A 144,179-nucleotide genomic window follows, 5' to 3' on the forward strand; every position below is an offset into this window, starting at 1 on the left:
CTAAAATATTGTCAGTGGAGTCTTGGCTATCCATCAGAATAAATGTATCTGATTCCATGATTTATGGGACAATGAGAAGAAGGTTTAATCCTCCTCTCAGCAGTGCAACCCAGTTTGCCACGAAAGCCTGTTAAATTTTGTAGCACACACTTCATCACTTCATTAGGAGATAGAGAGGAATGGGTTCTATCCATTACTGAATCAGTTACCGAAGTAGAGTCTCCTCCCACTGCTGTTGAATGATGGGGTAATCTCTGTGATCAGACCCACAAAGAAAGACCCTGTGGGATTACAGGGAGCACAGACATTAACAAAAGTGACAGGAAAGGAATGCAATATCCCTTTAAACAATTAAATATTGATCCTGCAGGCCTGAGGTAGACTACATAGCACAAAGGAAACACCTCTGTGAATTAATATGGTGACATCTCTACCTTTAGAAGATATAAAGGAAACCAAGATTATTTGCCTCACCTACTTCCTTAATAATTTTTCTTGCTCTCAATTAGTGAAATGTTTCTTGTAAGACTGCCACCTGCATTTTAAACAATTACAAATCACATTCCTTCCAAGACCCATCCTTTTAAATCCCTCAGTATTCAGGGATATTACATTAAATTTACTAATTTCTGTATTATTATGAAAAGTCTCTGTATTCAGAATGTTGTGTATCCCTGAAGCCTACTTCACTCTGTTCATATGCATTAAACAATCCGTGTTGGATAATCACTGGTGGGTGAAGTCTCTTCAGCAGTCATAGCTGCAAAAGCAACCCTTGCTAATCCTGCAATGATTATAGATTGATTGTGTCACAATGGGGTGTGGGCTCTAGAATATAGGTCTAGCAGCAATACCGGGTGCAGTTGCACTGCACGGAACACCAAGGACCCAAAGTCATGCAAGCTCTTGTGGATATTCATTTGGAGGAATCAGGATATTAGCTTCATATCAAAGACTACATCCCTTTCAAAAGAGGAATATAGTCTAGACATAGCCAAAGAGTCTTAATTCCTCACTAGATCAATGGTAAATCTTATACCCAGGCCACTCAAATGCTATTTCCCCCAACCAAAAATAAATTATTAATCAAGAAAACCAGATGCTGCTTAAGCTAAGGTCCCTGATGAAGAAGCAAATTCAGGCAACACCTGAGTGCACCAGTGTCCAAGGCTTTCAGGGGCACATAGCATAAATTCCATTATATGTTTTAACTGAGTACATTGCAAAAGTGATGAACAATAATAAACAGACACAGAAACAAGCAGAGTGTCTAAGAATAATCAAAGTTTTTCTGAGGTCTTGGCTTGTGACAAACAGATGCAAAGTTCTAGTGTCAGAGTGACACTGCTGATGCTGGACTGTTAGAGAGACTGACAGAGAATAAATGGTAGGTGTCCACCCTAAACGATTGCCATTGTGACTAGGAATTGGGGCAAAACATTTGATCATCTTGCTGAAAGTGCTGGAGGCTGAAATGAGGTTCTTCGTAAATTCCAAAAGATGTCACTCATGGGTGTGTTTCAATCTCCACCTTTTGTCAGGGCCAAATCTTTACTCGATGATGATCTGTGGGGGCCAGTGGGAAAATCCCTGGAGGTGTGTCCCTCTTTCCCCATGCAGAAGAGTTTGCCCAGTGAATCTTCTCAATTGTGGATCTACTTGATACATCCACAAACCCTCCCTCTGTGTCAGGATTAAAGGGGCCCTGTGGAGTCAGATCCTACTGACAAGCTCTCTTCATCCTTCCTTCTGACCCCTGCTTTCAGCTTACATTCGAGGCCTTCCACTGGCTTTACTTGGGCAGGAGGACTTGGTCCATAGAGCACTGGGGTTTTAGCTTTCTGACCATTTTCATGACACAGCCACTTGTAGTTCTTAGGCACCTTTCACCTTAATAGCAAAGTGTTGATACTTTACAGTTACTTTTTCAAAATATTCACCCCAGCATAAAACTGCTGGATCCAGCCTTGTCGATGGTGTACTATGCCACAGGTAAAAAAGGTGCACTGAAAGCCATGGCCTCCCCAGCAGGGAGCATCACATACACAGTGCTGGTGTGGTTCCTAAAGGGGCAATACAAGAAGACTGTGGTAAATTATTGCCGTGCATAGAATCCATGTTAGTGTAGGAAAGGGGGAGGGTCATATGCAAATGAGGATACAATCTCAGACTCCCAGGCTGTGCTGCATATTGAGTTTATGAGCACATGTGAAAATTAAAGCAGCTACAACCTGCTTTGAAATGCACTGCAAAGATGGAAGATAATTGGGACCTTGGTAGATGGAGCTTTCACACAGATTGACAAAGGGGGAGGAAGAGGCTCTGAAATCACCACACGGGCAGCACACAAAGGAATTTCCAGGGGCTCCCAACCCCCAGGGTACTCATCACCTGAATAAATGGGGAAGGACCAAGTGCCATTGGCTTTTAGCAGCAATCCAATGAATTGTATTCATGTCATACTGTGACACTGTTGCAAAAAAAGCAAACATAATTCTGGGAGCTTTAACAGGTGTGAGCAAGATGTGAGAAGTCATTCTTCTGCTCTACTCTGCACTGATTAGGCCTCGACTGGAGTATTATGTCACCAGGGAGAGATTACATGGGAAATCTCACCCCTAAAGTACAAACCAGGACACACAAATTAACCAATACCAGGTTAATAAAATTAAAGAGAAAGAACTTTTATTATCACCACAATGTTCCTGTTGCAAGTATAATGACTAGATGGAAAAGTCACAAATAATACTCGGGGAAACTCCACCCTGGGCCTAGAACTTAGCTACAAAGAAAAGCAAAAACATTTTTAAAAAGTGCACAGACATCAGATCCCATTTGCCAAACCATAAAACAATAACACCTAATGGATTTATCTAAACTTTATCCTACTTACAGATAGGTAGAGTCTTTTCTTGGAGGGAGACATAGTGTCTGTCCCCCTCAATAGCTGGAGAGAAAAACTGCTCAGGACAAAACCAAAAATTCCTTTGTCCCAGTTTGAAATTCCTACCTACATTCCTATTGGCCAACTCTACCTGGGTTAGGTATTTTAACCCCTTAGTCCCCAGGCTGCTGGCTAACCCTCATGATCATGACAGGTGTGTTGTGAGAAAGGTGTGAGAAGTCATTTTTCCGCTCTACTCTGCACTGATTAAGCCTCGACTGGAGTATTGTGTCCAGTTCTGGGCACCACATTTCAAGAAAAATGTGGTGAAATTGGAGAAGGTCCAGAGAAGAGCAACAGGAACGATTAAAGGTCTAGAGAATAGGACCTATGAGGGAAGACTGAAAGAATTGGGCTTGTTTAGTTTGGAAAGGAAGAAGACTGAGAGTGGACATGATAACAGTTTTCAAGTACAGGTAGTCCCCGAGTTACGCGGATCCGACTTATGTCGGATCCGCAGTTACGAACAGGGATTTTCTCGCCCCGGAGGACTCGAGCGGCGGGACGCCTGGTCCCGCCGCCTGCCTCCTCCGGGGCGAGAAAAGCTGCTCCCCATCTCCCTGGTCTGCTGCGGGAGCCAGCAGACCAGGGAGACGGGGAGCAAAGCGGCGCAGGACCTGGGGCCGGACCCGCGGCCACTTCCAGATCAGCTGGAAGCGCCGCGGGTCGGGCCGGGTCCTGCGCGGCTTTGCTCAGCGCCTCCCTGGTCAGCGCCTCCCAGCGTCTGAATCTGGATGCCAGTTCCGACTTACATACAGATTCAACTTAAGAACAAACCTACAGTCCCTATCTTGTACGTAACCTGGGGACTGCCTGTATCTAAAAGGGTGTCATACGGAGGAGGGAGAAAAATTGTTCTCCTTAGCCTCTGATGATAGGACAAGAAGCAATGGGCTTAAACAGCAGCAAGGGAGGTTTAGGCTGGACATTAGGAAAAACTTCCTAACTGTCAGGGTGGTTAAACACTGGAATAAATTGCCTAGGGAGGTTGTGGAATATTTAAGGTCTGGAGATATTTAAGAGAAGGTTAAATAGGGATGATCTAGGGACGATGTTAAGTCCTGCCGTGAGGGCAGGGGACTGGACTCAATGACCTCTCCAGGTCCCTTCCAGGTCTAGTATGATATGATTCTATGTCCAGTGCTTCTGTACATGTCCGACAGACCGTTGTGGTCTCTCTCTGTGTCGGTAAGATTTGGTGTGCACAGGAATGGATATGCCTTTTGCTGCCACCTGCCATGTTGTGTGCACAGATTCTTCTGAGCAGCGATGTGGTCCCTGGCCTGCTGCAAGTACAGTTCTAATGTCTGTGGCCACACATTCCTGGCAAAGTATATCCTTCTGTCAGATCCAGGGGGAGGGGGCAATTGCTGTGCTCCCTCTCACGTGATGGTGGGGAGCTGCTGTCATCACACTGATGATGCCTTCATGGTGAGGTTTTGACTTGGTCATTTCCATGCTGTTTGCTAACTGGAGAGGCTGGCAAATATTAGACCAACTGCATTTTAGACCATTCTTGTAGAATATTGTGCTTTACAAAAAATAACAGGAGGAGCCCAGGTATCTCCAAGGTGCACTTCTTTGCCTGCTCCTTGTGTATTTGCTCATTACCCTTTGATGAGCTGTTATCTTGCCATGTTTTCCTAGATGGCACCTTTTCCTCAGGACAGGGCCACCACACTCCCACCAATCCCCTAAAGTCATGTTCCTGTCACCCAGTCTCCTTTCTGCTTTATCCTCCCAGTTTCATCCACATGGCTCCAGTGAGTTGGAAATTTTGCCATATGAATTCACTCTTTCCTCTTTGGCACACCCATGGTACTGCCCACTTTAGTACATTAGGGTATGTCTACACTACCCGCCTAGTTCGAACTAGGAGGGTAATGTAGGCATACCGCACTTGCAAATGAAGCCTGGAATTTGAATTTCTCGGGCTTCATTTGCATAAGCGGGGAGCCGCCATTTTTAAAACCCCGCTGGTTCGAACCCCGTGCAGCGCGGCTACACGGAGCTCGAACTAGGTAGTTCGGACTAGGCTTCCTATTCCGAACTACCGGTACACCTCGTTCCACTACCTAGTTCGTGCCCTGTGTAGCCGCGCTGCACGGGGTTCGAACCAGCGGGGTTTTAAAAATGGCGGCTCCCCGCTTATGCAAATGAAGCCCGGGAAATTCAAATCCCGGGCTTCATTTGCAAGTGCGGTATGCCTACATTACCCTCCTAGTTCGAACTAGCGGGGTAGTGTAGACATACCCTTACAGACAATGGCTACTCCTCACAAACCCCTCTCTGAGGCAAAGTGGTATTGTCTTATTTTCATGGAAGGGCAGATGGAAAGAGAAAGTGACTTGCCCAAGGTTACAGAGATCAGATATTAGAAGTCACCAATTTCACTAAAGCCCCCCTGCCAAACCAGAACACCAATTGAATATCCTTCCCCCATCCTCCTTTTTGTCCTATGACAGGGGAGCTGTTCTCCTGGCTCCTGGCTGCGTTGTTTGGGGGAAGGAGTGGAATTGCCCCTACACTCTCCGGTGGTGGGAAGTGGAGCTGGAGGAGCACAGCAGGCTTGGTCTGGGTCATTCCACTTCCCACTGTCACTAGTGAGTACAAAAGGCAACCCCGGCTGCCGGGCCAGGTCCCCCACTAGTTTCCCAGGCTGCATCATGGGGGGGAGTAGAGTAGTAAGGGGGTGGAGTAGAGACAGGGGCTTGGGTGGGGAAAAGATAGTATGGAGGTGGAGTAGGGATGGGAAGAGGTGGGGTTTCAAGCAGGGAGGTGTCCTAAGCCTCCTATGGATAGCCCTCCCTGGGTTAGGGGTGACAAGGAGGAATCATGGCGGGGGGAGTGGTCATGTGGCTGGTCTCCCCCCTTTGTCTCTCCTTAGCAGTCACGTCACCTATGTTTCCCAGACCTGAAAAAGAGCTCTGTGTAAACTTGGGAGCTTCTCTTTCTCACCAATAAAAGAAATTTACCTCCCCCACCTTGTCTCTCCAGCCTCCAGGGACTGCCACTGTTGCAATGATGCTGCAAAGGTACCAGAATTATTGTTTTGATTTCCTCCTCAATTTTTAAAAAGTGAATTACAATAAATACTCTCTCTGATCTCAGCACATCAGGACTTTGGGAAAGTGTGGCTCCAGAGGGAGGAGCCCGGGGGGGGGGGGGGAGGGGGCAGAGCGATCATGCTGTAGAAAGAGAACAGAATGGAAAGGAAAGCAAAGTAGGGCTGTTTTCTGGCCAGCAGAGCAACTGAAGGAATCTGAAGAAAGTTTCTCACATTCACACAGGTCAAGCCAGCTCACCAGCTACACTTGTTTCTAGTTAACCACTCAAAGCCTTGATGTGGTTTTACTTCTTTTCTCATTGGCATCTGGCCATAGCCTCGGATCCTGTGTTGACAGTACCAATGGGAGAACCTGGATAGATCCATAGAACTCCTTTCCCTGAGGATCATAAAGCTGTGGACTACATCACCGTGGCTCTTCAAACGATACCAGCACCGTGCAGTAGAGGCAACTGTCACAGAAGGTAAGTCATGTTGAATCAGATGCACCCAAATCTCAGCTAGTTTTCTTGTGCAAGACCAGCTACAATATACAAGCAATAAAAAGCTTGTTGACTCTAACTAGATCCAACTTTTCATATATAGAAAAAGAACAACAATTATATCTCTAAGGAGAACAGTTCCTGCCCCCCAGAATCACATCTTCAGGTGTAACCTGGTAGCCATGGCTAGGAGAATAAGTGACTTAGATTCCTGAAAGGTGCTGCGTTCTCCCTGTTGCTTCCATTCCCAAAGTAAAACAGAAGACGTGCAGCTAGAATGAAGGACTTTGTATATAGCTTTCACTGTACTAGCTAAAGTAATCTACCATGTTGCCATGATATTCAGCACTGGACCAAAAGTCTTTGGAATGCCCCACAGAACTGGAGGAGATGATATTGTCTAGTGATGGGGGCAAAGAGGAGGGAGGCTAGAACAGCAGTTTCTATCAAACTTTAGGTTTTCACTTCATTCCCAAGAAAAGGTCCCCACAGAGGTATGTTGTCTCCTTGTTGAAGAGGTAAAGTCTAGGTGCAGTTATCCGCAAAGTCAGCCAGAGCCCTCACTCAGCTTCTTTATGACAGTGGCCACAGTGCATTGAATTGAGTAGGGTTACTAGAAGAGAAAAGAGCTCACAGTTTATGCTTATGGGCTCCAGCCCATGTGGTGACTAATTTTGAGCTGTCCCTTTGTTTGCTTCTTGTTCTTCTTCCCTATATTTCTTGCTATCCTCAAACCTGTCTGGGGATTGATCATTTGGTGGAAGAAAGATCTGTTTGAAGTCACTGAAGATCTCCTTCTTTCCATGAACCTTCCCTGTCCCTGGACAGGTTCCAATTGCTTTGTAGTTTTGACCTATGAGTTGTTCCTCTCTCTAACCCTGCCCTCGCAACCTCTGTGCTCAGGACTGAGGGATCACTGTTAAGAACCCAAAATGCCATTTGCTACAACACTTAAGGGCTTGGCCTTCCAGCTGACCTAACAATGCAAGTTATTCCTTCACTACCTATTTTGTAAGGGGGAGATTCTGCTCCAAGAACCACACAATGGATCTGGTCTCAGATATTCATAGCATTATAGAGTGGTGAGAAACCAGATGTTTAGTCATCCAGTTCATTGTGGAGTTAATGCCGTGTTGCTCTTTACATCTTCTACTATTTCCCTGCACCTCACCTATTGATAGAACTCCAGCTAGAACAGAAGTTTCCCCAAAAGGCCCCAATTAGTGATTAGTGACTGTATCAGAGAAAAAAAGATTGTCACTATTTTTCCCACATTTTCCAAGGTTTCATATTCTATCTGGAAATGTAACATTCTCTGTACATGTAGTCAGTTATTAATTATCCCACATGCCCTGTGACCCTCCAATAAACAATTTGGAAAGAGTAATAGCATCTGTTCTTCAAGGTGTTTTTTCTAAACAGCTGATACAGATTCAAGTGAACTACTGCCCTTGCATATATTGATCTATGTACTTGTGTAGAGGGAGTGAGGGGGCATACATTACTTTATCAGAGGGATAGCCACATTCGTCTGTATCTGCAAAAACAATGAGGAGCACCTTAAAGACTAACAGATTTACTTTGACATAAGCTTTTGTGTGTAAAAACCACTTTGTCAGATGCTTTGCAGGAAGTGGTGACCTGGCCCACAAGGCTTCCTCAGCTCCCTTTGGCAGGGATTGGCAAACCATGGCCACTGGGAGCTGGGATCAGCTGTACCTGTGGACACTCAGGTAAACAAAGTATCTGAAGGCTCACCAGCAGCTAAGCCTACAGAACCATGTCTGGCTCACAGGTCACTTATTGCCCACCCCTGTTGTAGATGGACAGGAGGTAATTATTTGCTGCTAGTCTAGGCTAAGAACCTCCCCCACATGGATCAAGAGGGGAGAAGATAGGGCACTATGTTGCCTTGAACCACAGTTTCTTCCATGGGATGCTCCTGAGGTGATACAATAATATCTTGCCCCTTTCTATGAGCTGTGTCTTTGTGGCACATACTATCTTGTGAAAGCCTAGCACACGAAATACCCCATTAATCCTGCTCCCAAAGCAAACCTAAGCATCAGATTAGTATGTTGTGATTGTAGATGGAAAAACAAAAGAAGGCAAGAAATGTCTAAATTTAAAGTGCTGGAAAATCCAACCTTTTATTTACTACACTTTTGTGACTACAGAAACGCTGAAACATTTTAACACTGAAAAGCATGATGACATCATCACTTGCTTTTTTTTTTCTTTTTCTTTTTTTGCTTAGCAAACACAGCAGATGATATTGCACGGCATAAAGTGAGAACAGTAGCAAAGCTTAAAAAAAGGAACTTAAAGAAATCTTAACGCAGTACAGGAGATACCCATAAACAAACCAGAATAATGCCTAGTGCATTACACTTGTTGCTATACACAAAATACAGAAGAAGAAGCGCTTGACTAAGAGAGAGAGAGAGAGAGAGAGAGAGAGAGAGAGAGATTGAGGAAATATTAGTAATCAACTGTAATTAGGTACAATAATCACTTAATATGAAATGCAGATGCAACGAATAAACTACTACTGCTTTCTAATTGGCAAACCAAAAATAACAGCAAAGTTGTCTGTTTAGTCAAAATCTTCTCTTAAGTTTTCATTTTTTTCTTTCTTTTTTTTTTCATTGCTATGGAAGAACTCCCTCTCGCTCTTGGAAGATTTCCTATCTCTACTGATCTTATACCTGATGATTGTCTTTGGCGCCTTTTTTACATTATGAACAATCAAGCTAACTTGAACGTGGAAACTGACTTGCACTGAAAAAAATATTAAAGGTCAAAAAGTGTATTGAGAATGGAAAAGCAGAAAAGAGAGAGGAGGAGTAGGAAAAGGTTAATGAAAAAACCTTGATCATTTGGGAGCACTGAGGTGAATGAAGGTTGTTTGTTTAGCTTGGACTGGACACTAGACACAAGGGTTATGAAGACAACTAGTGAAGCAAGTAAAAGACAATGCTTTAAACTTTATTTTCTTTTAATACTGTTGTTTGGGTCATACCGCAAAACTAAAATGATTTCACAATGATTATGCAATAAATGCAGAACATACCAAGAAAAATCAAAATACTAAACAGAAAACATTTTCTAAATACAGTTCCATCCACTGTTTAATAGCTAATGTTGGATTAATAGACTACTACTTCGTCTCCTCCCTATGTGAAACAAAACTCATTGCACGGCATTAGTTTATGTATTAAAAGCAGACAATTAGCCAATGCTTACCAATAGATCATTTAATGATCCTGCATTTCAGAGCATCTTTATTGCTCCATTTCAATACTTGAAGTATAAAAATGTATCTAAGAAAGTGTAACTTTTGACCAAAAGCCCAAATTCCTCCCTTGTCCCTCCCTGAACCCTTCAGCTATCTTCAAAATAAAAACAGGGTACACTGTGAGCATAATTGTTTTGCATGAAAAGAAAATATTTACACCCATCACAAATCACCTTGGTACATGGCATTTAGCTGAAATTGAATTTATCACTCAGGCAAAATAAAATACGGGTAAATGGCATTGTATTTTCTGTGCCACAATGCCACCACCAGCTTTGCAGAGTTATCATTGTCCTTCTTTTTTCTCTCAATCAAAACTGATTTTGTTCTACAAAGATGTACAAAAAGTGAGGCGAGGCATAGGGGAAGGTACAAAATTCAATACATGTGTCTAGGGTAAGGGGATGGGGAAGATACATTTCTATTCTCTTTTGTGTCAGTTGAGTGACCAAATAGACAACTAGGGATTGAATTAATCTTGGGCAAAGCCTACCCACCCTTTTAGCCTGATTCAGTGACTGGATTAACCTTATGCTGGGCCTCTTCAGAGGATGACTTTCTTCTCAAATTCTGAAGGCCCTGATCTGGCAAAGCACTTAGGTCCAGATCCACAAAGGTATTCAGACAGCTAACTTCCATTGTTTAGGACCCTAAATACCACTGGGGACCTGGGCCATAACTTTCAAAAGCCTTTAATCCTCCTTTTTAGGAAATCTCTTAAACCTGTGTTGAAGTGCTTTACAGAAGCAAGGCCTAGAGCACATGCCTAACTTCAAGATAGGGTGTAGTCCCACTGCCTTTATTGGAGCTAATTTTCTGCTCAAAGCAGAAGGGCTTGCCCTGATTGGAACCTAAACGTTTATTCTGCCGATTTTCTTAGGGGCTGAGGAGGAATTAAAACTCATGCTCCGTGAAAATATTTCCAAGCTAGATGGAACCGAGAAACTGTCCTGCTTTGCTCCAAAATACATACCTAATAACGGTGTCTGGCAGACCAGCTGCTCTTAATACAGGCTTCTCAGAGCTCCATCTTGCCCAGCTGAATGCAGTGAAACTTTCCCCATTGACTTCAATGGAAGCAACAGGAGCCTGCCCTCAGTATATCACCATGTAGGTACCTTTATCCTGCCTGCAGCATCATCCCCCTAGCCTAGCTGAGCAGGGTTTTTTTGGGGGGAAGGGGAGGAGAAGGGGAGAGATGGGGAAGAGGAACGCTTGGTGAAAACTGTATCATGTATTGAAGAGAATTTCCAAATTCAAGTTAGCTTTTCTCCAAAGTTTTACGCCCTCTACTTGCTATACCCGTGCGAATGGCAAATCAAACCCCAAACAAATCAAAGTCTCTCACAAATGCCAGTGCTTTTAAACATTAAACAACTTTTAAATTCTTTGGATATGCAGGTCTTACCCACAAAATAACTTTCCTAGAAAAGACAAATAAATTAAAGGAAAAAACACACTAACATTGCCTTTCTGCTTTCTAAGTGACAAAAGTACTACTTTGAAACACTCATTTTGGCATGTACAAGTTTTGTTTGTTTGTTTGTTTGTTTGTTTTCTGGGAGGTGGGGGACCTGGCAGTGTTTGTAACACGTTGAAGTGCATGCTAAGACAAGTCTGAAGATACACCCTGCAGTCAAGAGAAGCACTCGCCTTCAGCTATCTCAGCATCAAGAACAAAAAGATTGTAACACAAAGCTTTGGCCATTTTTGAATCTACTATATACATTTTTTCACTACATAGTCATAAATTAAAGCAGTGATTAAATAAGCATATACAAAATTTAATTAAATTAAAAATCACAGCACATTATAGAGAAAAAAATAAGAACCCATTTATCACAGCAGAGAATATTTTTACCCTGTAAAAAGAACATTGACTAGCAAACACAAAAAGCATCCTAATTTAAACAAAAAGAATCAAAGCCATATATATATATATATTTTCTCCCTTTCTTGCATTCTTTGCAAACAACAATCTTTACCCAACCTTTGAAATATTTCCAGGAATAAGATCTTCCTTGAGTATAACAGAGCAGTTCTGCCAAAAGAAATGAAGGGAAAGAAAGAAACCCAAACAATAATAATAATAATTAATAATAATAATAATAAAAATACAAACAAAACAACCCCCTACAAAATAAATAAGAGTTATAAAACTTTTTTAAGTAACCTTAACAATTATCAAACTAGTAAGTTCTGCCTTATCACATAAACTCTCTATACAACATAACCCTAACGATTTATTACTATGAGGTATTTGGAGAAATTGGTAAAAGCAATGCACGGCCTGTCTGAATGGAGGGACTCAAGCTGCTTTCAAGGGGAGAGAAGAAGGAACCTTTGGTTTGTCAGCAAGAAAGTGGAAAAAAAAATTTCCTTTGGTATCAAAGAAAGTTTAATTGCATGGTTGCACGGCAAAAAGCACCACGGTGAAGAATTATTCCTTTTTTTTCATTAGTGGCCTTTCTAACAGGCTGAGGTATTCAAAGAGTATAAGGTGAGAGATAAAGAGGTCAACAGCGGTTTAACACTTTGGTTCAAGCAAGGCACTCGTCCTATGAGTTTACAAAGTTTGCAACATGTTTGCCTAGAGCTTTATTATTATTATCGTCATTATCATCAGTAGTAGCAGTTGTAGTAAGAGTAGTATTCATAAGATTATTATCACTATTATTAAGAATGAAGACAAGTTTACACATTGAGTGAAAGTTGAGGAAGGGGAAAGGTGAAGGGTATTTAAGAAGGAGACTGAGTTCCCTTTACAGACCAAGGCCGTGCATGAAAAATCTTTGGTATTCTTTGGTATCATCAATGTGATTAAAATCACCAATGGAAATCGAGTGAGGTAGCGTCTTTGGTTCACACTATAAATAGTAGATCTTTACACACTTTTTTTCTTTTTTTCTTTTTTTTTTAAACACATGGAAGTAGCTATTCCTTACCTTTTGCTTCTTTGTCTTTAGGAAATAGTTACCAAATGTATTGTAAAGCTAACCACACCACAATAATAAACCAGAAGGCCAAGCAAAGTCTCAAAATTAGCCTCTGGGACTTTGAATGCACCCTAAACACAGGTAGATAGAAAAAGGATAAGTGCTTTCTCTTTGTTTGCTAAATGCATAGTTTTCATCCTTATGTACAAAGGAGGAGAAAGAGGAGGATAGGAGAAAGAGAAGGAGGAGGAAGTAATACCTTTCATGGGGAAAATACCTTCTTTACAACTTGGGTGAGGAGAAGTGTTCTAGGATTCTTTGGTATAACAAGATCAGCCATGTTTTCTTGCCCTCCAAGGACTGGTAGTCCCCTTTGGGCAGAATGCCCACTGATGTTGAGGCCTGATTCTGAAGTCCTTTTCAGGGCCTATCCTGCTCTCAATAAGCGAAACTGTGACCCTTCAGAACACTGAGTAGCATGTATTTCCACGAGCAACCCCAGTGAATCCAATAGACCACTCATGGAGGAAGATTCCACTCAGCATGGGTAAGCATGATGAAATGTGGTGCACTGAAGTCAACTGCAATTTTGCCATTGACTTAAAAATGTGCTGGAATGAACCCCAGACAACAACCCCTATTGTAGATGTTTTCATTTTACTTTTGCTTTTGCCCTGAGTAAGGACAATAGGATGAGGCCCTTGGACAGTAGTGTGGGAGCCAAAAAGCAGCAATGTTGATTTTTTTCCTGTCAATCTGATGTAGTTTATGATGTGGATGGATTAAAACCTTCAACCTCTTTGTCACCCCCCTTCTTTTGGATCAATAATAGTAATTTTTGGATGCACTTCAGGAACTGAGTGCACCAGCAATTGACTGAATCCCAATTTCTTGGTGTTTCCAAACTTTTTCCACTATGCTTCCTTTCAAAACTGTTTCGTGTCACTCTTAGATTCTGAGCCGGTGGCTCAGTGGTAATTTGTGAGTCTAATGCTAACTTCCATTCTTCCAGGAAATCTTTGGATGAAATCCTGGCCTCACTGAAGTCAGTAGCAAGACTCCCATTGACTACAGTGAGCCAGGTGGATTTTGTCCTTTACATAAAAGTTTAAGTGCAACTTGGGGAAAAAAAATAACTTTCATGGATGACCTTTACTAAAGACAATAAATAATAAGAATCCGGGTGCACCAAATGGTCTATTGTCAGTGCAATGGAGCAGTATCCTGAGGGATAAACTAGCTTTATAAACAGGATGAAGGTTTTCATATGTATTTTGCTTCATGTTTAGAAACTAGCTAAAGAGAAGTGTGTGTTCTCACCATATTCAAAGTGTGTTTAGCATATTGCTTAGGGGAAGGGAGACTTTGTTCTTAATGGCTTACAAAAAACAAAAGGTTTAAGCATGCTTAAACAGACATAAAAACACTTTTAGGCTTTAACTTGTGCATTAGTTTGTGTGTGTTTGTGTGTGTACATATGTACGTAGCAAGAGATCCTGAAATTGCATATTGGGTGCAAATCCAATGCTGGTATGAAAGTTTTCTTTGGTTTTAGCAAATAGTCTCAAGACACATTACAATGGAAATACTAAAAATGTGGTAATGTACTTTGAATTTCCCTGCATTTTTAAATTCTCAAGTTTTAAATAAATAAGGCTTTCTTTCTAAATTATAAGTAACTTACAAAGCAGTGTTTTCCTGGAGAAAGCAAAATGTTAGTTATGGTTGTCCTCTTCAATATTACATTAATGAGACTGCATTTATAATACTTTAAATATGAGGTTATGTCTTCCCATTAACATTTCCACTTCAGTATTATGTATTTGGGAAAAGAGCCTTTTAAAATAAATCATGCTAGAATTTAAGGTAAACTAGATATTCTAATATTCATGGATCACATTTCATTAAACAATTGCATCATCAGTTTTTAAAAAGATGAATTTAACATAGGAAAATTATTGAGAAATATTTAGTGACAAACTTCCTGTTCTCATTTAACATAAACTGGATAGCCTGAAACTTGAGCAAACATGGTTAACTTGAGAAATAGATGGTGCTGCAAAGTTGCCTAATTTCTTAGTTTTTAGTGTTTTAATTGGACTTTATCATAAGAAAAAAGAACCAACCATGATGATAAATGTTGGGTTCTAGTTTACCTTGAATTTTTTTAAGAGACAGGTATAAGTAAGATTACAGATTTCTTATCCTAGCAATGGGACATATATCTGCATATTTGCTCACTTTAGAATTTGGTATGCTTGGGAGTTTTGCTATAGTAATTTGAAATACCAGTTAGAGATCTAACAGGTACATGTAAAATCTTTCCCCCTCTGCACTAGAGTTTTATATGCAGATGTTGCACTGTTTTCCTTTTGATTTTATCACAATAAGAATGGAACAATTTCAGTTCACTGAAAGTTCTGTTAGCAACAGAGCACTTAAAGCTTTTCAACTACAAATTGTAAACTATTTCATGCATTTTTTCCTGGCTAACAGACATGCAAGAAAGAATGTACTGGAATAAAAACTTAGCCTAGTAAGCAGGTACAAATCCAGAAACCAAAGGGCCATAGCCCACTCTTACAGAGCTCCAACTATTGACTTCATGTCGCACCCCTTCAAAAAGCACTACTGTAATTTCCATGGAGCTACTCCCAATGAAGTCAACAGGAGTTTTGCCATAATCTGCAATGGAAAAAGAATTTGGTCCCAAAAGCATGTTCGTCTACATGTCTCGTTCTATTCCCTTTCTCATTAATGGCGTAGACTTCAATGACAATGGGGCAGAATTGGACTCTGTACATTGATTCATACTTTCAATTTGTACGTACAAAATTAATGACATTGGGAATCAAATGTTTGGAATCTAGATGATATTGCCGGGGAACATATCTAAAATAGCTAGTAGGGAAAGATGGTCTTTTGACACCCTTTGAGTAGATGAGCTTTCAGCAATGTCAGCCAGTAACAGTGTAATAAAAGTCTGCATAAATGGCAAATATCACATCAGCCATGCACATAAAGGCCACATCCTCCTTCTGTTGAAGCCAATGGCAAAACTCTCACTGATTTCAGTGGGAACAGGATCCCAGTATCAGCATCTGTGCTATGACACTGTGACATTAGTTGCTGCTCCTACAATGACATTCTTTCTTGCCTGTCATGGAAACAAATATTGAAGTGGTTTAATAATTGCAAATAACAGTCTTGATTACAGGTTTTATGTGTTATACAGTTAGATTAGTTTATACCTATAACTCTACATAGTATTTTGTGTAAAAATAGCTTTGGAATATTAAAATCATTGCAATAAAATACCTGCAATATAATATTAAATGTATTCTTTGGTAGCTAGGCGATTCTTTTTAATGAATGGACTATTGTTTCGCTTTTTAAAAAATCTGAACGTTCCTTAACAAACAAAGAGAATGCACTGGTTTAGGTATCATTCAAAATTTCTTTGCGTAGTTTGAACTTGTTTCCAGGTGTTGCATTAGCTAAGTTCAAACAATAAAACAGCAAAAATCACACTACCGTTCAATGAATTCAGACGACTCCATGCTAGGTTGGTCATGCTATGACACAACCTTTTCTGAAGACAAGCCCTGACTAAGTCCCTAACCACTGGTGTGTACGCACTACGGATACACCATACACCTTCATGGCAATATCTGTGGAAATGAAGAGCCATATCTGAAAAGATGTCCATTCAATGACAAGAAATCACTATGCTCCAAACCACTAAACAAGCCAAATACGGTGAAAATGATCATGGATGAAGGTGTAAGACCAGTGGTTTCTTTCTTCTCGTTCCGATTTTTTGTTTTGTTTCTTTTTTCTTTTTCTTTTCCTTTTTTTTTTTGCAAGTTGTCGTCCTACTAAAGTGTGTGTCTCAGAACAAAGTCATAATGCAGGTGAAATAAGTCTTTGGTTTCTTTGGACTTATAAATAACTTTTTTTTCTCAAATAGTTCTAAGTATAAACCTGCTATCTCGAGGTCCTGGTTTTTATTTATTTATTTATTTTTAAAGCTTTTCCACCGAGGTTGAGTTTGTGGTTATTCCTTCATGCTTTGGTACAAGTGCTTGATGAAGAGGATGAATTGCCTGAATTGGAGCTGCCCTCGTCTTGCCACTTATCCAGACTCCTCCGCCGGGCATTCATGAAAAAGTTGCTGACGGTGCTCAGCTCCAACCCTAGCTGCTGGGAAATGGTGATTTGTAATTCTTTGGAGGGACGCTTATTTTCCTTGAATATTGCGTGGAGAGTTCGACGCTGGACATCCGTGAAGACCAACCGAGGCTTTTTGGGTGTATTCCCTCTGTCTTTCCCATGTTCTTGTTCTTTTCTTTTGCATGCTGCAATAGAACAAAGGGGATATTAGAGGATGGACTGAGGGCACATTGGAGAAGATGCTGTTAGTGCAACAAATGAGAAGGCTGGAAATAACATTCATTTCAGTTTAGATCTTCCATATTTATAGATGATGTGTAGGGTTGGGTAAGTCAGATCCTTCTATAGCAGGGATTCTTAACCTTTTTACCTTCACACCTCCCCTGAAAGTGAACTTCATGTTCACACCCTTCTGGGAGCCATTTTGTGTACAGCCTAGCTGTGCCCCCTCACCTGACAGGAAGCTGAGGGGCGTGGCTAGGACTATAAGAACTCTGCCAGGGAGCTCAGTCGGGGCCCAGCCTCTGAGGGAGACAGAGACCTGCCCAGAGCTCCTGACTGATCAGACTGATACCTGGCCCGGGCCTCTCACAGCTGCCTTTCCTCAGGCCAGTGAAGGCTTCCCTGCCTGGGCTGCCGAGGCCTGGCCAAGCTGGCCAACAGGGCTACCCTCTGACCTAGAGGAACCCAAGGCTCTACTGGTGCCTGGCGATTCGGAGGACCGGCCTGAGCTGAAGGCCCGGCTCGAACCCCGAGGCCTGCCTGAACCCTGGGACCTGGCGAACCAGCTGGACGCTGGACGCAGCCATCCGAGCTAATTCCCAAGTCCGACGGCTGGTGGTGCTGTGGGGTGAGTGAACCCTGTTACAATGCCTAAATGAATAATATGAACTTTTTACTTTGAACCTTTTCCTAACAAATTTACATAATATTTGAAGATGAAAGTCGGCAATGCTCGTGTACTGATATTGTAGTGTGTCGTCACATAGGCCTGATTGATTCGCACTGCTATTGTAATGTGCCGATCTCTAGAAGTTAATAAGAAATTAATGTTTATAATTCTAATTTATAATATTAATTATGAAGAAATCTAAACTTTAGAATTTTATCCAGTGAGAAGGCAATTGCGATAAATTTTCTGGGAGGCACCTCACACCTCCCTTGTATCCCCTTCACCCCTTCCCTGGGGAGGCGCACCTCACTGGTTAAGAACCCCTGTTCTATAGTCAGCCCCTCTTGGACCTACTTATATTCACTTATCTATACCGAAGTGAGTTTGTGTTGGTGTCATTTACATGCTCAATATCAGATGACAATACAGAAAGGTGTAAGGGGAGGGTATAGCATTTTTCCATTAATTTGTACATTCTTGCATCCATCCACTCGTTAATTTTTTTTCCACAGCTCATTTCACTCTTCTCTTATGGCCCTTTGGAGTGTGTGTTATGTTAATTTATATTCCCAAAGGCTCCCTTACACCCAGACCCAGAGGATCAAATTCAAAGATATCTAAGGATTGGAGTGAGGTTTAGTCAGTGGATGTGAGTCAAAATGAGTCTCAGGAAGTCAGAGTCTAATTAAGTGTAAGGGACTTCTGAGGGATTCAAAGTTGGCATACCATACATCCTGAGAGATCTAGTGTATCACATTAGTTTAATCTTTCATAGGTTCATCTCTGAATGTGACCCATAAAATCCCCTTCCAAGTGGGGGAAGGGTGTGGCCAGGAATAAACCATGGATAGGCATAATCCCTGGCAACATGGGTACAGAGCCACAATGCCAGGGAACTAAGAGGAGGCCTCTGAAGTATGGAACCAGCACAGAAGCACCTCACAGTTTGCTTGGCATCCCTCAGATCTAGAGGGCTTCTTGATGTGTGAGGGTGACTTCTCCCTTCCATGGAGCAAGCCTCATCCCTCTATCACCGTGGTCCCCAACACGGTGCCCGCGGGCGCCATGGCGCCCGCGGGGGCATTTGTCTGCGCCCGCCAAGTGCTCAGGGCTGGCCTGGCCCCGGGCACGTAGTGCATGCGCGGTGCCGGAGCCAGCCCGGGCCCGTGGCGCACGGTGAGCGCCGGCCCCAGGGGCGCCGCGGATTGACCCCCCGCGGCGCATGGGGGAGGGAGGGGAGAGAGCGCCAGCGCCGGCCCCGGGTGCACGGAGCTTGGGAGAGAGCGTCAGCGCCGGCCCCGGGAATGCGGCTATGAGGGAGGGCCCCGCTCGGGGGGGCCCCACCCCCTAGGCACCCGGCGGGCGAACGGCCACGCCCCCTGGTGCCCGGCAACCCCAAATGGTTGGGGACCACTGCTCTATCAGGACCGTGAGGAAGAAACACCAGGAGGAAATCCCCTCCACCTTTTACTTTTCCCAGAGAAGGGGCAATCTGGCCTTATAACATCCTGGGAGGGTCACAGATATGCTTATAAGCACGTTGACCCAGAGTTGCTGTCCTCTTTTACATTATGTATAGAGAAAATATCTGAGGAGGGAGAGGCACTGCTATAATTGTTAAAACTAAGAACATGCTATAATTAAGGTATTTAAATTTTGATAATGCCCAATAATGGTGGTTATACATATCATCCCTGCAAGGTAAAGTAGAAATGTATTGACTTTTCAAATCAGACTTTTCCACATTTTTTTATTTTTCTTTGTTTTCATGTCAATCCATTTTCTGTAGCATCTTTTTATTGGTAGAAGAATAAAGAACAGAAGGGAAAGAGGCTTTGATTTTAGTCTTGCAAGCCCGGAGAATTATATATTTTGACCAAAATAAACTACATTGTGACACCCAGAATGGTGACCCGGTAAGTCTTGGTTACAATATTTCCATTTAATTTAATCTCTTTTCCTTTTTATTTTGGGTGTTGTTTTTGTCTGTATTTTTGAAGTGAATACACAAGCACCTTATTGAAAGACCTGGAGTTTGTCCACTGGACAGACACTGAAGGGGTAGTCAGGACAGTGGTTTTCACACTAGGGGTCACGACCCAGGACTGGGTTGTGGAAAGTGAGGCACTGAGTCTTGTTGCTGCAGAGTGATCAATAGAAGGGGTTAAGGCAGCTACCTGCCCATCCTGGCACCAGCTCCTGGGGTGGGAGTGGGAGTGGGAGGCAGGGAGAGCATACAGGGCTCCCTGCACTGCCCCTGCCTTGAGCACTAGCTCCACAGGCCCATTGGCTGGGAAACTGCTGCTGGCTACTTCTGGGGTGCAGCATGGCCAGGAGAGGCAGGAAACCTGCCTTAGCACACCTGCTGCACTGCTGATAGGGAGCCGCTCAAGGTAAGCCCCTCCTGCCCCAGCTTTGACTCCCCCCCCCCAAAGCTGGAGCCCTTTCCTAGAGCATAAAGCTCTCATCCTCAGACCCATTCTGGAGCCCACACTCCAGTCAAATTATGCTGGGTCGTGGGCATCAACAATTTTCTTCAACTGGATCATGAGAAAAAAAAAGTTTGAAAACCCCTGAATCAGGATGCAAGCTTTCCATTAATTCCTCAGCAAGTATGCCTCATTGCTGAGCTGGAGGGACCACCTCTAAAAGTAAAATTCAAGTTCCTTCTTCATGCTCATTCAGTCCACATCTCTGCAGAGCTCAGTTCCAACTGTGCTGATAGAGTTGCAGCATGGCCATGCATTTCCTTAGCACTGGACTGAGGGGATCAAATTATTCCACCAGGGCCCCCACATATTTTGTGTATTGTCACTCACAGCAATTCGTGCACGAGGCAGGGGATAGTGGCATTTCAGATCTCTCAACAGGGATGTTTTTGAAGAAGCTACTTGTCAATATTTATTCCATTTACAGCATTTTTGCTAGATTATGACACACTAATCAAATGGACAAAGATTCATAACTGGACATTTTATAGTTGTTTTGAACTAAAGAACCATTTAAAATTCAAACGCTCTGTCCTCTAAGATAATGTACCATTAATATGTCAAATCTTGTGTATTTCAGGCAAGCAAATCCTCAGTGAAGTTATGGTTAATTAATTCTCAGACAAAAAGTTGGAGTTCAAGTTGAGAATATCTATATTGGTAACCTAAAAGTTGAAATACCCTTGCAAGAATGCAGTATTTATCTATTAATAAACAATCAAAAACAAGGAAAAAATAAACGTTAGAAAAATCTCAAACATTTGAAAGGATGGAAAAATCACAGTAAAAGCATCCAAAGCACCTAAACTGTTTCGGTAATGATCCCAGCTTCCATCCTTACCTCTGCCTTTGTAATGGTGTTCCAAGGGGAGTTAGGGAAACAAACTCTGAAGGAAAATTATCTAACCATAAAAAAATGTCATTTCCTCAGGACACCCTCTTGCCTAATCTGTCAACAGTTGCACAAATTCCAACCTGTGCACAGATGGACTGTTCACAGATGAAATAAGCATTTGTTATAATTTGTCCTGACTGGACAAATAGCATACTGAAAGCCAACAGTCCAAGATCTTCATTAAGAATTGCAACCAGGTTAGACACACAGTAGTAAATACAGAATTGGTTTAACTGCATATATAAACCTCCTAGTGCTAGGTCAAAACAGTTATAGGGCTGTCCTGCAGAATCATGAAGAATAGTGGAAAATAACCAGGCATCGCAAATCCACCTTGTCAAGTATTACCTGATTTAGGAGGTTAACAATATTAATTTGGATAGTGTGTGTTATAGGCCCACCAATTAATCTGATCAGAAGATAATAAGGTTCCAGAATCAGGCTATACAATATATGCAAAGGACCCTTGGGGGTATGACAATTAATTTTATTAAGATATATGGGATAGTAATCAAATAACAATCACATGGTAAAATAAATCAGGGTTACAAATGCAGTACAGGTTGAACCTCTGTACACCGGGACTCTCTGGTCCGGATGTTCCAGTACCAGAGAGTCCCAGTGAAGCACTGGTGCCTAGGAGCCCTGTGGGCTGGCAGGGCTGCAGGCTACTGGCAGTGATCTACCAGCGGGGCCAGTAGTCTGGCTCCCCACAGTTGGGCTTCCAGGCGTACCCTAGAGGGGCTGCCCGGCAGAGCCAGGAGCACGGCACACTATAGCAGGGCTGCCTGGCATGGCAGGGACCAGCAGAGCAGTGGGGCCTGCAGCTGGTCCAGGGCTGGGGGTGGGGGCTAATAGCAGGCGTCTAGATATGACCTCCCCTGGTCCAGCAAAATCCTTCATCTGGGACCAGTCAGGTCCTGACAGTGCCAGACCAGGGAGGTCCAACCTGTATTACTGTTCTAAAGATACATATGGTGTTGTATTCTCTAAGACTTGATTATTATATTCACACCCTTCCTTGATGACCTGGTGGTAGGAAAAAATGACCAGACTTGCCTTTGGCATGCCAAGACAGTTCAGGTCCAGGTTCCTCAATTTTGGAGTGGGAGCTGGTGAACTTAGAAGAAGCTAAAGCTAAGAGCTATAAAAACTAACTTAGTTTACCAAAGCTTGAAAACTAGAGGCTACAAAAGCTTCAGGTCTTCTTGTTCTCTATGGTTCTAACCCATACAAGTTAAGATTCCTAAATAATTCCCTAGAAAATGGCTCATGAGTTGAAAATACCTGGTTCCTGAGGACCTCTGCATCTGCACGAGGCCTGAGGTTCTCAAAACCTATCACTGCTGAGAACACTGGGATCCAAAAAGGTTAAGGTACTGGAGAGATAACATAAAATGTTAAAATTGCGATTAAAGAGCAAATAAACATCGGTCACTTTCCAGACTGTCATATAAATCTTCTCATGTCCTTGTATAGGCAGCATTTCAATCTGCAAACAAATTGGTTATTCCATTAGAAAGGTATAAGGCATCTTGGAAACAGAACTTAGAACTAAATTTAAAATCCAGCTTTAACTATGAGGCTGCTACCAATGTCTCCAAAATTAATGTCATTTTGTTCAGTTTCATTGAAAGTGCCTCTCTTTGGCTCAACACCAATTAAAATGACAAAAGGTGCCAAATGCTGCACAATACTGTAGATCAAGTTAGACTGATCATATAATATACCATCATACCTGCCAGCAAAACTAGCAAAACAATAATCCCATATTTTACTTGCCTCTACCCTCAGATCAACCCCCATCCAAGTGCTCAGGGGAAATAGTAGGCTTTGCAGAATGATCGAGAAATCCAGATTATGATGGATCAGGAAGAGCGCATATTTTAGAGCCAGGGAACTCTCATGGAAATTATATGACAGATACTTCCTAATTTAAGTCGAGAAAACATTGTCCCTGGTGCTTCCACTGATCTCATCAGAGAAAAAGACAGCTGTTCAGTTGCAGGCTTCTCAGGAAAGTGATATAAACTATAGCATAATTTCTTTTCTGACATTCTTACCTTTTGATCCCTTTTACAAGTGGGGCTCTGTTCCAAAAAATAAGCCAGTTAAAATGTTCACCAGATGGTCAGTACTAACTGAATGAGCAGCTCGATATCTTGTTATACCTCATTGCTCAATGTGTGGTCCCATGCTTTATTTACTACGCACCATTCAAACTCTCTCTGGATATTAAATTATTAATTACCTCATTGACTTTTCTCTGGAGCTTTTCACTGTGGCATCCAAGTGCTTCACAAATCTTACTTTATTTTTGCAACATCCCGGTGATGGGGAAGCATGATTCCACCTTTGACAGTTGCAGTACTGCGGCACAGAGAGATCAAGGTCAAAGGTGTCCACTAATTTTGAGCACCTATTTTGAGACATTTAGGACATGATTTGTCAAGAGTACTGAGCATTTTTATGACACCCCATATATTCACAGCTTAGGTCCTACTGACCTTAGCTGCAGCTTTGAGTGCTCGGTACTTCTGAAAATCAGACCCTAAGGTCTCACTTCTGGTCCCCGGAAAAAGAGGAAACATGTGGTTAGAAATCATCTCTATTGAGTTTGATTTAAGTGACTTGCCCAGAATCACCTAGGAATTCTGTAGCAGAGGCAGTGATATAATCCAGTTCTCCAGGGCAGCATTCAACTGCCTTAACAAAGGACTGTCCTTTCTCTTCCTTCAGTTCCCTGCCTCATTCACTACACATCTTCCAGTTTGTGTAGTAAATGAGGCTGGGGTTCAATAGACAACAGCCTCTGTCACTACACATCCCTGATTAATCCCCAGTCCTGTGCATTTATTGAGGTGGGGTCCTGTGGAAAAAATGGTATATAAGAATGTAATTAAGGACTGTATCATAATGCATACGCACAAGAAAGCCAAATTAAGGGTGCAAGGACAACCTGGTTTCTGATATTTCTGAACTTCTGAGTGCTTGACTTTGTAACATTAATCTTTCTTTGAAATGTAGTTTTTATGTGTAATTTCCTAAGATTAAAAAAATAAAAACCTCATAAATTGAATCATGTTGAATTACGACTCCCACGTAGTTCAGCATCAAGAATAGAACCTTTAGCTCTATTGCACAGGCATTGCTACTTGAGATACCAGAGTAACTCACAGCAGTAGTAGGTTGTCAACTTCTATGTGAACCTGGACTAGTGAAGGATCAGACACACACTTTGCCAGCAGAGGTATGGGGAGACTCAGAAATTGTGGGTGCAATTCCTATTTCTGGAGTGGAATATGCTTTAGAGGGCACAAACTCTTTTATCCCCTCTCCAGTGTCTGACCCCTCTTGCCCATGGACCCTTTCAAGCTTAATCCTGTACCAGTCCTGTCTCCCCATCCAACCATGACTATTCATGTCAGAAGAGCCAGCTTAACCCATCACTGGGCCCAGAGGCGGCCTGTCCATGTAGGCAAACTAGGTGGCTGCCTAGGGTGCCAAGTTAAATGGGGTGCAATGGGGCACCAAATGGTGGCACAATATCATTGAGGGATTTGGAGGTTCGGGGTGCCAATTACATGGTTTGCTTAGGGCGCCAGTTGCTGGCAGCTAGTCTAGGGCTGCTCCTGACTGGGCCCTAAGGAAACATACACTCATAATATGAGTGTGTCACACCCTAATTTGGTCTGGCTACATCGGTTATGACACAGGGCAGCTGGGCCAAACCTGAGCGCAACTGTGACTTTGTGCAGGGCCCTCTCCCCCACCATGAATCTGGGCCCAAGGCATGTGCCTACTTTGCCTATGCATTAATCTGACACTGCATCTCAATTTCCTCTCCACCCCAAGCTCCTCATCCAGTCTCAGCCTCCCTCTTCAGCCTCCTCTTCCCTGCCTCTCCACTCAGGCTCTTTTTCCAGAACATCCCAGTATCTTCTCAGCCTGGTTTCCCCCCTCCCACCGCAGATCTGTTCCCCACTCATTTCCCTCTCCCTCCCATCCCTTGTGCAGCTTTCATCCCTCTGCATTTCAATCAAGCTTTTTTCCTTTTCCTCTCCACTACCTGGGTGCCAGCAGGGGGCATCAAGACTATTGAAGAGGCAGTTTCTTCACTTCTCACTGTCCAGTGCTCAGCATACAGGGCCCCACAGCTGTTCTGGTCTGTAGGGCCCCTGTAGCCCTGGGATCGAGCATGCTCAGTACAAATGGAATCTCAGAACTGACATGCCAAACTTTAACAGCACTCTACTGAGCACGTGTGAACTGAAGTTTTCAGAGGGCTTTTGGGGATAGTTTTTCATGTGGTTGGCAAAAGGGGTGCTAGAGGTTTGCAATTAAATGGTTCTAATTTATTTTAAAACAAGGACAAAACAACATATTTTTCTCCCAATCTGATTCTTGGCATGAGCTGCATCAGTTACTTTTGCTGCAGCTTTTTATTTAAAAAAAAAAAAAAACCATTCTGAGGCAGACATCCAGCATAGAGAATTTCATCTTAAATGGTTAAGATTTGGCAAAGTTATAAGCAATTAAAAACAGAATCTTCTAATGGGACATGTCAGCCAACTTTAATAACAAGTGCTGCGACCAGCTTCACCTATAATATATTTGTCAGAATGGTCAGCTACATGTTTATGAGAGGATGTTCTTAATTAATAACTGATGATACTTGATTTTAACATGCATTGTAACTATAGCTGTACAGTTTCATCTGTTTACATGAGGCCCAATACAAGGGCTATCTATCTAGTGCACAGAGCCTTCAGCTACAAATGTGTTCTCTGAAGCGGCTGTGGAATGGTTAAATTGTCATCTAACTTCTCTTCCTTCCCAGAAGTGATCTGCCAGCCAAAGAAAGGAAAGAGAGGACCTGGAGTAGACAAAAATCTACAATGAATTCTCTAGTTCCCACCCATTCCCACCTAAGGTGTAGGTACTATTCGCCTTCTGGAGCCCCTGACACACTGGACTGGTATTCCCACGATAAGTTTTCAGTCCAGCACACGTTTCCAAGTGGGGTCTCTGTATTCTATACACTTGCATAAAGCAATGTTCAGATTTCTAGATGTTTATAGTTAATTGTGGTAGGTAGTTTGCTTTGAAATTCAGGACAGATTTAATTTAAAAAATAAATGTATTTTCCAGTTTTGTGGGAAACTGATTTTTTGGGAGATTTCACTGCAAAATCACTGGTAGCATAAGCAGCTAATGAGAGCTTTGGAGTTTTGACATTAGTGAAGTGAACTAATGCCTGGATCTGCTGATCTTTGGGCATCCTGAAATATTCCTCTCTTTTCTCCAGCTTTTCAGGGTGAGAGCTAAGGGGGTGATCAGATGAGAGGGGGATGTTATGCTTTTGTTTAGCATGTATTGGCTTTAGTAAGGATAAGCTGGATAAGCAGCTCTGGGTGGTTTTCATCCTTTATTATAAATATTCTCATAAAAGTCTTACACTGTTTAGACAGGTGCTTGCAAGAAATGTATTACAGTAGCCCAATTGAGATTGGATTCCTATGGTGCGAGGTGCTATACACACATATGGGGCCAGAGATTCAAAAATACTCAACTCTCATTTGCTCCACATTCTACCACTCCTATTGTGACATTTAGGGCCACAAGAGAACTCAACACCCTCACGTACTAAACCTTGGTGCCTCAGTAGGAGGCCAGGCGCTTTTGAAAATCCAATGTTGCCTGTAAGTACTGAGCCCTTCTGAAAATTTCAGCTTTAGTGAGAGAATCCAGCTTTAACTGAGCTGTTGAGACGGGCACTTGAAAGGAATGAAAATAAATTAAGAAAGAAGGGTTTTCATAGAATGGTGCAGAAGATTTTTGTGGGTGACATCATAATACTGATGTTGCTGGAATGATACTTTAACATATCATGGACTACTGAGGCAAGTTTTTATTTAGTACTGTATATTCTTCAGCCCTTATTAAAGGAAAACTTTCAGTAAATATTTATACAGCCATCTCCTTAACCATTTTGTCCAGTTGAACTTTGTAACTACAGATCCATCAGCTATGTCCCATGCTTCTCCAGCCTTCCATGAGACACCCCTCAGTGCTGCTGGGGTTATTGTTGGGGCTCTTATGTTATTGTTGTTGTCACTTGTATTACTGTAGCACATAGAAATCCTAAGCAAGAGCAGGACCCCGTTATACTAAGCAATTTACAAACCCAGAGTAAGACAGATTCTCTCTCAAAAGAGCTTGCATGCTAACTAGACCAAGCAGGCAAATGGTGAAACAAAAGGGAACATTGTTATTCCCATTTTACAGATTAGATACTGAGCTACATATAGATTAGGTCAGTATTTTTCAAACTTGGGTCATGGGCCTGCTAGGGTTAAGGAGCTGGCAGGCCTGCGCCACTTTGTTTACTTAATGTGTCTGCAGCCACAGAGTTTTACAGCTCCCATTGGCTGTAGTTCGCTATTTCCAGCTAAGGGCAAACCAATGGGAGCTATGAGGCTGTGTGGCTACGGACACATTAAGTAAACAAAGTAGCGTGGGCCTGACAGTGGCTTTCCCTGGTGGCCCCACGACCCAAGTTTGAAAAACACTGGATTAGGTAACTTGTCCAATGTCAGACACTGAATCTGTAGCAGAATGAGGAAGTGAGCCCAAAACTTATGTGCCTTAATCGCAAGGTCTTACTTCTTTCCACTGCAGAAATGCAGGGGTGAAATTTTAGCCCACACTAGCTTCAGTGGAAATACCCTAATCATAAAACAAATGTTAAAAGGTGGGGGGATAATTTTTATCATTACTTTAATCACTTTTCCTTTTCTTCTGTTTCTTTTGGTGCAAGAACAAAGATTTCTGTGCACTTTAAGGCTATGTCTGCAGGTTATTTTTGGAAAAAGATATGCAAATTGACGCTTTTTTTTCAGGAAGAATGGCTCTTGTGCAAGAGGGTATTTTTGCGCAAAAAGGACCCATGAAGATGGCTCCTTTTTGTGCAAAAACCCCTTGTGCAAAAATGGTGTCTCATTAAGTATGCAAATGAGGCACAGCGATATTCACTGCTTCATCTCATTTGCATATTTTCTTGCTCAAGAGAGGGCAGTGTAGATGTAGCCTTACTTTATAAACATTTAGACAATCTAATATGGTCTCATGGTCTTCTAGGGATAGATCCAACTCCTATGGCAGTCAGAGGAAAGATTGTTATTGCCTTCCATGGAAAACAGATCAGGGTGAAATTTCCAAAAGTGCATAAAAGACTTAAGAACCTGAATTCCACAGAAAGCAAGCTAAGTTATTTAAACACTTTTGAAAATTGTACTCACTTAGTTTGTAAGATCTTTGGGGTATGCACTATCCTTAATTTCTGTTTCTTACACAGCATTAAGAACATTGCTAGCACTAACAATAAATAGTGGTGGTGATAATGAATAGCAATATTAGGTTCTCCTTAAGACCATTTTCTCTGCTCTATAGCCGGTCAATCCATTTTAGCAATAAATTGTAGCTCTCAAGTTCCCAAAGCACACATGGAGGGCATGGGATGAAATAAATACGCCAAAAGGAGAACCTGTCAAAAGAAGGAATGGAGGAGGGTTGTTTTCTAACACAGTGTTTCGCAACCTTTTTTTATAAAGTACCCCTTTTTAAAAAAAAAAACAACTATATATATATATACCTACAGTTTTCAAACACACACATTTTTTTCTATTATTGCAACACATTTGTTTAAACAACTTAATCACAGCCAGGAGGGCGATGAAATGTTTGGGTGTAAAAAGTACAAAAATAATAAAGCGCTATAAAACTTAAAACAAAAATTCAGTTTTCTCCAAGTTTCAGTTGTGTTGATGTACCCCCCAGACTTCTCTCAAGTACCCCTAAGGGTACTCTTACCGCTGGTTGAGAAACACTGCTCTAACGTGTGATGGTAAATGAAATCTTTCACTTGGGTGTCACCAGTTAAAATCTAGTCTGACAGTAGGAAGAAGAAGCAGCTACATCTCTCCAGGGGAGCCAACATCCTGTGTGGGCCCCAGGCCAAGAGGGGACATTTTCACACTACCAGAAGTAGGGCCTTGGACAGAAGAGGCAGGGCCAGGGTCAGACAGCCAGTGTTCCCCCAGCTCTCACAGCCATCTGGAACAAATCACAATATGCTCTGGTGGCGATTTAAAGGGCCCAGGGCTCCAGCCGCTGCTGCAGTAGGAATAGTGGCAGCTGGGAGACTGGGTCTCTTTGAATCACCAGGCCCTAGAGCAACTGCCCTTTTTGCCCCCCGTGTTGGTGGGCCTGCATCTCTCTCTATTCCAGAGATTCAGTCTCTCTCTGGACTGATAAATTAAACCCTTTCTGGGTGACCACAGGGCTTTAAACCCCTGAACTGGTAACCCTGTACCTTTAAGCACACCACTTTTTTTTATGTAGCATACACTAGAAATAATTTGGCTTCATGCCTTTAAAACACCCCGACCCAGAAGCAGGGAAAGGTTTTGAGCTGCCTGACTTGTACAAATAAGACATATCTGAAATTTGCATGAATGCTTTAAACATAAAGCCATTGGAATGTTGCACTTTTGTAGAGGATCACATTCAGATTGTATCTTTCTATCGCAGTGTTGGCATGGGTTGCGGAGTTGGCCATTTCTCCACGGCAGCCAAGGAAAAAAATGGTGCCTTTTGTTTCTAGCATTGCCTGCAGCTGAGTGATCCACCTTGAGCTGCCATTGGAAAGACTCTGAAAAATAACCTATTTAAGCAGAAGGCAAAGCAGAATAGAGAAAGAGAGTCACTGACTCCAGCTCTAGGAGTGGGTAGCTATGACAATGTAATATAATCAGCATCACAAAGAAACTTAAATCCATGGCTGAACTGTGGCCTCTTCTCGTCACTTCCAACTTCCTCTGCTCTGAGCAACAGAGATTTTTGACACTTGCAATTCTCCTGATACAGTTCTTCCATCCACCTATTTTTGTCTCCTTTGTTTCTTATAAGTTGGTTGGGGGGTTTGACTGATTTAACTTGCCTTACATCTTATTATGGCTCAGTTGCCTGTGATATGGAACTTCCTACTGCCTACTGAAAGGGATCACTGAACCATTTGTCAATGCTCTTTTATATATATATATGAACAGAAGAAGTACCTGTCAATTGTAGGACCCGTATTAATGAGGCTAATTAAGTGGAATGGATGTGTCCCATTCATAGCTTTTGATGTAAAAATACTCATGTTAGAGGCAGGAGAAATTGGCTTTGTAATGCACTTAATGTCTTTATTTCTTTATTCAAGCCCAGGGTAACAGTGTCAAATTTGAAGATGAATTCCAGTTCTGTAGACTCTTTCTGTAACCAGTTAGTGAAATCCCCTTGTAGAAGAACGGCTACTTTTAAATCCATGATTGAGTGACCAAGCAGGTTAAAATGTTTACCTACGGGTTTATGTGAGTTATCATTTCTGATGTCTGATTGTGTCCATTTATCCTTTGTCCTAGAGACTGTCTGGTTTGACCAATATACATGGCTAAGGCGCATTGCTGTCACTTGATGGCATATACCACATTAGCTCATCATCAGAAGATCATCCCTATGGGGAGTGTAATCGGGCAGTTGTCCTGCACTGGAATGAAAATGGTTAAAACAGCCATGGGAGAGGGCTAAGGCTGGAAGTCAATTGGGAGAGGGCTTGAGGCAGCCAATCAGAGCCCAGCAGGGCTGTATAAACAGATGGCTGGCACACTCTTGCTCCAACTCTGGAGGGAGAGGGACCTAGCTGTCTACTAGCTGGAGGTACCTTGGGGTATGTCTAAACTACATCCCTTTTTCGATAAAGGGATGTAAATTAGACATATCGAAATTGTAAATGAAGCTGGGATTTGAATTTCCTGTGCTTCCTTTACGTAATCGCAGCTGCGGCTTTTTTTTCGAAAAGCTGCTTTTCAGAAGAAAAAAAAAAGTGGTCAAGACGGGGATCTTTTGACAAAAATGCCCTGTTTTGAAAGATCCTGTAACCCTCAAAAAACGAGGTTTACAGGATCTTTTGAAACGGGGCATTTCTGTCAAAAATTCCCTGTCTTGACCACAGTTTTTTTTTGAAAAGTGGCTTTTTGAAAAAAAGCCGTGGCCGCCATTATGTAAATGAAGTGCGGGAAATTCAAAATGCGGCTTCATTTACAATTTCGATATGTCTAATTTACATCCCTTTAGCAAAAAAGGGATGTAGTTTAGACATACCCTTGGACATGTGCTGGGCGAAGGCAGAGTGAGGCAGGGGAGCTCAGGCCTAAATAAACCCCAGTCTGAGGCTCAGCAAGAGGGCCCCAGGGAAGTACTAGGGCTGCAGAGGAGCAGCCAGGTCAGGAGAAGGCAGCAAGTCCATACCCCTTTGATGAGTGTCCATTTCAGAGTACAGTTTGACTCTGAGGTGGGGGCTAGATGATGACTGGAAGTGGATTGCTGAGGCAAAGTAGGTATAGGGATTGGGGTTCTCTGGGCGGGGAGAATGCCAGAATATGGGGCCACTGCTGAGGGGCAGTACCCTCAGGAAGGGCGCCATGGTCTGGAAGGGACATGGATCCTGATTAGTGGTGGAGAATGGACAAAAAGGGTAATAGTGAGTGAAACACCACCAGGAGAGGGTGCTGTGAGGTTGGACTGAGCTAGTTCCTGAAGTGACTAGCAGGAGGCCCAGCAGCTGTGAGTCACAACTTGCTATGGGGAGATTTGCCTTTTGAAAATCTAATAAAAACAAAACAGAACAACTTTCTCACTGTCTGGAGCAGTACACATCTCTCTATCTGTTTAGACCTAAAACATGTAAAACAAAAGTGACAATTTTCCTTTCTTTCTGGATTTTCAACTCCTACACACACACAAACACAAGGCATATAGACAGTAACACTCAAAAGGAACCTGCCCTCTACTTCAGAAAAGTTATAAAAGACAACACCATGACTTCCACTTCACCACAGCTTCTCCTTGTGAAAATGTGACACTCGGGTCCACATGGAGAACAGAAGAAACTATATGGACAAAACTTGTACTGATCTCTGTGCATGATCTTGAAATCACAGATGAGCTGCCACTGAAAGAAAAGTAGATCAGCCAGTGGCTAAAAATGTTAACAGCAATGACCACACTCTTTCAGATATAAAAATACCACTCAAGGGAAAAGTGTCAAGTTCTCAACTACTCAATAAATGGAAGGATTCTGGAAATATTTTCATAAAGAACTGCGCCCTGATGAATTTACCACTGAGGATAATTCTATCTGAGAGTAACACATGGCAACAAATGGAATTCTGCTGCTCAGCTGCTTCTCTTTGAAAAACTCTTGCAGAATCATCATCTGATTCTACCATTGAGCAAACAGAGAAACCAAGACATGCTTTGGTGGGTTTATTTCTTTATCTGCTTACTTTCTGAGATGTATGTTTCAATGCAATTGTATACAGATGTATGCAGATATACAGCTCCAAAGATGACAATTTCAGATCTACACATTTGTAATTTTGTTAAAAAGTAGAAGTGGACTGGTGGTGCCATATAGTGCCTTTCCAACCAACGTGATAGGACATATTTTCAGACCTGGCCCAGGTCAATGATGACCACAGATAATTATTGTTTGATGGTTATTTGATGTCCGATGTTAATTAAAGTGGGAGCCAGGTTCACACCACACTAATTTCCATTACTTTTGTCACATGGTTCACCTGGGTTAGCTGCTGGCAAGCTCCCACGGCTATATTTACCTGTGCCTTTATGGGTACTGGCGATCACAGCACCCATTTGCCACAGATCACCATTCCTAACAAATGGGAGCTACAGAAAGTGGTGTCCTGGTCTGCACCACTTCCTGTTGCTCCTATTGGCTGGAAACAACAATCTACAGCCAACAGGAGCTGCGATCATGGGTATCTGTGGCGACGCAGGTAAATATGTGACAGCGGCCCACTGGAGGCTAACCCTGGCAAACCACTGCCATTTTATTGCCCACTTCTGCCTGACACTCAGTTCCCCTCTTCACCTAATGAGAAGAAGGGAATTGAACAGAGGTTCCTCAGCTCTCATGTACATGCCATGTCCTTTGGGCAGTAGGAAATTCCCATGCAGAGCTCTTCCAAGCTCTCCTGTTAAAGCTTTTCCACTGTGGCTACATAATTGAAGGGTCACTGCTTCAGGGGAACTGGTTTCTGTGTCTCCCACATGCTGGGTGAGCATTATTTATCCACAGTGTCTGCCTCCCAGGTAAGTATCTAACCCCTGATTTAAAAGTTATTAGGGAGGTACCATCCCCTTTTCATCTGAGTAGGACCAGATTATCCATTAGACACAGTGCCTAGAGCCTATGAAAAGTTTAGGACCTAAAAAAAATTCATAATTGACTCAAAAATATGAAAAAAAAACTTCTAAATTAAACTTAATTTGCTATCTTTAGTCAACAAACAACATCCAGTGTTAGACCTGATGACTCTAAGCCACCTCATGGTATGTGCAATGCTTTGCTTTACCCACTGGGATGATTTGGGGTTCAACCTAATTCCAAAGGGGGTAATGTCACTGCCTGTCATGAAACTCTGGGTTTCTTAAATGCTATGCTGCTATGGTTCGCAACCCTGACACCAACAGCTGAGAGACAAGCATGCAGGTCATACCCTGTCTTCCACTGCCTAGGTACTTTGTGCAGGGTGACCCCAACATTCTCCCAGTCCCACATGTCTTCAAAACAGTCTGCCCTGCAGTGTCCAGCCCTTGTGTTGAACACTTGCAGAAATTACATTTGCTGTCCCTTTAAAGAAACAGTACACTGCTGCTTATTAACGTAAGTGGGGGTAACACATGCTCCACTTCATTCAAAACACGGAAATGGCTTTGCTCATCTGGCATGTAAACGAGCCGTTCTTTGTCGTTGGTCACACCTTCTTATTTTAGAATGAAGTACCATGTACTGCTTTCCCGGTGTGCCACTTGCAAGAGTGAAAATTAGAGTGGTCGATATTAGGTGTATAGGTGATAGGGCATTTTTCGCTTATATATTTATTTATAATCTAATTATGAGAGTGCCTAGGGCCTATAAAACATTAATCCAGACCTGTTCCTGGGAAGCCTGATCTAGGAGACATGGTCTGAGCAGATCTACTGGATTAGGCTGCACATGTAAATTAGGCAGGCAAATGCCAGTTTTTCCCAGTTTATGAATCACTGTGGTGTTTGGGCAGGAGATAATCAACTAGACACCTAGAGAACAGAAACACTAGTACCATTTTAGTGCAGAACTGCAGGTCCTGAGGGTATTTAAGGGCCTACAGGGTTTAGAGGCAGTTCTCTGAATAGCAACAAGATCTAAGAATTTAGGCCTCTATACCCAAGTCTTGGGGACTTAAATACATTTGTGAAGCTAGCCTCCTGAATTCAAATATTCTGAGCCACAAAACCCTTTAGATTTACCTTAATTGTCTTTTCTAATCCTAACCAGGTCATGATTTAAAAACCCATTAACTTGGCTCCATCCAGAGCTAGAAGGGATTGAACCACATTGCAAAGCTGGAAACAATCTCTTTCCAAAGTTCCTGCTTTTAGCTTTATAGCATTATAAAATATCCAAGGACATTTTCAGGTATAGAAAACCCATCAGTGGTGCAGGATTGTATCTGGCCCAGTGATGTGCAATCTAGGCTAGTGAATGGGCCACATGTGTGGCCCTCCATCTCAGGAGGCCGAAAGATTGTTGTGACCAAGATGGTTTCCTGGGGTGGGGCAGTTTTGCTAACTGTGCTTGCATGCCTAGAATTTGCAGGGTGTGCCGACTGAACTGCAGCAGTGCTTTGACTGGATGCAGAGGGAGCACAGTCAACGTTGTGTGCAATCAGTGCACACCTTACTTCACATGCCTTTGCTTTATGTACATGTCACTTTAGTAATACAGTTAGGAAAAAACTATATGGGGGGGGGGGGAGGTGAGAACCAGTGGAATCTGGCAATACTGCCATGGTCAACAGTAAACAAAATGAACTGCAGGCCACTCATAGAACCCCAATGGGCTGCATGTGGCCCATGGACTGCAGGTTGCCCACCACTGACCTGGCTCATCCTGAGGGGAGATTTCTTGGAGGAAATTCCACAGTTGGACAGAAAAGGAAGAAACATTTATCTGATTTTTTTTAAACATCAATGTTAAGCTGCTTAGAGGCTTGGGGTGTTAAAAATAGTCCCAGCAAATATGAATCAGTGTCAGAGTGGCCAAAGGGGTAATTAATTTATCACAAGGATATCATCTCCACACAACACAAAGCAAAGCACCCCACCTCTTAGGAAGGAGCAGTAAGGTGCACAGATACTAAATGGGATATGAATGCCTGGGAATGAATATATGGGATATGGCTGCAGAAAAGGATGGAGGGGTCATAGTGGATCACAAACTAAATATGACTCAACAGTATAACAATGTTGCAAAAAAAGCAAACATCATTCTAGAACATATTAGCAGGAGTGATCTAAGCAAGACATAAGAAGTAATTTTCTTTCTACTCCATGCTGATTAGGCCTCTGTTGGAGTACTGCGTCCATTTTAGATGCCACATTTCAGGAAATATGTGGACAAATTGGAGAAAGTCCAGAGAAGAGATCCCGGATGATTGGACAAAGGCAAATGTATTGCCCATCTTTAAAAAAGGGAAGAAGGACAATTCAGGGGACTACAGACCAGTCAGCCTCACCTCAGTCCCTGGAAAAATCATGGAGGGGATCCTCAAGGAATCCTTTTTGAAGCACTTGGAAAAGGGGAATGTGATCGGGAATAGTCAACATGGATTCAAAAAGGGAAAGTCACGCCTGACCAATCTGATTAGCTTCTATGATGAGGTAACTGGGTCTGTGGACATGGGGAAGTCAGTGGATGTGATATACCTTGACTTTAGCAAAACTTTTGATATGGTCTTCCACAATATTCTTGTCAGCAAGTTAAGGAAATATGGATTAGATAAATGGACTGTAAGGTAGATAGAAAGCTGGCTGGATTGTCAGGCCCAACAGGTAGTGATCAATGGCTCGATGTCTGGCTGGTTTCAAGTGGAGTGCCTCAAGGATCAGTTCTAGGGCTGGTTTTATTCAACATCTTCATTAATGACCAGGATGAGGGGATGAATTGCACCCTCAGCAAATTTGCGGTTGACACTAAACTAGGGGGAGAGGTAGAGATGTTGGAGGGCAGGGATAGGGTCCAGAGTGACCTAGACAGATTAGAAGATTGGGCCAAAAGAAATCTGATGAGGTTCAACAAAGACAAGCGCAGAGTCCTGCACTTGGGACAGAAGAATCCAAAGCATTGTTACAGGCTGGGGACCAACTGGCTAGGAAGCAGTTCAGCAGAAAAGGACCTGGGGATTACAGTGGATGAGAAGCTAGATATGAGTCAAGAGTGTGCCCTTTTAGCCAACAAGGCTAATGGCATATTAAGTTGCATTAGGAGGAGCATTTCCAGCAGATCTAGAGAAGTGATTATTCCCCTTTATTTGACTGTGATGAAGCCACATCTGGAGTATTGTGTCCAATTCTGGGCCACCCACTATAGAAAAGATGTGGACATTTGAGAGGGTCCAGCGGAGGGCAACCAAAATGATTAGGTAACTGTAACACATGACCTGTGAGGAGAGGCTGAGGGATTTCGTTTTATTTAATATGCAGAAGAGAAGAGTGAGGGGGGATTTGATAGCAGCCTTCAACTTCCCGAAGGGAGGTTCCAAAGAGGATGGAGAGAGGCTGTTCTCAGTAGTGACGGATTGCAGAACAAGGAGCAATGGTCTCAAGTTACATGGGGGAGACCTAGGTTAGATATTGGGAAAAACTATTTCACTAGGAGGGCGGTGAAGTACTGGAATGGGTTACCCAGGGAGGTAGTGGAATCTCCATGCCTAGAGGTTTTGAAGTCTTGGCTTGACAGAGCCCTGGCTGGATTGATTTAGTTGGGTTTGGTCCTGCTTTGGGCAGGGGGCTGGCCTTGACCTCCTGAGGTCTCTTCCAGCCCAATGATTCTATGAACAAAATGATTAAAGGCCAAGAAATCATGACCTATGAGGAAGATTGAAAAGACTGACTGGTTTGTCTGGAAATTAGAAGACTGAAAAGGGACATGATAACTGTTTTCAAATACCTAAAAGGTTGTTTTAAGAAGGAGGGAGAAAAATTGTTCTCTTTAACTTCTGAGGATAGGTCAAGAAATAATGGGCTTAAACTATAGAAAGCGCAGTTTAAGTTGGAAATTAGGAAAAACTTCCTAACTGTCGGGGTAGTTAAGCACTGGAATAAATTGCCTGGGGAGGTTGTGGAAGCTCTAGCATTGGAGATTTTTAAGACCAGGTTAGACAAACATCTGGCAGGAATTGTCTAGATCAGTGGTGACTACGGCCCATGGGTTGCATGTGGCCCATGGAATCTGATTGCAGGCTATAAGACATTGTGTGGACATCGACCTCCATAGGCACCACCCCCTTCAGCTCCCAATGGCTGGAGTTATTAGAAGTGGTGGCCAGCAAATCCCTGAGGCCCCATTCATCTGCAGGCACTACCCCCAAGGTTCCCATTGGCTGGGAACAGTGAACCATGGCCACTAGAAGCTGCAGGGGATGATGACTGAAGATGGTCAACCTCAGTAAAACACATCATGGCTCACAATCAGATTACCCAGATGGGCTGTGCGCAACCACGAGGCCACAGATTGCCCACCACTGATCTAGATAATGCTTATATGAGTGGAATGATGACTTCTTGAGGTCCCTTCCTGTCCTATGATTCTATGGAGTGTGGAGAGATAGGAATAGTGATAGAAATACCCGACATTCCCACATGACCCTTAAGCATGTATAAGAATGTAATGAGGGGCTTATAAGAACCATGTTCATTTAATGTGATTCATCCACAAAGCCAAACAACTCTGTGTGGCCTGAAGCAATAGCTCCTGCCCCTCTGTGCCATTGCACAGAATATTAGGGCCACTGGGTCCACATGTTCCTTATCCACGGCTTGTCCCATCTCATTCACACGGCCCTTGGTCATGTTCACAAGGACATGGGAGGCCCTCATCTACCAATTTACTGCTCAGCCTCACTTTACCTTGTGCAAAAGAAGTGCTATGGCCATGCCTAGGGACACTTAGGCAAGGTGCTGTACAAATGCAGGACTCTTTCCCAGCTTGGCAGATAAGCACCTGCCCAGGGCAGTAAAACGTTAGTGCTGCTCTGCATTGTCCGGTAATAAATGGCACTTTCATGCTTCCCCACCAGTAGAAGACTATATTAATGCTTTGAAAATCTTTGGGCATGGCTTAAACTATATCATGTTATTTCTTTCCACTCTTGACATAGATCAATCCCATTTATTTAATAAAACTCAATGATTGCTCAGGTTTAGGCTTCATGGCCATCCTATCCCACTTGAGATGTTGGGAATTTAAGAGCTAGGATATATTCACTTAGTTCATCTCTCAGGGGTTGTCTAAACTAGACGTTGGATCAACGCTGCAGCAATTGATCCACCAGTGGTTGATTTATTGCATCTGCTTAGATGCAATAAATTGACCTCCAAGCATTCTCCCATTGACTCCAATACTCCACCAGGATGAGAAGAGCAACCAGAGTTGATGGGGAAGCAGCCCCACTGACCTTACCACATGGAAGACACCATGGTAAGTACATCGACTTCAGCTATGCTATTTGCATAGGTTAGATCGACGGGTGAGGGAAGGTGGGAAGTGTAGCGTAGACTTGGCCTCACATGACAAACTGGATTCCAGTTCTGCTGTGTTGCCATTTAATAGCTAAACAAAACAGTTTGAAAGTAAAGCATCTTTCTGTTGGAAACAAGGCAGAATGCCTACAGATTGGCGAGGGAGATTCCAGGTAGAGCAAGCATCCCTGTAATAGACACTGTATGGGCATGTCTACACTACAAAGAAGACCAACCCTCTAGTGGTCGATCTTCTAGTGTTTGATTTAGCAGGTCTAGTGTAGACCCTCCAAATCAAATGCTGAGGGCAGCCCCTGCCGGTGTCTTGTTCTCCTCATTCTGCGAGAAGTAAGTGAAACCAATGCGAGCGTGTGCTCCCTTCGGCCTCCTACAGTGTAGACGCTGTGGCGGCTTGGGTTAAGGGAAGCTGATTCTAGCTATGTATTTTGCATAGCTGGATGACGTACCTTAAGTTGACCTATGAAAATTAGTGACCTTAATTTGCTTCTACTGCAAAAACAAAGTAATCCAGGCTGACTCAACAGTGATGGGATTCAGGGCTTGCACCATCTTGCCAGGTTGAGGGGTCTTTCACTGTTCCAGTGGGCTGACCTCACTTTTACAAACTATGCTGCTAACTGGATTAATACAGGGGAAGGACCTGATTTTCCAGTTCTGTCATTTAAAGCAAATGTTAACTTTCTTTAAAGGAGTCCTTAGTTAACCGCATTAGTCTGACAAACGCTTCTTAGTCTAGAATAAGTAATTAGAATGTAATCACTTTAACTGCATCTTAATTACCTCAAATGAATTAAAGGGACATTAATAGCAAAGATTAAATTGCCTTAATGAACGGTTCTTGTGACTACATCAATATTTTAATCATGCCGCCTTTCTTATCACAATCCCCAACTTAGGTAGCTGTTAGAGCCAATGGGCGCTAGGTGGCACCTCTTCCTCATTTGTGGTGTAGATAGAGTAAAGCTACATTCAACTCACTCTCTGCCTAATACAATATATAATGTCTGAGGGTTTGTAACCATTTCTCTTTGATGTGGACCTGGCCCGAGTTATTTATTCCTTTGTGACCTCCAGAGTGAATTACTGAAATATTTAGCCCATTCCGAGCATCACACATAGGGCAAATATTTCTTATTCCTTAATAAATTGAATATATTCCTAATGTGAATAAATGAGCATATCCGTTTCAAAGAGACTTTTAATTTTGTCTTTATTATTGTTATTTTGAACAGTGGGTGGCTAACAATCTTCGAGTTTAAACAAGATTATCAAGCCTCATGATAAAATGTAGCTATTCCAATCTAAATGGACTTTAAAGTGCTATGAAGTATCTGTTTTGCTTTAAAACATCCACAGTTTGCATTCAGCATACACAAAAGCACACTCTCTTTTTCTGTCTCTCCAATTTCTGAGAGAGAGAAAGAAAGAGAAACATTGATATGACTGCTGTGAAACTGTGGTGATAATGTATTTTCGCCACAGTTTTACTGTGGCATAAATATTCATGAAAGTATTTCAAAATGTTTGTCAGCAGTTAATTTTATAAAAAGTCAGTAGCATTTTCTGACTATCATTTCAGAAAATCCTTGTAGTATTTCATGTTAACATCACTGTACATTAAAACTATCTACAATCATAAGGTTCGCTGCATTTCTGCAGCAAAATTACAAAAGAATGGACATTTGTGTCTTATTATTTAAAATGTGCCACAATTAAAAGTGCCACACTAATATTTGAAGTTGAGTTTGAAGTGGCAGCAGATTGGTAGCCCAGCAGAAAAAAATAATTTAAAAATCAAATACAACAAACCTTAGGTTATCTAGGCCTTAGCGTTCTAAGTTAGCCAGTAAAACTGAAAGCTATTAAAAATAATTAATGTACCTTTGATTTAACATTTTGGGATCATATCTAATTTTAGCATTGAAGATTTGTATTACTCCAAAATGGGGTAAATTAAAGCTATTCCTTTCCCAGCAAAATTCTCCCACATATGATTAATTTGCCATTACCCAACCCAAATCAACTTTCTTATTGGACAAATGGAGTTGCCTCAACAAATCCAGCAAGTATTTTAATTTTTATCAAAATATGATATTTGGAAGTTTATTTTTATTTAAGGTAAGAGTTGACTGTCACATTTATGGTATTTACTGTATTTCTTCTCCATGGTCTCTCAAGAGCATCCACTGAAAGATGTCTGGCTCTTAGCAATCACTTCCACTGGGTGGAGATCTACATCTGACACCTACCCCTTTGAGGCTATGTCTAGACTGCAGAGCTTATCTGGGATACCAGAGGTATCCCGGAAAAGCTCTGCCACGTCCAAGGAATGCATCTGCTTTTTCGGAACAGTTTCCGTGAACGTGGATGTGATCTTTCGGCATCCCTGTATTCCTCTCAGTGAGAGGAATAAGGGATGTTCTGAAAGAGGACTTTTTTCCAAAATTTGGTCCTGTGTCGTCTTTAGATCATGAACAAGAACCCCAAATAAGTTGAAGCTCAGGCTGTTTATGCAAAAACCTTTTCTTTGCCTTTTGTCTCTGGTGACTCTAGACAAGAACTAGTACAGGAACCTCCCCAGGAAGTAAAGCCTTCCTGGAGGTGAGAGGGAACTGAGTGATTTGCCTTGATCATCTGCTCTTTCCCCTTCCTGGAGGAACTGTGGTTGCCCTCCTCTATGGAGAGTATACAATATCTGGCCCACCAAAACACTCCAATGATCCACATGCTTAATACAATACAGTCACCCAAAGATACTGCAAGAGGTTGCCCCCTCTCTCTCTCTCTCTCTCTCTCTCTCTCCTGTTGACATTGGATCAGAAATGTAATGGTCATGGAAATGGCATGTTTTGTATAGATGTGACCCTGGGCATGATGCCGCCAGGCCTTTGTGCCATGCTGCACACAGCTCTGCTGGGCTCTGATCTCAAGCTCCGTGATGACTTCAGTAGCCTTCTAATGAAGCCCCTAATGCAACTGCTCTTCAGTCCTGAGCCTCTTTTGAGCAGGTCCTACCCACTGGCCTCACCTATGAGCTGCTTTAGGGAGGCGCTACCTTGGACACCAGGCAGAAGCCACCTGACAACTCTGCCCAGGCAAAACACGTGGGCTCATTCATAAACGAACTCACAAAAGAACACCTGAAGGAAAGGAGTCGCCATCTGGGCCTTTTTAGGGACTCTTTAGGAGTATTGCAAGACACTTCCTCCTAGTTCTGGACAGCGTCAGTGTGCACGTGGATGGATCGCAGCATTTTGACAAATTTCCCGTCAGCCTCCTGCACCCATTGGGTCCGAGGGGCTGGAAACGCCACTTTCGAGCTAGAGATTTCTCTCTCTTTTTTCCGCCCTCAGTCTCCTCTTGTCCTCACCCCGGGTGCTAAGCCCCGCCCCTACCAGCGGTCTCTTCAGCGTTTCCCTGCATCCACCAGTTTCAGGACCCTGCAGGAGCGGGGGCAATGGAAACTCTGCCTCCTCTGGCCTGATGGGCCCCAGGCCTGTGCATGGCTGAAGCCTCCCAGTCTAATGTCTGTAGGAAGGAAGGGAAAGGGACGGGTGGAGTTTGCTCCTGAGTCCTGCTACCTCCTCGCAGCAGGTTACTTGCCCACTGGCAGGATGCACAGTCGGTGCTCCTGTTGCTCCAGTATAACGATGGCAAGGAGCAGCTTGCCGAGTGAAAGTCCAGGCGCCTTGTACGATTTGTGGCATCGTGAGGCCAGGAGGCGGCAGCGCAAGGTGGGAGCGCGCCCCTCCTGGTCTTCCTCCCTTTGGACTTCATTGCATGAAATCAGCTGTTTCCTTTTTTTTGGCGTCTCATGCCGCCAACCCCCTGGTGTCCTGCAGAACATGCAGCATACAGGCGGGGAGGAGACAAAGTTGCGAGCAGAAATCGCCACCAGGGCGCAGGCAGGTCACTGTCCAAGGTGCTGAAATTCAGAGCCACCCGAGTGCCTCAGGCCTGGCTCAGCGGCGCTTGCCAACAAAAACCTAATTTAGAACAAAAATGGGAGCAGCCTCCTCCGCCACAGACAAGCAAAGGTGCAGCGTTAGTTTTGCTTGACAACGATTCCCCATTTCATAGAGTCTCACTCACATGCGCACAAGCCCCTACAAAAAAAAAAAAAAAAAAAAACAGGCAAACTTTTCCTTCAAGCGACTGAAACGAACGTGTCCTCTCATCAGCAGCCTGTTGGCAGACACGTCTGCAGAGTTGCGGGGAACTTTGTACTTTTGTATCTTAATCAGGATGTGAGACATTCGGAGGCGATGACACTTCAGGCGGAAGTAATAGAGGCCTCCCTAGGGGAGATTGCTCAAAAACACCCCCCATCACCTCATTAGAACTCGCCGCCCAGCTGGTACTTCACAGCTTTTAGCACTAGCTACTGTTGGCCAGTAGGTGGCGCATGGCTTCTGAATAACAAGTGCGGGGAAGGGCCTTTGAAATATAGGGCCGCCTGCCAATATTCTGCATACCAAGCTTCTTTAATTGGCTGAAAGAAGATTTGAGAAATCTGTGGACAGTATGGATGAAATCAGCTGTTTTCTTCCCATTCAGGCTAGCGGATAGTCTAGTGTACAACGCACACGCTTCCACGCTCACTGTATGTGTATTTCCAGAGATGGCAACCCAGCTATCTCAGCAACCAGCGGTCTCAGCAACGGTGAGACTATGCAGCCACTCGCCGTGTCTAAAAACTAAGGTCCCAATCGAGGATAGGCCGGGATTCCGCCTCCCCAGTTGCAAGTGACTCTGTGACACTTCTTTTTGCGGAATAGTTGCAGTTGTGGTTCCCTGCATCTCATGCGGGTGCGATTTACCTGAGAGCACGTTTCCTTGTGGGATCCCATTTCTTTAGCGGAAGGAAACAACCCCGGGCTGACATTAGCCAGGCTACCTTCCCCCAAAGGCGGGAGCAGCTCCCATTTTGATGTAATCCCGCATCCTCATCAAAATGGAAGCCCAAAAGAGAACCACGCAGGACAATCTCTTCCGTCGAATCTCTCTCTTCCTCTTACAGATTCGTTCTCAGCTATCATTCCCCGCCCGACCCCAGTGGGCCTTCCCACTACCATGTGATTAATTGCAAAACAAACAAAAAATCAGAGCTGAGTAAGGACTAGGAAACCTTGGGAAAATGTCACTGGGGGAAAGGCGATGTTTAAACTACTTCAAACACCTGTTGCGGCAACAAGGGCTAGTTACTGACTAGCAAGACAACCCCCAAATCCCCTTTAATCTGTTTCCCACCTCCTCTCCCACAGAGTCCTGGCCCCGCCTGTCAAGGCGCTTCGCTTCCGGCGCGCGCTGAGTTCAGAGGAGTTATGCCAAGCCAAATAAATAACCAGAAGCGGAAAGCGTTTGCGTTATGGCAGCGTCTTAAAAAGCAAGAGGGGGAAGCGCAGCACACCCAAGTGTCTGTGGCTATAGCCACGGTGAACCCCTGTGGGCCCCTTTCTTTCTGGCAACTTCATGGAAGTTATTTTTCTTCCTGATTACCCCTCTGTCCCTTTCTCAGCTGGCCCTGCCCCCTTCTGGTCCGGGTGGCCGGTGTATAGGCAAAAAGTGAAACCGCTCCGTTTTTGTGACGGTCACAGTTTCTGTCAAACAAACATGACATTCGGTATAACTGCTCAGGAATTGCTACCTTTGATGGCTGGTTGCAAATTCTCACTACACCGGCAATCCAGAAGCGTTTCTGTTGTTGCTCGCAAGAAATAGGCAATCGAACCACAAAGGCCTATGAAGTGCGCATGAAAACGCAGCGAAAGTTTAACTCGCGCCGCAAGAATCGATCACATCCCTCAAACTTGGGATCAGGAGAGACCCCTTCCGTGCCACCCCTTCGAGCCGCTCCCAGCACCTCTGCATTGCCTGACAGTCAAACCGCCATGTGACTAGCCAAGCCCACAGCGCTAGTGCTGCGATTGGGGGCTTGGGTCTTTCCCTGGCAATGGCTGGGAGCAACGTTGCGCTGGCAAAGATAGTCGCGCAAATGCTAGGGGCTGCTCGCGCATCAAAGAGGCCGCAGGGCCCAGACAGTCATGCTCCCGTCAAGTCCTACCCACGCTTGGGGTGTTTCTAAGCGTCTGCACTACGTTGCGGCTCTCCTGGGCTCAGTCGCCCTGTTTCTGAGCGTTCCGGCCCAGAGGAACGCGGTTACATGTAATCCCGCATCCTCACTGACATGCCCCCAGTGAGCGAGCGGTCTTTCAGTCCCCCCTCCCCCTTCTAGGTACATATTAACGAAAAGCAAATGAGGCTGCGTGGGAGCTGGTTATCAATCAATCGGTCTACAAGGACACAGACAACAAACAAGCGCAGCTTCTCCACGGGAGGACTTTCTCAGAGCCCTTGTTACCAAGCTGCCAGAGGAATGGGATTTCTGGGGCTGCCCTTATCATTGTGAGTCCCCGGCTGCTGCTATCGGACACACCAGCCAGGCAGACTGCAGTTCCCTTTATCTTAGTGAACAGGCTACTTCACAGCAGTCCCAGCGAAACCGCAAAGCTGGTTGCTAACTGATCCAACACGTGGCCTGTAGGTAAATGGCAGCTAATGAGCGGGACTGGGGAGGTGGCGAAGACAATACAGAGGCATCCTCTGAAATGTGCAGCTGGGAACTTTAACCCCCCCTCCCATCTGAAAGGAAATATGCACCTCTTTAAAAATATCGCCTGCCCCATTACGTGTCTTAGTGACCCGGCTCAGGCTTGGGAGGGCCGAATGCACGAACTCCATTAATTCCTAAAACAAACACACAGGAGGAGGAAAAAATCCTTCTGATCCCCAAAGCTCTTTCCCGAACAAGCCGCACTCGTGCAAGGCACAAGAGGGATCAGAACGCGCCCAGTGTGCAACTCACAAGAGGGATCAGAACGCGCCCAGTGTGCAACTCACAAGAGGGATCAGAACTCCCTGGTGTGCAAGGCACAGGCCGCTGGGCATGGGAGGTGGTTTAATGGTCAGACTGCAGGTGGGTCGCTTTTCAGTTTCCTTCCACTTAGATGTGCAGCCTTTGCAACACCCAAAACCAGCGGCATTAACGTTCAACCTCCGATCAATCCATGCATCGTTTCTGAGGAAAATGTATTTATGCAGAATCTCCGCTGTGTAAATATTAACCCGATCTATAATGATGAACTAATTGCCTGCTCGTGTGAGGCGCTGCTAATATCAGCAACGCTGCGACCTTTCCTTGCACGCGGCGCATTTGCACACAGCAGTCTTCGGGGGAAGTGTTGCAAAGGGCGTTCATTAGATTTCATATTTAATGGGGAAAATGCCCTGATTGATTTCTTTGCCGTTAAATTGGTGAGAATTTCTCTGCAGTTTCCCAGGCTTCGGCTGAGTTGAGATTTAATTTCTTACGGAGGGAAAACAAATGCGGGTGTGTGTGTGTGTGGGGGGGGCGGGGGGCAGTCAACGATTTAAAAATAAACCGTTTTCCGGAAGGTCTGACTGACGCTTAACACAGGAAACAAAGTCACTCGGTGCCCTGGCAGCGCCCGTTGGCAAAGCCTTCGGCTGCAATTTGGGGTGACCCGGAATGTTCCCTTCATCCGAAAGCGCCTGCTGCCCTCGTCAGGTCCGGCATCACTGGGGACCAATTCCTGCTGCCTTTAGAGGACTGGATGCGATGTTCTCCCGTGAGGACCAAAATCAAAACATCCCCGTGAAAGTATCTGTTCGAGAACAGGCTGGTGGAAAGCGGCCGCTTTGAGAGTCTGGTCTGGCCTCCTCCTTGCGCAATAGATTTGGGGAGTTCTGTCTCAAAGGGCATGTCCGGTCCTGGCCTGTGTCCTTCTAGCTTTCTCTTCTGTCGTTCGGTTCTTTCCAAATCCGAGCCTTACGTTTTACCTTCTGAACTGAGGTTACCGTGGCTGGAAGTGACTGTGGCGTTATTTTCAAAATACACCTTTCTGAACGCATTCCTGGGGCAGACTCCTTTCCTGTGGTATATCCAGCTCAAAGCGACGAAGGTACATTTTGATCTGGGCTAGCTCTGTCGTTTCCAACCCTCGCTCTCTTTTTAAAACTGTTTTTTTTTTCAGTCTGCCTTGCACGTATAAAATAAATCAACATCCCTGTCCCAATAGACCATAGATGAGCTCTGGCCTTTTATTAATTAATCCTTTAGTTTCCCTTTTAAACATCCAGAGAGAGAAAAAATCCTGCCGGAAAGAATAAGTTTCTAAGGCAGAAGGAGAAAAACGGGCAAATTGATAAATATGCGATGCTAAAGGGCAGAGAGGGGGAACAGACAAAGGAAAAGAGGCTAGAGAGGAGGAGGAAGATGGGATGAATAAAATGGAGGCTGGAAGAGGTCAGCTTTGCAATTAGCAGCTCTGCTTACATTTCCAGAGACAGCCCAGGAAGTGTCAAGACCTCAATACAGCTTCCATGTAACTACCAATTTTTCCTTTATTTGTCGGAGCTTCGGTGTAATCTGGGAGGTAAGAAACCCCCAGGGATCGCTGAAAGGGGCAAATACTCAAGATGAAGTGCTGCCCAAGATTGGGAAGCCGAAAAGAACCAGGGTTTTGTTTTCCTCCTTGTCGCCTTCTTGCTGTTGGCTTCCAGAAGTGCATAGAAAATAAATAAAGCCTGTGACAGCCTGCTCGGGATATTAATCTGCCTGATAATTCTCTAAATGCCCGAGAGTGAGTTATAATTTGGACGTGAAATTTAATTTGCGTTGGCTGGAGTAATTTATGATATTTCGAACTGATGTTCATACATCAATATCAATCGGGGCCGATTTTTACCACTTAGTAAGATCATCACACATTTAAAACCGGCACAAAATAAAATCGATAGTTGATGCATTTACAGCAGATTGCCTCTCGAGCCACGCCTGCAGCCCAGCCTGCTCTGCCCGCTGGCGCTTCGCACGACTGTGGGCCTGGCCCAGCGCTACCGCGTGTCCCCCAGACGCCCACTGCCTGCTGGCGGGGGGCTGGACTGGGAGCGCCCCATGGATCCGAACCCAGCTCCAGGTACACAGACAGGTGGTCCCGACCTGCCTCTTCGCAGACCCTAGGCGGGCAGGTACCCATGACCTGGCTGCAGGGGGAACGGGCACCTAGCACGGGGATTCCTCGAACCGAACTCTCCCGGCAGCTGCTCTGCCTTCGCCCTGCGGCAGCACCCCCGGGGCCTGTCATGACCCAAGCTCCGAGTCTTTCCGGGGGATTCTCCCTCCCTCTCGGGCCGTGCCCGCCCCGTACTGCCCGGGCCTGCGAGGATCCGCCCTGCGCCCCCTTCCCACTGCCACCGGGTGGCTGCTGGCCCGGCGCGAAGAGGCCCCGAAGGCCAGTGCCAGGGCGAGGCGCTGAACAGACCCCTAGTGAGGAGCTGTAGCCCGGGGGTGCCCAGCGAAGCTGTCCGGATAAGGGGAAAGGGGCTCAAGCAGGGGCCACAAGCGCACAACAGACAAACTTCCCCCCTCAACAATTAGGAGGCCCCTCCGCTTCCAATCGCCAGCCCCTGCGGCGACACACGCTGGATATAAAAGGCATGGGGACTGACCATTAAAGGAGCCGGATCTTTCCCCCTCACCCTTCCCCCAGCTCCTAACGGCCCTACAATATTTACAGGGGAGACTCAGGAACTGGCTACACAGCCGGAAGGATGCAAACATAAGCAGTCAGGCTAGATGCTGGGTCTCTCCGTTTGCCGAAAGCACCGGGAGGGATGGGACTCCGGTTCCCTAATGTGCAACTATCCAGCATTCAGGTTGGATTTGAAGGGGAGGGCGGAATAATGAGTCTTTGTCTTCCTAAAGAGATTATGGAGATCCACTTATACCCAGAGCTGTCCTGACGGGGAGGGCAGGAGGAGGTAGAGGGTGTGTGTGTGTGTGTGTGTGTGTGTGTGTGTGTGTGTGTGTGTGTGTGTGTGTGACGGGGAGGGCAGGAGGAGGTAGAGGGTGTGTGTGTGTGTGTGTGTGTGTGTGTGTGTGTGTGTATATATATATATATTTGGGGCAGCTCCGAACAATGCTGCTGCCTGTTTCTCTGAGTGTGTGTGTGTGTGTGTGTGTGTGTGTGTGTGTGTGTTTGTGTGTGTGTGTGTATATTTGGGGCAGCTCCGAACAATGCTGCTGCCTGTTTCTCTGACTATCTGGGAGTGCGGGGAACAGCCTGTCAATCCCACACTGCAAAACTGTCAGTGCTGCCCGCTCCCCGCTCCCATCTATCTTCTTTTCAGCAACCCAGCCTGGCTTGGCATCATTTCCTTCCCGCCCGTGCCAAGAAGGGGGCTCCAACGTATTCTAATTCAAATGGTTGTTTCCAGTATCGATCTATGTAAATAAGTGGAAATTCAGGTCATCCAAATTGTCCTACAAATACACTCCAAATCGAAATTCGCCCTGTCAATCGTTAAGGGGAGATCTGAGGCGCCAACTCTACCCTCCCCCACCTCCCGCTTTCCTGAACAGCCGCAGCAGGGCTGGGATTTACCTTTCATGGGAGAAAGAGAGAAAAAAATGGGATTTTCCGCCAGAGCAGACGTGTGAGTCCTACATCTCACTGGAGTGAGAAAACAATGAAATGTGTAACATCGCCCGCCTCCTCCGCCCCTCTCTATGGAGAGAGACCATCTCCAGTTTAAGATCACTGCTAGCTCCCCTTTCTAATACTAGCGCAGCATAAGCATGGGGTGAAGGAGGCCAGGAATCAAATATGTCTTTGGGGTCTCCAACTAGCCAGGGACGTTTGTGACGGTATTCATTCTACTGTTCAGGCAGCGGCGCAGCCCTATTTGTGCCCTGGAAGGAGAAGAGTTGGTCCTTCCCTTTATTTTTGTCTGTGAAACGGATCAGTGACCCTGACTACAACTCGGATTGACTGTCTCGCATTCTCCAGGGACAAATTAATGGAGACCTATCAGTTAATTAACAAACCCTCACTCAAGGCACCACCATCATATTAAACTCGGGCTCTGGTGTGACTGAGTGCAAGGTGGGGGTGGGGTGGGGGACAAAATAGAGAGAGAGAAATGAAATGCGTTGAAATATCCTTTCTCTGCTTGTTCCGGTCACAGCAGACCATACAGCCAGCCATTTCCCTAGGAAGGAACTGAACTAGCGAAATAGGGGCAGGTTTTAATCCCAGGTGCTATTGCTTCTCTTCACAAGTTACAGAAGACTGAATAAATTGTGCATAACCCATACTTTCTCTCACGCGTATACCCACGGGGACTGTGCAAATTAAAACGCTATAGGCTAAGGATACTTGTGATATTGACAATCAAAAATTGTTGACCGGTTCCATCCCTTCTCTTTAGCCACGAGTTACAGTCCATAATTGTGTCAGTTGTGTCAAAAAGCAAAGGTCTTAAATGCCCGATCCTCAATAAACAGAGTAGGAAACTAGTATCCGCCCCCCCTTTCAATTTAGCTATTATCTATTCACCCATGTCACGAGGCTACTTTTGTTACAAAGTGAATCCACCGAAGTGCGTACAACGATTTATTATGAGGGCTTAGCTTCGTTTTCCACAACACCTCACCGAAACCTGCCGATGTGTTCTTTCTTTTTTAAATCTCACAGACCTGGTTAGCAAACCCCACGATTATCAGGAAATACAACCACGATCACAGAAACAAACAGGAATTAAGCAACGTATTTCGCCCTGGGCAACCTTTTATGACACTCTCATTTCCTGTACAAGAAATAGCCACTTCCCTTCCCCTCCGAAAATCGCGTCGAAAAAGTAGATGCATCATTTAACAGAGGTCCTTAAAAGACTGTGAAGCCTCACCTCTAAGTCACCACCACTGGTTTTTCCAACACTTCAAGTGTGTGTGTGTGTGAGAGAGAGTGAGAGTACACACACGCGTGTACACTCTCTTTCTCACATACACACACGCACAAAATGCTGAGTTTGAAAGCAATTTTATATCCAGCAGCCGAGTGCAGGTCTGCGTGTCGGTCAGTTAGTTGGCTGTTACCTCACATCATAGAGTATTTGCATATATACAAAAACAGAGCCAGACAGTGACAGGACATCTCTAATACCGGGCCTGATCTGTATTTCACGGGCCCTCCATCATTTCCACTGGCTTTTTCTCATCTGTGCACCTGCTAGTGGAGGTTCGTTTACACGCGCTGTGCCCGTTCACAGGAGCACGGAAGTGCACACGCAGGTGGCACATGCCTATACAGTAAGACTTATGCTCAACGTGAGCCCCCGTCTCGGTTTCTCTCCGCTTACCCCAGATACGCACCCTGGCATTATAGCAACCTGGCCGTGTGCCTCACCACAACATAAATGCCTTTGCTTAGGAGCGGGGCACAGAAACCAAAGGCTCTCCTTTCCCGGGAAAGAGCCACAAAAGAAATCCAGGGGCACTGCAGGCTTGGCAAAGAAGGGGCCGATTGAAAAGGGAATACACGGTGTGAGGTGACTATTTATCGGCACAGACGTACTGGAGTGGGCTTTTCCTGGGCCAGCAGCTGCCCAGCGATGAGGTCTCGGTCTAACACCCCCCCACCCCCAGCTGTGATCGCTGCGGCTCACCTGCCAGCCTGAGAGCGGACATTCTCTGGAATTCTGGCTCCTGAAGCCACTTCCACATCCTTCGAAAGGTCTCCCGGCCGGATTTGAGTTTGCTCCAGGGCTTGGGGTTCCTCAGTAGGTCTGAGAGAGTCCCTTGAGAGCGGCACAGCACCCTCTGGGCGAAGATGGCCTGGGGGATGCTGTACCGCTTGAGCTCGGTGGTGATCCTCTGAGCAACTTCTTTGGTATTGATTTCTTCCATTTGCCCTGAATTACTTCCACTGTTGACCTGCGAACCAGTGACAGAAGGGTTTTGTTCCCTGGCAGAGCCCAGAATCTGCCCGTGAGTCTGGGCATTCAGGTGGGCATGAGGGTGATGCGGGATCCCATTGATAGGCACCATGCCAGCGGAGGTAGGGGTCAGGTGTTGGTCCCCATGCCTGCCCAGCATGGCGGGGTGGTGGGCTTCAAATCCGTTGGGGGTGAGCATTTTCTCGGCAGGCATGGGAGCACTGGGATGAGCGTAATGAGGCAGCCCTTGCTGGGAGTTGTGGATGCCCCCCAGGCCTGACCCAGACAAAGGGGAGAGGCTCTGCCCCATGCCGGTAACATCCTTATGGTAGGGGGTGTAGAGATTGTTCATAGAAGCCAGACCCCGCTCGTCCCTCATAAGGGTGAAGCTGCCACTCACATTCCCTGGGATCCGCTGGTGGTGATGGTGGTGGTGGTGATGGTGGTGATGGTGAGGGAACTTGTCGGAGACGGTGGAGATGGGAGGAAGCGGTTGCAGAGGGGTTAATGTGGTGTAGGTGCTGCTCATGCTCATCCCGGGGGGTGTCTCGCAGGCCATGGTCATGGTGGGATGCAGGGGTCCCGTCAGAGCGTGATCAGGAGGCCGATGGTGGGGGTGGTAGTCGCCCCCGTCCAGGATGGAAGCCATGCCCATGGAGCGAGGGTGGGCTGGCAAATGGTTGCTGCGATGGGCCACCGAGCTCCGGTGATGGGGGCTGCTGCTCATCAGATCGGCCGTGGTTGGCACCGGCTCATGGCTCACCCCGTGCAGATCGCCAATGGTCTCCATCGTCAGCTGCGCGTTCATTGTTATCCGTGCAGGCGTGTGGACACCACATCTATCTGGTCTGTGGTGGGAAGGTCCTAGGAGGTCTTCACGTTGGAGGCTGGCAGGATTCCTCCCCCGGTGCAAAGGATCGGGCGCGTGGGGGGGCTTGGCTGGGCTCTCTCTTTTGGCGTGGCTGGTGTGGTCGTGATGGTTGGATCCGCTTTAAGGCCCCCGCTCTTTTAAAACAGTCTCCGCAGCCCCAGTAGGTGTCTGGTCGCGTCCCTCGCCATCTCTAGCCATGTCTCTTACTGTTTCAATGTCTTTGGCCACAGCTCCTGCTGCTGCAGCTGCTGCTGCTGGTGGAGAGCGGGCATGCGCGCTGGGGGCCCCTTGCACGCCCCCTCCCCCTCCTCGCACTCGCACACACACACACTCCGGCCCGTGACATCACCGTACATATTAAGGACGCTGGCCCCGCGCGCCTCCCTAGCTGAGCCCGGCTCTCTCCGCTCCCGAGCCCCGGAGAAGCCAACCCCCGCCCCCGGGAGGCGAGAGGGGGGGAAACCTGCGGAGCCCACAGGCAGCCAAAGTCTGCAGAGCCCGGTCCGCGGCTGGGGCGGAGGCGGACAGGGAAAAGCCCGTGAGCCCCGGCTGCGCGGAGCACAAAGGAGCGGCAGCTGAGGGGCTCTCGTACTGGTTAGAAGCAGCCCCCCCCCCCGCCCCCGGCCCTGGAGCTAGTGCCCACCGCCCCCGACTCCCAGCTGGATCGGGCGGCCCTTCCCAGCGCACCCTCCTTGCAGCCACCTGCCCCAAGCCCCAGCCACCAAGCGCGGCCGGAGGCGAGGATCAGGGCGGGCTGCAGCCTGGCTCCGGCCGGCGCGGTGCCGGGGCTGGAGGCAGACGCGCCGGGAGGGGGGCGCCGTCAGTTTGAGCCCCCGGGTTGGAAACGAGACTGCCGATCCCCAGCCTGCTCAGTGCGCGGCGGGCCAGCCACTCACCCGCCCCAGGAACCCATCACCTCCGCCCACGGGCCCCCAGCGCGGCCGGAGCCTGGGCTGGGCTCCGGTGGGGGGGAGGCTGCTCAGGGTCCGAGCTGCGGCGCGCCGGGTCTCCCTGCCTCTCCCCGTCGCCCTTCCCTCTAGGTGCGGGGGAGACGCGCCAGCGCTTCCCAGTGTAATTAAAGCGGCCGGTCCCTCCCCTTCGGTGACTTAGCATTTTTAGTGAGCGAGCCTCCTTAAATTGAATTTTAATAGGAACTTCCGGGTTTCCTCAAGTCCGCACAGCAAGGTGAAAACCCGCCGCGTCCCAGCCGGCAGCCAACCACCACCAGCCAGGCAGCGGGGGCCCCACGAGCAAAGGCGCTGCCCGCCCGGGCCCGAGGGGCGCTGGGAACCGGAGCCGCCCCCTGGATATGGGTGGCAGCCCGGGGAGCGGGACTGTTTACACACGTACAAATGTCCCCTTCGCCCTCCCCCGCGGGACATGGGGGGGGGTGCTGGGGTTGGCACATGGGGGGGTGCTGGGGTTGGCACATGGGGGCACCAGGCGAGCCCCTTGCATGGCGTTGGACAGGGAACAGGTGCAAATTCTGCCTCGGTCCCTAGAGCTTGTCACCTGGGAAACTTTGATTTCTCGGAGCGGTGGCCGGGAGGACGAAGCCCGAATCTCCGTGTCTACATTGTGGTTGTGTTGGACGATATCTGCTTTCAATCCCCGATTCCCCCCTCTTCCTTCACCCGGTTCCCGTCTTTTCTCCCCCAGCTCCCCAACCCCGCGCAAGACAAGCCGGCTGTAGCTCTAGACCTTTCAGCTCAAGTTGGCAGCTTTTCCAGTCCTTGCAACCTGCTGGGACTAATTGGGAGCCGCATTCCCAGACCCCCTTAGCCTAATTCCCAATCCCTCCCCCTCGCAGGGAAGGAGCTCGGAGCTAGTTTGGGCAGGGGAAGGGGGGTGGAAAAAATGTCAACTGTCCGGCTTGTGACAACCGAGCATTTGTAAGGACGCCCCAGCTACCACATGCCTCTGTTTTTTCCAAAGGGAAAGAAAGAAAAACTTGTCAGCCAAGGTGCTGTTATAGCGGAAGAAAGGACAGATGTGCCTATTGTTCCTCCATTAACAATAACGAACCACGCCAGTCAAAATGTGGCTTCTCTCTCCCCAAACTGAGCGACAGGAGGGTGAAATCATGACACTCTCCATTATATCTGAACAGATCTACGGGGCACATAACACGTCTGATTAGGGGAAGCTAGGCTCGGCTTCGCAATAGTATCCGCAGAACTGAGCAGGGGTGGAAGAAAATGAAGGGGAGGAAATTAAAGTGATTTCCTTCCGTGCTATCAGAGGTGCTCACAGCCCTGCTTAGCTGACAAAGGCATCCTGGCATGGTGCACGGGTCTTTCTCTTAAAACGGGACTTTTTATATTTATTCACTGCACGTAAAAGGAGATATTGAAACGTTTCTCCCGTTAGCGGGTGTAATGGCCAAGTGACACTGAGAACGGGGGAGAAGGGTATTTTATAATGGTGCCCACAGCAGCTTCTCGGCTGAATTACTGAAACCCCAGTGGTTATTTACAAACACATGCAGATTAGAGCAATGGGAAGCTACACATGAGTAGGAGTTCTAGTCAGTCCTCCCTATACTGCCTGCCCCCCAGGAATGGCTGATCCTTCATACGATCTGTAGTACAACACCAACCCACGCTTGATTAATTAAAAGACTAGCAACCTTAACTATGGTTGGCTTTTCACCTGTGAGTTCGCTTGGGATACTGAATAAATACACTTCAATAGTCGCACTTAGACTAAAAAAAATCTCATAGCTGGGCATATTTTAGCACTAGCATGGCTGGCCCCTGGAAAGTTATTTATGCCAAGGTAAATGTGTATGGCCCATTGCAGCATATAGCTTCTTGTGAGCCTCTTCTATCCTACCAGGTGTGTCCATCGTTGGGCTGTAAATAATAGGCCCATCATTAGAGGACCGGCAGATCCCATTGAAGATCAGAAGGTCTCTTGCAGGCCGATTTGTTTTTACGAAGTCCCCTCAAAGCAACATGGCTGTTATGTGCCGAGAAGAGCGTTGGTCTAAAATGTTTTCAATGCCAAGTGGTTCCCAGCATTTTGGTCGCAGGAGTCATGCGCATTAATACGATACTCCCATTATCTTCCAAACAGATCTTCTGACCTGACATGATGTCAATGGGACCAGTAGAATACAGATTTTACCATGTAATCAATGAACGTTTGCACAGCAAAAAGTAAAGTACAGCGTGTATCAACCCTTGGAGGCCATTTTGTGTAGCCAGGAACATGGTTCTTCTTCAGATTCCCAGGGCTAATCTAATGTGTCAAAGGCACATCTAGCAATCTCTGCTCCTTATGAAGTCTTAGACCCTTGAGCCACATATGTGAATTTGAGGACACAATCCCCGGTGCCAACCCCAGTGAGTTGCTTAGGCCGACTCCCTGTCAATGCAGATTTATCTGATTTTGTTTACTCGTGCTTCCAGGTCATTCATCCTTCAAAAACTGCATACCAGCAGGACCAGAGGCTTTCGGCAGTTGTTATGGCCATATCCTGAAAGGACTGTGGTTGACTCAAAAGAGGTAGATGTAGTTAGATGCATCAATTACTCACGTGTTTTCATCTGACACAGAAGGCTCTGGAGGAGTATTGCAAGTTTGATTTGACCTACTGTGGATAGATTTGTTCTAGCTTGGCAACGCACAGTTGTCCAGATAGAATTGTTGAGCAACCCATTGGTTCTTCAAAGGACACTTCACTAGGTACATAGGTTTGTAATAGTATCAGTGACTGAAATTTGCCATCTTTTCTCATCCACCCGTCTCGCTGGAAGAGGCATCCGTTCAAAGGCTCTTTCATATTGTGGAATCTCTCAGTTATAAACAGCCACTATTTGGCTACCAATATCAATGCAATAAAGCCAGTCTCAGAAATGTTCTGAGGTCATGTGGTGACAAAAATAGGGGTGACTCAGGAACAAAATAAGACACTCCTCTTTTGAAGTGACCTGAAAAGTAAATTACAGGACAGCTTGGAAATTTCTCCTACTAGAACTTTATTCAAAGGGTTTTGTGGAAAATTTTCCTCTGCAAACGTTTTTAAAACTGTGCAGAATGGTGCATTTAGAATTATATGCGGCACATATTAATCAGTGTGAAAAGAAACCCTCTTGCTAAACCAAATTGTTCATATTGTATTGCTAGAAAAGGCACCTTCTGCTACAATCAGTGCCTATTTTGTGGAAAAGAAGACACCAGGGTTTGATGTGTTCGATCTTTAGACCAAATCCTTGGCCAAAACAAAGGGAAATGATCTGACCTTTTATTTGCTGCTCTTAAAGTACTGTCAGAAGCCAGGGGGAGAGAGGTATGCCTTGGGGAAAAGAGAAGGGTGATGCTACAATATCGCACAATGTTCCTGTAGGCACGAAAATCCTCAAGCAAGAATAGAAAGTAAAAAAGCACAAGGGGATAATAACAGAAATAGCTAGGAACAAATAGGCAACAACGTTCTGCACTGGTTATCTGTACCTCGCCGCGCGCGTTAGCTTCCCCCTTTCTACAAGTGAGGGGGCTAATGCCCAAAGCAAAGGCTGCGCTGACACTAGAAACCAGGCCTCCGGACTCTCACGCTGGGACCCCCCATTGCAAGCCCCGGGCTGTTCCCTAGGCCTGACCCTTCATTTAACCGTAATCAAATGCAGCCAGCAATGCTGAGCGGGGCTGATGGACCCAGCCAGCAATTCTGGTTGAACAGGAGCAACTCATGTGGCTGCAGACCCAGACCGGGGGGAGAAATCTTGGCCCCGGAGTTTTACCGTTGACTTCAGTGGGGTCAGGATGTCACCCAGAGAAGGGGAATGGAGCAGCTCCTTGCGCTAGGCTTGGGGGGAGGTTGGTGTCCTTCCGGGCCGGGGTTGCCAGGCTGCCAGCGTTTGCTGGGAGCCGGGGGACAAGCCCTTCTTCCTAGTCTGGTACCAGCCCCTCACCTTATTTCCCTCCCCGCTCCCCTCCGGCTCCGCTGAGTTCCTCTGAAACCTGCGCACTGCTCCGGCCTGCGGGTGAGCTACCCGGCACATGGGCATGAAGGGCTGAAGCGACTCTCCCCCTGGACACTGGGGGAAACCCCCACCTCCGAGCCCAACAGCCTCAGCGGGCCCGCTGCTTGCCCTTGGGTCCGGCTGAGAGAGGTTTCCGGGCTGGGGGGAAAGTGGGGGACAGGAGATTGGCTTTTCTGGGTGCAGGCTCCTTCCTTCATCTCCCTCTTTTATTCTCCCCTGCCTGGGGCCTGCCCGCTGCGGTTGATTTACTCTCGCTCTCCCCCGGGATCCCTTCCTCCTTGGCGCCAGCTCCCTGCTTGCCATAGGAAACGGAGCCTCCTAGTCCTCACGCTTTGCTCCTTCCCTGCCCTTCTCTCCGGACCTGTCGCCTTTCGCCCAGCTCCTGCGATGCCCCGCGCTCCATTGTCTCCACGCCTGGTCTCCCCGGGGCAGCTCGGATCTTCTCCACTGTCGTTCCACCATCCTCCCCTCCCACAGCCTCCCCTCTCGCCGCTTCTCACCGGCTCCCTGTTTTACTTGCTTCCCACTTCCCGCTCATCTCGGCCTCTTCCATGTTCCCCCTACGGTTCCCACCTCTCTCTTCTCCTCCGGAGGGACCATCCTGCATCCCCCTGGAGTATTTGTGTCCGCTCCCTAGCTCCGCACTGCAGCCGGCACACGCTTTTCCATCCGCCTGTCCCTTAGCACCAGGGCGCCTCCTGTGGAGCCTAGAAAGAGAGGCGCTAGACGCGGTACACACAGGATAAGGAACCTACCAGCAGACACCCACCCCAGCAGGAAAGGGGCCGCTACGGAGGCCCCCATGGGATGCACCAGGGCACAAAAGGGGGCTGGCAACATGATTTGGAGGAAGGGGTGCAGCCTGGAAGCAAAGGCCGCCTTGTAACAGGCCTCCCGTTGTCTACTTGTCCTAAGTAGTGAGCTTCAATTACTGTCTGTGCCCAGGACAAGAACACGGATCCACCCGGTACCGAAGCATTGCCTGGAGGGGCCTTTCTGAACCGGATGGACACGGGAGCGCTTCGGCTACAGCAATCTACGCTCCACCGAGGCTGCTCTCAGTTACCCCAAGCACAGGAATGGCTAAGGGTCCTCTTCGGTGCCTTAGCGCTGAAATTAGGCCCATGACTGTGGAAAACGACTGAGTCTATATCTAGGCAGAGACATTTGTGAGCTAAGCACTGACTATATTTGTCAGACGTGTGTCTGTTTGATAATGCCTCCCATAGCCAGATCCGCAGACAGTGGTCCATGGAAATCAAAGGGTGGGGCGGGCTGCGGTGCCCTCTGCCTTGATCCTGCTCAGAGACCTATCGATACATTGAGGCTCCATGTAGGGGTGTTCAGAAGTGGAGACGTGAGGCCTCTGAGCCGGACACAAAACGCACAGAACGGTAAAGCTCAAAGACTCCCAAGGAGAGAGCAGCGTGATTTTGAATATGACAAAGGAGGGTATAACATGCTGAGTAAGCGAAGAGGAAAACTTTTCCTAATGAAAAGCAGCTGATCCACATGCTAAGCAGTCATCTCTCAAAAGCAAATATTAGAGCTATTTGAAAAAGTCAACATCTCCAAAAGGATTGGGGCTGCTTTATTAATTCTCTCGAAAACTGATTACAAGATTGGGTATGTCAGAATTCAGTCCTATCTCAACAGATGGCTGAAAGCCATCAGTTACTCTGACAGTTTTATTTTCCCTGCCCGATTGAAAGTCCTACAATTATAAAAGGGACTAGTACCTCTAACTCAGTCCGGCATAATGTTTAATATTTTAGTCTTAATCTTTAATATCTTGATATTCTCCCCCCCCCCAAATAGAGTATATGCAAAAATGCTGCTAAATCTCTTGTAAAACCTATAAATGGTAAGCTCAGTTACTAATACTGAAGTACAGAGAACGAGACTGACGTTTCAGGTTGAGCAAACAAACAATGGATCTGAAGCCCAATTAACTGATTTCAGAAAGTTTTTAGGTTTAATTAAAAATAGCAAAAATTGAGAGCAGAAGTAAATGGAAAAAACGCAGAATCTGGTGTTTCACTGGAGCAACACTAAAATTATTTCTAAGTTCCAGCTTTTCCATTTTATAATTAAACTACAACCTCTGTCCTGCCTGCAGACATTTATTCGATCAAAATTGTCTTTAAAAAGAGAGAATATTCTTCTTAAAAGAAGGTTTCCGGGACTGTTTGATACTAACACCGTAATATGATTGAAATTTAAAATATGAACATTTACACAAATTCGTAGCCTACATTTCTGGTTTTGCTTGCGAAACAATGCAACGAAATGGACCTGATTTTTTTTAAATGGGAAGGGTTGCTGTTATATAGGCGCTGTCATTGTTTTTCAGTGAAGATTTCTGGGCCGGCGAAATATTGGACAGTTTACTTCCCACGTGACTATGCTGTTAAAATGTGAGAGTGTAAACAGCTCCGAGGACCTAGTGTGTCAATAATCCATAGATCACAGCAACCTAACACGCATTGGCACCTTAGTACAGCCGCTCTGGCCTCAGTAATCTACAGACTGAGAGTTCTCAGCCATACACAGAAGCCTTTCTAGTGTATGGTGGCCAGGGTCCAGGTTGTGGTGGATCCGGACGGGAGGGGGGGTGTCTAGTGAGGTCCCCTTCTTCATGGTAGAATTATAAAGTGATGTAAATGAATCTCCGCTTCCCGCCCCCTGGAAATGAAACGGAAACGGACACAAAAATCGTTCGGATGGCATGCAAACGAACAACAAACCGAGTTTCCTGTGTTTACACCTCACGCAGCTCTTTCGGCAAAGGCCTGATTCCCAGGGATCTACAAATCTTGGGGGTGGGAGATCTGACCTCCCGGTCCCTGGCTGGCCTGCCGAGGGTTAGAAATGTTACAATACATTCCCTTGCATCGGGGGCAGCGCTGTCAATTCAAATCACAGAATCGGGCCCACAGGGAGTTCTGTTCTGTGGGGTTTCACCTTTAACGTGTGTAAAGTTTGTGACGTTTCAGGGAACCTAAACCCCGGCGGGTCTGGCCGAAGAGCGAAGGAGATCTCCTGAAACAAATCGTATTGGTGCGCTAAGCAATGAGAGATGGTGTAGCCGAGCCCCACCTAGATTCAACAGAATAATCACGACTTCCCTTCAGTCTTTATTTGATCAGCAGAGAGGATTTAACACGCAACTTTGCTTGTTTGAATTCTGGTTTCCATTCAAGAGACTGATGCAGGGAAACATCCATCATCTCTCGGCTGGACATTAACCAGTGCAGTGCGGGTTGTGATAATTATTTAGCAGACTGTAAGCAGCAACAATTAAGAAGGGGGAAAAAAAGGAAGAAAAAAGAGAGAAGGCAGGGGCAGTTAAATGGCCTCCCTGGGCGAGCAGGAATGACAGTGGGGCCGGGCCTACCCTCAGCAGAAGGGGAGGGGTGCCAATGTAGCGAAGCTGGGGAAGGCACAAACAAATTGCAAACGAAGCCCCGCCGACAGGAGGGGGCGGGGGATCAATTAAAAGATGTCGGAGCGGATTTGACAGAGGCCTGTGTTTTGTGAAGGTTTCTGAAACGAGGCCGCTTTTCTGCTCCTCTCCCTGCTAAGCGCAGTGTATTCTCTGCCGTGGTCGGATGACAAAAAGGCCCCTTTGCTCCCCTTGTGTCGGTGACAGCTTGCAGTGGTCAGTGGATGGAGATCTCGCCCCCTTCCAAAGGGGAACATGTCAAAGGTGACGCTTGAAGACTCCAAAAGCCAACAGCTGCCAGGAGGAGATTAACTTTTTCTAGACTTTCCCCTGTTGAGCTTCTTGGAAACTTGCCTGGTGAGGAAAACAGATACATCTGTCATAGGCAGCTCAGAGAAAGGGGCGCTTTAAAAGGCCGGGACAAATGGTGGCACCGTCATTACCCCCCCCCCCCCCATGTACACAGAGTTCAACGCCACCAGTGAGGCTGGTTTGATCCAGGCGGCAAATCGCGAAGGGTTGTGTTAGTTAGAGGGAGCGTAGTTAGAGGGGAGATCGTTTCTTTTCGGTCTTTTATACGCCCTCCCCCGAACAACCCAGACGCCAAGGCCCAGAGGCATCGCTGATGCTAGGGATGGGTGCCAGGAGCCAGCGCGGGGCTCAGAACTTCTCCCCCTCCCCACGCGTGGACACACACACACTTTCTCTGGCACAGGCACAAATACCACCCACCTTTTCCGGGCTGTGGATCAGACACCTGCGCGACTTTGAAAAGCGCTCGCACACTTTGGCACACTTTTGGGCGCTCCCCGCCTCCCCTACTTGCAGTTGTTCATTAAACCATCCTAAACGTGTGGGGGGGCGGAGGGGGGGCCATTCGCCTTCTCCCATTAATGCACTAGCCCCCCCATGTCCACATTCTGCAAGGGCATTAATGAACATTTAAAGAGACATGCTGGGAGCCCGAGTGAAAGCGCGGCGGGGCTGGCCGCGCAAGCTACATCTGTTCCCATTCTCAGCGTGGTCGATATTTGTCCTGCACGGTCCTGGCTTTCGGGCTTGCAAGGAGGGGGAGAGTCTCTTTTTGTTGGGAGTCATTCAAGCGGCCGTGATGTGGGTTGCAAAGCGCCCCTTTGCCGGCTGGAGATCAGGAGCCACATGGCCTCCAAGCCCTTGCGCGCTGAGCGCAAAGGGTGCGCAGCCAATTCCGCCAGCCCAGGCAAAGCGGGGTGGCTCGAAACAGGGCTGAAAGTTAATTGATGTCTCACCAGGAGCCAGGCAGCGCAACCATCACCCACCCCAGTGAGTCACCGCTGTGTTTCACTCACGAGGGCATCCTTATTCCTTAGATTATACGCGCGAGGCTGGCCATTCACTTTACTCATTTTGGGTTTAATGTAGGACCATTTTCTATGTCCTTCCCCCGCCTCCACCACCACCATCAGATGAAGCGAGATTCTGTATCTCTATGCGCCCTACAGGATTTTAGGGGTGCCACGTTCCGATTCCGCGCCCCATCTCCCCAGCTAAAGAGAACATTTTCCTCCTCCATTCTTTCCCTTCCCAACCCTTTTACTTCGACGTAAGAGCTTGTTCAGATAACTCTAGCCCAAAGTCGCAGGGTGGGGGAGAAAAGTTGTTGATTATTTGTTTAGATTTTCCCTGAGCCATTCGGTGTACGACACAGAGGTTTAGTTTCCTGTGGACAGCCCTGGGTAAATACAACGGAGCGCTGGGAACGCTAGCCACACAGATCTTTCCAAAGTTGGAAGACGCGCTCCTACCCAGCTGCTCTGTTCCTTGTCACTTTGGACGACTTTGCCTGCTTTATCCCCGGCTAGAAAGAAATCGAGTCGGAGTTCCAGCTGCTACTTCTGATTTGTCTGTAGCTTCGTGCTTCATCCTCAGAATGAGCAAACCGCAGTGTTTGATAATGAAGGAACTTATGGAGGCTTGCAAAAAACACCGTAAATAATTTAGCATTGTATTTCAGGAAAAAAGAATAGCTTTCTTAAATCATCTCCTCAATATAAATTGCAGACTTACAGTATGGCCCTGGTAAGGCTAAATTTTTAAAGTAGCAATATTCAAAGAGACATAGATGTCTGTATTAATTATTTATCCACTGGTGCCTTCCTTCGTTTCTAACTTATTATTAATTAGGCGCCTCTAGTCTTTCGCAGAGAGCTCCACAGAGCCAGTTGCAGCTTTAAATATGAATTAAAAGCAAATCCAAGCTGCTGTAATGCGAAAATTATTCCGTGTCTTCTATGGCAGAGATGAATAGCTACGCGGATCAATACTGTGAAGCTATGCTCCAAACGACAGGGTTATTGATAGCTTATATTAATGATGTTAATGATGGAAAAAGGAAAACAAAAACCCAACCAACTTATAAACTTTTTATCTGTTGAAACCCCGCAGGCCAGCGGACCGAGCATGAATTAAGGGGGCTGAGTGTAATAAGGCCATTATTTATGAATCCGGATAAATTACTTCGGATAGTTTGATGCATTTAAACTCTATTGCCGACTCTTCACTGATAGGGCTTAGATACGCCACTAAAATAATATCACAGCTTTATTGCCATTGCTGGTATTAAGGAAAAGTCTGGGGCTTCTTTGTTCTCAACCCCATCCAGACAAGAATTAGAAAATGGAAGGTTTCAAACCAACGTGACTGGACAGTCACTTAGTACATTTCTATTTTGTAAAGAAATCTGTGATCTATGGATGCAAACTAATGGTATGGAAAAACAAACAAACAAATAAACAAACAAAAACCCCACCTAGGGAGTGGAGAAAGAAAGCATTAATTCAGCTACCAAAATCAGTTGAACTTTGTTACTATAGGCCTAAGCACAAGGTAGACTTTTTCTGAAAAAAAAAAGATGACATTACATCTACTTTAATGTTAATTTAAAACACGCGTTAAAAGTAAACTAGGGGGTTGGGCTATTTATTTAATTTATACAGTATGTTTTGATGATCCTCGGTTGTAGAATGACAAAATTAAACCTTCCCTGAGTGTTTGGAAGTGAAAGTACAAATTCACAGTCTGTAGAAATGTCTAAACTGTCCTACACTGAGTGTAGTTTATTGGCAGATTATTCACTCAACAAAAATCGACCCATATGCAAATCAAACGTTAATTTCATTCCAAGGCCTGTCCGGTTGCATTAGGCTTTCATTAGTAAATTCCGTTTTATGCTGCCAGCTCTTTACGAATAATACTTGCTGCAAATGTGTTGGATTTTTGTTTCCAAAGAAGACGTGGCTTTTGTATTTGAAAAAGACTCTTTTAAAAGTTATTATGAGGTCGCAGAAGCTGCAAGGGACACACAATATGCGCTCCTATATAGTAGAAGGTGCCCGGAGGTGAGATACAGCAATTTTATTCGCAAGTTGGAAAATTCTAAATTACTAATATAACCGGGTCGGAAGCTACTAGCACACACGTATTTTTTCCGAAAAAAAGTCAATTCTTTTAGGAGCTGGATACAGCAAGAAATAATGTTGCCCAGCGACACAAATAAAGTTTACCTGTTAAACAAGTAGCCTTCTTTAAACAAAGGGGGAAAAAAAACCCGATAAGAGAGAGCCCGCCTCTGAACCCAGAGTTCACCATTCCAAAGTTTCACCGACAAGCTGGAGTGTACGAAACAAATTATTCCCTTGTCTCTGATCAAAGGAATGATATTGCAACAACTACGCACCTACTCAGTAGCATATTTCTTACCAGCGCGACGGGTGAAAAGAAGAACATTATCTAATAACCACGCCGAGCGCTTGTACCACAAAATACATTTTGTACACTTTACAAATTTCTGATTCCTTACTTCTTTTGTGCAGTTTTTTTGGTCCGTTCTTCATAATTTTGTTGCCCGTGCTACGAATACTGCCACTGTTAATTGTTAGCAACTCTGCTAATAAGAGCAGAGTTGCTAACAATTAACTTTAATTCGGGACAGAGCATTCCGAACACCTTCACGTAAAGGAAAAAAAAAGTTTTAACTTGTGGCGTTCGGGCAATAAAGGGTTAAAGCCAAGGCTACAGCACGGGAGTGGTTCCAATTAGCTTCCATTAAGCTACCGCTCCCGGGTTAGGGTCCTGCGTTTGTGCGGGAGCTATCCCTTCACTCCAGGAAGAGAGCAGGTTTTGCTGATAACCGAATCCATTTCTCAGGCCCCCGTATCCCCCCCCCGGAAGTCAGGAACAGACTGTAAATGAAGCCCACACAAAGGGGATTCGCCCCCAAAGTCTTGTCTATTTTGTACAGGTCTTTCCCTTTAACCTGGGGAGGCTTTAAAGGTCAAAAAGGTAAATCTCCAGTACAATACTTTTCCGTGGTGGGCCACACCTTACCCTCCAGACCGACTAGGAGATTTGCCCGTGGAGGAAGCTGGGCTGAGAGTTCAGGCCCACGAAATACAAATTCTTCTTTTGGGGAGATCTGAGTGGTGGGGACCGACACACATTGTCTGGCAACCAGCCCTTTGAACTCTGTACTTGGTTTATTTGCTGTTTGATATGACACTGACAACAGCCCGCCGCCTGCAGCGAATAATCTAGTTTGCTTGAAAAGACCTTTTTACATTTGATTTTGTAAATATGAATGGAAAAGACGAAGGAGCTCTTTGAGCCAAAATAAATACAGACGCCAACCTATTTCAGAGTTTGAAAACAGAGAGAGAGAGAGAGAGAGCGAGAGCGAGAGAGAGAGAGAGAGAGAGAGCCCTTAAAGTTAAATTTGGTGGCGTTTGCTGTCCAGGGACAGGGCGAGTGTATTTAATTCCTCGGAGCAGCCCTCGCCTTGCTAATTGTGTAGTGGCAGTGGTTAAATACGAAGCATTCCAAGATGAAAAGTCGGAGATATTTGGGGGTCAGATCGGTTCCTGCGGCTCAATTAATCCGGCAGCACGATCGGGCCCAAAGTAGCCTTCCCGAAATATCACATGGAAAAATACACCCATGAAGATCTGGACACATTCAGAGCTTTTGTAACGAAGCAAAATGTCGCTATTTTTTAATATGCCTCACACTGTAAGTAGGGCCAGACTCTGGGAGAGCTGACCAATTTTTCCCACTGATTTGAGTGGCAATTGAGAGACTTTAGTAGCTTGCCACCATCTACAGCTTCACGTCTAGGAGGGAAAATAAATTCACTCCTATCTACTTAAAGTACCATAATAATGCACGGGACTTTATTACACACAGTCTAACCCCGAAATGTGATCTATATGCAATCCTACGCCACTGATTTCTCTTTCGCACACACGTTTCTACCACATGCAGTGACATTTATCTTTATTCAGGTATTGCATTACAGACCATCGCTGAGTGAACATAGGTACATGCATGCAAATATGCATACATTCATGGACCGTAAATACAACAGAGATCAATATCACTTTAGTGAACACTGTTAATCTGTTTTATCAGTTAGGGAAGAAGGGCGTTAAAAATCCCCTGCTTGTTAAAAGACGATGCTTCTTCAGATCCTTAAAGAAATAACAAATCTCTGTCCTCAAGAAAGGAACGAACGAACGAAAGAAAGACTGGATTGTACAAGAAAGCATGAGAGAAACACGTGCCGTTTTAGAACCTCCATTAATCAATTCGGGCATAGGTACATTTTAATCAGTTGCAGGTTGAAACATACAGTAGCTGCATTTAATTATAATAAGTTTCTGTGTTGATGCGATCCTTGTTAGTTATATGTAGGAGCGAATGTGATCACTCACTTTTTTCCTTTTATATTAGGAGACTGAAAACTAGGTAAACTATTTAGAGAACTAATTATAGGAATAGGAATCACTCAGTGAATGTGTTATATGTTCCATGCCTTTCCTAACGTGGTTCATAAAACTCTATTATTGATGGTTTATTGAAGGTATGATATATTTGCATTGTCATTATACAGAGAATATATATATATTCCACGAAAAATAGCTGTCAGATATAAGCAATATTAATGAAAAATCCTTTTGTAATTAGCAGTTTATGAAACTACATAATCCAGGAGAAAGCAAGCTTGTTTCCAAAAACAAATCACAACAGATAGTGCAGATTTCACTTAATTTCTACAAACATCACTGTCGAAATTAAATGTATTGGCCACTTACATTGTTAAAGATGAAAAGTGCTACCTTTTATTTTCCCAAAACTCAAAAGATTGAAAGTCATTTAACAAAGAATCCACCTACTTTAATTTGACCGTATGTCCCATGCATCAAAACCCACCAACTTTTATGAGAAAACACAGCACTTCCTCTGCATAATAAGAATACAAACAAAGCTTTATAAACATTAAAATATTAGGTTTGCTTACAGGAGTCCTAGTTCTTGTTCACTAATGGAGGCAGTTACTAATACTTTTGTAAGTATTTGCAAACACTGAACATTGCATCGTCCATAATAATAAATGGGACTTCTTACATTTCTCCCGTCCAGTAAAATACTTGTGCTTTATTATTAAAAAAATATTCAAACACAATATATCAAAGGAATCGATAATAGAACTTAACTTCTCTGTAACAAAGATGGTAGGAAGGTCTAACATTTCAACGGGGGGCTGGGGAGCGGTGCCTAGGACATGTGTGCCCTGTCCTTCAAACATTTGGTTTCATGGTATTTCTTGGGTAGAGGTTCAATCGGACGGGATGTCTGAGAAACAAACTGTCTCAGAAACTATATCCTCGAGGCCCATCTACAAAACCAACTCATTCATTAGAGCTACGGCCCCACACTTCTGGCAAGAGGACGCCTCAGTAAAATAGGCGAGGCATGTTGCACCGAGAGCAGCGATTGTATCTAGGATCTGTATATGCACAGCTTCGCCGCCAACTAGGGTAACCAATGCACCGTATTCAGAAAGCTGAGATCATTTTTTTCAATAGAAGGTTGTAAGAGAACATGATTTCAAAGCTAGGTAAATGTACACGCCTACGTGCATATGTACCCAAACAATCCACAATCAACCCCTCAGTGGGTGTGTGCGCGCGCGTGCAGTAAAATGTGTGTCTCTGCACACATGCTGTGTTGTCATGATAGAAGATGTGTGGTATGGGGTGTGCATAATGCAGGCATGGATTTGCAAGTAATGTGTGTAGAAGCGCACCGGATGCATCTACATATTTACTCATATAATATTGATATATCTGATGATTACATATATCTACTAGATAAATGCGGGGAGGTTTTGTTTGGCCTCTATACGACACAGCTGAGTTTGAATTTGTTAAAAAAATCCCTAGAAATAGAAACCAATTTTATACTTTCAATATATTAGCTAATTGCACTGAATTAATAGTGTCTTTATCTCATTTCGAAGAAATGTTGTCATTATATTAGACACTACCATTGTAATAAAACCCCAAACACTATTTAGATTATTTCCCATGTGTATTTCGACGTCGTGCTGCATGTGTACTATAGCTAGCCAGCGTGCATGCGGGGCATAGGCACTGTGTGTGTGTTTGTGTGTGTAACCATGCCATGTCTCGGATGAGCGTCCCCATTACTTAAAAATGATGCTTAGCAAAACCCAGGCCCCTGGACTTTTTCACTAGCCAGGAAATATCTATTAGGGAGGTGACTTTGTTAACGAGAAGGCAAATATTGGTCAATCAGTTGTCTCCAAGCAAAGTCTCCCCTCCCCCTTCACCTCTGTCCTGGGGTCGCGCGGTCTCTGCTGATGCCCTGCAAAGTGCGCGGCTGTTTTCTGGAAGGATTTATAACAAGGGAGCGGGGGGAGGGGGGGGGGAAGCACCGAAGGGGGGGGGGATTTTGCATCTCACGTGCTGCTCTCTCTCGGCAGCAGCAGCCGCAGCAGCATCCCTGCAACTCAGCGCTCTACCATTGATCGCTTCCCCAGAGCGCATCCTAGATTCTCAGTGTCCTTTCCCTGTATTTCGGGCGTGTATTTGCAAAGCCCATTGCAGCAGGGAACGCAGCCGCCCAGGGAAAGCTGCGCAGACAGGTTCATTTGGCTAGAAGGTGCTTGGGAGTTATGGCCAGCAGGGATCCAGCCTGTGTTGTACTCAAACAGCACCCACTGTCTGACACTGGGCTCCAGTCCCTGCAGTCCTTCCCCGGGAAAGCTATCATCAAATATCCGGACTTTAACGGGAGTTTTGCCTGAGTGGGGAGGGCTGGATCTGGCATCAGGTTTAGCCCCTCGGCCCAAGGTGTTCTCTGTCGAACTCGGGCAGAGGCACTAGTTTGCGGCATATGCAGGTTTTACATTCAGATCCCTGCCTCTGGACAAACCAGAATCTGCCCTAGACACAGACCTTGTGCTGCTTTCCAGACAAGCCTAGAGACACACATCTCTGATTACGACAAACTGTGGGATACAATTATTTCAGGCGTCATTTCCGCTTTGGTAACCCACCTAAAAGTTTAGCAAAGAAGTTAAGAGCAGTTTCCCAATAACGCCCCCCTTTTCCAACCACGGTTAGCTAGCTAATCCATAAGCGACATTTAAAAAATGTAAAATAGCTGCCTGCTTGTGTTTGATATTCTACATACAATAACTTTATTTCCTTCATGTGTAAGTCTGTCTCTAAATACAACGAGATTAGAAGTAGTAAGATTGTCAATAAAATTCTCCGTATCAAATGAGCAATAATTTGTTGTGGTTACATGTTGGGTAATGAAAGACGTTAGCAGGATCAATAAAAATGAAAACACTTTTACTTACATCGTGAGTTACGTTTTAAGAAGTTAGCTGTGGTGACTCGACAAACCAGAGAGAGATATACAGCCACCGAATGTCTTCAAATAAAATAAAAATGAAAATATGTTGTACTGGGATCATTTTTTTTATCGTACCAGTACCTGCCTGTGTCATAGAATACTTTGAGAACTAATTTGATTTCACCCGAATTCATTTCCTCTGTAAGTAAAATAATTTCACGGGAAGATATTACTTTCAAAGAGAATTATTCTGTAACTTTGGTTTTTTTCAAAAGAGGAAAACTATTTGTTATTTTCGGTGATGTCGAAAGGTCAAAAAATAAGTGGTGGCCCGAAAGGAAAGGAAGATTTAATAAGGACCTAAAACAGCTAAGTATCTTCATACCATCTTAAATGCCTTTCCTTAACGGTAGCTGAATAATCAAATATCTACCTCTCCTGGACATTTATATATACGTGCATGTTCATAGCAAACACATGTTTAGGATTTGTACAGCTATTTTATATAATATATTCTCTTACTGTGAAACTACTTAATAATCGATTGGTCTTGGTCTATATTATCATTGCTGTTGTTTTTTGTACAAATAATAATAAAAAGAAGTGCCTATTACTAGCAGAACGTTATCTGATCGATTGTTACAAATGTACACTCAAATTTAGCAAAGAACAAAACACATATGTGGATTCTGAATGCTCCAAAAGATTAAACAAATCCGGTGGCGCTTTTTAAACAGATCAAGACCTTTTTCTTTTCTAACTGCAAAATTCTGCCGCATTAATAGCATTTGACAAGAGGGAATTGTTCCTATCTCAAAAACAGACCTTTACTCTGACACCAGGCTGCATCTGAAAATAGCAAATAAATCTGCTTTTCCTGATAGTCTAGTCAAATCTCACTTATTTGCTACCTAGGTAGCGCTATATAGAGATATACACAAGGAGAAACCGAGAAACCCAGGTTTGTAACCAGCGGGAGCCATTAGAAGAGGCAGGTCTGAACTTCAAGAAACGTATGAACATTTTTTTCTCCGAGACTGGATCTAGCCCTCTCTCTATTGCGCGCGCACCATTACTCCTCTGCATAGGAGAGGGGCACAGGGCAGTATATACGATCTATTCTATATCTCTTGCTAATTTCGAGCGTCAAAAGAGAGAAATGCGATTTGCAGAGGGAGGATGCTGCCTGCCTCTGTGCCGCTGGGCTAGAGCCCATGACGCTGCTGCTGACCTCTACCGAGCTTTAAACCTTGTTTGCATGTCCACTCCACTCAGCTGGGTGCCAAATGTCACCGGCCCTCTTTCCCTAACCCTCCTGATCCCCACGGGCTGCAGCGTTTCCCGAAGTCCTTTTCCTCTTCCCCTCCATGCTCTGGTGAGATATGCTTACCCCCGTGATCCGTGGCACATTAGCAGATTTCATGGCAAGTTGCCTTTTTGACATCCGAGGCAGGTTCGCATCCTAGATTTGCCCCCTAGGAGGGAAAAAAAATCTATCTGCATATTTTCAAATGAGAACGAGAAGGAAAAAAAAAATCGCACACCACCGAGGTTGCCACGCCAGTCCCGTTCAAAAAAACATAAAGCGCAAAACCAGCACAAGGTGTGGTTGAGACCTTTTATTGGACCAATTTAAAATCAAGAATTACAGCAAGAGTTACACGTTCTTCGCCAGCCCAATCTACATGAGAAGCAGACACACACAAACAGCAATTTGTTTATTTCCTAGAGCTGCAGGAGCTGAGTTGCAAGCAGATTTTGTGTGTGTGTGTGCGTGCGGGGGGACACAGTCCCATCCCCCCTCAAAATAGCCTCAGTTTGTGGTCTAGGTCAAAAATCTCTCCAGCGCCCTTTGCTCCATCTTTAAGTCCAGGCAAGGATCAATTCTCTCCCTTCCAGTTCCAGTCATAAACAAGCAGCTTCCAGCTACATCTTTAAAGGTTAAAAAAATCATAATAATCAAAGGTTTTTCTTCTTCTCTGCTTGTTGGACAACGCTTTTTGGTCAGTCTAGCCTTGCATTTAGGGATGCTACTTGCATTTGAATAGCTGGCTGGCTTGTTATGGATCTGGAAGGCTATGAAAGGGAATCAGTATGCAAATTGTTTCAGTTACAATCGAAAGGTTCGATCTGAAGTAGCTGCCTAACGGAAGTTGATGTCAGCTATCTGTGCATTAGGCTGCATTTGCCTCCTTCGTGTGGGCCTGCTCGCTCTCCCCCTCTTTATGCGTGTGTACTGGTTTCTCTGTCAGTAATTAAAACACACACACAAATCAGTGTCTCCTGCATATCACACCGCTGCCTTTTGCTGGCTGCGGGAATGTATCGCCCTTCTGGTCGGGTGATTATTATGCAGCAGGTGTTAGTGGAGCAGTGAAATAAAACATTTATGAATGGTTTAGTGCTTACAGTATAAGACATTGGTGGAGGGAGTGGGGGGTTGCCTGGTGCTGGTCATACAATGCAGGCTGCAGATCAATACCCCTTTCACAGTAATCCCAGTAATTGTAGGAATCACAGGTTTTATTTTAAAGGGACAGGAGTCTTTAATGTGGGCTGTGAAGGCGAGTGGGTGAACACACACACACAGCTAGATGGCTGGAGAGAGATGGATTTCTGATAAGGAAAGATTTACTGCATCTCTAATATTCTAGTTACATATTTTTCATATCGTCCAATCACTGTGAAGGCAACTTTCACTCCCCCCTTCTGACTATATCCCTCATGTCATATGTACCTTTGTCTGGACCTGATCCCTTTAACTTCTCTCCAGTGCAGCCTGGCCAAACCTCTGTAATGGATTCTGTGGGCTCTGTGCTAGCTGGTCGACTTTGCCACAAGCTGACCATTTGTGCAGGCGAGAACCCTACTTCTGATCATTGTAATTATTCAACCACATCCTCTGCTCCCTAACAGGGTTTCATTAACATAAAAATGGCCATATTGGGTCAGACCAAAGGTCCACCTAGCCCAGTATCCTGTCTTCCAACAGTGGCCATGCCAGATGTCCCACAGGGAGTGAAGAGAAACAGGTAATCATGAAGTGATCCTTCTCCTGTCCTAACCCTGCTGGCAAATAAGTATTGATGGACCTAGCCTCCATGAATTTATCTAGCTCTTTTTTGAACCCTGTTCTTCACATCTTCTGGCAAGGAGTTCCACAGGTTGACTCTGCGCTAAAACTCTCTTTTGTTTTAAACCTGCTATCTATTGATTTCATTTGGTGACTCATTTCATTTGGCACCCAGAAAGTCCAGCGCAGGGCCTGGAACTTATGCCTTTGCGGGTACTTGATCGCTGCCGGCTCTCTCTACCACACCAGAGCTCAGGTTCCCTGCAAGCAGGTCCAGCAGGCGCCTCTGAGGAAGGGTGTTTATGGCGCATGAATTCTCGCATTCTCTAGCTATGAGAAGGCTTCTTGGCGTAGAGCTGCGGCGTCCAACACTCCTGCTGGCCTTTGTGCTCCCGCTCGGACTTAGCTGCCAGACTCCCCGCAAGCTCACAAGTCCCTCTAATACACTTGCGAGCTCGCCTCCTTCTCCCCCAGTTCATCGGCTCGCTGGCTTCCCAAGAGCCTCTGCTCGCCACAGGCCCAATGATGCTCGAGCACTGGAGCACAGATACTAACAGAGCAACGTGGTGGGGAAACAGCCTCCCGCCTACTCCACTCCCGGGTGGCGGGGGATACAGGAGCACCCCCAGCACCTCGGCACAGCCCGCCCGCCCGCCCGGAGAGCCTGAGCCGCGCCTTCTGCGCCCAGTGGCTTTTCCCAGGGTGGGAGCCGCGCGGGCGGGTCCGCAGGGAAACTGGGGAGGGGGCGGGCTGGGGGCGCGGGGACCAGCGGAGGGCGGCGGGGTCCCGTGGCGGGTGGGGACATTTGCGTGGCCTCCGCTTGGCCCGGCCCCCCGGCGCAGCCCAAGAGGCTGGCTGGCAGGAGCTGTCCGAGTCCGCGCCCGGAGGGAGCTGGGCAGAGGCCCCCACGCAGGCTGCCAGCGGGAGGGACACGAGTGGGTGGGCGAGGGACGCGACCCCGCCCCGGCGCTCCCCGGCGGCCCCACGCCGGCCATCTGCCATCCCATTAGGGCCGCAGGCAGCTGACGGGGAGCAGGGGTCAGTGACCCCAGGACAAAACGCCCTGCTGCCGGGCCGAGGCGGGGCGCGCAGGCGGGACAAGCTGTGCGCTGGGCGGCGCCGGACGCGGCCGAGGCACTCGGGTTTCAGCTCCGGGGCCGGGCCTGCCTGCTGCCGGGGCAGTCCGCCGGGAGTGCCCGGAGCCCCAGCCGGCAGCCCGGGGTCCTGGGCCCGGCAGCGGGGAGACGAGCCAGCGCCCCAGCTCGGAGAGGCCCCCAGCAGCTGCCCCCAACCATCTCCCGAGCTGGCTGGGAAGTGGCAGCAGCCCCCCCGCGCCGGGAAGGGAGCGAACCCCGCAGGGGATTTGTGCCCCCTTCGCTTCTCCTCACGGAGCATCCAGGCTGGCCTGGGGACAGATTAGCCCCTTGGGAAAGAACCCGAGGGCCCCAGACCTGGGAGGAGGCTTCCTCTAGGGCAGGGGCAGAGGCCGCTGACCCACAGAAAAATCAGAAATCAGTTGGGGGCTGCACACACCTGAGAAACAGAAAACAACAACAAAATCAACAACTCCCCCTCCCCCAACACACCCGAAACCAAAGAACAAAACAAACAACGACAAAATCCCAGACCAAACCCTCACAGCTGTGGCTCCCCACCAGGAGGGAGAAAGACACTCCCCACATTCCCCTGTACACCAGAGCCCAGGGGGTCCAGGCTAGCAGATTGCAGTGGAATGGCACGGGTTGGGGGGGGGGGGGAGAAGGGGCTGGAGCACCAATATGGGCTCCCCAATGCTGAGGGGGAAACCCTGAACCTCAGGGGCCAGATCCAGGCAAGCCAGGGGTTGCATCAGGCCCTGGGGCCTTAGGCTCCCCATCCCTGCTCTAGCTGTCTGCACTGGGCCAGTCCAGGAGCCAGCTGATCATCTGAAGGCTGTACCACTGCATGGTCCTTGGCCCCACAGTGGCCTGGCAAGTGGCCTTCAGGAGAAAGTGGGGGCAATGAGTCCCCTGAAATAAGATGAACAGAAAAAACATGACTAGCAGCTCCTACTCCATGCAGCCACCCCTGCTATTGACTCTGCCCTGCATTTTCCACAGGAACTTCTGGCTATTTTTATTTGTCATTTACAACCAGACCAGAACAAATTGATGAATTGAGCGTTCACTATGCTAATTTAAGCACTATAAATATTTAACTAACATCCCTACTAGCCAGCCAGAGAGAGCCCCTGTTCTCCTTGGCACACCTCTGAATCTAAAGGAAATGCTTTCTGCAGAACAGGCTGGGGTGACAACTAGCATTTCCTTCCTAACACAGCCCTGACTGGTCCAAAGGGTGGGAGGACTGCCCTGTTCACTCACACTAAGGCTATGTCTAGACTGCAAGCCTCTTTCGAAAGAGGCTCTTTCGAAAGATACTTTCGAAAGAGCCTCTTTCGAAAGAGAGCGTCTAGACTGCACGCGGAATTTCGAAAAAGCAAGCCGCTTTTTCGAAAGAAAGCACCCAGTGAGTCTGGATGCTTTCTTTCTAAAAAGCCTGTTTGCTTTCAAGAACGCCTTCTTTCGAAAGAGCACTTTCGAAAGAAGGCGTTCTTCCTCGTGGAATTAGGTTTACCACCGTCGAAAGAAAAGCCGCATTCTTTCGATTTAATTTCGAAAGAACGCGGCTGCAGTCTAGACGCAGGTGAAGTTTTTTCGAAAAAACCCCTGAGTCTGGACACAGCCTAAGAGGTCCCACAAAGACTCCCCATTCCTGAGAGGCTAACACTTGCCCTAAATTAAAGGTACCTTGAAGTAACACTAAAGCCATAACCTTAATAATCGAAAGGCAGGAGAGCTAAAAGATAACACTGGTACCTTTTAAATCCAGGTTAAGCCAGTCTCAGAGACTCAGGCAACTGAAGGCTAGAAGGGAACATCATGACCATCCAGTCTGACCCACTGCACCTGTCAGGCCTCAGAACTTCTTCCTGTAATAGGCTCATAACCTCTGAGTCAGTGAAGTCCTCAAATCTTGTTTTAAAGACTCCAACCTGTGTCTCCCAGTTGTTCATGTTCTATGCTGTGCAATATCCTCATAAATACTATCAGTTATTAGAAACTTGGGAGTCCAGTTCTTACTAACTTTCAATAGGAATTAGGTGCCTAATGCCGTCAGGAACTTTTGAAAATCTCACTCAAAGGGTATGTTTACACTGCAGAGTTTTTCAAGAAAAACAGTTGTTTTTCTGGAAAAACTACATTTATGTCCACACTGCAATTGTGGTCTTTTGACAGAAAGTTGAAAGAATGCAGGGTTTTTTCTGACAGCGGTAAACCTCTTTCTACGAGTAAGAAGCCTTTTTCCGAAAGAGCGCTTTCGGAAAAAGGCATGTGTGGATGGGAAGAAGGGTTTTTTTCGAAAGAAGAGGCCTCCAGGAAAAAGCACAGGTGCCCTGGTGGCCACTCCACCCATAGTAATCACAACTTAAATGCGAGATAGCATCCAATCAATGTGGAGATTATCTTTCAAAAAAGCAGATCACTTTTTCAATGCACTTTTGCTGTGTGGACTCTCTCTTTCGAAAGAAGTTTTTCTGGAAGATCTCTTCTGGAAAAGCTTCTTTCAAAAGAAGCCTGCAGTCTAGACATAGCCAGAGGGACAGAGCAGCTGCTAGAGCTAGCATGCTGCAGTCTAGATCCTGGAGCTGCACAGCTCTTCTGTGCCCCGGGTGGTAAGAAAAATTAGATTCTTCCCAACTCCTTGCATAAGTCCCCCAGGCAAACTCTTTCCCTCAAGCTTGCAGGGTGGGTGTCTGCCAAGGTTTCCTCTCTTTTTTCCATTCATACATGGAATAAATTTTGTTATGTGTGCCAAGGCATGGTGTGCGTGTGTGTGTACCACTAGTAGAAACACAGGCTGCTGGCTGCTCTGCTGATTAGCTGGGTGGTATTTGAATTTCTCCTGGGTGGTCACCCACACACTCAGCTTAGGGAACAGTGAGGTCTGCCATATGCAGGAATTTGGCACTTTCTTTTAAATGCCTGCACCACTGAATTGGGAGGACAATAAAATTGCCACCATTTTAGGAAATGAATGAGGTTTATTGGACCACTTTCTGTTGGTGAGAGAGACAAGCTTTTGAGCTTTCACAGAGCTCTGATATCCTAGGACTTAGAGTGACAACACTGCTAAACCATTTTAGGAGGACAGTTTGCAATTATGATTATTAAGTTGCAATCACACAAATAAAAATGCATTTTATTTCTTTTTAATTTGTTTGAGTTAGCGTTATCCATTAGAGCTGCATTATATAATGGGTCACATCATACTTTGCTGTTACGTAGTTTTAGTATTTTCATGGGAAAGCAAGGTGGTTGGTTGCTACACTCTGATAGGAGGCAAGCCTGTTGAAGCAACTTAAAACATCACTTGCCTGCTGTGTGAATTACCATGATGCATTAATCTACTCACCTGGTGGATGTGTGTGACCTGCGATTTTTAAAGAACTCACATGGCAGCTGTGCCACTCACACTAAGCAGCTCTTCACTGCCATTCAGTTTACTAGCCCTGTTCATTCATTAATGTGAAGATTACAGTATCTACTATTTATTCCTAAATGGCTATCTCCAACCAGATAGGTAAACACCTGAGAGTGGCTTATCTATCTCTTTCTGAATTTCCCCTTAAAACTGGATGACTTCTTAATCTGTCATGTGGACAGGACTAACAGGCATGATATAAGGTTCTCAATCAGGGTTACATGTATCCTGGGAGTATGTAGAGGTCTTCCAGGGGGCTACATCAATGCATCTAGATATTTTCCTGGTTTTACAAAAGGCTATCCAAGAAGCCCTCGCAAAGTAATAGAATAATAGGACTGGAAAGGACCTAGAGCAGTCCCCTGCTGCAGTCATGGTAGGACCAAGCACAATCTAGAGTAATCCATTAGGCTACTGGAGGACCCACCTCACATCCTTATCTTCAGCTGGTGCCAGCTCCATCTCTGGGGAAAGTGGTGGTGGTAGCTGTCTAGCTGCTCCCAGGGTAAGCCTCAAACTGCAACCCCAGTTTTGGAAGGGGATGCCTTATCCATCAGACCGCTGCATATAAATCTATGTCCAAGTGCTCTCCCATTGACATAGGTCCTTCAATAGGATAAGAGGAGTAGCTGGCATGCACAGAGAGGAGCCACCTCCTTTCTTACCCCACTCAAGACACTATTTGCTTAGTTGAAGTCATGTAGATTAGCTTGACAGCGTGGGTTAATGAAGATGAGGCCTGAGGCAAACTACCATTCAGTTTTTCAGACGGTTCATGGATATGAACACATATAGAATCATAGTGTGCGCAGTATGCCAGCAAAATACTTACACGTATGTGTTTGAGAGAAGAATCAGGCCCTTTGTAAAACTCAGAGTATAAAGAGGAGAAATACTACAAAGAAGATGTAAAACATTAGCTAGTTAGCAATATGATCAGATATTGGACTCTCAGCAAAAGTTAATCCCAGTCACGTGATATCTCTTAAATTTGTTGTCATAAAATCCATCATTATTCAATAGGCATGGAAATCAAATTCTACCCACTTCTGTGGAGTATGAAGCAGGAATCTCTTAAACAATTTCTGTTTACCACAAAAGACAGGATATTGATCATTATTTTTGAGCCCCCTCAGATAAATGTTTGTGAACGTGAACTGAGTGCTGGCTTTGCTACATTAAAAAGGAAAAAAACACAAACAATTTTTCACATACTTTTTTATTTGGAAGAGTATTTATTATTTTTCAAAGATAAACAGTGAAAGAAACTATGTAATATACACATGCGGGTAATATATTGAGAGAGAGAGAAACATAGATTTGGGTATATACTCACTCACATACAGACTTTTGAGCATATATGCACAATAGATAATTTGTTGTAAAAAAAATGCCAGTTTTTGACACAGCATGAGGGTCTGCTTCTAGAAATACTACTGGACTGGGTTAATCACTGTGAGCTATTCCATTAATTTCAATAGCACAATGGATTTGATTTAATGCCATTTTAAGTTTATTAGGGTATGTCTACACTACAATGTTAGTTCGAACTAACGGATGTTAGTTCGAACTAACATTCATAGCCGCTACACTAGCGCTCCGCTAGTTCGAATTTGAATCGAACTAGCGGAGCGCTTAGTTCGAACTAGGAAAACCTCATTTTACGAGGATTAAGCCTAGTTCGAACTTACTAGTTCGAATTAAGGGGTGTGTAGCCCCTTAATTCGAGCTAGTGGGAGGCTAGCCCTCCCCAGGTTTCCCTGGTGGCCACTCTGGCCAACACCAGGGAAACTCTATGCCCCCCTCCCGGCCCCGGACCCCTTAAAGGGGCACGGGCTGGCTACGGTGCCCGTGCCAGGTGTAAGCCTGCCAGCACCCAGCCAGCAGACCCTGCACCTGGCACGGCACAGAGCCACCCACCCGATGTCCCCCAGCCCACCCCCTCTTCCCGGGAGCTTGCCCGGGACCGCAAGAGGCGGGCACCTTCCTGGGCTAGTGCGGACATCGTGGACCTCGTCCACGATCTCCGCACTAGGCACAGGAAAGTGGCCGGCTAGGGCAGGAGAGCTGCCAGCCTGGCCACCCAGGAGCAGGTGTGCATGAAAATCAAGGGGGTCCACTGAGACCCCCGACCCTGAGCCCTGAGTTTACAATGGCCGTCCTGGGTCAGACCAAAGGTCCATCTAGCCCAGTAGCCTGTCTGCCGACAGCGGCCAACCCTAGGGACCCTGGAGGGGATGGACCGAAGACAGTGACCAAGGCATTTGTCTCGTGCCATCCCTCTCCAGCCTTCCACAAACCTTGGGCAGGGACACCACTCCTACCCCCTGGCTAAGACTACTCCATGGACCCAACCTCCATGACTTGATCTCACTTCCCTTTAAACTCTGTTCTAGTTGTAGCCTTCACAGCCTCCTGCAGCAAGGAGTTCCACAGGTTAACTATTTGCTTTGTGAAGAACAACTTTCTCTTACTAGTTTGAAGCCTGCTACCCATTCCTTTCCTTTGGAAACATTTTCTTTGTAGGAGCACTTGAAAGTAGGAGCACTTGAAAGTAGGAATAAGAAATCCTCCAGAAAAGGCTTTATTTTCCGGAGAATAAAGTCTAGACTGGCGCTTTTCTCCGGCTTTTCCCCAAGCCGGAAAAAAGCGGCAGCCATGTTAATGCAAATGCCGCAGGGAATATTTAAATCCCCCGCGGATTTGCCTATTCCAACATGCTACATTAGCATCCCTTTTCCGGAAGGGATGCCAGTGTAGACGTAGCCTTAGTGTGGGAGGATCAACATAATCTACTTAAGGAGAGTTTCCAGAGGCACCTAAATCTTTCAGCGAGTATTCTGGAGGTCAAAAAGTGGTGTGTATCTCCACAGCTGCCCAGGAATCCATGGTTTGAAAGTCTGAGCAAGCCAGTTTTCCTTTATCTTCCCTATTTTTCTGCTTGTCCCTAGTCAGGCAGCAGGTGAGGGCTTTCTTTCATTTAGCTAGAATGTCAAGGAATTTGCATAGGGATATATTTAGGTAGGTTTTCAGTTGTTCTACCTCTCTGTATCCTCTGTGATTGGCCCCACCCCTGCAAAGTAAATATTATCACACTTTCTAAGCAAGCAATTTTATTCTTAAAGTCATAGAATCCACAAGGCTTAAGGGACATTTCAGAATAGCGTTCTATTTCGAAATTAACTCGAAATAAGCTTCATATAGCTCGAATTGCATAGCTTATTTCGAGATAAGGGTGCAGTGTAGAGGCACCCCTACAGAAGTTACATCTAATTCCATAATAATACCTGACAGTCAATACAATGGATGTCTGTGAAGGAACAGAGAGACTGCTGCCTGCCATTATGGGAGTTAAAGACAACCTATAAGCTCAGCTGGTCCCACCTCCTTTTTCTGCAGCCAATGCAAGGCCTGGAGTGGGAACAAAAGAAGGGAGTCTGGCTCACTCAGGAGCTGACTGGCAAAGAGGCAGGAACTCTCTTCTTTTCTTCCCCCTCCAGGACTGACACTGGCTGCAGGTGTATTATGGCAGGGCTAGCTGAACCCAGAGTTTGTCTTTCATCCCCACAGTGCTAGGTAGCAGTCTCTCTGCTTCACAAATTCAAAAATATAATTCAGTAAATGTTTTCAGGGCTCCTGCAGGGAATTGCCTAATCTCTAACAACAGAATGGGTGGACTCAGTGACGGGATGTACTTCCTTTAAGTTTACGCTAACTTACTAACCCCCTATGTCTAGTCATACTTGAACATGCTTGTTTAGTTTTAAGTACTGAAAATTGCATACTTAGAGGGTGGAAGCAATGAAGAAATGGCAGTGATGGGCAGCATATGTCAGAGGAAATTGCTGTCTGCGGACATGTGTGTGGACAGCCTTTGTCAAACAAGGATGCCAAGGGATAAACTTCACAAATGAGTGAATTCATCTACCTGTAGGACACACATTGTGCATTTCCCCCAAGAGACAGCTGCAGGGACAAGCATCAGTTTCATGAACATGACTTTTGAGTGTTGCCAGCACCTTTTTAGCAGGACAATGGAAAGCAAACAAAAGATCAAAATATCTGGCAAGAATTAGATTGGGCCACAATGCCTTCCCAAGCTCCCCAGCAGGGCCCGCAATGGTAGAGCAAGCTGTTGCAGGGCAATGGGGAAGGGCCCAGCTTCCTCCTATGCCTATTAGGACAAAGTTTTGTTCCGGGACACAACAGAGAACATCCAATAAACGCCACTGAAATGGCTCCTGACCATTGTGCTGAACAAGCAAGGGTATGGAAGCTCTTTGTAGTCTCCCCCTGCATACCTGCCATTACAAGAAGCAGGGACAATTTGGCCTTGATAAGGACTTTAGGATTTGGCCTATTATCTGTATCTCATAAACACCCCGACCATGTAGGAATAGTTAAAGATAAGAGAATCTATAACAGATCGTCTGTCTTCTAGCCACAGTTTGCTTATGGATGAAAATAGATTGACACAGCTGGGTGAAACCACAAGGATCAAACCTGTACATACATGTTAGGAAGGCTCTGGCAGACTCAAAGCAGAGGCCTTGTGCATGTCCCTTTCTAATTGATTGGCTGTAGGGGGTTGTCGGTCTACATCACCATTTCTTCTGAGCATTCTCAGATGTGTCATTGAGCTGGAAGATCAGCATTGCTATCCTATCCTATTGCATGTGGGGTGTTGCAAACATTCCTTGATACTTTCTTTTCAGAGTGGGCTTCCACTGGCATAGCCCTACTTTCAGTATTTGCTGGATCAGGATAGGAAAAACACTCACACTTGAGATAAGTAGGATTTATGGAAATCAAACAAGAGAAACTTTCCAATGCTCAGGCAGCTAGTGCTCTAAGAAGCGATATTTTTCTGGGAGCAGCAGCTATGATCCATGGGTTATGCAGTAGAATAGCATGTAGGCATCTGATTATATACTATAACCAATTTATATACGTAGTTTTCTTACTGAAATGCATTCCACATATGGCAAGATATAGGAATGATTAATTTTCTCAGAGGGACAAATTCTGCATCCTCTCTCTCTGTTTTGAAATCATTACAGTTACACCAACGTGAAACTGGTTTAAATGAGATGAAGTCAGGCTTTTTGGCAGTTTTGCTATGACCTGCACTTTCTATTATTCACTTACTTTCTGTCAGTGTGATATCTCTTGCTTAGGCGGAGACTATTAACATATGTAAATGTTTGCATATGTAAATGTGTTAAAATGAATATTGGCTGGGGGAATACATTAAACTCTGTGCTCCTTCCAAGCTGATTTAATTTGACAGCACCTCCATTAAAAAATAAAAAGCATCAGCTTCCCCTTTGTGATTTGATGTATAGTAATTAGCTTGTTAGAACAGGAAACATCTCCTTTCATAATTGATTTTGCACCCCTTTTACTTGTATATCTCTGACAAGCTGTTTCTAGTTCCCCAAGGAAGCCATCAGTACTTCTCATGTGTTTGGCATTTCTTGAATGTGGCTAGTGAATATGATTTATCCTCCCATTCTCCCCCACGCATATAATATATGTAACAGTTTTGTGAATTGGCCCTCACATCAGAAATATTGGGGTCAAAGTATTAATAGCCACAGTGGCCAGCTGTGCTTGAGAGTTAGCAACCTTGTTAGGTAGTGATTTTCTGGGCATTAGCTAGACAAGAACATATTGCATCATGTATTTGTCCACTGGGGAGGAAAAATGGGAGAACGGAAGATGTTCTGAATGACCCTGCTTATCTGAGTTAGCATGCCAAATTGGTTGCTTATTATCCTTGGCACCTTGCCTTAGTGGTCTAATGTGTTAATAATGCGTAGTGTTTCTCTTAGGCAAAGACACCACTCTTCATTAGCACTTCTCAACCCTTGCTACTGCTGCTTAGATCTACATTTTGCTTCTGAGGTTCCTATATGGAAATCAGGATTTCTGATCTGCTAATACATCACACACACTTTCAAAATGGATTCGAAAAGGGGCTGGGTAATTGTAGGGCTACTAATAACATTTGTAGCTATGTGAGGTAAGATAATGGGAAGGGTAATCAAATTCCATGTTTCATGGCATAAAATGAGCAACTATAGGGGTCAGGAAGGTATTCGCTCCCTGCCCTCCTCTCCTGGGGACCAGAGTCTCTTCCAGTTGGCTTAGTAGATTATTGGTATTTTGATTTGAAGTAGCAAGGAATACCAGTCACAGGCAGGATATTGGACCAATGATCTGATCTGCTAAGCACATTCTGTATTTAGCTGGTAAACAAAGTAGAGCATTCAGAATGATGCCTTGAGTTCATATTGATTATTAAAAACTCACTCCAGTGTTCGCTGAAGTCAAGGGAAAGATTTTCATCCTTTCTGATGGACACTGAACCAGGTCTGAAAACGTAACAATTAAAGTATCACAGTGAAAACACTGTCATCATAGCAATGTACGGCTCACATCCGAACTGCATCACATAAGGACATGTTCTCTTTTTTCTTTCCATTTAAATATAGTCATGGATTATAGTCGCTTGGGGCTGCTGTTTCCAGCTTCATTGGTCAGTCAATGAACAGCAAGTAGAAAGGTGTGAGACAAAACCAAAAAACCTCCTCAACAGCCCCAGTTGTTTATTAACTGCGGGAGAACCCTGGCCCTGTCAGCTGTTATTGCTAGAATACAAATGTGACCAAGGCAGTTGCATTCATTGTCATGAGTTAGAAATGAGTAGAATGCAGCCATGTGGAGGATGTTGTCACCCATAGGGAGCTACAGGAAGAGCTGTTTTGTTGAATCTATCTGGTGGCAGTTTATCTGGCATGTAGATAGCTTATGGTTTATTACTGATGGCTTATATGCTCACTGGTATAGTTTTACGTACTGTTATGCTGAGAGGTACTGGTGACTGGATGGCCCACAAACCTCTTTGAGACTGGGTGTGATTTGACTAATCTGTCAGGATACATTAATTGTAAGCCCCTCCACCATGGCAGACAAAAAGGGTTATGAACCTATCCAGGAGTTTTCCGACTGGGTGGGAGGTGGGGCTTTTGCAGAGTAGTTTTGCGGGAGAACGTGAGAACAGAAACAGAGAGATAGAGCCTGGTCTACACTAAAAAGTTAAGTTGACCCAGTTATGTCACTCAGGGGTGTGAAAAATCTACACCCCTGAGCAATGTAGTTCAACCAAGCCACCCCACAGAGTGGAAAGTGCCAGCCTGACAGAAGAATTCTTCCATTGACTTGCGACAGGCTCTCAGGGAGGTAGGTTACCTGCACTGATGGGGGAACCCCTCTCATTGGCATAGGTCACGTTCAACACTGAAGAGCTACAGTGGTGGAGCAGCAGCACTGCAGCAGCATTTCAAATGTAGACAAGCCCTAAGGCAAAAAGCAAGAAAGCCAAGCAGCAGCAGCCTATGAGCATAATGTAGGATCCCAGAAGAAGCCAGAGAGTGTTTTCTGGGCCTAGTGTGGGCTTAAGAGGGTTGGAGTGATAAGCCAAGAAATAATTCTTTGTGTCTGTTTCCTCCTGTGTTTGGAAAATCAGGAACTTGAACATGCCATGTAAATAAACAAGATTGTATCAAAGAAAATACTAGACTCTAGTGTCAATTTCTGCCCCAAATGTAACATTCCTGAGGCCCTAAGCTTTGACTAGCTGCTTAGGTTGTAAAGAAGCAACAATACATACATGCGTATGTTTATCCATCATGGGATCATTGGTTGCAAGTCTATTGTCAAAGCTGAGTCAAGACATTTTAAACTCATATAGATATATACACAATAGGCTTTGTTATGTACAAGCATCCAGATTGTTCAAGCTTTCACACAAAGGACAAATCCTGAAGTAAGAAGGCCAAGATCTGGCATGTGAACTGGTCTTTATTTGTATATTATTTAACTGAGTCTGTTTCATAAAGACTTTTAGTCTATGGATTTTATATTTCACTTTATATTGTAGAGAGTCCTTTAGTTCACATACTTTCAGCATAATGTGGTTTATGAAGCCTTTTAGAACAGGACATCAGCGGTGAACTGAAGAATCAAAAATCAACCACTTAACACACTGCTTAACTTTTGTTAAACTAGAAAAGAGATGCATCAAGTGAAACAGAAACAATTGCCTTATAGAGTCGGTTGAAGTTTTCACATCAAACCTTTTTAGATGTAAAATAGTCTTTTCATTAAATAATTTTTTCAAAAAACATTTTCTTTGTTGAAAACATTTAGATTTTCATTAAAAATCTTTTGAAAATAAGGAATTTATGTCTGTGTGTGCACTTCAGAAACCAAAATCTGAAATTTATTTTTAAACTGAAAATGTAAAGTATTCAGTTTCCAAAAACTGAGGTTTTATGGGTTTACAATTTTTTTGGATAAAAACACACAAAAATTAGGAAAAATGTTACTGAACAGGAAACCTTTTCATCAACATATTTCACAAGGAAAAAAGAAATTCATGACCAGCTCTTGCCAGTTCCAAAGTCAGCTGAATTTTCTTTTAGCATATAATCAACACAGCTCTTCGTGAAACGTAAGTACAAATCAGAGCATTAATTGCAGAAATATATTTTAGATACTGTCTATTCCAGATGCTACACAGCAGATAGTGTTCTCTGTGAATGAGATGGAAACATAGAGACAATTAACCATTTATTTGCTAGGTTACAATATTGTGCATCACATATATTTAATAGTACTTTAATATTATTTAGTTGATTATTGCAGGCAGGAGCATAGTTTCAAATAATTTGGTTTCAAAGGTAACGTACCACTATTTTTGGGGGGAGTGTAAGTAATCTTGTAATGGTACATAAGTAACCTTGTAATGTTATAGTCCCTTAAATTTAAATTATATGTTTGCTTCTATTGTACAAACATTGTAAAAACCACTTGATAACTGCTTCAGGATATTGCACAACAGTTGCTTGGTAGCTCTCTTTGACTTAATTTCATGATGATGAGCTCTAGCTGTTTAGTGCTGAGCTCCATTTCTACAAGTGAAAATGATTGAAATCTCTTAGCTTTTACACACACACAGCTTGGTGAAATGTCTGATCTGGTCCAGTGATCATGTGTACAATCCACAGATGGTACAGCCCTAACATATTACACAAAAGAAAGAGGCTTCTTTAGTTTAAATGGTGGCTGTAAACATCTGCGATTTTACAGATGAACCTCATGGGTTCTATTCCAGATGTTGCACATGTGAAATTTAGCTGTTGCTAATGCTACTTCTGTTGTTTTTGGTTACAGACCCATGTCAGTTAACCTTACTGAGGAGTAGATGGGGCAAAACGAAAAAAGGAAGAGTACATAAGACTGACCCTTTATGATAATCAAATTCAAGCCTGAAAGAGTTCAAAGAGAAAACATTTGATTTGTCGTTATGTTTGCTCATTACAATTTAGTGCAAAATAACACAAAGCTATATCACAAATCACAGGGCTCTAATGCAGAAAAATTAAGATTTATAGTAAAATTCAGAATTTCCCAGAGTCTGATGTCCAACATGATTGCTCTATAATGAATAAAGATTCAGAGGGTGGCAGTGTGGTCTAGTGCTTGCAGCACAATACTGGAACCCACAAAACATCTGTTTTGTTCCTTGCTCTGCCACTGATCTTTGTGACTGTAGTGAAATCACTTAACCTCACTGGGACAGATCTTTGGGGACCCCCTGTAAGCTCAGCCTACACTGGCAACTCTCTGGGTGTTTTTAAAACATACAGTGCTCTTTATGTACAGACCTATTAAGTTTGCTGTTTTTTCATCATTTCTATATAGGGTTATTTTTGAAGGGAACTTAAAAATTGAACAAGAGGCAGTTTCAGTTGAACTGGCTTCTATTCTTGTCTCTCTCCCCCGCCCCCAAGAGACGGACACACAAAAATCTCCATTTTTATTAAAAAACCTAACAACCCAGTGAACTTTTAAAAATATGTGCTTACATCTTGAAGATGGGCTTCTGAGTCCTGGCTTTTTTTTTGCATTACACATGAGTGGGTGGCCATATTATACATACATGCCTACACACCCTTTTACTTTTCCACCTGAGAGAAGATGAGGAATACTATTACTCAGCATTAATTGTAGAGCTAATCAATAGAGCACAGGTTCATTGTACCAGTGGGGTATGACTGGCTACCAGGAGACTGCCGCTCACAGGCTAGTAGTGCACAGCGAAGGTGGGGTGAATGTCATTGGTAACGTACCTGTTACTGCTGGGTGATTATCTTTACGTGTTGGCAGATGGAAGTGAAAGGGGCTAATTTCTGCAGTGGTAAAGGTAAAATGTCATTTGAAGATACGTTAAAAGCCAGGTTGGACACAGTCTGATATTGACAGGTGTGGTTTTCTGACATTCAGGAACGCACGGCTGATGAGGATGGAGCTTATTGCTACATAAGAGACATAATGGGAAAAGCCATAATGAAATGGAATCTCCCCAGTGAAGCCTCAGAAACTGGAAGTGTAACACTGCCCTGCTTTGTCTAGGAGATGTTGTACATTGATGCTATCAAGGCTACGTTTGGCTGATGAATGAACCACTAGGACTGTACTGTATGGAACTCCCAGGTTGGCATTTAGCTTGGCTCCTCATTCCAGCTGGTTGATTATACCTCTCACCCACGGCACAGCTCTTGCGTTCTTATCTCTCTGCCACTTATCCAAGCTCTTGTATTTTTAAATAAGGGCTCAGAGATAAGTACAGAAACTGAAAAGCTCTTGCTGATATGTAGAGAACAGGTTTGCTGTGGGGGCAGTACTATAAAGAAACCCTTACAGAAGTCTTGAGCCAGCATTTCTACTGGGGTTTGGGCCTGATCCTGAGAGCTGATGAGGATCCTCAACTTTCACTGAGGGCGGGGCCCAAATTGTACCCATGTCACCTTGCAAGTCACATGTAATTCAAACACCTCCATGGGTCAGGTCCTGCAGGGGAAGGAATCAGGTCCTGGCAGCTAAGGGATTGGCAGAATCTCATAAGATTAACTGGACTCTTGTAAGATAAGTGAACATATTCACTTGAGCAGATCAGACATTCCATCCCCTTGTGGGCAATGGGGTTTAATTCCTCCCCAAGTTCTCCAGAGCACATGCCCATATACCTCTTCATGGCAGCTTATTCCTCCACTCTACCAGTTCTGCTTCCCCTACCTGGTACAGGAGATGGGCCATTCCCTCATCTCCTCTCCACCACAATGGGATGCTTTTACTCTTAGGGGAATATGGAAGGGACTGTCCTTGAGCTGTAGGCTGCAATGGTATCAGGTCCTTACAAAGGATTGTACAAAATGTACTCAGGGCCTTAAAATATTAAATATTAAAAAGATCAGGTCAGATGTATTATATTGTCTTCCTTGCTCTAAACTGTGTAAAGATTGAACCTCTCTAATCTTGCACTCTCTGGTCTTGTAACATCTGTGGTCTGGTATGATTTTAGTTAGCCAGATGCCCACTTACCAGGGGTGGGGTCAAGTTTTCCACAGTCCCATAAAGCTTGCCCTGGCTCCCAGTGTTCTGTGCTGTTATTAGCTCTAATTTACGCCTAAATGTCTTCTAAAATCCCAGTAAGCAGTGGAAGTGTTGGCAATGCAGCTAGACAATATTGACCTCCCATGGTTTGGCAAATTCTCTGGTTCAGCACCGGTCTCGAGAATGTTAAACTACTGGTTGAACCTCTCTAGTGTAAGTTTAAAATTATTATTGCAATCACTGAAAGGCAGCTGATAAAGTCCATAGCTTTGTGCCCATCCATCCATCCATCCATCCATCCATCCATCCATCCATCCATCCACTCATGCTTTGCAGAGGACAGTTTTTATTTTTAAATGTTCTAATTTAATGTCAAAGCATCTTATTTGCTGCTTAAATTTACCCTGATGAAGAATAGAAAACACATATTAAATAATGTGTTTCCAATTAGGGATGTATTTTTCTTACAGTTCTACATTGTGAAAAATCATAGTGAAAATGCATGGGGACTGATTCTGTGCTGCCCTGTCCTTTAGGTAACTCACATTCAGAGCTACATGATTATTCAACACTTTTTGCTTTCATAATAATAATAATAATAATCCCAAACAATAGCTATAAAAGGCCACATTATAAACTATCAAATTTAAAACAGTCAATTGATTTTGGGAAACTTACATTTCAACCAATCAACCAACCAAAACTCAGCTAAATAATCAAAAGCAGTGGACAGCTTAAAAAATAGGAATATTAAAAACCAAATATCACATAAAATAAACTTTAAAAAGAAAAATGGAATGGAATCCCTGGAATCAAGAACTCTGTACAGCTTGGTCAAAGGGATTTGACTATGGAACACATTTGCAGGAGAGAGTAGACATATCCACTGTCTGACTGACTTTGAAAACACTGAAAAAAATTCCTCTTCCTCCCAAAAAAAGAATCATTCCAGAAACACAATGAAGTCCACTAGTGATTTCACAATTGTTATTCATTCTGTGTGGAAGGTAGCCAGACACCATTGTGACTGGCAGCAGAATAAAACCAAAAACAAGGTTAGAAGAAAGTTGAGGAATAGTTACACAGATTAGGTTTTAAGGGCCTAATTCTGGGAGATGCTAAGCACTTTCCATAAAGGCAATGAGAGTTGAAGCTGCTAAGCATTTGCAGGATCAAGCCTTTCCATGTGTAAATGCCAGTGTGTGCTGCAGAAAGCCTGGATGGGGTTTGTGACATTAGTTGTATTGCATACATAATGGCGACTGTCACTTTTTCTCTTGTAGCCCCTTTCGGTTGAATTAAGCTACTGGTTTTGAGACAACCATTGAGGAATTGTTTAAGAGAATCGCTTGATTTTATTTTATGGTAAAATCCTCCTGGGTTTGTGAGAATGGTCTAAGGAAGGGCGTGATTCTGAAACTGACTGATGTGGAGTGGAGTTATATTTGGTCTCATTCCTCAAGACGTTCAGTTGCAGCATCAGTTAAGGAAATCCCAAAGGAAAATTGTGCACAGAAACTCTATAGCTCCTGTCAAACTGCATTATATGGGCTTCAATTCTTCCCTCCTTTCTAGAAAGCATCCTATGGGAGCTCTTGTCTCATGTGTGATGGCAACGCCTTCAGAGCTTGGACCCTGAATACATGTCATATTGTTACAATATGTTATTGAAGTTGATGTGAAAGTAGAGACTCAGTGGCTCAGTTTGAGGCTACTGTGGAAAATGAGGGCCACATCCTCAAAAGTGGATGGACTGTGTGGAACTAGTGTCAGTTTTGCACCTGGGCTTGTTGTTGTGACAACTGTCCACTAGGACTTGGACCCAACCACTAACTCTTTTCACCTTGGTCACAGAGCCTTGGTTTTTGTTCTCTATCAGTATAGATTATCAGATCTTTGGGTACACCACAGCTGGGCTTAGTGCAACTGAAGAGAGGGGCATATAGGTGACTTTAAGTTACCCATCTCCCCTGGAATTGTAGGGATGTCCAAAGGGCTGTTCAGCCTACAACACAGGTAAAAGTAGCATAAGGGCTAAATTAACTGAGGGCATAAGTTATGGCTCCCAAAGTACCTGTTCTGCTGGTCCACGATTGCCAAAGTGCAGCCTGCTTCAGCTACCCTACCACTGGACAGCCCACTGCAATGAGAGGCTAAGGAAGGGGATGGAACAGGACCACTGGGAGGAACGAAGTTTCAGTGGTTAAGGTGCTAACCTGGAACTTCAGTCAACCAGGTGCAGTTTGTTGTTCTGCCTTGACTTCCTGGGTGTGTCTAGACTACAGGGTTTTGTCAACAAAAGTGGCCTTTTGTCAACAAAACTATACTTGCGTCTACACTACCGCCGCGTTCTGTCAACAGGAAGTTGACAGAACGTGGCAGTTTTGTAGACAGCGGTAAACCTCGACAAAAGGTGTGTGTGGATGCAGGGAGCCAGTTCTGTCAACAAAAAAGGCCTAAAGGAAGAAGCAATGGTGGATAGTCTAGCTTTTACATGTACAGCACCTCTGTGGTTCCTGGCCGCAGCCTCTTAAAGGCACAGGCACCCAGTCAGGCCTTCCTGTCCGGCAGCTAGCCAGAGCACCTATGCCAGCCGTGTCAGCCATGTCCCAGCCTCAAGGGCCCCCTGGCCCTTCTCCGGACAGAGATGAGTACCTACCCAGGGGCACCAAAAGGCGGGCTCCAGCCTGGTCAAGGCCAGAAATCCAAAACCTCCTGGAGCTCTGGTCCCAGGAAGAAGCCTTGCAGGCCCTGCAGGCACGCCGCAGGAATGTGGACATCTACGAGCGCCTGGCCCAGGGACTGGCCACCAAAGGGCATCACCCCTGCACCATGGCACAAGTCAGGGCTAAGATAAAGGAGCTGCGGCAGGAATATGCCAGGGCCTGGGACCAGAGCTCCCACTCCGGGGCAGCCCCCGAGACCTGCCCTTACTATGAGGAGTTGGAGCAGATCCTTGGCGGTAGGGAAGCCCAGACTCCACTGCGTGTGGTGGAGTCCAGGTTACCCCACCACATCGTGGACCAACCCCTCCTGGAAGATCAGGCAGGAGAGGCGGGAGAGTTGCACCAGGAGGAGGAGGAGGAGGAAAAGACAGCAGGGACCCTCTCCCAGGAGCCAGTCCTCCAGACCCCAGAGGCCTTCCAGGCATCCATGGACAGTGGGAAGGGAACATCAGGTGAATGCTTTCAGGGGTTACCACACACGGGCGGGTTGGCAGTGTGGGGGCTATCTAGTCCCATTGCCACTGTGGGACCCCTGAGAGGCTTTCAAGCTGCTGCCCAACTCACATGCGGTGTCATGTGTAACACCCCTGAGTCTCCTGTCCAAAGGAGAGCCCCTGACAGCAATGGCATGCCCTCGGGGACAGCAGGGGTGCACACAGACATTGATTGTCTCCTCTTCTTTTCCTCCACAGCTGGACCCCGCTACCCAATCGGGGAGCACCACACCCGTCCCACCACCATCCTGGACCCATGGCACCTACAGGCACTGGGGGGTCTACACAGAGCTGCTGAGGGAGCATGTAGTAGCCCTGCAGGACCTGAACAGGACCCTCCAGCAGAGGACGGAGGCAGAGGCCGAGTGGTGCACCAGGCTGCTGGATGAGCTGGTGCGGCAGTGCACTGACATATGTGCCACAATGCAGCAGGTCCTCGGCTTGCCTGCCCCTGTCACGGGCACTGCTCCTCCTGCATGCCAGGCCCCTGCTCCTCCAGCTCCCCCAGGCCCTCCAGTCCCCCTTTCCCTCCCAGCCCCCTCTTGCCCCCTAGCCATCCCAACCCCTCCAGACCCCCTTCCTCCCCAGCCCTTCCTGCTCCCAAGCTCTCACAGGCCCAACAGCTGCCTGCCCCCACCCCAGGCCAGGAGTAGGTCTCGCTCCACCTGATCCCAAGGCCGTGGCGAAGCCAGGACACAGAAAGGTGGCAGAACCCTGCGATCAGGGAAGCAGCGGCCTATTTGAGCCCCCCTCCCCTCTCCAGGTTTTCACTCCCCCTCCCTCCTCCAGGTTTTCAGTCCCCTAACACCCCAGTTAAAGGTCATTTCAGTTATATAACAAAATTTTATTTTTGAGTGAAAGATTTACCTTTACACATTTGAACAGTACACAGATAATTGTTTTTACACAGTTAACACATTTTCTTGATAGTGTTTCTAATAAAAAACTAATGTCTGTGTACAAAGAAAACTGGGTGTGTGTGTATTCTTAATGGGAAGAGAGTGAGGGTTGTGGAGGGACAGGTAGGGGTGGGCCAGGCCAAATCCCCCATGGGGGGGGGGGACCTGGGAACAGTTAGTGGGCTCCTTCTGAGAATCTCTCCCTCTTGGATTTGGACACTAGTCTGGTGAGCCTGGCGGATGGCAGCCATGGCTGCTGAAATGGCCTCTCTTCGCCACCAGCACCTGTCCCCCACCCCTGCAGGATGGCGTCCCTTTTCCTCTCCACCAGGATATGGAGGGCACAGCATGGGGCCACCACCTCTGGGATGTTGCGTTCACCCATCTCCAGCTGTGTGAGGAGGCAACGAAACCTCCCTTTCAGCTGGCCAAAGGCGCATTCCACCTGGATGTGAGCCTGGCTAAGGTGTGTGTTGAAAAGCTCCTTGCTCGCATCCAGGTGGCCGGTAGGGCTTCATGAGCCACGGCATCAGGGGGTAGGCCGTGTTGGCCACTATGTGCACCAGAATCTGCACATCCCCAAGCATGAGATGCCGCTGGGGGAAAAATGTTCTTGCCTGCAACCTGCAGTACTGGTAGGAGTTCCGGAATATGCGGGCATCATGTGCCCGCCCCGACCACCCAACACAAATATCCATAAAGTGTCCCTGGTGGTCGACCAGGGCCTGCAGCACCATCAAATAGTTGCCCTCCTGGTTTATAAATTGGGCTGCTCGATGGGGTGGTGCGCAGATTGCGATGTGTGTCCCATTGAGGGCTCCTCCACAGTTTGGGAAGCCAAGGGTGGCAAACCCGCAATGATGTTGTCCAGGTCCCCGAGACGGATGAGCCTCTTCAGTAGCTCCGCATTGATGGCCCTCACCACCTGCAGCACAAAACAAATAGACAGAAACTAGGGAGTTAGACAGGTTACCTAAGTGCTTGGGAGGAGAACCCTCCCCACCCCACCACTCCCCTTGTCAGGACGCCCTGCTCCCCTGCATCAGTGCAGGGGTGGCCGAGGAGCGGCCTCCGAGTGCCACTCCATCCCCACTCCCTCTTGCCCTTGTGTGGCAGTCCTCCTTTCTCAACCCCTCCACTCAGCAGGACCTGTCCCCCGAAAGTGACTTCACCTCCATCAAGAAGGCCCCGATGGTAGACCTCCCCATGCCAAACTGGTGTCCCACGGAGTGGTAGCTGTGGAGGGTGGCCAGCTTCCACAGGGCGATTGCCACCTTCTTCTGCAGGGGGATGGTGGGCTGCAGGCGGGTGTCCTGGTGTTCCAGAGCAGGGGCGAGCCAGGCACACAGCTCCAGGAATGTGGCCTTCCACATCTGGAAGTTGCGGAGCCAGTGGTCATCGTCCCAGAGCTGCATGATGAGCTGGTCCCACCATTCCGAATTTGTCTCGTGCCTCCAAATCTGCCTGTCCCCAAAAAAGTTTGGGGGCAAGGGCAGAGCTCCTGCATTCCAGAGGAGGGTCTCCTGGGTGCGGGCTGGGTCCATAACAGGCAGGAGATTCATGACAGAGTCATGCAGATGCAGCAGATGCTGAAGTATGACAGTGTGGGGCCATCACCTGCCCAGGGGCAGCTCAGGCTCCATGGCCAACTAAAAGGTGAAAAGCAGAAAAACTCCCAGAAAATAAACTGCTGGGGTATCCAAGGAATCAGGGCAACCAGAGCAAGCACTGCAGCAGCTTTGCTTTCCCTCTAGGAGGTAGGCAAGCCAGAAGCAGGAGCAGAGCAACGGCTGTCCAGGGGGCTCCCTTTAAGCACATCTCTGCAAAGGGCAGGCAGCAGCACCTGGAAATAAAGGCTGCCCCCATGCCCTGCTAGAAGCACTTCCGGGTGCCTTCTTTTTTTGACAGAGTCCGGCAGTTTGGACGCTCTTTTTCGAAAAAGTGGATTGATTTTTCGATCCGCATAATGTAATCTGGATGCTCTTTTTTGACAGAGGCTTTGTCAACAGAGGGATACAGTCTAGATGTAGCTCCCATGTGACCTTGCTCTGGTGACTTAGCCTCTTTGTGTGTCAGTTCCCTTCTACACCATCAGGATAATACTGCTTTACTTTGTAGGCAAGTGTGAGGACAAATGCATTAAAAGATTGTAACATGCTCAGATAGTACAATAATGGAGCCATGTGAGTTCTAAGGATGGAGGTAGTGTCTGGCTCAGAATGAGTCAGCATTGCTTTTCTGGGGAGACTGATGTAAACACATTCCTTTCTGGCCAAAATAAGAGATTGTTATCTATTCAGGTCATTTTATTTGTCTCCCATCGAGATTACATGTGCATGAAGGTGAATGAGGCAAAGTTATTTTCTGGGAAGGAAAACAGTGTCAAACTGGCAGGTGCAAGAGCCTGGGAAATATATTTCAAACAACCTGAAAAGTTATTGGGCAAGTTGTGTTTCTCTGTGTTTTTGGTGCACTCAAAAGGGAGCGGGTACGCACAGCCATGGGCCACACTTGGCATTGTTGTGCTGGAGACAGACATAGTCCGGCTGCAGATGATGGCTAGGGAAGTGCAAAGGGAGGAGGCCAATGAGTGTTGCTCCAAGAGTGCAGTGGTGGAGCTCAAATTCCACATGTCATACAGAATAACAGGCTGTTTGCCTGGCCCCAGTCAGCTGCTGGGCAGCTGGACTCCTTCTGGACACTGCTGCTGGGTAGATGATCAATATGGGCGGGCAGTGCTAATGGTAAGGAAGTGGAGTGATGCTTCAGCCCAATATAGGGAACTGCCCATCAGGACCCAGTCTGGACTGGGAAAATGGATTCCTAAAAAGCCTGAGAAGATGCTCTCTAAAATTGGCTCTAAAAGCTACCTGCAGGCAAAGTCAGATAAGAGCACTCACGCTTGACTGAATTGTTTAGTGGCTTGTTTGGAACTTGTGTTCATTAGCGGCACGTAAAGTGACATTAGAGAAGGGCACCCTTGGCAGTGCTCTGAATGGATGTCCTGTCTGCTGAGAGTGTGCACTGCGTGAAAGCGCATGCTTGGTAACTTACTCACTGAACAGGATGTGTTGAGCTCGCCTGGATGAAGAAATGCAAGTATATGTTGTATGCCTGCATGCGTCCTGTAATGTGAATGACTTTTGCAATCAGAGATCCTTTGATGTTGCAACATTATTGAACATCTATAGGCTCTGACTGGCTCTTTTGCAAGTATTTTTAGATCAGATTTGTAGTAAGATTCTGTTTCAGCAAATGTGTCCAGCCTTTTTCAGATCCAAAGAGGACAAGGTTGACGAATCAGATAAAAGCCTATGGGTTAAGGAAAGGGAGTACCCAAAGACTGGTCTTGTCTTCCTGCTCCAATGGATTCCTTTCATACACGTTTAACTTTCTTCATTGTCAGCTAGTCCTAGTTTTTATGATGGAACAGGTTTGGTTTGCAATCTGATTCTGTTCATAGTCTGGTTTGGACTTGCTTTAGTTTGGGACTAGAATTTATATTTTGAAAATTTGGCAAAATGTCTAGCCTGCCAGTTAGCCTAAGACAATTATAAAAATAATAGCCCAGATATCATGGTGGGGGGAGGGAGAGGAGGGGGGGACATGGTATTAAGAACAAGGATAGATACAAACTATATAGCATGCATTGATTTTTTTTCTGTAGTTTGTTTTGGGAAGGTCTATAAAGAAACATCCGGTTAACAAAGTTTTTCTCTGTCACATATTCATAGCCACTCATCTACTTCTATACAATCACCTGACCCAGGTCACTGCCCCCTCCTGTCTGAGGTCACAACCCAAACTCCTGTATCCCTTCCTCTACCTCTTCCCCAGGTCATTATCCCTTCTCAGACTCCATTCCCCCTCCTACACTCCTTCTTCAGGTCAGAATAATCTCCTATTCTCTCCCAGAATCCTCTGCACCCCCTCCCAGAATCCTCTGCACTTCTCCTGCAGGCCCTCTCCAGCACCCATACACTGACCCAGACTCTACACCTCCTCCCAGACCCACTCCCTTCATGGACTCAAAATCCCCTGCCCTAGGTCCCAGCCCCTTCTTGCACCCAAACTCTCTCCCAGATGGCACATCCTCTCTTGCACCCCAGTTTCCTACCATAAGCTTCCTTCTACACCCAATCTCCATCCCAGACCCTTCCATATCACGGAAGAGTGTGGCCCTTGAGTACTTAGCATATGGACTCCCCATCAAAAATTTTTGCCCACCCCTGATCAAGATGGTCTAGTATGTAACCCCATGTTCCAGGTGTCCCTAAGTCTCAGATTGCCAGAAGCTAGCACTGAAAGACAGAGGATGGACCATTCACTAATTACCCTGTTTTGTTCACTCCCTCTGAAGCATCTGGTACTGGCCACTCTTCCAAGGCAGTATACTGTGCTACATGGACCATTAATCTGGCTCAGTATAGCTGTTCTTATGTTCTTCAAGGTAAACTTTACCTTTAACGTGAATAAAGCCTTTTAAATACATGAGGGAATCATTAAAAACAATCACAAACAAGCAAAAGACCCCAACCACCATATGACCAGAGCCATTTTTTCAAACACTCCACCAAAAATTTTGTACTGAAAAGTCCAGGTCATGAAACAGAGCGCTACAACCTGAGAAAAGAGATTTCTCACCTTCTGGATTTCTTCTATTAGAGATCTGATGTGCAGAGAGGAACCCCTATTTCTTACAACAAAGAAATTTAGCAATCTGTGAGGCTCTGTCACCTTGCTGGCAGAAACACTGAACAGCAATAGTGTTGAAAGTCAACACTAATAGCTGACACCAAATTAAACTGCCAGAGTTTGTGTGATGTACTTCTGTTACTCTTTGACACATTTGATGCGCATACAGGGGCTTCTGCAGCAAACTCAGTGCAGCAGCTGATGACGCATCATCTTTACATATCTGTCCATCCTCATTTGTCAGCAAGGGGCAAGCCTCGGATGACTTCGGTGATTGGGATATAGATTGCTCTGCCCTCATATATAGCACGCTGTGTGTTTTAACTCGTGACACCCTCAATTCTACTTTTTAACTGACAAAGGCTTGTTAGCTGCCCTTCAGCTTTCCTGCAAACATGTTGTGTGCAATGACTGATGAAGGCTGATTATGGTGATACTATGAACCTTCCTACTTATCCTGGAACTCCAAACCTTTTCAGTTTGCCCATGTAACAGAACAGCATGCATGCTCTGAAGCCCTGCAGTTCTTTTTTAAAAGGCTGCCCATGATCAGGCTGAGGCAAAATGAACATCTGCAAGATTATTTTGATTTTTGAGCTCCCAAATTCACATTATAGTGCACAACCTGAGCAGGCCCTCTCAAAGGTTCAGAGAGGCCCGGGCCACTTCCAGCACCAGCTACAACCAGCTGATCTGAGAAGACACGTTCAGCACAGTGGAATCTTGAGCCATCACGGTTATGAACATTTTTAACTGTAATATGACAAAATCAAGATCAGTTAACAAAAAATATGTCTTTTTCCAATGCACATCTCTTATTTGTTTAAGTTTGCAGCTCTAAGCTGAGAGAGCGTGTCACATTTTAGGCAGATAGAGATGTGCATAAAAACAAATTGCGAAACTTTTCAAATGCCAAAAACTTAATAAGTGTCTAAATCTGAGGCCCCATTTGAGCTTGAGATCCAAGCCAAATGGCCCTTCTGGTCCCCCTTTAATTAGCCCTGAACCCGAGAACACTCAATAAATAGATAAATAACCATTTACATCTGATTGCTCTAACAGAGCATTGTCCTTAAATTGGAGAGAGAATATTTCAATGAATGCTTGACTTCCTTAAGGTCTGATACCAAATGTCTTCTGAAATTTGTCATCTGAAGAAGTAAGTTGTGCCCACGAAAGCTCATGATACCATCTACATGTTTTGTGCGTCTTTAGGGTGCTGCTAGACTATTGGTTGTTTTTTAAGTTTTTCCAGTTACAGACTAACTCGGCTACCCCTCTGAAATCCACATTTCTTGTGCACCTAATATCCCCACTGAGTTCAGGACTGGATCCTAGATAAGTATACGAAGGCTGATACTGACCAAAATTAACATTGGTGTAAAACGGGGCAAACTCTACCCAAACACCATTTCACACATTATATAATCCTATGTAAAAGCAGGAGTGATAGCAGGCTAGATTTTCCCTCTAGTAACACAATAATGATTCATGATATTTTTTTAAGATTTTGAAATTCCAAACTGATCTAATGGATTTTTTAAAATTGTCCTTCTTCCATCATTTTAATTCTAACATGCCTCATTTTGGTCTCAGTGAATGAATATGTTTATTTCTGATGGTTCTCTCTAGAAGAAAGCAAATAACTGGTGGTGCTATTTGTGTCAGTGCTCAAGTTGATGCGATACTGTGAGCAACAGTGAAAAGTGAATCTCCAGATCTCAGCCTTGCTGGTATGTTTTACATGGATCAGAGAGAAAAGTACAGTTCTTACTTATTTGTCTATAGAATTTAATATAGTACCAATTTTAACAGCATCTTGCTAGCCAGATATTGCTTCAGAATTTATAAACTGCTGTTTTACTCCCCCAATGATAAGCTCCACTGTCAGTGCAAATTACAATAGAACCCCCCCCCCCCCCGTATTTGGCACAATAGGGTGAACAAACCTGGAACAGCAGTCTTAAGCTAGACTTTCTTTACTTTTATGGATTTAACTCAGCCCTATAAGACTACTTTAATATAGCTTTTAAAATTAGCATGATCAGATAACCCAATCAAGTCATATTTGTCTTACTATGCAATCTCTGGTAGTGCTCTTATTACCATGTGTTTCTCTTACAAAGCAAAGTCCCATTGAAATCAGCGGCACAAGCATCATGCTCCTCTCAATGGGCTATTTATTGATAACAATAAATAGTGAAATTGAAACCAGTTTTACTTGCCACACAATGCTTTGGTCACATGACCAGACCCACTAGTATTATTGCTATATCAAATATTTTAACGCTTTTTCACTAATATCATGCATTACATTTGCTGGTTCTTATTATTATGCCAAGTCCCATTGAAATACTAGACACAATGATCTTGTTCATTGAAATGGATGTCACTAGTTCTGCCAGTTGCTAAGAGTCCCCAGGTTCCAGAGGGGTAGCCTTGTTAGTCTGTTTTCCTTTTTTAAGGATCCTCAGCGCATCCCAAGGAATGATCAGCATTTTGCAGAATCAGACTGAACTTCATATCGAAAATTAATCATAGGACAGTTTTGAGCAGGGTTAGTCCAAAGTTATAGCCTGTCTGGCTAGTTATCTCCCTCTAAAAGCTATTTGTTCTGCCATAGGGAAGAATGGAATTTCTTTTAATGTTCTTCAAAACACACTCCATACTTGCAGCTGATGTCAATGTGCCTGGCTCTATTGAAGTCTGTTTGGCCCAGTATTGCTAATGCCTCAAACTGTTGTAAGTTTTTTAGCATGCTTCAGTAGCAATCGGCCACATTAGGCATATATTACTTACTTATTAGTGCATGACTTTAATTGTTAATAGCCTTTGGCTTGTGGGTCACAAACCACAAACCTGCCACATGGCCCGGCCACTGGCAACTACCTCTGGATGAGTCAGCCAAGGAAAGGTCAGCTTTCATTACACATGTGGGGCTTTATGAATTGAAGTTCTCCCTTTCAGGCTACGCAATGCACCCACAACCTTCCAAAGACTTGCAGATAATCTGCTGGCTGGATTTGGAGAATTTGCAGTAGCCTATCTGGATGATGTGGCTGTATACTCTGATTCATGGGAAGAACACCTATTACACCTCCAAGATGTCTGCCAGCACGTAAGTTTAGGCTGGGCTGACTGTTAAGGCTAAGAAGTGACAAATAGGCCTAAACAGGGTAACTTATCTGGGACATCAGGTGGGTCGAGGGACTTTCAACCCTCTTCAACTAAAGTAGAGGCTATCCAAAACTAAAAAGCAGGTCCAATCCTTCTTAGGCTTGGCAGGATATTACAGGCGATTTGTATTGTACTACAGTCCGATCACTGCACCACTGACAGACCTGACCAGAAAAAAGCAACCAAACACAGTGAAGTGGACTGAGAAGTGTCAGGGAGTTTTTAAGCAGCTTAAAGCTGCTCTTATTTCTAACACTGTCCTATAGGCCCCAGACTATGACAAACCTTTCTTCATTACCGTAGATGCATCAGAGAGTAGAGTGGGGGCAGTTTTGATGCAAACAGGGCCAGACCAACAATTCCACCCAACTGTGTTCCTCAGTAAAAAATTCTCTGAGAGGGATAGGCATTGGTCTGTCTCTGAGAAGGAATTCTACACCATTGCATATGCTCTAGAGAAGCTATAACCATATATTTGGGGATGATACTTTCATCTCAGACTGACCATTCTGCACTAAAGTGGCTTCACATAGTCAAAGAGACTAACAAGAAACTCCTTTGGTGGAGTTTGGCTCTCCAAGACTTTGACTTTGACATACAACACATCTCAGGAGCTTCTAACAAAGTGGCTGATGCACTCTCCTGTGAAGGTTTCCCAGACTAAGCCAGTTAAAACTCTCCCTGTATCAAAGTCATGTATTCTATGCATGTGGGGAATCTTGTTTATTTCTTTGTGTATTCAGTAGTGAATTTAGTGTGTGCATGTGTATTATTTCTCCTAAACCTCCAGGATGAAATCATAGCCAGTGTGGGCCAGGCTGTCTAGCACTGTCTGTGATTTTGGGGGACGTGCTGGATAGGAGTAGTGCCAGCCAGCTCTTGGTGACTAACAGGTTAAACTCAGGTAGCCAGGGGGTGTTGGCAGAAAGCCAGGAAAGCCAATGGCAGAAGGTGTTGAAATTTAAATTGAAAGATATATCTGCCTGCTTTTTCTTTTTTGTGAGTTTAAGGTAGGAGCTGGGGGAAGCAAGATGAAGTAATCAGACAGAACTACCATGCCTACAAGGAATATTGGGCATGGGAACGGACTGGGCCTTGAAGTATGGATCAGTATGGATTGTGAATAGACAGAGAAATGTACGTTTAGTTGCGATCAGGTTATTTTCTTTGTTTTGTTGTTTGGTTAAACTTCTCTGTGCTAAATCCAAGCACACTCCCCATTCACTGTATCTAACCTGTAGCCCAGAGAAACCATTTGTCTCTGTGTTTTAATCTGCTCTTTTCTCAGTTGCTTTGTAACACCTAGCAACAAAGTATGCTTTATCAAGTATGTCTTTTTGTTTTGTTAATAAAAAGAACCTTTTTTAATGTGATGATTTGATTCATATGTGTTGGAAAGTAGCAGGGGGTCTCTGTATGTGTGCTTAAGACTAAGAGGTCAGCTGCCAGAGATGGCTGTTTGTTTTCTGTTTTCCTCAAGATCTCTTGTGGTAACCAAGCTTGGGGGAGGTACCCCTCTGGAAGAAGTTCAAGTGCTTCTTCCTGGATTTGTTTTTACATTTGATGGTGGAAGCTAGCTCCCAAGGGCAGGAAATCTGTGTCCTAGGGGAGTTTTTATAAGCAGATGCAAGAGTATTTAAGATATTTAAGGTCTCTTGCGGGCCCTCACCTTCTGCACTCGGAGTGCTAGAGTGAGGAATATCTTTGATTGTTCCTAAAAATCCTTTCACCAAAATGATTCCAAATTATATCAGGAACAAAACACTAGGTCATGTAACTTCACTCTCAAACAGTGAGTTGGAAAATAAAAAGATAACTCGGAAAAGATACCTCAGCCTTATATTATTAATAATCTTATAGGCCAGGAAGAATATTTTAAAATCAATATGGGGTTTCACCAGCAACTAATGAAAGGATTTCAAAATATGCTGCAACAAATTCGTTCTGATGAGACATCTCTCAGCCCTGTTTGGAATAGGCTGAAGACCTTGAGCAGCACAAGTTGGAAGCCTTGGGATGAGTAAGTTGCAGTATTCAACCACTGAGGTGATGGAAACATGTTAGTATATCTACACACTTTTCTGAGAGAGAAGTTGACCCCTAGACAACACGTGAGCACGGTCACTTCAGTATTTATGCAATATTTCAATTCTATTTAATACCAATTTGCTTCTCAAACTTGAAATCAGATGCTTGTATCAGCCTCAAGGTTTTAAATATGAAGTTTGAAAAAATCACATTATTAGAAGTAATTCTTCAAGGTAAGGCTCAGGACAACAAGTATCTTGAGGAATTCAACTTGATGAAGCTCCGTGCCATCTATACAGGTCCAGATATCCCTGAAATAGTGAAAGAGGTATGTCATAATTAGACCTGAAGTGCCAAATAAATCTAAAGTACAAACAAACAAAACAAACTCACAAACAAAAACAAGAACAACAACACACCCTCTAAATCAGACTGCTGCATAATTGGTCCCTAAAAATCACACAATATACATGCAAAAACCCAAAGGTTTCCGGATGGAACCATACAAGATGTTGGACTATAATTCAGATAGGCTGGACTCAAAACCTTCTATAAACATTGGACCAGATTCTGCCACTATTACTCATGTTAAGTAGTACCTTGGAAGTGTTGACATGTTGTTCCTGGAGCATATATTGAGTACACTAATGGCAGACCACCAAGTTTAATGTGTAAAATGATGTTTGCATGCATGTAACTGTATATGCAGATGTATTGGGAGTAGCTGGAGTCTGCTTCTTGATTTTTATTTTTTTAAGTACTAGCCATTTGATTAACTCTGATATCAATGACTAAAAATCTTCTCTTCAAAAGTATTTTTATGAACTGCTAGGTTAAATCATTTTTGGAAACATGTTTTAATACTATCTACCAGCAGAGGTAATCAGCTTCATCAGAGTCTGGGTGAATTAGCCCAATACTCCCGTCAGCTGGACAAGGGACACTTGGGAACACATGACTGATTTTATCTAAAATAAGACACAAACACCAGCGATGGACATTTGTTGTCTTAATTATTGTCAAAGAAAGGCTGCATAATTAATGATATCAAAATAGAATTCAGTCTTAAAGACAACTTAATCTAACTTTAATCCTTTTATTTAGTGTCTTTCAGTGTAATGTGCATACATATAATAGAAGCAGATTGGAAACTCAGAAACATGAGAGTATATCAGAATCACTGCATTTTTGTTTTGCCACATTCCACACCCAATCAGCTGATAGTAAAAATAGTATCATAATGCTGCACCATATTCCGATTCTCAGGGAAGCACTAAAGTCAGCAAATCCAGCACGGCATGAATTTTAATGAGACTTTTCTATTTAAAGATTATTGTGAAATATAAATGTGCTGATGTTAGAGAATAGGGTGGGTTATTTACCTTACACAAAGTCTAACTTGACAGGCTCAAAATTTGACATTTTTGGGGATGGGGAGGAGGGAGGTGAAACATGTTTTTGACAAAATATGGCTTTTTGTCCAAAATGAAACATTCAGTGGAAATGATTTTCTATTTGCTCAATAACAAATAAAAAAGGGAAAAAATGCAGGATAGTTGGGGGGAAGGGAAGGAAGATTTTTACAAAATTCCAGATCAACAATAGTCATGTTTTGACTGACTGCATTTGAGCGCTATTAATATACAGCACTGTTACACCTCCCCAGAGGGAGCAGGCATTGTTGGTGGCCCTAGACTTTCTAGAAACAAAGAAAGATCAATTGTTGTTGCTCTCTAAAATATCCACTGATTACATTGATATAATTAGCTCTGAGGTAAGAGCTGAGAGCAACATTAAAAAATATAATTTGGAGCAGATCCCTGGAATAGATTCTTCACAGTCAAGCTGGAAGGGCATATCGAGTGTAGTCTAACATTGATCAGTTCTGGGTCCAGTTCTGTCCAGTATCTTCATCAGTGGTTTGGCATAGAGAGTACACCAGTAAAGTTTGCAGATGATACCAAATGGGGGAGAGACTGCAAGTGCTTTGGAGGATAGGATTAACATTCAAAATGTTCTGGACAAACTGGAGAAATGGTCTGCAGTAAATACGATGAAGTTTAATGAGGTCAAATGCAAAGTACTCCACTTAGAAAGGAACAATCAGTCGCACACTGGTTTGCTGACAGAAGGAGCGAAGGGGGCAACTCCCCCAGGGCCCAGCGATTCAAAAGGGCCCAGAGCTCCTGGTTGCTGCTGCTGCTGCTATTGTGGCAGTGACTGGTGCTCTAGGGTCTTTAAATCACTACTGGAGCACTGAGCAGTGCACTCTGGGAGAGGGGTAGCGTGATACTCTCTGGGCATCACTGAGGACTGCCTGGGGAAGATGTGCGTCTCTCTGGGCAGCTCTGAGGGCAGCCTAGTCCCATCCCCAACCCTTCCACCCAAGGTCCTGCCCCTTCCAATGGCATTGAGAAGGGTCTCCCGCCTTGCCTGGGGCCTGGTGAGGCTGTCGGCCATGCTGGTTGCACACATAAAAATGGGAAATGACTGTCTAGGAAGAAATACTGAAGTAAGGGATCTGGGGGTCGCTGTGGATCACAAGCTAAATATGCGCCAACAATGTAACCTTGTTATAAAAGAAAAAAAAAGAGAAGCAAACTGCACTCTGGGATGTATTAGCAGGAGTGTTGTAAGCAAGACAGAAGAAGAAGTAATTCTTCTGTTCTACCCCATGCTGATGAGGCCTCAGCTGGAGTATTGTGTCTAGTTCTGTGCTCTATATTTCAGGAAAGATGTGGACAAATAGAGAAAGTCCAAAGAAGAGCACAAAAATGATTAAAAGTCCAGAAAACATGATCTGTGAGGCAAGACTGAAACAAATGGTGTTTGTTTAGTATAGAGACAAGAAGACTGAGAGGGGACATGATAACAATTTTCAAATACATAAAAGGATGTGATAACAAGGAAGGAGAAAAATTATTCTTTTAAATCTGTGAGGACAGGAAAAGAAGCAATAGGCTTAAATTGTAGCAAGGGCAGTTTACATTGGACAGTAAGAAAATCTTCCTAACAGGATGGTTAAGCAGTGGAATAAATTGCCTAGGGATTTCCATCACTGGAGATTTTTAAGAGCAGGTTAGACAAACACCTGTCAGGGATGGTCGTGATAATATGTTGTCCTGCCATGAATGCAGAACAGTGGACTAGAAGACCTCTTGAAGTCTCTTCCAGTCATATGATTCTATGATTTATTATTCTATTTCTATTTTTCTATTTTTCCAAGTCTCTCAGCAAAACAAATACTCCAGTGACGAGTCCATAAGAAATACCTCCATGGACAGAGAGAACTGAAAATGGCTGAATCAATGACACTAAAATGTACACTGGTTGGCTACTTGCATGTTAAGTGTCAGTCTCAGAGTTACTTGGAGCATCTGAAACTCACTCCCTACACTACAGAGAGCATAATGGAAACATTGAGAGCTGTTAATAATAATTATGACACTTTCAGGTATCTCTGTAATTACTGGGCAGAGGCGTCTGGCATGCAAGCCATATTGTACTTCATCTTGTGTCTGATTTGCTTTGTTGTAAAGCCTTCTGAGGACAGGACTTCTACTTCTGTTTCACACTATCCAAAATTTACTGATTATTATTATTAATAGTTTGAGCTAATTTATCACTTACTCAACTTTCCAGAATTCCTTTTTAATGTACTGTTGAGTCAATGTATAGAGAGGCACAAAGGATTAGAACCTCTCCTGAAATGAACTGAAGAACAGAACAAATATGAAAGGGGATGCTTACAAACTAATTACAAACACATCTTGCTCTAGCTGATGTATTCCACAGAGTCTGGATCTGTCCTGTTTGTCCTTCTCACATTGCCTCTTGTTTTGTTATAGGGGAAAGATTATTTCTGGGCTGCAAAGAGGATCATGCCACCCCTCTTGTATTTGGCACCTTCCTAATGTAGTAATTAACAATATAAGCCTTATGAGTACATTTTATGGCACTCTTGGTCAGGTAAATTTTAAATTAGATCAGTTAAAATGGATCATGAGACACAAAGCAGCCATTACTATCATCTGCTGGACTACTGCCAATGCGCCACACTATTTCTGAAACTGTACTACAAGAGGAATAATTACCCAGAGATTATGCTGCATGACAAGCAACACTGAAGACACCCAATAACGATTGCCTTCTTTCTCCGTACACTTTGCCTTAAAATACTGAGCTCACGAATGAAATAAATAAGGAGGTGCCTATTTCTAAAACATTTGTAGATTTAGATGCCTGATGACTTAAGTGAATTAGATGCTAGCTTTGAGGAATGCACTTTGTGTGTGTCCTAGTGCTCTCAATTTAGTCTAGGAGAGAGAGGGAATTCATAAGCATGCACATTCTTCCCAATGGGCAGACTGTGTACTGAACGTAAGCACTTGTATCTACCACAAACCAATAGTCTGAGTATCTTCCCAATAGCTAGATAGAGAGCGTTAGCTATCCAGTGTCACTGATTGTGGGGTCACCTGATGTTCAGTTTTGAACTGGAACATCTAGTCAAAAGGGAATCCTGGAGGCTCCAGACAGGGGTGCTGACTGGGCCATTGAATGTCCGGTTCGTGGCCACAGTGGGGATGAATGGAGAACTTTTCAGTGTAGTGTTCCTCTTAGCATCCTCCTCTGGCTTTCCGTATTCTTTGCATTTACAATAGTTGTTGGCCGCAGTTTGTGTTATAGATTTGGCTTTGTAAGGGGAACAATTGGGAATACTTGCTCTAGTTAAGGCAGCAAAGCAATTGTAGTTGTGATCCTTTATACCTCTACAGCTGGGGTGGGGAAACTAAGACCTGGATCTGGCCCATAAGGCTTGGGTCTCCCCTCCCCCAGCATTGGGGAGTCTGCGCTAGCTTTCCAGCCCTCTCCCCACTATTTCCCTGTGGGGCTGGTGTGCACAAAATCTACTAGCCTAGGTCCCCCTCGGTTCTGGTGTGTAAGAGGAATGTGGGCAGTGTCTTTCTGCTTCTCAGTCAGGGGCCGTGTCAGTGAGGGGTTTTCTTTTTGTTTTGCTTTTCACCTCTGTGCAGCCCCTGACTGATTTTTCTGTGTGCCAGTGACCTCCAACCCCCAAAAAGGTTCTGTATCCCTACTCTACAAACGCATACCTCTCAAAAAATCATTCAGTGGTTGCTCTTTTCCCCCAAGTGAACTTGTGTCAGAAAGTTTGTGTAAAATCCCATTTCCCATTTTTGTCTGGGGAGACTGAAAAAAAATACACTTCCAGGTTCATAAAAATCTAACCAGGCTTTGCTAGAACAGCTGACGACTGAGAAAGGTGCCCTATGTAAACCAAGTGTGGATGGGTAAAGGATATGAAATTCAGTGTCCGAGCCTTGGGCCAGGATGTAGGAAACCCACAACACTAAGGTGATGGGCTGGAGTAGGAGCTGCACTCGGTTCACAATCATTGTATTGATGTTTAAATGGATCCAGGGGAATCAACACACATGAAGGACCCAGAAGCATAGATACATTTGACTTTTAATATACATATGCATGACAAATCCTCTAAGGGCTAACTGAATGTAAGGCTGAATAATTTCTATTTTAGGGTCCACAAATGTCATTTTACCATAATAAACTCTAGAAAAATAATTAATTTTTAAAATAATACATTGCTCTCCTTTTATTCCAGAGGTTAAAGTACTTTGTTCCTTGGTACCAGCTTAACATTTTTAATGTCAGGTTGAAAAGCAATTTTTTAATTATAAGTTTAATGCATCTGACCATATTCCATAATGACACATTTTGAACTCACTTGTAAATGTGTCAGAAGAAAATATGAGCATTCCACAGAAATATTCAAACTCCGAGAACATGGTTGGAATAACATAGTGCTTCTAAAGTGCCAATTATTTATTTTAATTGTGATACCACATTTTTGCCATTACAACAGTGTGATGAAAAAATGAAGAATGAATAAAGTTCACTTTTTGGAGTCCATGGGGCATCCATGAATACACAAGTCCAGATTCTGGTCCCCCCCAGATTATTTCCAGTGACTCAGATCATTTTAAATCCAGTTTAACTGGCTTCCTGGGAATTTTTCACCTCCTACCCAGGTGACATAGGGCCATGGTAGCCTGCCCTAGGCCATTCCACCTTGCAGGTTGTGTTTTATTCCCTTCATGGTACTAGAAGCACCTCAAGCATTATTTATAGAGAAGTGTGCTTATCCCTTCCTTCGGGATTAACAGATGAACTGAGGGAAATTGCAGCTGCTGTTTCATTGGGTATGTCTACACTAGCTTGGTAGTTTGAGCTAGGTAGGCAATGAGGGCAACTGGAGTTGCAAATGAAGCCTGGGATTTAAATATCCCGGGCTTCATTTGCATCTTCCCGGGCGCCTCCATTTTTAAATCCCCCTTAGTCCGAACTCCGTGCCCACGGCTACACGCAGCACCGAGTAGGTAGTTCAAATTAGGATCTCTAGTTTGAACTACTGGTACACCTCGTTCCATGAGGAGTAACAGTTAACTCGAACTAAGGACTTAGTTTGAGTTAACATTTGACTGCCGCGTGTAGCCGCGGGCAGTTAGTTCGGACTAAGGGGATTTAAAAATGACGCCCGGACAGAAAGAAGCAAAAAAGCCTGGGATATTTAAATCCCAGGCTTCATTTGCAACTTTGAATGCCTACATTAGCCTCCCTAGTTCAAACTAGGGGGCTAGTGTAGACATACCCTATATGTTTTGTTAGTCTTTAAAGCGCTACAAGATTATTATTTTTTGTGTGAACAGGAGGTGATACTCAGAGAAGATTCTTTGGAGCCTAATATCAACATGTTTGAAAGAGGAAACTATCAAAATATTGACCCTTTATGTAGCCTCCTTCATCCCTCTTGTTAACTTTTCCTTTCAACAGGCTTTATGGTATAGATCATCATTTATGCTCATGGTTACCTAAATGAGTTCCTGCAAAAGGAATGTCTCTTTTTTGTTTGTTTGATTTTTTTTGTAGGAACTCAAAGTAATTCTCTTAACAGGCCAGTAATAATTGTAAACATTGTCTTAATGCAGCTCACATTTAATTTCATAACAAAACTTTAAATGGGGAAAGGAACAGGCCACATGACTGTATTTTAGGTTCAGTTTTTAAATGCCTACCCCTGTATTTAGCCTAATTGAAATGACAGATTATTTTAGTGACTGTGAAGCTTGCTAGAGATACACATTTGTATTATATGCATAAACTAGTGAAGAGATTTGAATATGCCCTCTATGGAGTCAAAGCTTGAGGGCTAGCTGAGGACCTTCTCTGGTCTCAAGGTAGCTAAGAACAATTTTCAACACTTACAAACCATGGTTCAAAAATCTAAGAGCAGCAGTTGAATTCCTTGAGATCTTTTTTTCACATGGTTCTCATTATAATTGTCATGGAAGCAATCCCATTGGAGAAATACCTAACCCTCACAGAGCAAATAGCAACCTAACGCCTACCTAGGTTTGTGGTGCTTGGTCCTGCCATGAGGGCAGGGGACTGGACTTGATGGCCTCTAGAGGTTCTTTCCAGTTCTAGTGTTCTATGATCTTGACATTTTTGCTATAGTTTCTCTTCACAAGTGGAAGCATGAGCTAAGTCTAAAGGCACAAGGTCTGGCAGTGACAATGCAGCAGACAATGAGCGGAAAAGACAGCACTGCAATATTACCTTCTGTCTCTAAGACCTCTCTGAATTTACTTGAGTGCTTGCAACAGCACCCAGGGTCACAGTTCAGAAACTCAGTTACAAAGCCCATTGGAGAGTTATGTCCCACTCTGTCCCTAAGGCTTCAAAGTAGCTTACACTGTATTAGGAAGAGAGGAAGAAAAATGCAGCAGGGGCTAGGAAGTCTAAAATCTGTATGATTGTCAAAGGAACAATAGCAGCATCAGCTGTTCTGACTGTCTAACTGTACAGGAAGAGCAGACATCATTAGCAGCTTAGGTCAGGGTTATCTCTCGGGATGGAACTGTGCTCCATCTCATGCACCTACTCCTTTTTTTTTCGTGAGACTTAAAGAACAATGAGATCTAGGAGCCTCCGGAAGCCAAATCTGAAGCAGCAGCAGCAATAGCATGGCTAGTGGATGACAATAACTTTCCACTTTAAAGAAGCCACTGTGTGTGATGTGTCTTTCCTTCACTGAAGGGCATGCTGCAAAATTTGTTAATTCTATGAAGGAAAATAGTGTGGATAGGGAAAATGGGAGGTTTTCATGGACCATGAAGCTGTTTGAGAACTTATTGTGTTGGGCCATTTGAACATTATTCAAACAACTACTAACTAACCATATTTTCCAGTCATACCCGAGCTGTCGATTGCTGCTGATACCTTTTTACATGGGCTTGAATTTTACTAATTAGAATCAAGACTCACCACAGATATATTTAAAATCCTATCCTTCACCTAGTGCTCAGATGTATAATACAAAATATTTACTTCTTCTCCTCTGTGTAATCTTTCACCCCACACTACTCTCAAAGCTCAGTTCTCATTCACCATCTACAACAGTGACATTCATATTGCTACTGACTTAGAAGAACTCCACTGTGAATTTTAGCCACAACCTAAAGCTGAAATTATTTGTTCAGTCTCATAAAACAACACAGTATTGACAATATTTTGATCACTGGGTTGTTAGTAGAGGTGGAAGAAACTCTCCTGAAATGGCTGGCAGAGGCTCCTTTCTCCATGTTATTCCGCTATCCTCTTTTCAGATAATAGATTGATTTTATGGCCTACATAAAATTCTCCTTAGGTCTGCTCCAAATCTGACTGAAGTCAATGGAAGTCTTTCCGTGGGCTTTGGCTCCAACAATATACAGGCGGTCCCCGGGTTACATGGATCCGACTTACATCGGATCCCTACTTACAAACGAGGTGAGGCAACCCAGCACTAGCTGCTTCCCCCCAGCAGACCAGGGAGACGCGAAGCTAGCGCCCTCCTCCCCAGCAGATGAGGGAGACACAGAGCGGCTTTTCTCAGCAGACACCTCAGCTTGAGAATAAAGGACTGAGGGAAGTGAGGTGTGGGAGAATAAAACTGAGCTCTGGAGAAATGTTTGGCTGGAGTTTCCCCTACAATATGTACCAGTTCCGACTTACATACAAATTCAACTTAAGAACAAACCTACAGTCCCTATCTTGTACGTAACCCGGGGACTGCCTGTATACCTAATTACAGAAGCACAGGTAGTATCGTATTCCTTGTTAGAAAGGAAATCCTTAACAAAGGGCTTTGTAGTGTGACAGACCAAGCAGTGAACTCGGGCAAGAAACCTACAAAGACAAGTAATAGTGCAAGCATAAGCACCGGGCAGTGTGAAACTGTGGCCCTGTGAGCCTTATTAGTTCATAGAATCATAGAATCATAGAATAATAGGACTGGAAGGGACCTCAAGAGGTCATCGAGTCCAACCCCCCGCCCTCAAGGCAGGACCAAGCTCAGTCTACACCATCCCTGACAGATGTCTATCTAACCTGTTCTTAAATATCTCCAGAGAAGGAGATTCCACCACCTCCCTTGGCAATTTATTCCAATATTTGACCACCCTGACAGTTAGGAATTTTTTCCTAATGTCCAATCTAAACCTCCCGTGCTGCACTTTAAGCCCATTACTCCTTGTCCTGTCTTCAGAAACCAAGAGGAACAAATTTTCTCCTTCCTCCTTGTGACACCCTTTTAGATATTTGAAAACCGCTATCATGTCCCCCCTTAATCTTCTTTTTTCCAAACTAAACAAGCCCAGTTCATGAAGCCTGGCTTCAAAGGTCATGTTCTCTAAACCTTTAATCATTCTTGTCGCTCTTCTCTGTACCCTTTCCAATTTCTCCACATCTTTCTTGAAATGTGGCGCTCAGAACTGGACACAGTACTCCAGCTGAGGCCTAACTAGTGCAGAGTAGAGCGGCAGAGTGACTTCACGAGTTTTGCTTACAACACACCTGTTGATACAACCTAGAATCATATTTGCTTTTTTTGCAACAGCATCGCACTGTTGACTCATATTCAACTTGTGGTCCACTATGACCCCTAGATCTCTTTCCGCCATGCTCCTTCCTAGACAGTCGCTTCCCATCTTGTATGTATGGAACTGATTGTTCCTTCCTAAGTGGAGCACTTTGCATTTCTCTTTATTAAACCTCATCCTGTTTACCTCTGACCATTTCTCTAACTTGCTAAGGTCATTTTGAATTATGTCCCTATCCTCCAAAGAAGTTGCAACCCCACCCAGTTTGGTATCATCTGCAAACTTAATAAATCTTTCTCCATCCATCCATTCTGAAAAGGGCTTTGTTTGGATACTGGACACTCTGCATCTGTTTTGAAGGTGGGATAGGCTGGTGCAGTATTGCACGGATATTTAATAGTAACATGGTTTTTTATTTATGAATCATAGGGAATTATGATAAAACCTCTCCCTATATTTTAATCCTCATTTTAGGGTGATGTCCCTAAGCCACATCATCATCTGGTGAAGAAGCTCCCCCAACTAAACTGGTGCTTAGGGCGGTGCCACTTGTGTCACTAAGATGTGTGGATTATTTACACCTGGGAGTGACATAAGTTATACCCAAGTAATTTGCAGTGTAGACATAGTCTAAATAATGGCCAATTTTTCCTAAGTATGGCATGGCCAAAGCCACCCCTTACCGAGTAACGCTGCAGAGAAAGGAGCAGAGCACTAAGCTGCCAAGCAGGAAGACTGGGCTATAATTTTAGGCATGCTGAATATATAAGGCATGGCCCACTGATCCATAAGTTTCTGGTTCTCCTATCCAAAATGTATGCAGGAGGGCCTCTTAATAAGCCATTGATGCTACCACAGCCCTGAGGCTGCAGCAGCAGCCAGGGAGAAATAGGGTGGGAGTTACTTGCACTGGAAATGGCTTGAAGTGGGAGGATTCATCCGTTTGGATCTTTGCTTTGTTGTCCTACACACAAACCATGCATGCAGTTTGGGGCAGAGACACTGAGCTACAACATCCTATAAACACAGCTCCTAAGTAAAAGCTTTAAAATAAACACCGGTAAAGATTTAGTTGCTTCAGATCTGGGCATTCTTTCGTAATGGGCCAGTTGATTATTCTTTTGGGTGCAACAGCTGACCTGTTTTTGGTGTATTGCACATATGGTTTCCCAAAGTGTGCTCTGCGGAGCTCTACGGCTCCGCATGATGGATCCAGGGGCTCTGTGAGAAAATAGTTATATGACCGTGTTATTTTGTTGCTAATTTTCTGCCCGTTTTCTCGAAAAAATTATAAGGAATAAAAATACAATTCCAAAGCTTTGTATATTTACTTGGGTACCTAACTGAATTTAAAACATTAAATTAAATTAAAAATATTTGAAGGGCTCTGCCAAATTTTCAGGAGCCTATAGGGACTCAGTGGCTAAAAAAGTTTGGGAAACCCTGGACTTAACATGTCTTTGTAAGTGTGTGTCAGACTCCTAGGCCCAGACTCTCAGCTGGTGTATATTGATGTAGCTCCACTGAGTTCAATGGAGCTGTGCTAGTTTATGCCAGCTGAGGATGAGCGCTTTCATATATTCATTTATGTAATCATATAAAAAACAATTTCAGCTAAACACTGGAGTCCTGTATGCTGATATAGTGCACAACTCCACCTCTACTGTGGAGAGAGATCAATCTATACCAATAAATATTGACCTGCTGTGACAAAGCATTCATATGATTGGGCTGCATTTATGTAACTACTATTTTCAGCTCTAAGTTGTAGACATTTTACTGACATTTGAAAGTTCTGTTGACATATCACTGGAAATACCAATGTCAAAGGAGAAAGATATCTGCTTATTGAGCCATCTGGTCAGTGAAGGCTCGCTTATACTTAGCGCTCTTTTCAATAGTTTTATGCATGGAAGCTCAAATTGGATACAGAAAGATGTTTATGCTGTTGTGGAGAGATGTGATCCCTCCTTTCCAAAATTTGCTTTATTAAGCCCTCCTTGCCATTAGTGAGGTACTAAAGCTTAAACATTTAATGTTCATTTGCACAGAAACAATATTTTAGAAACTTTTTAGTTTTAACTTTTTATAATATTTTTCTTATTCCAAGGCCTGTACAATTGGATTCTTGGGACTACTGTTGACTGGATTTACTGGTATATTAATATATGGAAAATATTAGTGATACATTTTTTACTCTGTAACACATTCCTAAATGTTTTCTTATCTGATAAAAATGTGACATAAATACAGGTATGTCATAAAGGCCCTTTTGCCCACAGACTGCATAAATGCCCCTTCATTGGCTCTTGTTCAAGATGACATGAATACCAGTATGCACTGCAAAATATTTAACAGGGGTTTCTCTCAGTTTAGCTAAGGAACAGATTAAGGCCTTTCTCGCAGACTTGAACTAATTTGTTTTCCCTAGTCTGGCTAGCCATGCTACCAGTTCCTTGCTAAGCAGTGATACTTTCAAGGGAATTGCCTGAATTACTACATATCTGTGGGGAACTCTTTGCCCAATATCACCCTTACGTGCAACTTTGTTGAATGCTAGGGGAGGAGTACGCTGTTTTTAAATTATTCTGATGGGCAAATCTTTGATGTTCAATGGTGAGATGTAATTCTCTCATCCCAAAAGCACCAGTGTCATTTAAGCTGTCAGCAGCCACTGCCTTGGATATACTGTAGATCTAGCTGTCAGTCAATGCTCCAAATCTACGGAGGGATTTTCCTCAGTCTGTACATATTGGCATGCGGAAACACCCAAACCTTTCTAAGCTGGTCTGGTCTCTCTTGATTAATAAGTTCAAGTATTCATAAAGCTGAGATCTGCCATTAAAGATGTGATAAACAATAATTTGTAACAAACGAGCTACCTTTTCCAATTGTCTTCCGCTGAAGTGCAGAGTCCCTGTAATGATTTATTGCCTTACTGCCAGGCTGTTGATAAGTGGACACCAAATGGCCCCTCATTACTCAAAAAGCTCCTCCGATCCCTTGAACCAAAGTCCTTTCCAAGCTCCACTTAGTCCACTTTTGTTCTGAAGAAAATGAATCAAGGACTTTCTCTGGTGAGCCTATAAACTATTTTAGCATAAAAAATATCATAAATGAGAAAGGAGAAAATCTTGTTTGCTAAAGGGCTGCTGGATGAACTGCCTCTTGGCCTTTTGATAGCATCTTTGAAATGGAAATGGCCAGCTGCCTGACCTTCTGTTCAATGACCCTTTTTGTACAAAGTCAAATTGAAGTGGCTTCACAGCAGCAATTCACCTCTGGACATAAACTAGATTTTGGGGGGGAGGGGGAAGGGAGAGAGGAGGGGGAGGTTCGGTGGGGGTCTCTTTCTATTTGCAGTTTCTTTATGGGTATATATTTCTTTCATAACATTTCCTAGACACTTCAAAAATGGTGCTGACGAAATAAATTCAGCTAATAAAAATTAGAATGTTATTTCTCCTGCTCATATATCTGTACCCATATTTTTTGTACTACAAATGTATCAAAGCCTACTATAAAAATCATTAATTAAAAAATTTAGTGCATGAACAGTATCACATTCAATGTATTTTAAAGAAAATTCTCTTTATCAGGTATTGGATTGTGGCATTAATTATTTAACTCATTTTATTAGAACTCAAGCAAAAAAATATATAATTCAGAGCAGGCTGAAAAACCAGCAAGAACTGGAGGGGACAAGAGAGATAATATTTCTAAATAAGTTAAATTCAGATTTAGGTGCCCAAATTTAGGATTCAAATACCCATCTGAGATGCTCAAATCCTGTGAAAATTGGTCTCGCTGGCAGATTTATGCCTTTGTGTCTTAGTTAATCCATTGGTAAAATTGCCTGCTATTTGGTTATCTTTGTGATCAAATCCTTGTTCAACACATTTTGCTGAACTCAGGCCTGATCCTCAAATGGAGCAAATAATTAGGGATCCAATTCTTCAGGTGTGGCTGTGGCCACGGAGCTTTTCCAGACATTTACAGAAATACAGACTTGTCTCAGTGGCTACTGCCCTTATCCATCAGCATGGCAGGCCAGGGAGTGACACTGATTTGCGCTAGCTGAGAATTTGGCCTTGGATCTTTCTGCACAATAACAACAACCTGTATTCTGGTGCCACAAACCTAGAGGTAGCTACCCCTCTGCCATCTGCTGAACTTCACCATAGGACAGTGGTTCTCAAACTTTTTGGCCCGTGGCCCACCTGGCTCAATACTAACCTTTCCTCAGACAACCAGTTGCTAATGGAAACTCACCATTTATTACATAATTACGCCCGAACCATTTTGCTAGTGCTGCAGCTAGGGAGAATGGATTAATTTACATTATTAAACAGATTAAGTATTTTAACATTCTCATGTTAGTTTATCAAACTTCATTTTAAATAAAGTAAAATGTGAATTTATGTCCAACACATTGGTTTCAATGTTTTATTTATGGCAGGGGCGGGGAACCTTTTTTTTGGGTTGAGGGTCACTGACACACAGAAAAATCAGTGGGGGACAACACAAGTGAGAAACAAAAAAAACTCACCCAAAACCCCCCAACCATCACTGATATGGTCCTCAACCGAGACACCTCATTCCTCTGGTGCTCCAGCCACAAGGGGAAAGGACAGGGAGGACTGTGGTTCAGGGCTTCCCATAGGCCAGATTTATATTTCTGGGCTTCTAGAGGTAGTGGATTTTGTGGATCCCCTTAGGCTCTGGGGTGGTGATAAAAATGAAGGGCTCAGTGTGTGGAACAGGGCTGCCATTGAGTGGGATAGGGATGGGAGGCAGGATCTGGGCAGGAGGTGGGATGTATGAGGGGGTGAGGGTGTGAGTTCTGGGTGGGAGGTGTAGGATTAGGCTGGAAGTAGGGTGTCTGGCCAAGGGGGGAGGTAGCAAGAACAAGGAAGGGTGCAGTGTGTGGCCAGGAGGAAGGGTGCAGGAGCAAGGGAGGGATCAGGAGAGGGTTGGGGGTATGTGCTTGGACAGCGGGGAGGATATAGGATCAGGCTCAGGGTGTAGGGTCTCATCGGGCAGCAGTGCATGAGGAGTGTGGGAATGCAGGGCCTAGCCATGAGAAGGTGGGAGGCACTTACTTGCCTTTGTGCTCCATGCAGGCACCTTATTCCAGGCATGGCCTCCTGCTGCTCCCATTGGATGGATTCTGGCCAATGGGAGCAACAGGTAGTGCATGCATGTGCTGCTGTTCCCCTGCAGAGTGAGGAGGACGGGAAGTGGCAACATGTGGGAGCCACTTCTGGCTCCACTTCTTCCCTGGAAGCCAGATCTGGTGGGGAGGGTCAGGGCTTCCTCCCTCCCATTCCAACAGGAAGCCAGTGCTGGCGCTCCAAACTAGCGGTGGGTGTGTGGTGGCTGTGAGGCTGTAGCACCAGTGCAGGTTTCCCACTACTGTGGGGAGAGGAAGAGGCCTGAGCTCCAGCCACTGACCATCTGGAAGGCAGACACGGACCACTAGTGGTCCTCAGACCGCAGTTCAAGAACCACTGCCATAGGAGCATAAAGCAATTTGTTTGAAGTCAATGACTCTTGGACTGTGTGTTGATATGTGTCTGTCTAAAATTGTCACTTTACAACTCTGGCATAAGCACTTATAAATAATTAACCTGGAAAGAATTTCTGTCCCTACAACGCCGCGTATATTTTTCTGATAAACACATAGCACTTGAACAGCTGTAATTGTTATTTTACAACTAACAGCTCGTAGTTTAAGGTTAAGATCTAAGTGTCAATTAACTTGGTATAGGACCAGATGAGAGTCAACAGTGCACAAGCATATGGTCAACAAAGAAATATGTCTTCTGAAAGCTGGGGGTGTTTGATGGTTGCAGCCCTCCACTGTTCACTTATGTATCGTAAATGAGATGAAAATGGTTTAATTCGTGGAACTGGCAGCCAAAAGGCATGGTTAATGAGAGAGAGGGGAGAGTTGGCTGTGCGTGCAGGTCTTACAGTGGTTGTTTGATATGATGTGGATTGTGCCCAGTGGCAAACTGCCCAGTCTTGTAGCAAACACAAAAACAGTTCATACTTACATCATAATTCAATCTGAAGCCTTGTTTCCAATAAATCCCTCACAAAATTAGTATTCCACTCAGCAGCAATACAGGGAGCTGACATTCCTGAAAGCCCAACACTGAAAGAGTGATTTAATCACACTGCTCGGGCCTAGAATTGTTTACATATAATTATAACTTTACAAAAGTCAAGAATTTGCAGAGTCATTACTGGGGAATTTTTCTACACACTGTAAGTGTGCTTTGTTATTTTCTTTTCTAGCTTTGCTTCATCACGGGTTTTCGTGTTGGGGATAATGGATGGGGAATGACTCAAGTCAGTTACAATGCAGCTGTAAGGTAAAAGACAACATTAACAAAGCTGCAAGGGTATGTCTACACTACAGCTCTAATTCGAACTAACTTAATTCAAATTAGTTAATTCGAACTAAGCTAATTCAAACTAGTGCATCTAGACCTAAAAACTAGTTCGAATTAGCGTTTTGCTAATTTGAACTAGCATGTCCACATTGAGTAGACCATGAACTGAGGTTAAGGATGGCCGGAAGCAGTGCCGGCAGGGCATCAGATTAGGACTTAGAGCATGGAGCTGCTGTCTCAGGCTAGCCGAGGGCTGTGCTTAAAGGGTCCCGACCTCCACCCCGGACAGACAGTTCTCAGGGGTTCCCCGCTCGCTTGTCTAACTCGATAAGGGACAGCAAAGCAGTCCTGTCTTGGGGTACGTCTAGACTACATGCCTCCATCGACGGAGGCATGTAGATTAGCCAGATCGGCAGAGGGAAATGAAGCCGCGATTAAAATAATCGCGGCTTCATTTAAATTTAAATGGCTGCTCCGCTCTGCCGATCAGCTGTTTGTTGGCAGATCGGGGCAGTCTGGACGCGCCGCGCCGACAAAGAAGCCTTTCTTGATCGGCACAGGTAAACCTGGTTTCACGAGGCATACCTGTGCCGATCAAGAAAGGCTTCTTTGTCGGCGCGTCGCGTCCAGACTGCCCCGATCTGCCGACAAACAGCTGATCGGCAGAGCGGGGCAGCCATTTAAATTTAAATGAAGCCGCGATTATTTTAATCGCGGCTTCATTTCCCTCTGCCGATCTGGCTAATCTACATGCCTCTGTCGACGGAGGCATGTAGTCTAGACACACCCTTGGAGTGCCCTGAATGCCCACACTCGGCACATCACAGCACTCAGCCATCAGCCCGGCTGCACTTGCCACAGGCTGCCATCCGGGGGGGTGTCAATCGGGGGGCTGCAGGAGAGGAGCCGGCAGAGCCACCCCAGTCCTCCCCATCGGGGGCTCATACCCCATTCCTCCCTCACCTCCTTCCACTTACCCCTCCCTAGCCCCCCTTCCTGATGTACAAAATAAAGGACACGTGTGTTCAAAAATAGAAACTCTCTTTATTTAACAAAACTCGGGGAGACTGGGAAAAGGAGGTGGGAGAGGGGAAGAGAGAGGCTGGGAGAAGGGAGGGCAACTAAAATGATCAGGGGTTTGGAACAGGTCCCATATGAAGAGAGGCTAAAGAGACTGGGACTTCTCAGCTTAGAAAAGAGGATACTGAGAGGGCATATGATAGAGGTCTATAAAAGCATGAGTGGAGTGGAGAGGGTGCATACAGAAAAGTTCTTCATTAGTTCCCATAATAGAAGGACTAGAGGACACCAAATGAAATGAATGGGTAGCAGGCTTCAAACTAACAACAGAAAGTTCTTCTTCACAAAGCAAATAGTCAACCTGTGGAACTCCTTGCTGCAGGAGGCTGTGAAGGATAGAACTATAACAGAATTAAAAGAGAAGTTAGATAAATTCATGGAGGCTGGGTCCATGGAATGCTATTAGCCAGGGGATAGAAATGGTGTCCCTGGCCTCTGTTTTGGAAGGCTGGAGATGGATGGCATGAGACAAATGGCTTGGTCATTGTCTTCAGTCCATCCCCTCCGGGGTAGCTGGTGTTGGCCGCTGTCGGCGGACAGGCTACTGGGCTAGATGGACCTTTGGTCTGACCCAGTACGGCCATTCTAAGCTCAGGGCTCAGGGTCGGGGGGCTCACTGGACCACCTTGATTTTCATGCACACCTGCTCCTGGGTGGCCAGGCTGGCAGCTCTCCTGCCCTAGACGGCCACTTTCCTGTGCCTAGTGTGGAGGTTGTGGATGAGGTCCACGATGTCCGCACTAGACCAGGTGGGCGCCCGCCTCTTGCAGCCCCGGGCAGGCTCCTGGGAGCCACCAGCCTGGTCCTGGGAAGAGGCGGAGGGCTGGGTGGCAGCGGGTGGCTGGCTCGTGCCGTGCCAGGTGCAGGGTCTGCTGGCTGGGTGCTGTCAGGCTTGCACCTGGCACGGGCACCGTAGCCAGCCCGTGACCCTTTAAGGGTTCCGGGGCTGGGAGGGGGGCAGAAGAGTTTCCCTGGTGGTGCCCAGAGTGGCCACCAGGGAAAGCTGGGGAGGGCTAGCCTCCCACTAGTTCGAATTAAGTGGCTACACAGCCCTTAATTCGAACTACTTAATTCAAACTAGGCATTAGTCCTTGTAGAATGAGGTTTACCTAGTTCGAATTAAGCGCTCCGCTAGTTCGAATTATGTTCGAACTAGCGGTTTGCCTGTGTAGCGCCTATCAAAGTTAATTCGAACTTACTTTTGTTAGTTCGAATTAACTTTGTAGTGTAGACATACCCCAACAGAGTACTGATGGCTTTGATTCTGCTCTCCTTTACACTACTGGAAGCTAGGGATGTTAGATAGCATGTAATTGATAGTCATGTAACTGCATAAAATTTTGTGGTTACATGACTATTCGATAGTCCCTGGGGAGAGAGAAGGTGGGGAGGCAGGGCTGGCAGCCAGTGTGCTCTGACACCACTCCTGGGGAGCCCCCTTTTACTCTGTGCTGCTGCCTCTGATACAGAGGCAGCTGTGTAGAGTGGCAGCCTCCCCTGTCCACAGGGCACCCAAGCTCCCCTGTGGACAGGGACTGCTGCTGCAGAGCAGCCTCGGCCTGCAGTGAGCCTAGGCCTGCATGGACAGGCTCTGTTCCACAGCAGCCTCCTCTGTAGGAGGCAGCAAAGTCGGGGGGGGGGGGGCGGGAGAGGCAGGCGGGTCCGTGGAGTTGGCACACACTGAGAGCCTGCTCACATGGAGAGCCCACTTGAAAGCTGGCTCCTGCCTGTCCCCTTCTCCCTCCACACTGCTGCCTCTTTGGGTGTGTCTAGACTACCTAATTTTGTCGACAAAAGTGGACTTTTGTCGACAAAACTATACCAGCGTCTACACTACCGCTGAGTTCTGTCGACATAACGTCGACAGAACTCAGCAGTTTTGTCGACGCTGGTATACCTCATTTTACGAGGCATAACACCTTCTGTCGACAGAACTCTGTCGACAGAAGGTGTTATTGCCTGTAACATTGCGTCCAGACTACGGAGTTCTGTTGACAAAGCAGCTTGCTTTGTCGACAGAACTCAATGTGTCTGGACGCTCTTTGTCAACGGAAGTTTTGTCGACAGTATCTGTCGATAAAACTTCCGTCAACAAAACGCGGTAGTCTAGACGTACCCTTTATCAGAGGCAGTGGAGTGGTGGTGAAGAGGGCAGGTTGAGCTGGTGCCTATGGGGAGCTGGCCCATGGGCACTGTCTCACACCTCCCACCCTTGTTGCCTCAGATACAAAAGAAGCAAGGGGTAGGGGAGTACATGTCATCGTTAGGATTAATCGATAAGCCTAGGCTGTTTGGTTAATTGTGAAGTCATCTGCATGTTGACATCCCTAGTGGAAACAATGAATAACTTCATGCTTTACTTTAAGCATATGAATAAATCCACCACTTTCCATCAATACACTTTTAATTGCTTGCGTAAGACCAGGTCTACACTAGGGGACAAAGTTGAACTAAGACACGCAACTTCAGTCACGTGAATAGTGCAGCTGGCATCGACGTACCTTAGATTGAATTTCTACAGAGTCCCCCTTGTGCCTTGATCTTCTGGTAAGTGAGACTAGCCCTAATTTAAAACATATGCTTAAATCCCATTCAAGTTAATGGAACTTAGTTACAGGTAAAACCTTTTAAAGGTGCCTTAGTAACTAAGGGTATGTCCACACTAGGGGATAGTTGAATTAAGATACACAATTTCAGCTATGTTAATTGCATAGCTGAAGCCAAGGTACCTTAACTCGACTTTTGCCGTTGACCACACTGCAGGAAGTCAAAGGGAGAACACTTTCCCTTCGACTTACCTTACTCCTCATGAAAGCTGGACTACCAGCATCAACTGGAGTGCCCCTCTCAGTTCGAATTAGCATGTTTTCACTAGACCCACTAATTTGAACCTTGAAAGATCGACAGAGGCAACTTTGATCTTGTCTGTAATGTAGACATACCCTTGGGAACTTAAACTCCACTTTCAAAAGAGACTTGAGCATTTATGACCAGATTTTGAAAGGTGTTTAGGTACTTAAAGATGCAGATAGGGCCCTAGTGGGATTTTCAAAAGAAGCTACGTGCATAATTCCCATTGATTTCAAATGAGCACTGAAACACTTTTGAAAATTTGCCTCTACATATTAAAGTTTACTGTATACTGAAGCGATTTGCTGAGTCAGGGCCCTTTAATTGTTAAAGATGGTATTTCCAGTCACATAAGTGTAAAATTGCTTATTCTAGGCACGAGAGAGCCAAATACTATGTTAAAGGGCATGTTATAAGAACCTGAACAGAAGTTATAAAAAGATTATCTGACATAATTAAAATTACTCACATCGAGCAATGAGCAATGAAAAAACAAAGATCACCAGAAATCCTTACATCACCCAGCCTAGATCTTAACTGTGTCTTAAAAGACATTTTTTAAATAAAAAAAAACATTCATTATCATTCAAAGCCTTTCCAAGGTCAAAAGAAGACAAACAGTAAATGAAAAACTATCACAACACATTATGCATAATCATGAGAATATTTAAAAGCATCTGAAATATTCTTTACACAAGAAAAGCAGAGGGTTCCCTTTCCCTATTATGGGGCCAAGAAGAAGAATTTCACAAAGCTTAGGGAGAAAAAAAAACCCTCCCAGTTTTCAGGATCTGAGAATGAAAATGCATTTTCCGCCATAGCTATACATTGCTGGAGTTATAAGAGCAGATAGGAGAAGAGGGCAGACTCATTGTTCTCCTGGGAATCAAAATATGGACTCATATAGCTGAACTGTGACACACACATCAAGGGCTCAGAGTGACCGTTGGGTGCCTGATTCTTCTTTGTTCCGGTTTTAAAAGCAGCTCCAGGGTGAAGGGTGGAAGTCTATGCATGGTACTTACATAGCCCCCATTATTGTTTCACAATAAATACCTGACATCCTCCATTAGCAGATCAATACAAGCATGTGCAGGATACTCTGTGGGATCTATCCCCACAGGAAGGTGACACCCAGCTGGAATTCCTGCTTCTAGGAAGCTGTCTAAAAAGGACTGATATTTGTCAAAACACTGACTGAGAACCACCATTCATTGCCTTGCTTCTACCACTGAAAATGGACTCCCAATTTCTTGAAAGACCAGCACTGCAAGTTCCAGTATCTTTGTTACCAAGTGGACCTGAGAGTGAATTTTATTAGCTATTTTTTTTTATCATTTTCCCCTATACCAGTGGCCAAGGGACAATGAAAATCCGCATACTGTTCCAACTGCACAATATCCCCTGGATAATAAACACTGTTAGTGTAGGTTCTCCATACCCCAAGGAAACATACCTAACTTTGGGATGCTTTTAGAACTTAGAAACACCCCCGTTGTTTCATCATAGTTGCAGCAAAGGATTACTGGGCCTAAGACAGATGGCTCTGCAAACATAAATGCAATGCTAACACCCCTTTAAAGTCACTTATTGTGCATTGGATCAAATTTAAGTTCAAGAAAGTTCATATTAAAAGCAAGCCCTTACCTATCCAGATTTAACATTTTTATTTCCAGAAAGTAGTTATTATAGAATAGCAAATAAATGGAATTATTTCACTTTCACTTAAAATAACAGCCTGAACCCTGCAGTGCAGCTTACCAATACTAATGAGGACCACTGAGAGTATCAGCAGAATGCTAGCTAGGGGGAAGAGAACAGAGGTTCAGAAATCAGTGTGAGAACATGCAAATAAAACACCTATCAGTTTTCAAGCCTTGCTCTCTGCTGCTAGGACATTGAACAGATTCTGTAATGTGCAATTTCCTATGTGTTTTGTTTTAAAATGCTACTGGTTGTTCATTTCTAATTAGGATGAAAATGCTGAATACAATATAATACCCAAAATGTAGAATTAAGGATGCAGCTTGTATCATTTTGTGTTTATTGTTTTCATCCTTTTTTATTTGAATATTTTGGCTGCATATTGAAGTCAACTGAAATTTGGACATTGACTTTAATGGGAGCAGAATCAGACCTTACATTCTGGTTTTCCCTGTTGTTTTTTACATAAACGGACAACAGTAGGGCAACTGCCATGAATATCATTGATCATCTTAAGGTTTATGCATCATCCTAATTCGAAAAACCTAAACTCCAAACGCTGAATAAAATGGTGATAGTTTCACACACACTTTGAACTTTAGTTTGGGTGCGTTGCTGGACTTACCAGTGGTTTTGCAAGGACAGGAATCATGAGGAACAATGCCAGACCTGCATACTATGCTGCATACCAGAGGTGAGGAACCTTTTTTGGATCGGGGAGCGGGGGGGGGGGGGGGGGGAGGAGGACTGACCCACAGAAAAAACAGTCGGGTTGCCACACACAAGTGAGAAGCAAAGCGAGAAGCCCCTGACTAAGAAGGAAAAAGACATTCCCCACATTCCCCTCGCACCCCAGAGCCTAGGGGGGCCCAGGTTAGTAGATTTTGTGTGCTCTAGCCCTGGGGGTGGGTGGCAGGGGGGCTGGAGCACCAGCATGGGCTCCCCAATCAGGGGGGATCCCTGACACTCAGGGGCCGGTTCCAGGTAAGCCAGGGGTCATCGCCGGCCCCAGGGGTTGAGGTTCCCCACTCCTGCTGTATACACAGGACAAAGTAGAAATTCACTAAGTTCCTGATCTTGCAAGCTTTCTCTACATATGTAATTGACCGTACTTCCATGAGGTTTATGTTAATGCAGGGGCCTACCCATGCAGACAGCATGCAGGATCAGGTTTTAACTGCCTATATAGTGGAGAGAGACAGTGAAGCTTAAAGTACACAAAATGCTGCAAATACAGAAAATTAGCTAACTGGGAAAAATACATATTTTTTTCTGATAATTGTTTATGTTTCAGTAATCTTAGGTGTTATTGTAACTATAATAAGAATACTGTCCTTTTACTTTCTGCAGAAAATAACTTATTCCCTAAAGAAGTGGTGATGTAACATGCTAGTAGGTACCAATTTAGTTCTGCCTCGATTAAACCAATCCCTGACTGTTTTCCTACAGGAGAACTTGTTATGCATGAAAGAGGATGGATAGCATTCAACCCAGAAGCTCAGTTGTAGAAGAAACACTTTTAAGTATCATAGTTGAACTGTGATCCAAAGCTCATTGAAGTCAGTGGAAAGACTTTGCCTACCAGGGGTTTTGGATCTGGCCCCGAGTCATCGGTCATTTCCACAGGCAATTATACTGATAGCTCATGCTTCTCCTTCTGTCACAGGGCTAGATTGCTCTGGGGCTGGCTGGGTTACCTAGCTCTCCTGAAGCCATTTCCTTTGACTGAACTTTGATTGTGAGGAATAGGTTATCGTCATATGTTTGAAAAGGAGGCTTTGCACAAATCCTTATGAGATCAATATGCCAGGCTCATTTTATAGTTAAAATAAAAAAACACTGGCTCTGAATGGCCAGTTATGACTTTGATGTAAATCTATTTGTGCATACCTGTCTTCTATGACTCAGAATTCAGGAGTACACTTGTGTCAGCCTTTCTACTGAAAACTCTCAGTAGTTAAGGCTTGAGAGTCCTTTTTCACACACAGAAAACCTTCAGTACTGCAGAGATCATGAAAGATTTTAAAATCCTGAACCCGATCCCAAACTCTTTAAAAGAATGTTTTAGGTCTGGCACTGCAGAAAAATTGTTGTCATAAAGACAGGGGGAGTGGACAGCAGCCAGTGCAATAAAAGAAATGTAAAAACAATAGGAAGTTGGTATGTGCCATGTACTTGTTTAGTTGGCTAAGCATGAATATGTATAAAATCAAGCACAGCAATCAGGATTTATTGTTTTAGTATGTACACCTCTCCGATAGTCTTCTATACAGAAACGAGGGTAATGATAAGAAACAAGCATGATAAGGTGGAATAAACACCGGACCTCAGGAACTTGATCTGCTGTGTATGGATCTATACACAAATGGGGAAATTATCCCTTCACTTGACAGCAAAATCTTATTTGATGTTTGAAAGGATAAAACAGATAAAACGATTTCCCCAAATTCTTCCATAAAGTGAACAATGGGGAACGCTATGGCTGTGAAGATTGAGAGGTGGTTTTTTGAAAGGATTGGGACTCTAGACCTCTTTGTTGTGTTAGCAGAGCTTTTCTGAGGGATTTAGTGTGGATTGATTTGCAGTTTATTCTGCAGCCATTGTTTGTAAGGTGCTTTGCAAGCTCATGTACTCAACCTTAATTGTTCTAAATTAAACTATGGGGACCAGACAGCACACAATTCAATCAAATTTACAAAATATTGCCTTGCATTCCATTGGGATAGCTAATCTCTTGAGATGTGTGCAGTGTTTGTGTACAGGATGGAGCGGGAGAAAACATACTCTGGAAGACATTTTCCTATAATTTAATTTACCCTTTTTCATTTGTTCATAAAGGTAAAACAAACAAAGACTGAGATCCAGGCAAAGCTAAACAAGTGAAGTGGTAAGGAAGATGCCTATAGAGTGGTATTTTTCTTACACTGTTGAAGCAGTTGCTCGTGTATGATTTTGAGTACAGTGCATGTACAGAACACACTGTCCAGAAAAATGGTTGTGACAGTAGGGAGAAATTTTTGATGCTGAATAGAGGCACATTGACTCTGGCAGGGATATAGCAAGCAATAAAAGTTTAGTTGGACTAGCATATAAGGGAGCAATATAGCTCGTATTGATTTGTGTGATTCTGGGATAAAGAAGCAAATATCAGTAAGGCTGTAATCTTTCTAAGCCAGTATGTCTTTGGACTATGGTGAAAAAGCCCTTGTAACATTTGCATGAAAAAGGCCTCGTTTATTCTGTGATAGGGCTGAGTTGGGCTCATGGTAAGTAAAGTGGGAGCCCACAGAAACTTCAGTGCTCTTCATAACTTCAGAGTTATGAAGGTAGCAATCACCACAAAAGTAGGCTTTCCTGATGCAATATGCATTATACACAGCAATGTAGTCTGGAAGTAGAAGATGTTGGGAGGACGAGATGCAACACAAGATCTCTGTGATGGAACAAAAGCAGCAAGCATTCTGGATAGTGGCAAGAAGATGCACACCTGAAGCCACAGATGCTCAGCAAATCTGAAAAGATTCAAAGAGCTGGTTCACTTTGCTTACATGTACAATGAATTATATGAATCTCTCACCAGGACTCAGAAGCACTGGTAGAAAGGTTCTATGTTATTGTCCACTGGATTAGAAAAATATATCTTTTTCATGAGAATCCCAGGTGAAATTTTCAGAGCAAAGATATTTCCTTAGGTCAGGTATGCATGTGAATTTGGGGGTATTTTTTTAAAAAAACCAGACCATTTGAACATTGGATCGAATCTGAAGGTGTGGCCAACCTGGACAGATGGACTTTGATCTTTCTTATACCTGCTGAAGATCAGCGTTCTTGGGCTGTATTTGAGCTGCCTCTGGGTTTGCTGTAATTTAAATGAGGCTGCAACGACCACAGGATAAGGAGAATAAAAATGCAATGGAAGCCTGTCACGGCATAGGAATAACCTGGCTGTTTCCATTTCCACCAGCCATGCTCCCTTTCCCCTGCCTCACCAACAGCAAGGAGGGTGAGTGCTTTCAGAGCCCCCACATTGGTTCTGCACATCACAATGGAATGATCTCCCCTGGGGTTAGATTTAGCATATTTTAGGGCCATAGAATGCTGGTGGTGCCTTTCAAAATGGGCACACCACAATAGTAAATGGTAACACATCTCCCCTCTCTCTGGAAGGCAGCACTGACCATTCAGAGATGGGACATTAAACCTCCTCGTCACTTGAATCAAGACTGCAGAGGAAAGACTAGTTCACATGTCAGATGGCCTTACAAAGGGTTCACTTCACTACCTGATTTATTTTACCTTGTCTTCCACTAGTTCCACTACTCTTTGCCCTGGTCTACACTATTTTGAAATAACAAGCGGAGCGTCCACACGACCAAGCCCATTATTTTGAAATAATAGGCTGGTTGTTTCAAAATAATCATTTCTGCTTTCCACAAGGAATAACACGAATTCCGAAATGGTTATTTCGAAATAGTGATAGAATGGATGCTCCGCTGCTACTACTTCAAAATAACTACTCCCCAGAGTAATTAATACTAATTACTCCCTAGTGCTTCCAGGGGCTCTAAGTCGAGGTAGCAGATCCATATTAACAGAGCCTGCTTTGGACTAGTTTCAAGGCTTCTCTGTAGTGTGGACACGCTATTTTGAAATTGTTATTATTTTGAAATAAGTTATTTCAGACTGCAGACATGCTCTTTGAGTTTTCCCTTTTGGTGAAGGGCAGGGGAGTCCTAGGAAAAGGAATCAGGGCAGAAGAAATGAGAAGGAAGCAGACTTGGGAGGGGAGGAGACATCATCAACAGTGCATCCATCAGAGGGCATCCACAGAATGAAGGAACTGTGACCAATCTCCCCATCCCTCGCAAGGCATTAGGGTAGCCAATGAGGAGAGAAAAGAAGATCCTTGCCAAGGTCTCCCCCCACCCTACAGTAAAGAAGGCACGGGGACAGCATATAAGACAATTGTTTGAAGGCTAGAGATAAAGGGGAATTCTGTGAGTGAAGCACTGTGGTTGGGATGAAAATGGCACTGAGGGAGATTGGACATTGAGGAGGAGGTCAGGTATTGTGTAGGCAAAGTCAGACTTGGAAAGAGATCAAGATTTGATGTGGGGCACAAGATCAAAGAGTGATGAATTGAGAGGTGGGGGCCAGGACAGGAGTTTAAGCTTTCTCTGTGCCTCCATTGCAAATCAGGACCTCTTTCTATCATTTCTAGTTGAGAGAAATAAGGATCAGCTAACCAGAAGCTCCACAAACTGAGCAATGTTACAGATAATGGCAGAGTTCTTATTTCTTCTGCAGGTTTCATTATTTAGGCATAATATTTACCTATATTTATTCAGTCAGACCTGTGCTTCAATGCAGCCTGAAATAGACACTCCCCTCCTCAATTTAGCATAATGGTTCAAATATGTTAATTTTAGTAAGTGTTTGCTAGCACAAAGATCCACCAGCATGCCATGTTGGACAGGCATTAAGATCAGTATGAACACTGACAGCCTTGTTCTCTAAAGGGAAAGATAAAAGTATTCATATGAACAGAAATGAGAAAGGTCAAGACTCAAAATCCAGCAGACAAGTCTCCAAACAGCATATTGTCTCATGAGGTCACAACTCATGTAAGCCAAATACTTACTATATACATGCTGACAGATGCACAGAAGGGAGTAGATTACTTTATTATCAAAGAACAACATGGACTGTACTTTACAGAAAACATTAAAATGTGTCCAAAGATGCTTTGACTAGTTATGAAGATACACACTTAAAATGTTCAAATGACATAATGAATGGTCCCAGTCTCAATACACCATTTTTATTTGGCTACCAACTTCCTGGCTGGATATCTGGGTATTATATCTGAGTGCCTCCCAGTCATTAATAGGTGTATTATTGCAAATACAATGTCTTTCCCATTTTACAGATTGGTAATTGAAGCACAGAGATTAGGGTCAGATTTAAAAAAAAAAAACATAGGGGTTTCTAGGGAGATTTCTTAAGTCCAGACTTAAAGCCTGGCTGATTTTCAAAGTGCTGAGTATCCAGCCGCTCCCTTTCAACAAGCTGGTGGCAGAACTAGGATTTTGAAGCCAGATCTACTGAGTCCAATATGTTAATCACAAGACCATCCTTTCCTCATTGGTTAACTGCCGATGTTGTATGTACAAGATGCAAATAAAGACGTTTTCTGTCCCAAGGTAATGTGTCCTGTGCTAGGTAATAACGGCGCTTACTGCTGCCATTGCAGTGAAAGATATCCTAAGTAGATAATTGTATCCTCATGTTTAGGGAGTGCCTGAGACACTGCTCATGTGAGGCTAGAGGGATTCAGTTTCACCCACAGAGGATCAGTTTAGATTTTTGGAGGGTTTGAACACACACACCTTAAAGACAAAAGCAGGACATGATACAGAACGCTGAAAGGGCACAGTGCACATGTGCAGTAAATTCTCTAACAGAGACTTTTACCATGAGCCTGTTCAATAGCTATTAAGTTAAATTTTGTTTACATTGTCTAAGGAGGTTTATTTAGATGAGTGTGTGAGTACATATTTCCGCACTGAACCAGGCTCAGCATGACAGTTGAGCCACCATTAATTAAATGTGATGACTATTGGTGTCTTAAATGGAATAAGTTTGATAGGTCTCAAATTATTTTAAAGCAGAAAAATGGAAACTAACATCACACGACTGGCACTTTTGTTGGAAGTCTCAGCAGAGCGCAAATGGATGTGTAGGCATGGAGACAAGGTTACTCTTTGGAGATGTCCACGCTGCAATTAGACACCCCTGGCTGGCCCATGCCAGTTGATTTAAGGTAAGGGGCTTAGATTAAAGGCTGTTTAATGCAGTGTAGGTGCTTAGATTAAGGCTGGTTCATGGGCTGTACAGCCTTACAATATTGGAGGGTCCCAGAGCTTGGGCTGCAACCCAGACCTGATCTCCACACCACGGTTAAACAGCCCGTGAGCTCATGTCAGCTGGCCTGGGACAGCTGTGAGTTTTTCATTGCCGTGTAGATCTATCGTTTGAGACTGTGATTGCCGGTTTGCTTTGAGGTGATTTAATGGGAGAAGCTTGCTCTTGGGCTTTCCAGTGTTATGCAATACTTGAAACTGCGACCTCATTTCTGACAATGCTAATGTGCCTAACTGATAAAAAAAAGGTTCAGGAGCCACCCCTGGCTTGGCTGGGTTCTCTGGAGTATTTCGGGGGAAAGACCAGCAGGTTGTGGGCATTCCATCCATTTAAGCTGCTAAAAATGGATTTCATAATATTTCCAAAGTGCATTCTTCTAGTGCACCCAAACAACAACTACTGAAAAAAAAAAAAAGCGGATACAAGATTTCCCCATTCCGGAGCCTCATTCCTTCCTCTCCTGCTGCTCTACCATAGCAGAGAAAAAAAATGTGTGGAAGAACAAATATTCTAGGAGCTACAATTCTTGAAGCAAAGTTTATTATTTGTACTGCAAAAAATCAAAACAACCTTTTATTTGTCACTGTGGAAGAAGAAGAAGAAATATGATTCCTGTCTTCTTCCTTTGCAATGTCCTCTCCTTCAGATGCACATTTTTGTCCACTTGTCTCTTATGTTACTGAAAGCAGGGTTTCTTCTTTTTATTTTTTTTTAAATATCTCACTGTTCTTCACTTGACCTCTTGCTCATGTAACATCTCAGTTTTTAAATGGTCATTCCCTATCACCATTTCTTTTGGGGAAACACGTTCCTAAGCTTAAGCATACAAGATTATAGCAGATTTTTTTTAGTTTACAGTGTACAGTGTATCCCCTGTGATAGCGTCTCCTCAGGAAAGCTATTCTTTCATGCAGCCATAGCACCAGCATTGATCAGTGGAAAAGTTCAAGGCAGCAACTCATCAAGCACAGCTTCAATACTAGATTCCAGGCAAGGTCTGCAATAAATAAGACCAGTAACAAAGCATCATATTTCCTCCCTACACAGAAAACCAACAGTGACATAGCTCTAAATTTCAGAATATAGGGACAATTTCTTCTCAGTACTAGAGCAAGCCGATAGCTAGATGTATTTTTCCTTTTCAAAATATCTTTAGATATCATGAATTTTAGGGATCCTACCCCTAAAATACAGAAGCATATAATTTTAAATGCATAGGTACTTACTGCAGCAGGTTTTTCAGTGTCTCCACTAATTAATACTTTGGTTTTCTGAATAGGATAAACATCATGGTATTATGAGTGGGAGTGATTAGAATATATTAATTTGACTCCCAGTGCTTTAAAAAAATGGCTTCAGGATTTCAATGTTAGCCAACAAAAAAGAACAGTCTATGGCTGTAAGCATATAGGAGAAAAAAATTCCAAATAGCAGCACGATAAAAAAATATACACCCTATGAGGCCCTCACAGATTATTGCTATTGATTTCTTTCCTGGAGACGTGGAAATGTTACCAGATGGGGTGTTAGGCAGTGTGTGTGTGGGTGCAAACGCAGTTTATTGCTTTCTGTCTCGAAATACAGAAAACCTTCACAATTCTGTTTGTCTGTGTCACATAAAAAGGTAAATTTTTTGCCCTATGAAAAGCTATATGACATACCATAGCAAATTTGTCTTTAAGGGAAATAAGATCAACAAGGGAATTAGAAAAAGAAAAATAATTTTCTAGCGGAAAAAAAAAAAAAGCTTCACACACATTCTACTAATTTGTCCTCCTCTTGGCCTTATCCTTGTGTTATTTTCATTTAAATTTATTTGACGGACCAAAAATATTTATTTAATAAGTTTGCTTTCCTGTCTTTGCTTTGAAGAGTGGACTCTGGCTTGTATTTTATGCTCATGGAAGTGCTAATAAGATTTGTTGTAGGCTTCTGAAAGTCAGGTACTAGAGCTAGAGTATAATGCACAACTGTGTCTTACCCCTCAGGGATGCGCCCATTAGAAAAAAAAAAAACTCTGACCTTCTGTCACTTTCTTCCTCCTCCCTTTTAATGATTCCTTCTCTATCCTTTTGAGAAGATCTTTACAGCCCTTTGACCCCTGTTAGAACAGGAAGACTTAAACAGTTAAAAGTATTCTCAGTATCAGTGGTTGCCAACAAGAACTCAAGAGACATTTTAGGAAATGCCAAAAGACAATAAGTTATGTTTTTAATGCATGTAGAGGCAGGTCCGAATTAAACATGACCTTCCTCCTTAGTTTGTTTTATACCAGTGTCTATTAGTTTCATAGACACTGTCAACTAGAGGAGCAGTTCCCATACATGGTAAAGCTTCTGTGCTGGAAGCAGTCCTACACTTAGTGGCAATACGGTTTTGTACACAGTTGAGTACCCTACATTGCTACTTGTTATTTGGAACAGAGCAACAAAATGTTATACTTTAAAAAGGATCTGGCTGTGGCTCTCTGTATGCAATATTATCCATACCTGCCATGTTTTAATTGATATGTGACTGCTCTCTTTACTCTGTAAACTTTAATCTCACCCTGGGGTCAAGCTCATATAGCTGTTGTCTGAAGAGAACCAAGGCAGTAGAACCAGGCAATGCCAAGCAATGTTGTCCTTCTCTTTCTTTCCTTGAATAGTTTTCACGTTATGGGGCACAACCTTTCAATTTGTAACAGAGTTTCTTAAACTTTTTAAGACTGAGGAACACCAAACAATATTTTTTTATGAGGAACACCAAGGATTTTTTGTTGATGCCCTGGAAAAGTTATTGCGCAAAAAAAAAAGGGCAGTCATTTTGAACTCTGTTGTTCTCCACGGCACACCTCTGAGCCATGGAACACAGTTTAAGAAACACTGATTTGTAACAAAGCATATCAGCACTCACAACTAGATAACAGCCTGTTATTGGACTTGGACATCACAATGAACATCTAGTGAGAGGAATGCTATATAGAATAGCTAGAACAGAGTAGTTAGAATAGAAACCAAGGGATTGAAGCAGTGGTGGGCAACCTGCACCCTAGGGCCACAAGCCATGCAACAGGGCTGTGTGTGTGTCTGGCAAGACATTTTGCTAGCCGTTGATCATGCCCAAGGATGCCAGATTCTATGGTTGCTATCTGTGTCAACCAGTATTACTAAAGCGAGACTCATGTAAAGCATGGGCATGTGAAGTGAGATGTGTGCTGATTGCACACAGTATTGACTGTGATAGCCATATGCTTCCTTTGCATACAATCAAAGCACTAGTTCAGCTCAACTGGCACACCATGCAAATTCTAGGTACGCAAGCACAGTTAGCAAAACTGCCCTCTCCCGAGAGACCATCGTGGTTATGATAGTTTTGCCACCCATTGAGATGAAGGAGGGCCACTCATGCAGAACAGTCAATAGCCTAGGTTGCCCATTGCTGTGCCCCACAAACTATAATTTAAAAGGGCCAACAATTATGGTAGTTACTAATATATAAAGAAACAATTTCTTCATGGCTTTTTTCAATATTTTAGATACTTCAGGTTTAGTTATGGGAAGGGTGGCATGTTTTTCTCAATCATCTTTATTCAGTTCAAGACAAGCAGGAAATTTCATTTCAGAAATGAAGTCGCTTAGTTGGCAGGTACTGACATAGGATGGGATTTTCAGAAATGCTTAAATGATTTAGGAGCACAGGATCTTTTGACAATCATTTGCTTCTAAATCATTTAATCTTGAAAATCCCATACATAAAGTTCAACCAATTAAGCCACCCATCTCAAATGGTAAGATAGTTAGTGACTTTTACATTTAGCTTCAGAGGGGTAGCCGAGTTAATCTGTAACAGGAAAAACTTAAAAACCCCCACAAATAGTCTAGTAGCACCTTAAAGACTAACAAAACATGTACATGGTATCATGAGCTTTCGTGGGTACAACTCACTTCATCACCTGAAAAAGTGGGTTGCATCCATGAAAGCTCATGATACCATCCACGTGTTTTGTTAGTCTTTAAGTGCTACTAGTCTATTTGTTGTTTTTTAAGTTTTTCCTTTTACATTTAGGAAAGATTATTTTTGGGTGGTGAAGTAATTAGGAAACATCACTAGCAAGTTGAAGCAATTCTGACCCAAATCCTCCAGTGGGAATGTCCTTGAGCTTTGGGAAAGTTTCACTCTTGCTCCTGACTAATACTGTGCAGCTGACCTCTCTCTCCAATGGGTTTTACCAAAACATTCACAGGCTTTGAACAAGCTCAGATCCAGAATGACCCTTTCTACTTCCATTAGATTAAAAAAAAATCTAGCTATTGTGAGGAAATTAGGTGACAAGTCAGAGATCTACGGTTTAAAGATTTTAGGCAAGGATAATTAACACAAATTACCGACTGTGTCTTTGCTACCTCACAAGTCCTTGTTAATGTTTGATGTTTTAGACATAGATATTTACTTAGTTTGATAGCTGATGCAATTTACCTCTGAAGTGGCTTAAAGGATTTTGCCTTGGTGCAGTTGTGCCTGTGTATTGCAATGATAATTCAGTCCTCTTTGTCATGGCTACTGAGATAAAGAAATTCTTTTAAGCAGTATAAATAGCACTGAAAAAATACCTACTAGAAAACAATTGGCAAAGAGCTTATTGTAGCTTTATAAAGGTGCTGAAACTAGTCTTCATGGTAGAGATACCAAAGTCAGTACTGAGAAGACCTCCAAGATTATTAATGTTGTAGCATTGTGACGTGATCATGAATATATTAAGGGAAGTATCCCACATAAGTGCTCCTGCAAACACTTAAAACTGCTGTAAGCGAAGTTACACTTGTGTTTGTATGTTTGCTCGGTCTATAATGGGATCATTAAAAAGTGTGGTGTCCCAGTGGCTGTCTAGATAAGGATGAAATTTGGACTCTGACAGTTCCCACATGAAAAAAACCTTTGTTTTAAGAACATGCATATAGCAGAGCATCACTGCACTCCAATTCCATAGTAAAAGTTGGAATGGTGGATACACAAGCATTTCAGACTTTGCTGGGTGAAAATCTCTCTTTTTCAGTTTACAAGCATAAACAAGTGAATATTTTACGGGGGGAATATTTTTCCCCAATACATTTGCAAATTTTGCCTGGGGCAATACTTTTTTCAGCCAAAAATCCAGCATTCACAGAAAAAATGGTAGAATTTACCTGCAAGTTCCTTGTTATTGGTAAAAAATGAATCAGGGACTAACCCTGATAAATCTAGTAAGTCCAATCCTGAAGAAAAATTAAACCACCTCTTTTGGGCCTACTGGCATTCCAGGCTCTTATTTGTCCTTTCAGAAGCTTCAGTGTCCCTTCCCAGAATCTTTTTGGCTGGTGGCCTGCAAAGGAGTCTATTGGATCATAACCCCTGCTGCCATTTCAGAAACATTGGTTCTTTGACGGTGTTTGTATAAGATTGTGGCATTTGGAAAGACCTGTTATGTATGAAGTGCTGAAGTGCTTTTCTTCCTGATTTGTATGGGAACTTTGCTGGCTGTTCCCCTTTGTCAGGGAGTGAGGAGAAAGTGCACAGTTTGGTTCATTCCTCACTCTGGCTGGGAAGTGCAGGGGGAAGACAAACCTGGACCTGCCCCAGCTGGGGGACATACACCCCTCCCCCAGCTGTGCTTGCTGGAGCTGCAGTGGCCATGGAGAGAGGCTTCTCACTTGGCCTCACGCTGCTGTGGTGAAAGAGGACTGGGGTAGCCCTCTCTCCCTAGGGCAACCTGAACCCCTCATGCCCAGCTCCACCCCAGAACAATGATTCAAATGAAGCATGTTCATTTTCATTTTATTTTCCAAAAAATAAAAATTAATTGAATTAAGGACCTGAGAAATATCAGCTAACTCGTCTAGTATTAAATAAGTAAAGCCTGCACAACAGTCAAAGGAAAATCTAATAATCCGATCGGACACAGCTAATGATTAAAGAAATGAAAATGTGTAGCATTTATGAGCATACACCAGTGGTCAGAAATTAATGAAGTGTGTTTTAAAGCATTGAAATAAAAAAAAATTAAGACTCTTATATTTTGACAATTTATTTTTGTTAAGGGCATTTAATTAAATGAACCCCCCCACCCATTTAAGATTTCACAAAACACATAACTCTAGTATATTAAAGTAGAACAATCCTCACTGTTAGCACAGAGCCCCTATAAGGAGTTAATACATTGAAATAGCAATCACTAGTTAATGAAATCCAGCCTTAGAAGGGGTCGTTTTAGAGTTCTGCAATAACCAATGAAAATTACATGCAAACATTATGGTCATTTGTTATCATTATAAATTGTGATACTGTCATGGCTGACGTACAAAGATGATGACCTGAAAGGCCATGACATTATGACATTACATTTTATCAATAATGAAAAATTGCTTCTTTTGCATGATTGTACCATAGGTAAAAGTAGATCCCAGACAGACTTCTAGATTGTGCAGTTCACTAGTGCCGGAAAGGAAAATAGAAATAAAGAAGGAAGTAACACTGTGTGAAATTTTGCAGCCTCATCTTTGTCATACCAGGGGTCCTGAAGGCAGCAGTGGCCAGTGCATAAATACATTAATTTATTTTATTGTGTAAAAAAGCAAAGTCCCCCATGCTTGGGCCTCTGGTGCATTTAAATTATGAAAAAAAGTTAAGGCACATTTTGTGCCTAAGGTCCTTTGCCTTTGTTGGGGGCTAGGGATGTTAAAAATCATGTGTTTGTGTAAACATGAAATTTTTAGCAGTTACACGTTTATAAGCAGGAGGGGCTGCTGGTGCTGGTACTTGCAGGGAACCAGCTCCCACGCACCCCTCCATCCCCACTGCTTCTGATATAGAGGCAGCAGTGCTGGGGTGAAGGGGGGAGTGTGTGGGGGGGGGGGAGGAAGGAAGGTGGCTCCATGGGCACCAGTATGTGCAGGGAGCTGGCTTGAAAGGCAGCTTCCTGCATGTACCAGCTCTTGCCTGCTCCCCCCTACCCATGCTGCTGCAGCACAGGGAGGAGGGGAGGATGGTGAGAGAGCTGGTGCTTGTGGGCTGCCTACTTTTAAGCCAGCCCCCCACGAGCATCATCTCCTGCCCTCCTACTTGCACTGCTGCCTCTGTGGGGACCAGCAGGCAGAGGAGAGATGGTGGCTCTACAGGAGCCAAAATGTGCAGGAAGCCAGCTTAAAAGCCAGCTCCCCATGGGCACCAGTTCCTGCCTCCCCGCTTGCTGCCTCTGATAAAGAGGCAGCAAGGGGGAGGGTGTGTGTAATTGGTAGGATTAACCAATAAGCCTGGGCCTATCAGTTAATTGTGTAAATGGCTACACACTAAGGCTGTGTCTACATTGGCATCCCTTTCTGGAAAAGGGATGCTAATGAGACACATCGCAATTGCAAAGCCGCGGGGGATTTAAATATCCCCTGCGGCATTTGCATTTACATGGCTGCCGCTTTTTTCCGGCTTGGGGATAAGCCGGAGAAAAGCGCCAGTCTAGACGTGGTTCTCCGGAAAATAAGCCCTTTTCCGGAGGATCTCTTATTCCTCGTGGAACTGCTTCTGGCCAGTATAGGGAGGAGTCCCCTTTCCTCAGAGGTGCCTTCCCCTTACAAAGACTGTGCAGTCTACATGTAAGCACCAGGCTAGTTTGAGCACACAATTAGCAACCATAAATGAACATCTTGTCATCAAATGTCTGTCAGAGGAGCCCCCAAACCCACCTGCTGCCATTTCACCATAAAAAGAGAGCAAACTCAAAGCAGCATCTCCTACCAGCTGCCCAGGCAACTTTTGAACAATGTTCCTTTCATATCCTCTCACCTCTGGCAAAGGCCTGACCGAACAGATGGTCCTTACTCTGTGCCATGTAGATCGATTAAGATGGGCTTTCAGAACTAGCAAAGGCAGAGAGCTCACACTCAAATAATCATTAGCTGATTTAACTCAAGAGCTATATTTTGATTTTAGGCCTAGTCATAAATTCCTTGTACATCCAGAACTCCCACCATTGTGCTTAATGGGCAAAGACAGACTAGTTTTCAGCTTCTCACATGTGGGCCAATAAAAGGCAAATATTGACTGCTCTGTGCCTCAGTTGCTCATCTCAATGGTGGGTATATTATTTACTGATCTTTCAGGGACGCAACAGTTTAAAACGTATGCTTTGTTTTAAGTGTTTGGAGTTTCTCAGATAAAAAGGTGCTACATATTACTAGTATTTGTGAGGACAACGTTATAGTGAAATATGGAGATTTAACATAAACCTTACTTAAGGCTTAGTCTTATGCTACAATAAGACCAAACAACAGAGTGTTGCTGATTTGCATGACTGGTTTACCAGGATTGCGGTATTTACATACAGGGATATGCAGTGATGACTTCTAAGCAAAAATCATGCGCATTGTGATTTTTTTGAGAGTTTGAAAAAAAAATTAAAGCAAAATGTAGCGGTGGAATGGTACTGTCTCCATTTTCCTCCACTGTGTGTATTCTATCAGACATCAATAAAGAGCAGAACACCACATATAAACCATGGAGTGAAACTCCTAATATAAAAACTGGAAAGGAATGTAAAATTTTTAGACTTTGGGTGTACACGAGATTGCTTTATTTTATCTTTTATGCAAGTGTTTCATGTCAGGAACATAAAACATCCTATTCGAGGCCAGTTTTTCATAGTCTCTGCTTCTGTACAGGCGTTGTTGATACTACCCGTTCAATCAATCTCTCCGCGGGAATTATAAACAATAGCACCTTAGAGGTGAAAATGTAAAGAAATTCTGTCTCCATTCCATTGGAAACGAGCGTCTTGGTAGTAGTGACAGAAAGCTGCTTTTTGACATGTTGGATGGGATTGGGCAGAAAGAATGGCTTGGACCTGTTTTAACCTAAGATGTTCACTTTTGTGTGCATGTTTGCTTCTGCTGGTGGTATGAAATCCCAGGGCATCTGCCAAGATGTATTGCTTAATGTTCTCTGCTTTTCAAAGGTTCAGTAAGCAAAAGGGGTTATCCTGAGCAAGCTACTGTGACCATGACAGGAGCAAAACACCTCTGTGTATAAATTTGAAACCTTTAACCTTTTAACTGTCAAATTTCAATATTTCTGGTCACGGTGTTAAATGCATCCTAGTATTTTTATTGAAAATGTTTCTACTGTGCCTGATGAAAAAAAATCAAAGTTTGCTTTTATATTTACACACTGTTAGTAAGTTGTTAAAGAAAAATAAAACAAGGTGACTGCCAGTAATATTTTGTATTAGTCTAAGCTTTACAGCTTCAGCATAATAAAACAGGATTCCTGTTTTCTCTGTAACTTATGATGTACTCTAAATGACTTAGTGTTATTGCTGTTTTAATATACACTACATCTTAATAATGAAAAACATACTGTAGTATGTCTAGGACAAGGTTCAAAAGGCCAGAATAGAAAAGAATATAGGAAAATAGTGGATAAAATGCGATCTTAAAAAGACTTTCAGCTTAAAATCAAATTTCCAGCTCCTCTAGATACCAGTTCTAGTCTTAAATGTTTATCCTTGGTTAATAGTCTCTGTTCTTCTATACAGAAACAGGGCTACTACCACTGACAGATACAGAGTCTTTAAATTGTCCTATGCAGAAATACCATTATATTTTGGTATATTTTTCTACTCTGTCCAATTTTGTAGACATGTCTTCCATCATTTCATCATAAAGACCTTTATGACAGCAACGGGGTGAAAAAAACAAATGGTTTCAGAAAGCCATTTTCCTTTCAAACAGTAAGTAAATATTATCAGAGATGTGTGTGACAATGACAGAGAAAGCAGACTTACAGAGCAGCAATTTCTGGGAGACTCATTTGACTCCTGCTCTCCCTTTATTCAGTGTAGACATGGCCATGCATTTCAGAAGGGAGTGTTTAAGAATGTATTTATTAAACTAGAGGAGGTTATGAAATAGAACACACTATTAAATAGAAGTGGGTAGTAAATTATCCCATAACCACTTTCTGCTTGCCAGTCACAAACATCACTCCCTTCTTTAGGTAAAGCTAACAGTTTAGTAGTCTGCATTTTGCTTGCATCCAGTGCTGCTCCCACTGAAATTCGTGGAATAGAAATGGGCCCCTTCTACATATGATGCAGAAACTAAATAATTGAAACCTATAATGGGGCCAAATCCTGCTCACTGTATACTGTTGAAGCCAATGTTAGTATAGCAGGCAGGATTTGGGCCATGATTAGACACTTCGCCATGTAGAAAACATGTGGTTAGGAATAACACAAGACAAAAGGCCCATGTTTAATGTTACTTGGCCTAATTTTATAGCAGTGTAATGCTATTGGCTTAAACTTACACTTCATTTACACAGTGCAGCTGAGATCAGAATTTCTCCACATGCATGGGTCTCATTCAGATCACTGGGAGCATCCTGACTGCATCCAATTACAAAATTTGGCCCTAAGTAAATATTTGTCACGTCCTGGAAATGATGCTTGAGGACTAGGGAGGCAGGTGAAGGAGAGGGCAGAACTCCTTTAACTGTACCAGGAGATCCAAGTAGCAGCATGTGACAGTCCTGGAGGGTGAGGTCCTTACTTTCTTACTGCCTCCTCTGGAGCAATGTGTGCCTTCCCTGGGTGCAGAAATTCTAATGAGTGGGTTTTATGTAGGGAGGCTCCTTGTATTTTACTCCCATCACCTCCACCCCAATGTACACCCATGCAAAGGCCAGTGATAGACATACACATAGGCCCCATGCGATGAGAAGTCAGTAGGGAGCTAGTGAAGACACATGATTTTATACATCTTTCAGCTGAATCAGAGATCCAGATTCTAACTCCTGTACCCAGAGAGTTGCATGTCAATTTGCGACAGCTCAGGGAATAAGTACCCATAAACCAATACAGGAAACCCTCATGATTCCCGGAATTGCTATTTGCAGTTTTGCATATTTGTGGGTTTCATGTCCCAGCCTGGGAGGGCAGGATCCAGGAACCGTGGGGAACTCACCCTGGCTCCCGGGCCCCATGGTGAGTTCCCTACAGCTCCCAGCCTCCGGGTTCAGTTCAGGAGCCACAGGGAGATCACCATGGAAGCCAGGAGCTGCAGCTCCCAGAATTTGTGAATTTCACTATTCACAATGGAGACGGGAACATATTCACTGTGAATGCTGAGGGTTTCCTGTACAAGGATTATTACTTATCCAGAGTTGTATGTGAACTAAATATAATATGACTATTGTCATTCTTGTGGCCTGTCCTAACATGGGTGTATGCAAGCCTACCCAGGTTAGTGATCTGGTCCCTGGTGGGAGGTGCTTCTCTCCCTGCAAGCAGGGGATAAGGGATGGGACAGAACTCTGCCCTGCAATGCACTGACAGGTGGGAAGTTATCTGCCCCAGGGTGGTGATTGGTGTATATTACTTCCCTCAGGCAAACAAGGGCCAGCAGGGAAAGAACGGACTGTGTGAGCCTTAACCTAGCTGTTAATGATTTAAGTATGATTCAGTTCACATCAGGGATATAGGATAACTCTTTCAGAACAACAGGCAGGACAGCAGAACAGAATGGAAACAGATTATTTAAAACCTGGGAGAAGACTGCTGCTGATGGTGGGTGCAGCATGCCAGAGAGTGATGTGACTTGTGAGCAGTGTAGCACACTTTGGAGCCTGACTTTTTAGAAGCACGCCTCAGTAGACTGCAACATTGCAGATTTTCAAAACTGACAGGAAAGGCCAGCTCTTTAAAAGCTGGCCTCCCATTTGTGCTGGAACGGAACATGAACATTCCTGTTATTTTACAGTATATTTTACATTCCCCTCAATACATATGTGTTACATAAAAAATACTAAGTTAAAAAGTTATTTAGGTTGCAAAGTTAGACATTCAAAACTTAGGAGAGGCCAGGTTATGGTGCAGTCTTCATTTTGGCTCCTTCTGTGGCCTTCTGTGTCCAAGCAGTGCAATGAATGAGACAGTGGGCTATGGGAAAAACAGTGTGCGGTCATTTAAAGACAGTATCATAGTACATCTGCATAAGGCAGCCAAATGAAGGCAGTGTCAGCAACCATGAATCTGACATTTCCTAACTGCATATTTGACATTGCAACTTAAACAACTTTTTAATGCCTTTAAATATGTAATTTTTAGGGTTTCCCCCCCAATAACCACTTGCTCCTTACATCATCATCAGGGCATTATAATGCTTCAGCATTGCAATGCCACACACGATCTCCCAAGCTACAGAACTAACTAGGTTAACAAGCAGCCGGAGAAGGTTGTTATCCTAGAGCAGGGGTCTCCAAACTTTTCAGCCCGAGGGCCGCATTAACTATCAAACAGCAGTTCGGGGGCCGACTACACACTTGAGGTCCAAATAAAAAACAATCAAAACATGGATGTTGTTTTTAATTATTTATTTAATATTATTTTATTCAGTTATTATTTAATAACACATTCATACACTACACATGAACACCTGTATTAGTGTGAATGGTGAAATTGTTTCCTGGATGCCAAAATAGCAG

At 44.3% G+C, this 144,179-nt stretch overlaps 1 protein-coding gene and 1 long non-coding RNA gene across 4 annotated transcripts; one reads left to right on the plus strand and one right to left on the minus strand.

Annotated features, from left to right (window-relative positions):
* Positions 1–8,634: 8,634 nt before the first annotated feature.
* Positions 8,635–54,133, minus strand: ONECUT1 (one cut homeobox 1). Of its 3 annotated transcripts, none has more exons than XR_012895780.1 (3): positions 51,417–54,133; positions 23,428–23,546; positions 16,950–17,085 (listed from the first exon to the last, which is right to left on the minus strand). XR_012895780.1 is itself a non-coding variant. In XM_006118521.4 (2 exons), exons 1-2 carry the CDS (start codon positions 52,492–52,494, stop codon positions 16,793–16,795), a joined length of 1,371 nt encoding a protein of 456 aa, XP_006118583.1. In that variant the 5' UTR covers positions 52,495–54,133; the 3' UTR covers positions 8,635–16,792. The 3 variants fall into 3 exon arrangements, 1 of the variants encoding a protein (XP_006118583.1); XR_012895781.1 differs by lacking the exon at positions 16,950–17,085 and adding an exon at positions 19,066–22,668; XM_006118521.4 differs by lacking the exon at positions 23,428–23,546 and having other exon boundaries at positions 8,635–17,085.
* On the plus strand, positions 53,025–60,360 carry LOC142818320 (uncharacterized). Its single transcript, XR_012895782.1, has 3 exons — positions 53,025–53,151; positions 55,971–56,067; positions 58,491–60,360. It is a non-coding gene; the product is annotated as an uncharacterized LOC142818320 (long non-coding RNA).
* The last annotated feature ends 83,819 nt before the right edge of the window (positions 60,361–144,179 follow it).

The sequence above is a fragment of the Pelodiscus sinensis genome, chromosome 14 (genome assembly GCF_049634645.1).
Source record: "Pelodiscus sinensis isolate JC-2024 chromosome 14, ASM4963464v1, whole genome shotgun sequence".
NCBI lineage: Eukaryota > Metazoa > Chordata > Testudines > Trionychidae > Pelodiscus > Pelodiscus sinensis.

What these genes read in the sequence shown, in the direction of transcription:
- ONECUT1 (XM_006118521.4), bottom strand. Translation starts at nt 52,494, where the DNA reads ATGAACGCGCAGCTGACGATGGAGACCATTGGCGATCTGCACGGGGTG. An exon ending in GTCCGCTCTCAGGCTGGCAG is followed by an intron (nt 17,086 to 51,416) that starts GTGAGCCGCAGC and finishes GTTCTATTGCAG; the next exon opens with CATGCAAAAGAAAAGAACAA.